This window comes from Nomascus leucogenys, chromosome 24 (genome assembly GCF_006542625.1).
Source record: "Nomascus leucogenys isolate Asia chromosome 24, Asia_NLE_v1, whole genome shotgun sequence".
NCBI lineage: Eukaryota > Metazoa > Chordata > Mammalia > Primates > Hylobatidae > Nomascus > Nomascus leucogenys.
This window is the reverse complement of record NC_044404.1, coordinates 1867635-1993068: the sequence shown is the minus strand read 5'-3', so window position 1 is coordinate 1993068 and position 125434 is coordinate 1867635. Positions and strand designations below refer to the sequence as shown.

The 125434-nt window shown below is 42.8% G+C and overlaps 1 protein-coding gene across 1 annotated transcript; it reads left to right on the top strand.

Annotated features, from left to right (window-relative positions):
- The first annotated feature begins 3862 nt into the window (after positions 1–3862).
- Positions 3863–57935, top strand: LOC100588139 (zinc finger protein 717-like). Its single transcript, XM_030805305.1, is given in 10 exon segments — positions 3863–3918; positions 6357–6415; positions 51878–52004; positions 52250–52342; positions 54278–55758; positions 55760–55829; positions 55832–55999; positions 56002–56210; positions 56213–56505; positions 56507–57935. Coding segments are annotated over 9 exon segments (2727 nt in total). The 5' UTR covers positions 3863–3918; positions 6357–6358; the 3' UTR covers positions 56736–57935.
- Positions 57936–125434: the final 67499 nt, after the last annotated feature.

Sequence of the window (125434 nt, the reverse complement as noted above, 5' to 3'; positions counted from 1 at the left end):
GTGGCAGCATCTTCTCGTGATCTGAGGCATGAGGTGCTTTCGCTGCCTCTCCCGGTTTCCTGCGTGCCTCTTACCTGAAAGCCCTTCACACCCCCATCTGCCCACCTACAAACTTCACTGCCCTTTCACCCCACCCCCGTTTCACACGCACTCCCACATCAATCCTGAGCATTCAAGCAGTCGTTTCCCTGTTAGGAACCTCGGTAGTAGCTGGAGCTCTGAGAAACCCCTAGGGCAGAACTTCTTGAGTAGTTTGTGGCAGAAATCAGGGACAGAAAGGCAAAGTTCTGGTCTTTCTCACAATAAATAAATAAAGATAGGTAGATTTGATTGATGGATGGATGAAACGTGGGAGTTTATGGGAAAATATTTATCAGACACTGGAAGTGTAAGTTGTCACAAAGATTATGACCCTGCCTTATGCCCTGTTATTTTATCCTATTATATATACTAGAGCATTTTTTCTAACTGTGTAATATAATCTTTTTTTATTAATTTTTTGCACACAAAACAATAAACATTTTCTGAAAATACATACAAACAAAAAGATGCGTATCAAACATACTAGGGAGGTTGCACATGGGAAGATGGGGAATAGAAATGGGGAGTGGGAATCAAAGAAAACAAATGAGAGAGGGACTTTATATGGATCAGTGACAACAACTCAATCCTCTATCTGACAAAGAAGAAGGAGAAGGAAGAGGAAGAAAAAGAAAGTGGGACAAAGGATCAGAAAGGGAGGAAAATAGAAAAAACTAGAGTATGACTCCAGGGTAGACCTGCCTTGTTGTCACTGGGTTGGTTGGTTGGTTTGTCTGTTGTATTTTTCATATGTTTCGCCATGTTGGCCAGACTGGTCTCGAACTCCTAGCCCAAAGTGATCAACCCGCCTCGGCCCCCCAGAGTGCCGGGACCACAGGCGTGAGCCACCATGTCCAGCCCCCACATTGCTTCTGGCCTCCGTGGTAGACCTCCCAGACGGGGCGGTCGGGCAGAGGTGCTCCCCACATCCCAGATGGGGCGGCCGGGCAGAGACGCTCCTCACTTCTTCCCAGATGGGGCGGCCGGGCAGAGGCGCTCCTCACTTCCCAGACGGGGCAGCCAGGCAGAGGCGCTCCTCACTTCCCAGACGATGGGTGGCCGGGCAGAGGCGCTCCTCACTTCCCAGACGGGGCGGCCGGGCAGAGGCGCTCCTCACTTCTTCCCAGACGGGGCGGCCGGGCAGAGGCGCTCCTCACTTCTTCCCAGACGGGGCGGCCGGGCAGAGGCGCTCCTCACTTCTTCCCAGACGGGGCGGCCGGGCAGAGGCGCTCCTCACTTCTTCCCAGACGGGGCGGCCGGGCAGAGGCGCTCCTCACTTCCCAGATGACGGGTGGCCAGGCAGAGGGGCTCCTCACTTCCCAGACGATGGGTGGCCGGGCAGAGGTGCTCCTCACTTCCCAGACGGGGCGGCCGGGCAGAGGCGCTCCTCACTTCTTCCCGGACGGGGCGGCTGGGCAGAGGCGCTCCTCACTTCTTCCCGGATGGGGCGGCCGGGAAGAGGCGCTCCTCACTTCCCAGATGGGGCGGCCAGGCAGAGGCGCTCCTCACTTCCCAGACGATGGGTGGCCGGGCAGAGGGGCTCCTCACTTCCCAGACGATGGGTGGCCGGGCAGAGGCGCTCCTCACTTCCCAGATGGGGCGGCCGGGCAGAGGCGCTCCTCATTTCCCAGACGACAGGTGGCTGGGCAGAGGGGCTCCTCACTTCCCAGACGATGGGTGGCCGGGCAGAGGGGCTCCTCACTTCCCAGACGATGGGTGGCCGGGCAGAGGCGCTCCTCACTTCTCAGACGGGGCGGCCGGGCAGAGGCGCTCCTCACTTCTTCCCAGACGGGGCGGCCGGGCAGAGGCGCTCCTCACTTCCCAGATGATGGGTGGCCGGGCAGAGGCGCTCCTCACTTCCCAGACGACGGGTGGCCGGGCAGAGGGGCTCCTCACTTCCCAGACGACGGTGGCCGGGCAGAGGGGCTCCTCACTTCCCAGACGATGGGTGGCCGGGCAGAGGCGCTCCTCACTTCCCAGACGGGGCGGCCGGGCAGAGGCGCTCCTCACTTCTTCCCAGACGGGGCGGCCGGGCAGAGGCGCTCCTCACTTCTTCCCAGACGGGGCGGCCGGGCAGAGGCGCTCCTCACTTCTTCCCGGACGGGGCGGCCGGGCAGAGGTGCTCCTCACTTCCCAGACGATGGGTGGTCGGGCAGAGGCGCTCCTCACTTCCCAGACGATGGGTGGTCGGGCAGAGGTGCTCCTCACTTCCCAGATGGGGCGGCCGGGCAGAGGCGCTCCTCACTTCCCAGACGACGGGTGGCCGGGCAGAGGGGCTCCTCACTTCCCAGACGATGGGTGGCCGGGCAGAGGCGCTCCTCACTTCCCAGACGGGGCGGCCGGGCAAAGGCGCTCCTCACTTCTTCTCAGACGGGCCGGCCGGGCAGAGGCGCTCCTCACTTCTTCCCGGATGGGGCGGCCGGGCAGAGGCGCTCCTCACTTCCCAGACGGGGCGGCCAGGCAGAGGTGCTCCTCACTTCCCAGACGGGGCGGCCAGGCAGAGGGGCGGCCGAGCAGAGACGCTCCCCACCTCCCAGACGGGGCGCCGGCCGGACAGGGGCTGTAATCCCAGCACCCTGGGAGGCCAAGGCAGGCGGCTGGGAGGCGGAGGCTGCAGCGAGCCGAGACCACGCCACCGCACTCCAGCCCGGGCCACACCGAGCACCGAGTCAGCGAGACTCCGTCTGGAGTCCCAGCACCCTGGGAGGCCAAGGCGGGCAGAGCACTCGGGGTCAGGAGCTGGAGACCAGCGTGGCCAAGATGGCGAAACCGCGCCTGCAGGCAAAGGAGAAAAAGCAGGCAGCGGTGGTGGCGGGCGCCGGCAATTCCAGGCAGCCTGCGGGGTGGGGCAGCAGGGAGCCGAGTAGACTGCAGCGTGGGCCACAGAGAAGAAAGAGAGAAAGAGAGAAAGAGAGAAAGAGAGACAGAGAGAGAGAGAGAGAGAGAGAGAGAGAGAGGGAGGGAGGGAGGGAGGAAGGCTAATCTATTGAAGGCTCACAAATTAGTTTAGTGAGAGAAAAGATAACGGATTGGAAGAGAATTACTATATTCATTAGTTGTGTCTTTAAAAATTTAAAGTAAAATAGAGACATGATTTTTTTCATGCTTTCGAATGCATCTGTAAAAAATAGACTTGAGGGCTGGGCGCTGTGGCTCACGCCTGTAATCCCAGCACTTTGGGAGGTAAAGGAGGGCAGATTACGAGGTCAGGAGTTCGAGACCAGCCTGACCAACTTGGTGAAACCCCGTCTCTACTAAAAGTACAAAAATTCAAAGGGTGTGGTGGAGCGCGCCTGTAATCCCAGCTACTCAGGAGGCTGAGGCAACAGAATCACTTGAACTTGGGAGGCGGAGGTTGCAGTGAGCCGAGATCGTGCCACTGCACTCCAGCCTGGGCGACAGAGCGAGACTCCGTCTCAAAAAAAAAAAAAGTTACTCATTAATAGCATAGACCAATTGGCCTCTATTGGAATTTCTCTATTATTTTCACAATATCCCAGGTTGTGAAACCAGGATTTAATAAAGAACTAGAATGCCACATCTGTGTCACGTGGGTAGGGACCAGTCCTGATCCAATAAGTCCGGGTCTCCGCGTAACCGGACTCACTGCTGGGCAAAATAGAATGTCCGGCGTGCGTTCCTAACAGGGGACCGCAGACCCTCATGGGAAATGTAGTGTCACCTTCCAATGATGTTACCATCAAGGACCTTGGGAACCAGCTTTTCTCTCTGCGCATGCGCCGCTCCGCCCACTCCGCCATTTTCCTCCGGAAGTGCGGAACACAGAGGCACTCCTGCAGCTCGGCACGCCTGAGACCTGGTTGTATGTTCCTGCGGGTGCGTGCGAGGGCGAAGAGGAACCCGTGGGCCTCAGGGGATCCCGGGGGCCGGACCAGTGTTCCCCAGTTGGTGGGAGCAGAAGCGTGGGCGCATCGCGGGCGGGCGGGGCCTGACGTGCAGGTGCGGGCCGCGGACCCTGGCGGGGGCTGGGAGGACAGGCGTGGGGTCCCGGCACTGAAGCGGGTTCTAGAGGCGCAGGAGCGGGTAGGCGAGGCCGGTGGCCCTGGGCCCGGAGTCTGCAGGCCACGCTCCTGCCCTGCCGCTGAGGGACCCGGTTACCAACCCCCATGACGCTCAATTTGCCCATCTGTCCCGGTGCTAACACACAGTTCTCGGGAGACGTTCCCCATTCCCAGAGGAGTAGTGCGAAACGCGTGCTCCTCGAGTCTTAAACTGGGCGTTTGTATTAGTTGGGTTTCCCGGTGTCTCTTTAGCAAGTGAAGTTTCTGGTTCCCTCCTTCACTGTGTGACCTGCCTAGTCCTCCTGGGTTGCGTTTACAGAAGTTTATACGAGACCTAGTTTCCAGGGAAGAACTCACTGATTCCGCGAGGGAGGTGGGGTACTGGATGATGGTCTTCAGCCTTAAGGGTACTTCAGTCTTTTTTTTTTTTTTTTTTGAGACGGAGTCTTGCTCTGTCGCCCAGGCTGGAGTGCAATGGCGCAATCTCGGCTCACTGCAAGCTCCGCCTCCCGGGTTCCCGCCATTCTCCTGCCTCAGCCTCTCTGAGTAGCTGGGGCTACAGGCGCCCGCCACTGTGCCCGGCTAATTTTTTGTATTTTTAGTAGAGACGGGGTTTCACCGTGGTCTCGATCTCCTGACCTCGTGATCCGCCCGCCTCGGCCTCCCAAAGTGCTGGGATTACAGGCGTGAGCCCCCGCGCCCGGCCGGGTACTTCAGTCTTAACCGTGTGTTATAAAGTTTGAAGGGGAGGGTTCCCTATGAATAAGAAGCACACTTGAAAGAACAGCCCTCTGGTCTAATCTCTCACTGGTGGTGCTTCAGAGGAGGAAAAAAAAGGGTCACAGGTGAAGATCCCAGTTTTCCTCGCTGAGGAAATATTAGTTCTACTGCCTAGAATGCACGAGATTTGCAAAGACTAGGTGATAGTGGAAGGTTTGGACGAACTTTCAGAAGGTTGAGGTGAATTCGGCTGAGAAGAACAGGCAAGGACCTAGGAAATCTTCCTTATTTGAAGGGGCCTGAAAGTGTGGTCTGGGGTGCAGGAGTGACCTGTCATACCTGAGAAGATTAAAATACTCTCCAAACACAGTCCCATTCTTTCAACCTTAGCCCGTTGTTTCCAGCGTCTGAGATACATTAAACCTAGTGCCTCACCAAATTTAGCATTAGATTGTGAAGTTCTATTGATTGTATTTGATTTGTAATTTAAGACTTTGTCCCCCTACGTAATTTTGTTAAAAACATATTGAATTCTGTTCGCTTAGGTGTAACAGTTAATACTTGCTGTTTAAGGAACTAATTAAACCTTACTGGCTTATAGAAAACCACCATTTTATTTGTTCGAAGTTCTGCGGATCTGCATTTTCGTGTGGTGGGTTCAGCTGGGTAGTTGATATATTTGTGTTGCCTGGATCACAAAAGAGGCCTTGGTCACCTGGTGACTTGACTGAGCCTGGTTGGTTGAAGATAGTTTCCTTCACAATCTGGCGGTTTCTGGTGACTCTTGGCTAGGCCCTGTGTCTCCAACAGGGTAGCTCCAGACCTCTTCACAATATGACTGTGTCCAAAAAGGCAAGAACCAATGGGTATTTGCATCACGTTTTCCATTGTCCATTCACTGGACAAGTCAGATGGAAAAGCCCAATTTATTGTCAGGGTGTAATATGAGGGCTTGGATACAGGGAAAGGTGTTATTGGGAAACATGAGTAGAATGGTGTACTGCAGGAAATACATATTATGTACATTTAAAAAAACGTAATTGTAGGCCAAAATTGCTGGGTTGCAAGATGCACTTTCCATGATGTTCTGGTATAGAAAAGCAAGATGTACTGTCATGGGAACACTCATATGAAGTTATTTGTGGAATCCACATATTAATAGGAAAACAGTTAATACAGCCCAATATATTTCTATAACATTTATTTTAGTGAACTTATAATGTTTCTTTGTATTAAATTATTAGATTATATCTTTAGGTAATATTGTTGCTAAATTAGTAGGTAATATATATATTTTTATTCAAAAATAAATTGTGCATCTAATGTCTACCAATTAGTGTACTTGTAGATGTATCTTGAGTCTTTGCTGCCCCTAATGAGGCGTGAAGGACTCCTCTCCCACGGGGAAGTTTTTCTTTTTCAGGAGGGAGGAGGGCTTTTCCAGGTAATGTGTCTAGAGTGTTGGGCGGAAGAATCTGGGACCACACCACACCAGTTCTCTCCTTAATCCACGTCATTTGCCTTCTCTCCCAGCTATGTTTCCAGTGTCCTCTAGGTGTTTCCAAGAGCAACAAGAAACGAAAAAATCTCTGGTGAGTTGTTTATTTGTTCTTCACTTTGTTTTACACTGTATTTTCTGAGTTTATGGGTGTCTGTGAATTAAAAAGGAAAAGTAGAAATAAGTGAAACTCAGCTTGAAGGAAATATACATAAATAGGATAAAGCTGACCTGTAGATATAGGCAGGTTATAAGAGCTTAGAGTTGTCTAAGTTGAGTGCAAATTTTCCTTTGATCTTTCTGATGCTGCGACAAAAAAGGCAGTCATGTTTGTTACGTGATTGGAATGGAACCCGAGAAAAGAGCATGCCGTGTTCTTGTGGGACAGGAAAGCTTGCGTGCACCAAGTCTGAACCACCACCTTCATTGGTGACATCGATTATGTGCTGGAACATATTTCACACCGGCCTGGCAGTAAACACTTGTAGTGTTGTTCAGTGGAAACGGTCATCTTCCACTAAAGCACAGCGTGTTGTGCAGTGGAAATGGTCATCTGCCGCTAAAGCACAGCGTGTTGTGTAGTGGAAATGGTCACCTGCCGCTAAAGCACAGCGTGTTGTGTAGTGGAAATGGTCACCTGCCGCTAAAGCACAGCGTGTTGTGTAGTGGAAATGGTCATCTTCTGCTAAAGCACAGCGTGTTGTGCAGTGGAAATGGTCATCTTCTGCTAAAGCACAGCGTGTTGTGCAGTGGAAGCGGTCATCGTCTGCTAAAGCACGGCGTGTTGTGTAGTGGAAATGGTCATCTTCCGCTAAAGCACGGCGGTGTGTGTGGTGGAGGGTGTGAGTGGAAATGGTCATCTTCCGCTAAAGCACGGCGTGTTGTGTAGTGGAAATGGTCATCTTCTGCTAAAGCACGGCGTGTTGTGAAGTGGAAATGGTCATCTTCCGCTAAAGCACGGCGTGTTGTGTAGTGGAAATGGTCATTTCTGCTAAGCCGCGGTTGTGGTGGAAATGGTCATCTCGCTAAAGCACAGCGTGTTGTGTAGTGGAAATGGTCATGCTAAGCACGGGTGTGTAGTGGAAATGGTCATCTTCTGCTAAAGCACAGCGTGTTGTGTAGTGGAAATGGTCATCTGCCGCTAAAGCACAGCGTGTTGTGTAGTGGAAATGGTCATCTGCCGCTAAAGCACAGCGTGTTGTGTAGTGGAAATGGTCATCTTCTGCTAAAGCACGGCGTGTTGTGTAGTGGAAATGGTCATCTTCTGCTAAAGCACGGCGTGTTGTGCAGTGGAAATGGTCATCTGCCGCTAAAGCACGGCGTGTTGTGTAGTGGAAATGGTCATCTGCCGCTAAAGCACAGCGTGTTGTGTAGTGGAAATGGTCATCGTCTGCTAAAGCACGGCATGTTGTGCAGTGGAAATGGTCATCTGCCGCTAAAGCACGGCGTGTTGTGTAGTGGAAATGGTCATCTGCCGCTAAAGCACAGCGTGTTGTGTAGTGGAAATGGTCATCGTCTGCTAAAGCACGGCAGTTGTGCAGTGGAAATGGTCACTCCGCTAAAGCACGCGTGTTGTGGTGGAAATGGTCATCTCGCTAAAGCACGGCGGTTGTGCAGTGGAAATGGTCACCTGCCGCTAAAGCACGGCGTGTTGTGCAGTGGAAATGGTCACCTGCCGCTAAAGCACGGCGTGTTGTGCAGTGGAAATGGTCACCTGCGCTAAAGCACGGCGTGTTGTGCAGTGGAAATGGTCACTGCCGCTAAAGCACGGCGTGTTGTGCAGTGGAAATGGTCACCTGCCGCTAAAGCACGGCGTGTTGTGCAGTGGAAATGGTCACTGCGCTAAAGCACGCTGTTGTGTAGTGGAAATGGTCATCTTCTGCTAAAGCACAGCGTGTTGTGTAGTGGAAATGGTCATCTTCTGCTAAAGCACGGCAGTTGTGTAGTGGAAATGGTCATCTTCTGCTAAAGCACGGCGTGTTGTGTAGTGGAAATGGTCATCGTCTGCTAAAGCACGGCATGTTGTGTAGTGGAAATGGTCATCGCTGCCTGGCTAAAGGCACGGCGGCATGTTGTGTAGTGGAAATGGTCACCTGCCGCTAAAGCACGGCGTGTTGTGTAGTGGAAATGGTCATCTTCTGCTAAAGCACGGCGTGTTGTGTAGTGGAAATGGTCATCTTCTGCTAAAGCACGGCGTGTTGTGTAGTGGAAATGGTCATCTGCCGCTAAAGCACGGCGTGTTGTGTAGTGGAAATGGTCATCTTCCGCTAAAGCACGGCATGTTGTGAGTGGAAATGGTCATCTTCGCTAAGCACGGCGTTGTGTAGTGGAAATGGTCATCTTCTGCTAAAGCACGGCGTGTTGTGTAGTGGAAATGGTCATCTTCTGCTAAAGCACGGCGTGTTGTGAGTGGAAATGGTCATCTCTGCTAAAGCACGGTGTTGTGAGTGGAAAGGTCATCCGCTAAAGCACGGCGTGTTGTGTAGTGGAAATGGTCATCTTCCGCTAAAGCACGGCGTGTTGTGTAGTGGAAATGGTCATCTTCGCTAAAGCACGGTGTTGTGTGGAAGGTCATCCGCTAAAGCACGGCATGTTGTGCAGTGGAAATGGTCATCTTCCGCTAAAGCACGGCATGTTGTGCAGTGGAAACGGTCATCTTCCGCTAAAGCACGGCGTGTTGTGTAGTGGAAATGGTCATCTTCCGCTAAAGCACGGCATGTTGTGCAGTGGAAACGGTCATCTTCCGCTAAAGCACGGCGTGTTGTGTAGTGGAAATGGTCATCTTCTGCTAAAGCACGGCATGTTGTGCAGTGGAAACGGTCATCTTCCGCTAAAGCACGGCGTGTTGTGTAGTGGAAATGGTCATCTTCTGCTAAAGCACGGCGTGTTGTGTAGTGGAAATGGTCATCTTCCGCTAAAGCACGGCGTGTTGTGTAGTGGAAATGGTCATCTTCCGCTAAAGCACGGCATGTTGTGCAGTGGAAATGGTCATCGTCTGCTAAAGCACGGCGAGTTGTGCAGTGGAAATGGTCACCTGCCGCTAAAGCACAGCATGTTGTGTAGTGGAAATGGTCATCTTCTGCTAAAGCACAGCGTGTTGTGTAGTGGAAATGGTCACCTGCCGCTAAAGCACAGCGTGTTGTGTAGTGGAAATGGTCATCTTCTGCTAAAGCACGGCGAGTTGTGCAGTGGAAGCGGTCATCGTCTGCTAAAGCACAGCGTGTTGTGTAGTGGAAATGGTCATCTTCCGCTAAAGCACAGCTACCATCGTAAGGTATGCTCCTTGCTCAAAGAGTGTGGTCCCAAACAGCTTTTGGGAGGTCCTCCTTGATGCATGGATGAAACCCGGAACATCTTGAGGACTGAGTTAACCACAGGTCCTTAAGTAACTCTCCATACCTTTTTCTTAGTTCATCTCTACGTGCAGGGTGTGCAGAAGCCTGTTCATAGTTATATTTTCTGGGAAATATTTCCAGTATTTATTTGCACTTTAGCCCACTCTGTGTAGTCTTGACTTATTTCTTCTAAACTCACCATTAATCTAAATAATAGTCAAATTTAGGGGAACTGTATTTGCCTTACTCGAGTCTTCTACCGTAGTTGAAACTGTCATACCCGAGCGAGTTAGAGAGAAACACCACACTTTGAGACAAATTCAGGAGTCCTTTATTAGCCGGCAACTGAGAGACAGCTAACGCACGAAATTCTCTCAGCCCTGAAGAAGGGGCTAGATTTTCTTTTATACTTTGATTTAGAGAGAGGAGGGGGGATTCTAGCTGCAGCAACTTTACAGAAGAAAAAACAGACAAAAAAGTTAAAAAGACAGATGGTTACAGGAAAACAAACTGTTCCAGGTGCAGGGGCTTTAAATTCATCACAAAGTGATAGGTGAGGGGGCTCTGGGCGTTATCTGCTGGACAAATGTGGGGGCTTTATGGTACTATCTCCGAGTAAATTGCTGGGAACTGCGGACATCGCTTGCCTCAGCACTGTATCAGTTATTGCACTCTTTGATGTGTTGAAAGTCAGCTTGCACAAGTTAAAGTCCTTGAGGAAAGGGGGTGGGTAAGGAGCCCTTGATGTCTTGTAAATGAAGGAGGCAAATGGAGTTTGTCCGGTTTTCTCAGCTAAGGGAGAGTCTATTCGTATTAAAAACAAGGTTAGGTATCTAAGGAAGAGTCTATTAATGTTAATACAAGGTTGGGTATTACAAAACGTCTGTTCATGATCTGGAAATTCTTGTATGTTCTGTTAAAAGAAAAACTTTAAAGGAGTTTAATAGAGCAATAAACAGTTCATGAATCGCACAGTCCCCAGAATCACAGCAGATTCACAGAGACTCCAGCGCAGTCATGTGGTGTAAGAAGATTTATAGACAAAAGGGAAGTGGCATACCGAAATCGGAAGTGAGGTACAGAAACAACTCAGCGTTTGCCTTGTTTGAACACAGTTTGAACACTTGGCAGTGCCTGAGTGGTTGAAGTTTGGCCACTGGGATTGGCCAAGACACAGCTGTAGTTCCAGGTGCATACTCCCAAGTTAGGTTTTCATTCTTGTCTACCTATTAAGATAGGTTGCAGTTCATCCACAGGACTCATATATAGAATTATGGAGTCCTTCTCAGGCCATACTTAGTTCACTTTAAGAATTCGTTCCCTTTGGTTATTTTCCCAATTTTGAGAGATTGGCCAAAACTTTAGTCACTGGTGTCACTATTACCATTGCAAATGTACTTACTTGGTTTAGAAACCCACTGGGAAATAGACCAGTGAGTTTTGAAAAGGTGGAACAAGGACTTGAGTAGAAGGTACCTTCTTATGCTGGAACGTCCTGTTTACAGGAGAAAAAACCTGGTTTGTTCTAGGATTTATGTGTTTCCTTAAAGTCTTAGTTTGAATATGTTACATTTAGCGTGAGTGACTCCATTTTGGTTTGGTTTGGTCTGTTGGGACCTATGGCATGAGGTTAGTTCAAAACAATGGCCTCCCATAATTTTGCTTAAAAAATTCCTCCTTTTGGCTGGGCGTGGTGGCTCATGCCTGTAATCTCAGCACTTTGGGAGGCCGAGGTGGGTGGATCACAAGGTCAGGAGATTGAGACCATCCTGGCTAATGCGTCTCTACTAAAAATACAAAAAATTAGCCAGGTGTGGTGGCGGACGCCTGTAGTCCCAGCTACTTGGGAGGCTGAGGCAGGAGAATGGTGTGAACCTGGGAGGCGGAGGTTGCAGTGAGCTGAGATCGTGCCACTGCACTCCAGTCTGGGGGACAGAGTGAGACTCTTGTCTCAAAAAAAAAAAAAAAAATTCCTCCTTTTTAGTCAAGTTCTCACTTGGTTGAGAGTGTGACCAAAACATAGGGCCTTAGCACCACTTTTAGTTATCATTGTTTTGGGTTTCCAGTTTAGCACGTCACTCCCATTGTTTTGGGTTCCAGTTTAGCACGTCACTCCCATTATTTCGGGTTCTGGTTTAGCACGTCACTCCCATTGTTTCGGGTTCTGGTGTAGCACGTCACTCCCATTGTTTCGGGTTCTGGTTTAGCACATCACTCCCACTGTTTTCGGTTCCAGTTTTGGCACATCGCTCCCATTGTTTCGGGTTCTGGTTTAGCACGTCACTCCCATTGTTTCGGGTTCCGGTTTAGCACGTCACTTCTATTGTTTCGGGTTCTGGTTTTAGCACGTCACTCCCATTGTTTCGGGTTCCGGTTTTAGCACGTCACTCCCATTGTTTCGGGTTCCGGTTTAGCACGTCACTCTCATTGTTTTGGGTTCGGGTTTAGCCCGTCACTCCCATTGTTTCGGGTTCCGGTTTTAGCACGTCACTCCCATTGTTTTGGGTTCCGGTTTAGCACGTCACTCCCATTGTTTCGGGTTACGGTTTAGCACGTCACTCCTATTGTTTCAGGTTCTGGTTTAGCCCGTCACTGCCATTGTTTTGGGTTCTGGTTTTAGCACGTCATTCCCATTGTTTTGGGTTCCGATTTTAGCATGTCACTCCCGTTGTTTCGGGTTCCGGTTTCAGCATGTCACTCCCATTGTTTCGGGTTCTGGTTTAGCGCGTCACTCTCATTGTTTCGGGTTCTGGTTTTAGCACGTCACTCCCATTGTTTCGGGTTCCGGTTTTACACTCCCATTGTTTCAGGTTCCGGTTTTAGCACGTCACTCCCATTGTTTCGGGTTCCGGTTTTAGCACGTGACACTCCCATTGTTTCGGGTTCGGCTTTTAGCACGTGACTCCCATTGTTTCGGGTTCCGGTTTTAGCACATCACTCCCATTGTTTCGGGTTCCAGTTTAGCATGTCATTCATAGGTTACAGTGTCCTTATGGTTGCACATTTTTTTTTTAATCTCTTGTCATTCCAGTTGAAGATATACCATTTGACATTTTAGAGATGGCTGCATGCAAATTCTTAAGACATTTGAGGAAGTACAGTGCACCAGGGAGACTCTTATGACTATTGGGATAACACCAAGAATTTGACATATGCTCCTTACTCAGGGTCCCCATAAATCAAACCACCTAAAATCAAATAGATTAAAGAATGGGTTAGATAAAGAGTTTACTCACTTAACTAAGTGGGTTTTTTTGTTAATTCCCTACAACCGAATCTTTATAATACCCAATGTTTTCTCCATATGCCATAAGTGTTAACAGCTGCACAGATACTTAAGCTAAGAGTCTCATGATAGTAGAAAAGTCTTGATCTGTGATCTTGGGAAAAGCTGTTCACATTAAGGATGCCATCTTCTTCTGGGGGGAAACTGTCCTGGTAAGCATTACCTTAAGGGTTCCAGTGGGTATACGGTTCCAAGTGTGGAGGGACCCTTCTGAGTTGTGAGACTATGAACCCAATGTTTAAGGTTTTAAAGTTTTGCTACCATGTGGATGGCAAGGGCAGTCCTTCTCTGATGTTCTCAGAAGATTCAGTCATCAGATTCTAGATTGTGAAGGGGTTGACTGTCCTCAGTGAACCAGAAAAAGCTTTCTTTAGTTGGTGAAAATACACTGCAGCATAATAATCTACTGTTTTAACATCAACCCTCTTGCATGGAAGAGCTTTTATACCATCAGAAAACATGCATTGAAAATGACAACTGAATGAAATCTCTTTATAAAATGTTTAAATGGTTCATCGGGTAACCAAATGGACCTGAAGTTTTGATTGTTTTCCTAGGAATATAGGTTTGACAAACCAAACATTGGTTATAAACTATTTGAGCAATTTAGAAATCACCACACCAATATATTTAATTTGGATCATTTTCTCTTTTCCATGATGCATTATGGAATGCAGAACTTTAAATAACAAAAGCTTTAAGGACTTAAGAAGGACAAGGCGGCCATCCTGGTTCTTCATAAGTCTGTGCTTAATTAACATTAGACTTACATCCTCTTGAATACCAGCAGTTTCTCCAAATTAGGTGCATGGCACTGGTAACTGATGAGTTCTAGGTAATTTGACTTAGACCATGGAGTTTATTTAAATTATATATCTAAACAATTTCAGTACTGGCTGATTTAGCATGCAAATCTGGCAAAATATTTCCTTGGTATTCTGTGGGCAGCAAGCCACCCAGGCGCCAAGGCAAGAGACCGAGGACACGAGCTGCTCCAGTATAATAAAATATAAAACAAGAATAGTTATACCAGATATAGGTCTTAGATATGATTATATATGAATATCATTAATCATTAGTTTGTAGCAATTACTCTTTATTCCAATATTATAATAATCCTCACTCTATAATCATAACCTAGGAAAAACCAGGCCATACAGAGATAGGAGCTGAGGGGACACAGTGAGGAGTGACCAGAAGACAAGAGTGCGAGCCTTCTGTTATGCCCAGACAGGGCCACCAGAAGGGCTCCTTGGTCTAGTGGTGATGCCAGCGTCTGGGAAGACGCCCATTGCCAGGCGGACCGTGGTCTGGCGGTAGCGAAAAGTGTCAAAGAACAACACCCGCTACTTAGCAGACCGGGAAAGGGAGTCTCCTTTTCCCCGGGGGAGTTTAGAGAAGACTCTGCTCCTCCACCTCTTGTGGAGGGCCTGACACCAGTCAGGCTTTCCTGCAGTTATCTGGAGGCCTAACCGTCTCCCTGTGATGTTGTGCTTCAGTGGTCACGCTCCTAGTCCACCTTCATGTTCCATCCTGTACACCTGGCCCTGCCTTCTAGATAGCAGTAGTAAATTAGTGAAAGTATTAATAGTCTCTGATATGTAGAAATAATGGCATAAGCTGTCTTTGTCTTTGTCTTCTCTCTCTCTCTGCCTTGGCTGCCAGGCAGGGAAGGGCCCCCTGTCCAGTGGACACGTGACCCACGTGACCTTACCTATCATTGGAAATGACTCATATTCTTTACCCTGCCCCTTTTACTTTGTATACAATAAATAACAGTGCAGCCAGACATTCGGGGCCACTACTGGTCTCTGCGTCTTGGTGGTGGTGGTCCTCCAGGCCCAGCTGTCTTTTCTTTTATCTCTTTGTCTTGTGTCTTTATTTCTACACTGTCTCATCGCTGCACACGGGGAGAGACCCATTGACCCTGTGGGGCTGGTACCTATAGTATTCAATTTTTGTTTTACTTGGGTTAGCAGTTTTATAAACCAGTCAGTCTTTTAATTAGACTTTTGGGAATTCTTTTTTTTTTTTTTTCCTGAGACAGAGTCTCACTGTTACCTAGGTTGGAGTGCAGTGGCACAATCTTGGCTCACTGCAACCTCTGCCTCCTGAGTTCCAGGGATTCTCATGGCTTAGCCTCCTGAGTAGCTGGGATTACAGGCGCACACCACCATGCTCGGCTAATTTTTGTATTTTTAGTAGAGGTGGAGTTTCACCATTGGCCAGGCTGGTCTCAAACTCCTGACCTCAAGTGATCTGCCAGCCTTGGCCTCCCAAAGTGCTGGGATTGCCGGCGTGAGCCACTGCGCCTGGCCTAACTTTTGGGAATTCTTAACCAGTCCAATTCTTGTGGAATTGGGGAACTTACGGGGAATTTTTACCCGTGATATTAAAGTTATTAGAAACCTATGTTCACGATTGTTTTTCAGGGTCCTTTTCGTTCTTTCATGAATCTTCTAAGAGACACTATATTCTAAAATTTTGCACGCTTGTGAAGTTTTTAGAAACTGCATCACCATGCCGGGCGCGGTGGCTCACGCCTGTAATCCCAGCACTTTGGGAGGCCGAGACGGGCGGATCACGAGGTCAGGAGATCGAGACCATCCTGGCTAACATGGTGAAACCCCGTCTCTACTAAAAATACAAAAAACTAGCCGGGCGCAGTGGCAGGCACCTGTAGTCCCAGCTACTCGGGAGGCTGAGGCAGGAGAATGGCGTGAACCCAGGAGGCGGAGCTTGCAGTGAGCCGAGGTCGCGCCACTGCACTCCAGCCTGGGCGACAGAGCAAGACTCCGTCTCAAAAAAAAAAAAGAAAAAAAAAAGAAACTGCATCACCATTAAGCAATTAACTGTGGAAATGACTTTAAATAGTTACAGTTAAAGACAATTGACAAGGAAATTTGGTTATTTCTGTGGTCTACAGTAACTTAATAACCATAATTAGGGTGGATGTGGTGGCTCATGCCTGTAATCCCAGCTCTTTGGGAGGCCAAGGTAGGTGGATCACCTGAGGTCAGGAGTTTGAGACCAGCCTGGCCAACATGGTAAAACCCTGTCTCTACTAAAAATAAATTAGCTGGGTGTGGTGGCAGGTGTCTGTAATCCCAGCTACTTCGGAGGCTGAGGCAGGAGAATCACTTGAACCCAGGAGGCAGAGGCTGCAGTGAGCCTAGATCACACCATTGCACTCCAGCCTGGGCGACAAGAGGGAAACTCTGTCTCAAAACAAAACAAAACAAGTAATTATGATAGATAGCATATAGACATATTAGAATTTTAGAAATCCTGGCCAGGAGCGGTGGCTCATGCCTGTAATCCCAGCACTTTGGGAGGCCGAGGCAGACAGATCATGAGGTCAGGAGATCGAGACCATCCTGGCTAACAGGGTGAAACCCCATCTCTACTAAAAATACAAAAATTAGCCGGGTGTGGGGGCAGGCGCCTGTAGTTCCAGCTACTCGGAAGGCTGAGGCAGGAGAATGGCGTGAACCTGGGAGGCGGAGCTTGCAGTGAGCCGAGATTGCGCCACTGCACCCCAGCCTGGGCGACAGAGCGAGACTCCGTCTCAAGAAAAAAAAAAAAAAAACCAAGAATTTCAGAAATCCTATACAATTTTAGAACGGATTGATGACATACACTAAATATACCCTGAAGAAGGTTCAACATTATTTTTTATTTTGACAGTGCTTCCCATGTGACTTGACATGTTAAATAGTAAATAGTCCTGTTTACCTCTCTTTTGGGTGCTTCAGGGGCCTCTGTAGCATCCCAAAGTTAGAGGTCAGAAAAGACAATTTTGAAGTTGAAATTTGATTTTGGGAAGCCTATTAAATATATTAAAGGTTTAAACACTTGATGTTATGAAATAGAATTCCAGGTCACCGTAAGTCATTCATTTACCTAAAATCATGACTTAAAAAATTTTTAAAGGGCAAAAATCTTTACTCATTGATAGAGGGAAGACTTATCTTCCCAAACGATCTGCCTCTTGTTTTTCCTTTCTTTTTTTTTTTTGTAGTTTATTTACAAGGCAAACAAATTTTTCATTATTTTTTAATATTACCTGAAAATCTTCTTTAAAGAGAGAAAGCTGAATGTCATCCAATTTTTCATAAAACCTTATAGACAAATCTATTATTATTATTATTTTTTGAGATGGATTTTCCCTCTTGTTGTCCAGGCTGGAGTGCAATGGTGCGACCGCGGTTCACTGCAACCCCCTGCCTCTCGGGTTCAAGTGATTCTCCTTCCCCAGCCTCCTGAGCAGCTGGGATTAGAGGCCTGTGCACCACGCCCAGCTAATTTTGTGTTTTTAGTAGACACGGTGTTTTTCCTTGTTGGTCAGGCTGACCCCGAACTCCTGACCTCAGGTGATCCACCTGCCTCGGCCTCCCCAAGTGTTGGGATTACAGGTGTGAGCCACTGCGCCCAGCCATTTTTTTTTTTTAAAGACAGTGTCTTGCTCTGTCGCCGTCCTCACCACATTATAGCTCTGGGGGCCAAGTTGCATCACAATGGAAAATCATGGAACCACAGGAAGAATCCACTCAGCTTTGCAAGATGCTGCCCAAGGGGTTGCTTGGAGTAACCAAATTAACATTTTTCATTCTGCCCAGAGCAAAATATATGTGACAAAACATAGACAGACACAAGCCACTTTGCTTAGCACCCAGTATCAAACTGGTAAGACTCAAACTTGCTCCCAGATGGGCCGTGCCATCTCTAAATCTTTTTAGAAGCTTTTGCATATTAATAGGCATCGTTAGATGAGACTAATTTGGGAGCCCTTATTTTTAAATGCACTTCAGGGCATTATTCATTTGGAGTGTTCCACTGTAAGTTATCTTTAGTAAGATTTTGCCATTTCTGTAAGACTTTCCTGCTTCCCAGGCCTAATGTATTAGCCAGAAGGAACTTAGTTTTCCAGAAATTAAGGATCCTGTTTTTACCTAAAATATTGGCTTTACTCCTAGCTTCCCTTGATTAACTTAGCCAGTGATTTTTTCTTCCTGTGTAAGTGTGTGAGAAAAATGAAACAAAGGGGTAGAACACAAAAATCCCTGTGAATTTTCAAAAGCCACATTTTACAACCCCTCCAATATTATCATTTACTACCACTTTCCTTCTAACCCAGTCAGATGTAGGAGGCCTCTAACTGGAACTGAATTCAAGCCAGTTAACTACTGGATCAAATCTGATCCTGGACCCGGTCCCGTTTCTGTTCCCAGTTTGGAACAGAAATTTGCTCAAAGAAACTCAGAGCTCAAAACACAAATCCATGGAGCTCTGAAATCCGAGAGAGAATTTGCCACAATCCCCAGCTGCTCCGAGAGGTCAAAGGGCACAAGTGTTACAGAATCCTGGGGTGTCACTTTTTCTGCCTGAAACCTCTGGCTGGTGGCACCTTTACCTGTGTTTTGCTCGGGCCCACTGGGCTCGTTCTGTCCACTCAGCTCATGCTAATGGTCTGGATCCCACACCTGCCAAGGGCGAGCTGGGTACAGAGCAGTGAGGGGTGTGTGAGCAAGCGAGCATGGGATCTGGCCACTGCACACAGCCAAGCATGCCAGCTGCGGTGGGGCAGGCAGCTCCAGGCACCGGCACAGGTGCCAGCTCCCTGTGAGGCTGCAGCTGGACCAGGCTGACTGCAAACAGCCTCCACTGCGGGTATCAGGGAATGCAGTGGCACCTGGAAGCTTGGAGGTGCGGGAACTGCAGAGCCCCAAAGAAGGTGTCACAGCCCTGGCTTGGGGAGCTCCTAGGTCTGGGCTCCCTGAAGGGCCACAGCTCTTCTCTCCTTCTCTCTTCTCTTCTTCTTGCCTGCAATTTGGCAAGCAAGGGGCGCATTTCAGCCCTGTTTGTTACACCTCTTTCAGCCCTGCTGGTTAGCGGGTCCTGAGTTCTTGTCCTGCGTCCAGGAAGAATGAGGTATGTGGGCAAGTAGAAGGTGACAAGGTGAAGAGGTGCTTTATTGAGCAACAGTACAGCTCATAGGAGACCTGCAGTGGGTAGCTCCTTTCTGCAGGCAGGTCATCCTGACGTCTGTTCAGCTCTCAGCAGCTGAGAGGAGACCCATGGTGGGTAGCTGTGCCCACAGCGCCCAGGCTGTTCGAGCTGAGGGGTGCCTGCAGGCCAGTGCTGAGCCACCCTTAGCCCCACCTCAACCTCCCTCCTGTGCTTGTCAGTGCCCAAAGTCTGGAGGGGGCCAAAGTGGCAGGGGGCTGGCATGTCAGCACTGCCCAGAGCTTGCACACCCCAGGCCGGGTTGTGACAGTACCCTGGTTTGGCCTCAACTTGGATCCAAAGTTAGAGTGGGCTCTGGGAGGAGAGAGACACCAGGTGGCGGGACCAGGTACGACTGAGCCTGTGGGGGCAGGGGAGCTTGCTGGGCCTCTGAGAGTGCAGAGATGCCCGGGTCTGCAGTCATGGCTGGACGGCTGCAGCTGTGCCTGGGAGGGCGGGGCTCCTACCTGCCAATTTAGAAGGGGCAGGGTTCCCACCCGTTCCTGGCTCCCACCAGCTTCGAGGAGCGCACAGCCCCAGCCACTCCTCCCCACTGCAGCCAGTGTCTCCCTAGCGACTGCTCCACGTGGGCCACTGCTGCCATCATAAAGGGGTCCTTGCAGGTGCCTTGCTTGTACCTCAGCACTCTTGGGGGTCATTAGAAGCCCTAGCAACCCTGCTCGCCACACTATAGCTCCGGAGGCCCTTGCAGTCCTGCTCCCACAGATCCCACTTCTGACACCATCTATTAAAAGAAAATCTTCAGCCGAATTAAATTTAAAGGAGCTTAATTGAGCAATGAATGGCTCACGAATCAGGCAGCCCCCAGAATCACAGCAGATTCGGTGAGACTCCAGCACAGCCACATGGTGGAAGATTTATACACAATAAAGGGAACATGATGTACAGAAATCTGAAGTGAGGAGTGAGGTCCAGAAGCAACTGGGTCCGTTAACAGTTCTCAGCAGTGAGGTCCAGAAACAACTGGACTGGTTACAGTGCTCAGCATTTGCCTTATTTGAACACAGTTGAACACTCAGCAGTGTGTGAGTGGCAGAAGTTTGGCTGTTGGGATTGGCCAGGGCTCAGCTATTGTTACAGGCACATACTCCTAAGGTTTTCATTCTTTCTACCTATTAAGTTAGGTTGCAGTTTGTCCACAGGGACTCAAATCTAGAAGTACAGAGTCCTTTCCAGGCCATATTTAGTTCACTGTAACAGTTCCTATTATGACCTCACTGACAGTTCTTTTTCTCTGAATTCTCCTTTCTTCTCAACAGCTTATCCAAATGTTCCGTCGGTCCCTGTTCATCCCGCCCTGCAGTTCTCTTTGACTGATTCAGCCCTTTGTAGTTTGCAGTCCTGTTTCTCTACAGCTTGGACCTCTTCAGTCTTTCCATCATAGGTTTAACTCTCTGTTGAATGCTTCTTTGTAGCTATCCAAAAGTTACCTTAAGCTCAAAAAATTCAAAGTGAAAGCCACATCCTCCTCTTTTTCCTTATGTGTATGGCATTACTACTGTGCAGCCAGTGAACCAAAATGGGATTTCTTCTGGGCTTTTCTTGCTTAGATCCAGGCTCATCTGGTGTCAAGTCCTGTTACTTTTGTTTGCTTGTTCTTTAATTTTTATTTTATTTTTCTTTTGAGACAGAATTTTGCTCTTGTTGCCCAGGCTGGAGCGCAGTGGTGCAATCTCGGCTCGCTGCAGCCTCCGCCTCCCAGATTCAAGCAATTCTCCTGCCTCAGCCTCCTGAGTAGCTGGTATTACAGGCATGTGCCACCATGCCTGGTTAATTTTGTATTTTTAGTAGAGATGGGATTTCTCCTTGTTGATCAGGGTGGTCTCGAATTCCTGACCTCAGGTGATCCACCCGCCTCGGCCTCCCAAAGTGCTGGGATTACAGGCGTGAGCCACCGTGCCTGGCCTGCTTATTGTTTTCATCTCATCCTGATATCCAAATACAGGAGAGGAGCTGAGTTGGTGTTCACTAACAAGCATAGAAGCTTTGTTACATTTACAGTGTCATTCTTGGCAAAACCTGAAGGGTGTGTTTGTGGGGTAATGAGGTTCAGTCCCCTGTGACTTGTGCATCTGGCCAGCACTGTGGGGACATCCTTAGGAATCCATGGGGAGAGAGAAAGCATTCAGGAGTTAGTGGGACACGTTTGACAAGGGCCAATAAAGAAATATGCAAAGACAAAAAGCAAGAAGCACATTGTCGTATTTTCTACCTTTTGTTTATATAAATTTGTCAATGATTCTAGTTTATGTTAATATGCAATGTATACAATATGCTAGCATATACAATATATGTTTGTAGTTTAAACATTTCTGTCATGTTTTCAGGTTCTTTAAAGATTATATTACGCTTCCTATTTCAGATAGCCGCTTAAAATGAGTAAGGAAAAACGGATGTGTGCATCAGTTCTGTTTATGGACTAAAACTAGTTGATTTCTTGGTTAAGAGCAAAAAGTGACAACCTAATTAACTGAAAATTTTAAGTAGGCAATTATAGTTTTAGCTTTAACGTAAAAATATTAACTATGCTCCATTCTTGCATTTTTAATCTAATATTCAATATAAATCTCCACATGCCAGGTTTCAGATCAAGGTTCTACTTGTGATCTCTCATGAGTTTTTCAAGGTTTTAATTATCTGCGATGTAACAACGTACCAGTAACCTTACTGGCTTAAACCAGGAATTTATTCTTTTTACATGTCACAATTTTCTGGGTCAAGACACTGGACAGGGCAGTGTGGGTTGGCTGCTTCATGATGTCTCTGGTCTCATCTGGAAGGACTCTAGTGGCTGGGGATGTGGAGCAGGCACCCAGAAGGACTAGTGGCTGGGGACGTGGAGCAGGCACCCAGCCCTCTCTTTGTGGCCAGCATGGACTTCCTCCCAGTCTGGCAGCGTCAGGTAGTCAGCTTTGTCTGGCTTCTCCCAGGGTGTGTGTCCAAGAGGCCCAGGCAGAAGCTGTAAGGCCTCTCATGATCGCCCCTCAGAAGTCCCAGAGCATCTCTCCTGCCACACTGTCCAGTCGTACTCATCACTAGTCATACTCATCCCTGAGACCAGCCATGATTCAAGGGGGGAAGGTGATTAGATTCCACCTCTTGATGAGAAGCGTAGTAGGAATCTGCAGCAGTCTTTCATAAACCACAGCTTGTCCTCTGGCCACAAACTACTAACATTTCTCCCACATGCAAAATATGCTTTGCCCCTCTCAAGAGCCCCAGAATGCTTTTCCTTATGGCACTGTCTGGAAGCCCAACTGAATCCTGCATCAGGTTGTGGTGTCCTGTCATCTGCCTCCCCACACGCTCAGCCTCAGTGAGGACTGAATCAGGTTGTGGTGGCCTGTCATCTGCCCCCCGACACACTCAGCCGCAGTGAGGACTGAATCAGGTTGTGGTGGCCTGTCATCTGCCCCCCCCACACACTCAGCTGCAGTGGGAACTGAATCAGGTTGTGGTGGCCTGTCATCTGCACCCCCCACACACTCAGCCACAGTGAGGACTGAATCAGGTTGTGGTGGCCTGTCATCTGCCCCCCCCACACACTCAGCTGCAGTGGGAACTGAATCAGGTTGTGGTGGCCTGTCATCTGCACCCCCCACACACTCAGCCACCGTGAGGACTGAATCAGGTTGTGGTGGCCTGTCATCTGCCCCCCCCACACACTCAGCCGCAGTGAGGACTGAATCAGGTTGTGGTGGCCTGTCATCTGCCCCCCTACACACTCAGCCGCAGTGAGGACTGAATCAGGTTGTGGTGGCCTGTCATCTGCCCCCCCCACACACTCAGCCACCGTGAGGACTGAATCAGGTTGTGGTGGCCTGTCATTTGCGCTCCCCCACACTCAGCCGCAGTGAGGGGACTGGTGTGAAAACAGTCGGCATTTCCCTTTAGACGGGGTTGGTGGGAGGCAAGGTAGGTGCATGGTCATTCCCATGGGGCGCCTGTTGCAGTTCTCTGATTAGTGCCCAGTTCTGGTCCCTGAGAACGGCGTTTGTGCCTTTTTACTCCTCCCTCTGGGCTTTTGTCATTCTTCATGTTCTTTTTCCTTCAGTGCCTGGGTTACCGTTGACCAACTTTCTCTGCCTTTTTCTTATGGTCAGTAGGGTATTCAATGGCTTCTTTTTCATTTTTTTCTTTTTCTTTTTTTTTTTTTGGCCTTTTGAGACAAGAAATTATTTCTTTATATTTTCTCTAAATTCTGTTTGAAAACTGAACCTCCTTTTTTAGATCATGTCTGTCTCCTGTCATATTTATTCAGTGACAGGGGAGGCCAGTAGCACTTTCCACGTTCTTCCCAGATGTGTCCTTAGGCAGATCCCTGAGATGGTGCAGTGCCCTTTCAGTTTCCATGTTGTGGCCGTAGTTTTCCCACAGTCCCTCAGCACGTAACTCCCAGGCCTTTTCTCCAGTTTCCAATGACATTATCTCACCGTCCTTCAGGCCCTCACCGAGAGTCTTGATGCCCTTCCAGCTTGCATGAATGGTCTCCTTGAGGCCCAGTTACAGCTCAGCCTCACAGTCGTGGCACATGTTGTAGCTTCTACCACCACAGCGGCTCATTTCCAGCTGCCGTATTCTGTTCCAGTTATCTATTCTGAAGAAACAAGCCCCAAAACTTGGCAGCTTAAAACAACTCATTCTGTTTTTTGGCTTAGAAAGTCTTGGTGGCCAGCTCATCTCACAGACACAGTTGCAGCAGGGCAGCAGCCGAGCTGGATTGTGTGAAAGCACAGCGGGGTGGTGTGCAGGGTGGCTCACTAGTGGTTGGGAGTGGGTGTTGCTGGAGGCTCAGTGGGGGCTGTCAATGCGTGGAGCTAGTCATGGACTGGCTGTGTGGTTTCCATCATGGGGGTCTCAGGGGAGTGGTATTTCCTGCCTGGTGACTGGCTTTCTCCTGGATAAGTGTTCCGTTCTCTCAGCCTGGCTTCTGAAGTTCCCAGATACCACCTTTGTCACCTTCTGTTGGCCAAATAAGTCAGTAGTCTGAGCAAGATTCAAGGGGAATTGGTTCTCACAGAGAGAGGAGCAGGAAAGAAGTTGTCACCTTTAGTCTACCAGAAATGTGATTTTTATAACAAGTTCCAAATATATTCCAGTTCCCCTTGTGAATATTTTTTGACTCACAGGATATTTCAAAGTTTATTACTTGGTTTTCAGACATATGAGGCTTTTCGGGGTATCTATTGTTGGTTTCTAATTTAATTTCAAGTTTTCAGACAACATATTTTGTATACTATTTCAGGCTTGAATCTTTTCTCAGTAGATCGACATACAGTCTGTCTTGGTAGTGCTCAACTGTGTGCTTCATAAATACCATTTGGGTCAGGATTTTGTCATTTAGATCTGTATTTTTCCTATTTTTTTATCTGGTTGTTCCGTCAGTTACTGAGAGAGCAGTATTAATTCACCGGCTATAATTGTGGATTGTCAATTTCCTGCTTTTGTTCTGTTGTTTTTGATTCATGTACTTTGATGCTCTGTGTGTGTGTACTTTGTGTACACTTTGAGGCACAATTTATAATTGTAATATCCTCTCTGATTCTTTTATTTTTATGAAAGTCCCCTGTTTATTTCTGCTGATATATTTTGTTCTGAAGCCTCTTTCATCTAGTGTTAACATCTCCGTTGAAGCTTTTTATGATTAGTGTCTGGATAGCATATTTTTATGGTTAGTGTCTGCATGGCATATTTTTTCTCATACTTTGTGTCTTTGTGTTTAAATTGTGTCTCTGTGGATGCCATATTGTTGGGTCTTGCTTTCCTCTCAGGTCTGGCAGTCTCTGTCTTAGAGTATTTGTCCAGTTACATTGTAACTAATCATTACTAAGGTTGGATTTAGGTCTGCCATTTTTCTACTTATTTTCTATTTGTTTAATTTTTTTTTTTTTTAAGACAGGGTCTTGCTCTGTCACCCAGACTGTAGTGCAGTGGTGCAATCTTGGCTCACTGCAACCTCTGCCTCCCAGGCCCAACCAATCCTCACTTCAGCCCCCTGAGTAGCTGGGACTACAGGTGCATGGCACCACACCTGGCTAATTTTTATATTTTTTGTAGAGATAGGGTTTTGCCATGTTGCACAGGCTGGTCTTGAACTCCTGAGCTCAAGCAATCTACCCACCTTGGCCTCCCAAAGTGTTGGGATTACAGGCGTGAGCCACCATGCCTGGCCTTCGTCTGTCTTTTGATTTTCTATATATTCTTTCCTAACTTCTTTTGGGTTAATTAAATATTTCTAAATATTCCAGTTTGATTAATCTTTTGGCTTTTTGAAATAATTTTTTATAGGCTGGGCATGGTGGCTCATGCTTGTAATCTCAGCTCTGTGGGAGGCCAAGGCAGGTGGATTGCTTGAACCCAGGAGGTTGAGACCAGCCTGGGCAACATGGCAAAACCCTGCCTACAAAAAAACCAAACCAAAAATTAGCCTGACGTCGTGGTGTGCACCTGTAGTCGCAACTATTCAGGAGGCTGAGGTGGGAGGGTTGCTTGAGCCTGGGAGGTTGAGGCTGCAGTGAGCTGTGATCATGCCATTGCGCTCCTGTCAGGGCAACAGAGTAAGACCCTGTGTCAAAAGAGATCATTTTTTATAAATTTATTATTTCGAATTTTGGTGACAAACGCATACCTTAAAATTTACCATAATAACCAGTTGTAAGTATACAGTTTTGTAGAGTTAAGTACTGACAGTGTTGTGTAGCAGATATCGATTTTTTTTAATCTTGGAAAATTCTATACGCATTCAACAACTATTAATTTCCTCTCCTTCCACCTCCTGGAAAGTACTATTCTGCTTTGTGTTTCTAAAAATTTGACTTATATACCTGGGGTTATATGATATTTGTCGTTTTGATAAGTAGGTTCCATGTTATGTGTCAGATGTGTCAGGATTTTCTTCCTTTCTATGGCTGAATAATATTTCTTTGTATATGTATACATCCTTTTGTTTATCCATCCATTCCTGGATAGACGTTTTGGTTTCTTCCACCTTGTGGCTGTGTAATGCTGCTGTGAACATAGGTGTGCACATATCTGAGGTCCTGCTACTAATTATTCTGTCTCTCTATAGAAGTTGGGTGGCTGGATCATATGGTCATTTTATTTTATTTTTTTTGAGGAGCCAGTTCATATTTCCACCAACAGTGTACAAGGGTTTCACTTTCACCTGCGCTTGTTACTTTCTGTTGGGTTTGAAGTGATGTCCCATTGTGGTTTCTATTTGTATTTCTTTAATGATTAGTGATGTTACACATCTTCTCATATATCTCATGTATCTGTTGGCTATTTGTATATCATCTTTGCATCTTTGGATAAATGTTCTTTGTCCATTTTTTAATCACTTTATTTTGTTGTTGGGTTGTAGCGGGGTTTTTTGGTCATGATCATTCATTATCTCACAGTTCATCCTCATTACGTTGGGCAAACAGTCATGCTGCAGGGTATAGATTATGTTATTCTGTTACTTTCAGGTAGAATTGGGGTCCAGGTTCTAATTGTCTCTAAGTTTAGGTTCTGAATGAGAATCAGCAGAGGTAGACCACTGCTGCTGAGGCCTGGGGACTGCTGGGAAAAAGGCAGGAAACAGATAGGGACCTGGCCATGGAGGGTTTGTGTTTCACGGCTCCCATCTGGGTACCCAAGGAACCTACATGTAGCTCATGTGTGGAGAGCCCACATTGGCCACTCAGAGCAATTGAGGATGGAACAGGCTTGGGGCTGGAGCTCATTATTTGGAATGATAACCACATCTGCACAGAGAGGACCTGATAAGATGTTGTCCTTCTGTCTATATCTGGGAATCCTGTGTAGGGTCTCTCTGTAAGGACAGGGGCAGGGTTGGCTCCTTGGCCTCTAGTTAGCCTCACGAGTAGTCTAGTAGAGGTTTTGCAAACTTGTCACCATCTGTGGACATTCTGGCCAGCTCTTGTTTTCACCCTACTGACTTCTTCAGACACTAGGCTGTTGCTTTAGACCATTCGTGGTTTTTCTTCCTCTTCAAATCAATAATCAGTAAATCCTCTTCAAATCAATAAATTTCCACTCCTTTAGGAAACTCTGATCTGGTCACTCCAAGGTTTAATTAACTGGTTTGATTGTTTTTCTGGTTTCTTGGTTTCTTTTTCCTTCTTCCTGGGGTTTCTAGTAATTTTAGTTTGATGTCTCACTTTCTCCATTTTTTATTTCTTAGTTTTCTTCTGTGATTATTTTCACTGCAGCTGCAGGGCCTAATCCTGGGTTGGCAGAGAACTAGCATTTACTCTGCCCTAATTGGAATCCAGGAGAGATAGGAGGTACCCTAGTGTGAAAACGTGTTTGCTCCTCTCTGCTTCTGGTAGTCTCTCTGTAGGAGTTCTTTATGTATTCTGGATGTTCACTTCTTATGAGATACATGATGTGCAACTATAGGTTGAATGTCTCTGATCCAAAAATCTGAAATCCGAAATGCTCCAAAGTCTGAAACTTTTTGAGTGCCAACATGACACTCAAAGGAAATGCTTATTGGAGCATCTCAGACTCAGGTGTTTGAATTCGAGATGCTCTACCAGTAAGAATAATGCAAATATTACAAAATCTGAAACACATCCCAAGCATTTCAAATAAGGGACACTCAACTGGCATTTTCTTTTATTCTACAGTTTGTCTTTTACTCTGTTGGTTGTGACCTTTGAGGTACAGAAGCTTTTAGGTTTGATCTATTTTTGCTTTTACTGCCTGAGCTTTTAATATCATATCCTAAAAATTATTGACAAATTCATTGTCATAAAGCATTTTCCAAATTTGTTTTCCCTAGGAGTTTGATAGTTCTAGTTTTACATTTAGGTTTATAATTCACTTTGAATTAATTTTAACGTGGTGTAAGGTAAGAGTCCAACTTCATTGTTTTGCATGTGGATATACAATTTTCCCAACACCATTTGTTGAAGAAACTGTCCTTCACCATTGAGTGGTCTTGGCATCCTTGTGGAAGATCATCGGACCATATATGCCAGGGTTGGTTTCTGAGGTCTCTGTTGTGTTGGTCCATAAGTGTGTCAAGTGTGTCTTTATGCCATGACCACATTTTTTTTTTTTTTTTGGCTTAGTGCAGTAATTGTTTTGAGACCTTTAATTTTGTTCTGTTTCAAGATTGATTTGCCTATTCATGGGCCCTGGAGAGTCCATATGAATTTTAGGATGGGTTTTTCTGCTTATCAAAAATGTCATTGGAATCTTTATAAGGATTGTATTGAATCTAGGTCACTTCGAATAGTGCTGATATCATTCCAAGATGAAATCATCTAATCTGCAAACCCAGCTTTTCTTTTCATTTATTTGTGTTTAATTTCTTTCAACAGTGTTTTGTAGTTTTCTGTGTTCAAATCTTTTGCCCTCTTGGTTAAGCGTATTTCTAATTTTTAAAATGCTGTTGTAAATGTAATTCTTTTTTTTTGAGATGGAGTCTTGCTCTGTCTCCCAGGCTGGAGTGCAGTGGCACTATCTCAGCTCACTGCAACCTCTGCCTTCCTTACTCAAGCAATTCTCCAACCTCAGCCTCTCAAGTAGCTGGGATCACAGGTGTGCGCCACCACGCCTAGCTGATTTTTTGGTATTTTTAGTAGAGACAGGGTTTTTCCATGTTGACCAGGCTAGTCTTGAACTTGTGACCTCAGGTGATCTGCCCGCCTTGGCCTCCCAAAGTGCTGGGATTGCAGGCATGAGCCACCGCGCCTGGCCAAATGTAACTCTTTTTAAATATTTCTTTTCTTTTGTTTTCTTTTTCTTTCTTTTCTTTTTTTTCTTTTCTTTCTCTCTCTTTCTTTTGTTTCTTTTTTTTGAGACTGCATCTCACTCTGTTTCCTAGGCTGGAGTGCAGTGGCACAATCTCAGCTGACTGCAACCTCCACCTTCCAAGTTCAAGCAATTCTCCTGCCTCAGCCTCCCAAGTAGCTGGGACTACAGGTGTCTGCCACTACGCCCAGCTAATTTTTGTATTTTTAATAGAGACAGAGTTTTACTATTTATATTAGAGATGGGGTTGGCCCAGCTGGTCACAAACTCCTGCCCTCAGGTGATCCACCCGCCTTGGCCTCCCAAAGTGCTGGGATTACAAACGTGAGCCACTGCACCTGGCCTCTCTTTTTAAAATTTTATTTGCAGATTGTTCCTTGTTAGTTTATAGAAATGCAACTGACTTGTGTGTGTTACTGTATCCTGAAACTTTGTTGAATTTCATTATTCTACCAGTATTTTGTGGAATTTCAGGATTTTTACACATTACATCCTGTTGTCTGTGAACAAAATTTTGTACTTCCTTTCCAATTTGCATGCTCTTAATTTATTTTTCTTGCCTAATTATTCTAAGTAGAAATTCCAGTACTGTGGTGAATAGAAGTGGCAGGAGGAGATGTTGCTATCTTGTTCCTGATCCTAGAGGAAAAGTTTTTAGTTTTTCACCATTTTTTTTTTTTTTTTTTTTTTTTTTTTTTTTTTTTTTTTTTTTTTTTTTTGAGACGAAGTCTCGCTCTTTCACCCAGGCTGGAGTGCAGTGGCGCAATCTCGGCTCACTGCAGGAGGCTCCGCCCCCCAGGGTTCACGCCATTCTCCTGCCTCAGCCTCCCGCGTAGCTGGGACTACAGGCGCCTGCCACCGCGCCCGGCTAATTTTTTGTATCTTTAGTAGAGATGGGGTTTCACCGTGTTAGCCAGGATGGTCTCGATCTCCTGACCTTGTGATCCGCCCACCTCGGCCTCCCAAAGTGCTGGGATTACAGGCGTGAGCCACTGCGCCCGGCCAGTTTTTCACCATTGAGTATGATGTTAGCTGTGAACTTTTCATGTACGATCTTTATTTACTGAGGAGTTTCCATCTATTACTAATTCTTTGAGTGTTTTTATTATGAAAGGTGTTCATCTGGCTCTGGAACCAGATAAATGTTGACCTGATAGAATGGATTGGAATGTTCCCTCCTGTTTTTTGAACATTTTTGGAATATTTTGCAGAGGACTGGCATTAATTCTTCTTGAAATGTTTGGTAAAATTCTCCAGTGAAGTTATCTGGACCTGGAATTTTCTTTTTTGGGGGGTTTTTGATTATTGGTTGAATCTTCTTACTAGTTACAGGTCTCTTTGGATTTTTTATTTCTCCGTGATGCAATATGGTGGTTTGTGTTTCTAGGAATTTATAAATTTATTCTAGGTTGCCCAGTTTTGTGGCATATGGTTGCTCACATTAGTCTCTTGTAATCTTTTTCATTTCTGTGGCATCTGTTTTACTGTCACTTCTTTTATTTATGATTTTAGTATTTGAAATTTCTCTTTTTTCTTAATATAGCTGTGAGTTTTAAAATTTTTATTGATCTTTAAAAAAACAAACTCAGTGGTTTTTTTTTTCCTTTTTTTCCTGGTCTTATACTGCTTATCTCTGCTCTAATCTGTTATTTTCTTCCTTTTGCTTGGTTTGTCATTAGTTTTTTTTCCCTTCAAGTGTAATGTTAGGTTATTGATTTGAGATCTTCTTTCTTTTTAATTTAAGCACCTGCAGCTGTAAGCTTCCTTTAGCATGGGTTTGAGATCTTTCTTCTTTTTAAGTATCTGCAGCTGTAAGCTTCCCTTTAGCATGGGTTTGAGATCTTTCTTCTTTTTAATTTGAGCATCTGCAGCTGTAAGCTTCCTTTAGCATGAGTTTGAGATCTTTCTTCTTTTTAACTTAAGCATCTGCAGCTATAAGCTTCCCTTTAGCATGGGTTTGAGATCTTTCTTCTTTTTAATTTGAGCATCTGCACCTGTAAGCTTCCCTTTATCACCATGTTTGTTGCCTCCTCCTGAGTTTGGGTATGTCATGGTTTTGTTTTCATTTGCTTAAACATTTTTTTGTCCTATTGTAATATAATTGTATTATTTTTAATAAAGGTGATTAATGAAACACATAATGAATTGTGCTTCTGTTTTTATAATATTTTAAGCATTCTTAACTCAGAAATGTAAACTTTAGAAAAATTCCAGTCCAGGCACAGTGGCTCACACCTGTAATCCCAGCACTTTGGGAGGCCGAGGCGGGCAGATCACCTGAGGTCAGGAGTTGGAGACCAGCCTTGCTAACATGGTGAAACGCTGTCTTTACTAAAAATGGAAAAAAAATTTTTAAAAGTTAGCTTGGTGTGGTGGCAGGCGCCTGTAATCCCAGCTACTCTGGAGGCTTAGGCAGGAGAATCACTTCAATCTGGGAGGCGGAGGTTGCAGTGAGCTGAGATTGCACCACTGCACTCCAGCCTGGGTGACAGAGTAAGACTCTGTCTCAAAAAAAAAAAGAAAAAAGAAAACATTTCAGACATATTTATATGTATTTCAATTTAGAAACTATGATCTCCTAAGTGTATTAACACAGCAACCTGACATAAAGAATAATAAACATATACCAAAACAGAAACTTGCAAATACCTGTTTTTTATTAATTTTTAATTACCTATATTTAACAATTGCCAGGTGCAGTGGCTTACGCCTGTAATCCCAGCACTTTGGGAGGCTGAGTTGGGCAGATCACATGAGGTCAGGAGTTTGAGACCAGCCTGGTCAACATGGTGAAACCCCATCTCTATTAAAAATCAAAAAATTAGCCAGGTGTGATAGCATGCATCTATAGTCCCAGCTACTTGGGAGCCTAAGGCAGAATTGCTTGAACCTGGGAGGCAGAGGTTGCAGTGAGCCAAGATAGTTCCACTGCACTCCAGCCTGGGTGACAGAGTGAGACTCTGTGTCAAAAAAATAAAAATTGCCTGGGCGTGGTGGCTCACACCTGTAATTGCAGCACTTTGGGAGGCTGAGGCAGGCAGATCATGTCAGGATATCGAGACCATCCGGGCTAACATGGTGAAACGCCGTCTCTACTAAAAATACAAAAAATTAGCCGGGTGTGGTGGCAGGTGCCTGTAGTTCCAGCTACTCTGGAGGCTGAGGCAGGAGAATGGTGTGAACCTGGGAGGCGGAGCTTGCAGTGAGCCGAGATTGCACCACTGCACTCCAGCCTGGGCAACAGAGTGAGACTCTCTCTCAAAAAAAAAAAATTAAGGTGTGGTTGACATACAAAAATTACACATATTTAATACATACCTTGTGTGTATGTGTGTGTGTGTGACAGAGGTTTTACCCTTCTTGCCCAGGCTGGAGTGCAGTGACACGATCTCAGCTCACTGCAACTTCCACCTCCTGGGTTCAAGCAATTCTCCTGCCTCAGCCTCCTGAGTAGCTGGGATCACAGGTGTGCGCCCCCACGCCCGGCTAATTTTTGTATTTTTTTTAGTAGAGACAGGGTTTCACCATGTTGGCCAGGCTGGTCTCGAACTCCTGACCTCAGATGATCTGCCTGCCTCGGCCTCCCAAAGTCCTGGGATTACAGGCGTGTGCCACCGAATATACACATCTTAATTAGTTTAGAGATAAATATTCACCCAAGGACTCTTCACAACAAATAATGCCATAAACATGACCATCACTCCATATCGGGGAACCTGCCCTGATAATCACGTAGGTTCTTTTCTATTTTTCCTAAGCATTGGCCGACTTGAGAAATAAAGGGACAGAGTACAAAAGAGAGAAATTTTAAAGCTGGGCGTCTGGGGGAGACATCACACGTTGGTAGGATCCGTGATGCCCCACAAGCCACAAAAACCAGCAAGTGTTTATTAGAGATTTTCAAAAAGGGAGGGAGTGTGCAAATAGGTGTGGGTGACAGACATCAAGTACGTAACAGGGTAATAGAATATCACAAGGCAAGTGGAGGCAGGGCGAGATCACAGGACCACAAGACTGAGGCGAAATTAAAATTGCTAATGAAGTTTCGGGCACCATTGTCATTCATGACATCTTATCAGGAGGCAGTGTTTTGAGATCAACCAGTCTGATCAAAATTTATTAGGTGGGAATTTCCTCTTCCTAATAAGCCTGGGAGCGCTATGGGATACTGGAGTCTATTTCACCCCTGCAGCCTCAACCATAAGAGACGACCACTCCGCAGGGGGGCCAGTTCAGAGACCCACCCCCAGGTGTGCATTCTCTTTCTCAGGGATGTTCCATGCTGAGTAAAAGAATTCAGCGATATTTCTCCCATTTGCTTTTGAAAGGAGAAATATGGCTCTGTTCCAGCTGGCTCACCGGCTGCCAGAGTTTAAGGTTAGCTTTCTTATTCCCTGAACAATTGCTGTTATCCTGTTCGTTTTTCAAAGTGCCCAGATTTCATATTGTTTAAACACACATGCTGTACAATTTGTGCAGTTAATGCAATTATTACAGGGTCCTTAGGTGACATACATCCTCCTTGGCTGAAAGGATTAAGAGATTAAAGACAGGCATAGGAAATCACAAGGGTATTGATTGGGGAAGTGATAGGTGTCTATGAAATCTTTACAATGTATGTTTAGCGATTGCAATAAAGATAGGCATAAGAAATTATAAGAGTATTAATTTGGGGAACTAATAAAGGTCCATAAAATCTTCACAATCCACGTTCTTCTGCCATGGCTTCAGCCAGTCCCTCCTTTTGGGGTCCCTGACTTCTCGCAACATCTCCCCAAATATTTATCATTCTCACCCTTTTTAAAAAATGAGACTGGGAGCGATGGCTCACGCCTGTAATCCCAGCACTTTGGGAGGCTGAGGCGGGTGGATCACGAGGTCAGGAGATTGAGACCATCCTGGCTAACACAGTGGAACCCCGTTTCTACTAAAAATACAGAAAATGAGCCGGGCGTGATGACGGGCACCTGTAGTCCCAGCTACTCGGGAGGCTGAGGCAGGAGAATGGTGTGAACCCGGGAGGTGAAGCTTGCAGTGAGCCAAGATCGCGCCACTGCACTCCAGCCTGGGAGATAGTGTGAGACTCTGTCTAAAAAAAAAAAAAAATGTGATGACCATTTCACCTAAAATATACCGTCTTAAGTTTTCTTTTAAGTGTACAATATGGGACGGCCATGCATCAGAGATATAGGTGGGTTTGGTTCCAGACCACTGCAGTAAAGTGAGTTATACAATTTCTTTTGGTTTCCAGTGCATGTAAAAGTATCTTTATACTGTGCTGTATAAAGTGTGCAATAGCATGTGTCTACAAAGTGTGCACACCTTAATTTGCAAATACTTTATTGTTAACAAGTGCTAACAGTCATCTGAGCCTTCAGCAAGCTGCAATCTTTTTTTTGGTGTGTGTGACAGGGTTTTACTCTGTGGCTCAGGCTGGAGTAATTGCAGCCTCAACCTCCTGCTCAATCAAACCCCCACCTCAGACTCCTGACTAGCTGGGACTACAGGTGCATGCCACCATGTCCAGCTAATTTTTGTATTTTTGTATTTTTTTTGTAGAGATGGGGTTTTGCCATGTTGCCTCAACGTCCTGGGCTCAAACAATCCACCCACCTTGGCCTCCCAAAGTGTTGGGATGACAGGTGTGAGCCACTGCACCTGGCCAAGTTGCAGTCTTCTCGCTGATGGAGGGTCTTGCCTTAATGTAAGGTGGTGGTTGCTGAGGGTTGGGGTGGCTGTGGCAATTTCTTAAAATAAGACAACATTGAAGTTTGCTGTGTCAATTGACTCTCCCTTTCACAAAAGAATTATCTGTAGCATACGATGTTGTTTGATAGCTTTTTACCCATAGTAGAACTTTCAAAATTGGATTCAATCCTGTCAAACCTTCGTGCTGCTGTACCAACTAAGTTTATGTATTATTGTAAATCATTGGGTTCAATCCTCCTTCTGCTGTACCAACTAAGTTTATTCTAAATCTGTTGTCATCTCAACAGTGTTTACACTGTCTTCATCACGAGTACATTTCATCTCAAGAAACCACTTTCTTTGCTCATCCGTTGAAGCAACTCATCCACTCAGTTTTCTCCGGAGGCTGCTGCAGTCTCACCACATCTTCAGGCTCTGTCTGTGATTCTAGTGCTCTTGTTATTTCCACCATATCTGCAGTTACTTCCTCCACAGAAGTTGTGAACTCCTCAGTGTCATCTGTGAGGGTTGGAATAATCTTCCCAACTTCTTTTTTTTTCAGATGGAGTGTTGCTTGGGCTGGAGTGCAGTGATGCAATCTCAACTCACTGCAACCTGCACCTCCTGGGTTCAAGCAGTTCTTCTGCCTCAGCCTCCCAAGTATTTGGGATTACAGGCACCCCCCAGCAGGCCTAGCTAATTTTTTTGTTTTGTTTTTAGTAGAGACAGAGTTTCACTATGTTGGCCAGGCTGGTCTCAAATTCCTGACCTCGTGATCCACCCACCTTGGCCTCCCAAAGTGCTGGGATTACAGGTGTGAGCCACCACGCGCAGCCCCAACTTCTCCTAATGTTGCTATTTTTATCTTCTTCTTTAAATCATGAATGTTCTCAATGGCATCTAGAATGGTGAATCCTTTCCAGTAGTTTTTCAATTATTTTGCCCAGATCCGTCAAAGGAATGACTTTATAGAGGAGCTATAGCTTAATGAAAGATATTTTTTAAGTGATAAGACTTGAAAGTTGAAATTATTCCTCGATCCAAGGGCAGCAGAATGAATGTTGGGTTAGTAGGCATGAAAACAACATTCAGCTCTTTATACATCTTTGTAAAAGCCCTTGAGTACCAGGGGCATTGTCAGTGAGCAGTAATACTTTGAAAGGAATGCTATTTCTTGAGCAGTAGGTGTCAACAGTGGGCTTCAGATATTCAGTAAACCATATTTGTAAACAGATAGTCTGTCATCCAGGCTTTGTTCCCATTTGTAGAGTACAGGCAGAGCTGTTTTATCATAATTCTTCAGGGCCCTTGGATTTTCAGAATAGTAAATCATCATTGGTTTCAAGTTAACATCACCAGCTGCATTAGCCCTTAACAAAAGAGTCAACGTGTCCTTTGAAGCCTTAAAGCCAGGCATCAACTCCTCTCTAGCTGTGAACATCCTAGATGGCATCTCCTTCTAATAGAAGGGTGTTTTATCTCCATTGCAAATCTGTTTAGTGTAGCCATCTTAATTAGTTGTCTTCTAGATAGCTTTCTGCAGCTTTTCCATCAGTACTTGCTGCTTTATCTTGCACTTTTATGTTATGGAGATGACTTTTTTCCTTAAACCTCATGAAACAGGCTCATCTAGCTTCAGACTTTTCTTCTGCAGCTGCCTCACCTTTCTGAGCCTTCATAGAATTGAAGAGAGGCTGGGTGCATTGGCTGTCACGCCTGCAATCCCAGCACTTTGGGAGGCCGAGGCGGGAAGATCACCTGAGGTCGGGAGTTCGACACCAGTCTGACCAACGTGGATAAAACCTGTCTCTACTAAAAATACAAAAAATTAGCCAGGCGTGGTGGTGCATGCCTGTAATCCCAGCTACCCGGGAGGCTGAGGCAGGAGAATGGCTTGAACTTGGGAGGCAGAGGGTGCAATGAGCTGAGATCTGCCAATGCACTCCAGCTTGGGTAAGAAGAACGAAACTCCATCTCAAAAAGAAAAAAGAAAAAGGAGAGTTAGGCTTAGGCTTAATGGAATGTTTTTTGTTTTTTTTATCTTCTATCTAGACCACTTAAACTTTCTTCATAACAGCAGCAAGATTGTTTAGCTTTTTATCATTCATATGTTCACTGGAGTAGTACTTTAAATTTCTTTCAAGAACACTTCCTTTGCATTCACAACTTGGCTAAGTGTTGCATGAGGTCTAGCTACTGGCCTGTTTGCTTACAGCATGCCTTCCTCACTAAGCTTAATTATTTCTTCCTTTTGGTTTAAAGTGACAGACATGCAACTCTTCTTTCACTTGAACACAGAGGCTATTGTAGGGTAATCAATTGGGCACATTTTAATATTAATAAAAAGAAGCCTGGGAAAAAGAGAGAGAAATGGCCCGTTGGTGGGGCAGTCAGAACACACACTTTTGTCAATTGTTTGCTGTCTTATCTGGGTGTGATTTGTGGTTCCCAAAACAATGACAATAGTAGCATTAAAGATCACTGATTACAGATCACCATAACAGATTCAATAATAAAAAGCTTAAAATACTGTGAGAATGACCAAAATGTGACACACAGACATGAAGCGAGCATGTGCTGTAGGAAAAATGGTGCCAGTGAGACCTGCTTATTGCAGGGTGGCCACAAACCTTCGATTTGTAAAAAACATGGTCACAAAACACAATAAAGCAAAGTGCAGTGAAACAAGATGTGTCTGTCTTTTGATAGACTCTGACAATCTCTGTCTTTGAAATGGTACATTCATACCATTAACATTCAAAGTGATTATTGATATCATTGGATTAATATCTGCTATATTTGTTACTGTTTTCTATTCATTCTCCTTAGTCTTCATTCTTTTGTCTACCACTCTTTTTCTGCCCTTTGCAGTTTTCATTGACGATTTTAGATGACTACGTTTTCCCTGTCTTTTTAGCATGTACTTCTTTTTTTAAAACTTTTTTTAACTAGTTGCCATAGAATTTGCAATATACATTTATAACCAATTTAAGTCCACTTTCAAATAACACTATCCCACAAATAAGACTACCTGCTTAACAAAGAAAACACCTAACTCCTCAATAACATTTACAGCCAATTCAAGTCCACTTTCAAATAACACTATCCCACTATCCCACAAATAAGACTACCTGCTTAACAAAGAAAATACCTAATTCCTCAATATACATTTACGACCAATTCAAGTCCACTTTCAGATAACACTGTCCCACTTCATGGGTGACTACCTGCTTAACAAAGAAAACACCTAATTCCTCCCTCCCATCCTTCCATTCCGTTCCTTGTATTATTGTTCCTCATTTCACTTGTGTATAATCATACATAATCTATATGTGTGTGTTTATTATTATCTACAAACTTATTGGTCAGATCAATTATGAATAAATACATAAGTTTTTATTGTACCACAGTTCCTCCCTCCCATCCTTCCATTCCATTCCTTGTATTAGTGTTACTCATTTCCTTGTATTAGTGTTACTCATTTCCTTGTATTAGTGTTACTCATTTCACTTGTATATAAGCATACATAATCTATCTGTGTGTATTTATTATTATCTATAAACTTCTTGGTCAGAGCAATTAAGAATAAATATGTAAGTTTTTTTGTACCACAATTCTTTCTTTAATGCTCTTTTTAAAAAAATGTTGATCCGGGTTTCAGTTGTATATCTTTTGTTTCCCTCTAAAGAATTTCATTTAACATTTCTTGCAAGACAGGTCTCCTGGCAACAAGTTTCTTGAATTTTTATTTTTCTGAGGAAGGCCTTATTTCTCCTTCACTTTTGAAGGGTGATTTCAGTGGGTACAAAAACTTAGGTTGGTGGGTTTTTTTCTGTCAACATTTTGAATTTTTAATTCCACTCTCGCTTTCACGCTTTCTGCAATGTTGAATGCAGTTCTTATCTTTGTGTCTCTGTAGGTAAGGTGTTTTCTGCCCCACCTCTGGTTTCTTTCAGAGTTTTCCTTTATCTTTTATTTCGTATAGTTTGAAAATTATATGTCCAAGTGTAGGTTGTTGGCATTTATCCTGCCTGGTGTTCTCGGAGCTTCCTGGATCTTTGGTTTGGTGTCTGACATTAATACTGGAAGTTCTCAGACATGGTTGTTGCAGATGTTTCTTCTATTTCTTCTCCTCCTGGTATTCTCATTACTCTGTTTCACCTTTTGTAGTTGTCCCACAGTCTTGGATATCATCTTCTGTTCTTTTCAGTGTTTATTTTCTTTTTTAGTTTTTGAAGTTTCTGTTGATAAATCCTCAAGCTCAGAGATTCTTTACTCAGCTGAGTCTAGTCTACTAATAAGCCATCAGAGATATTCTTCGGTTATTTACCACATTTTTTATAACTACATTATGTTGATGGTTCTTATGATGTCTGTCTTTCTGATTACATTACCCATCTACACTTGAATGCTATCTACTTCATTCATTAGAGCCCTTAGCATATTATCCAGAGGTTTAAAAAAAATTCCAAAATCATAGCTGTGTCTTGTTCTGAAGCTTGCTCTGTTGCTACAAATTGTATATATACTTTTTGCCTTTTAGTGTGCCTTGCAATTTTTTCCCCTTTATTCCCAGTGATGAAGTACCCACTAAAAGTGACTGCTGTTAATATAGCTTCAGTAATGTTGTGATGAGGTGTCAGGGCAGGTGATGCTCTCTTAGTCTCTTTAGGCTGCTCTAACAAAATACTTTAGACAGAGTAATTCATAAACAACAGAGATTATTGCTCACAGTTCTGGAGGCTGGAAAGTCCAAGACTAAAGTGCCAGGATATTTGGTATTTGGTGAAGGTCAAACATTCAGACACTCGCAGTGACTCTAGCAGCAGCAGCAGTGTTCAGGGATCCTATGTGAGGGACAAACACTCAGACCCCAGCAGGAGTGTTCTGGAATCCTATGTGAGGGACAAACATTCAGACCCTCGTAGCCGTGTTCTGGAATCCCATGTGAGGGACACTCAGACCCCAGCAGGAGTGTTCTGGAATTGTATGTGAGGGCCAAACATTCAGACCCCAGCAGGAGTGTTCTGGAATCCTATGTGAGGGCCAAACATTCAGACCACAGCAGGAGTATTCTGGAATCCTATGTGAGGGCCAAACATTCAGACCCCAGCAGGAGTGTTCTGGAATCCTATGTGAGGGCCAAACATTCAGACCACAGCAGGAGTGTTCTGGAATCCTATGTGAGGGACAAACATTCAGACCACAGCAGGAGTGTTCTGGAATCCTGTGTGAGGGACAGACTCTCAGAACAGAGCAGGAGTGTTCTGGAATCCTATGTGAGGGACAAACATTCAGACCCCAGCAGCAGTGTTCTGGAATCCTATGTGAGGGACAAACATTCAGACCACAGCAGGAGTGTTCTGGAATCCTATGTGAGGGACAGACATTCAGAACCTCGTAGCAGTGTTCTGGAATCCTATATGAGGGACAAACATTCAGACCCTCGAAGCAGTGTTCTGGAATCCTATGTGAGGAACATTCAGACCACAGCCGGAGTGTTATGGAATCCTATGTGAGGGACAAACATTCAGACCCCAGCAGCACTGTTCTGGAATCCTATGTGAGGGGCAAACATTCAGACCCCAGCAGCAGTGTTCTGGAATCCTATGTGAGGGGCAAACATTTGGACCCTCATAGCAGTGTCCTGGAATCCTATGTGAGGGACAAACATTCAGACCACAGCAGCAGTGTTCTGGAATCCTATGGGAGGGACATTCAGGCCCTCATAGCAGTGTTCTGGAATGCTACGTGAGGGATAAACATTTAGACCATGGCAGCAGTGTTCTTGAATCCTATGTGAGGGACAAACATTCAGACACTTGTAGCAGTGTTCTGGAATCCTATATGAGGGACAGACTTTTAAACCCTTGCAGCAGTGTTCTGGAGTCCTATATGAGGGACAAACATTCAGACCCTCACAACAGTGTTCTGGAATCCTATGTGAGGGACAGACATTCAGATCCCAGCAGCAGTGTTCTGGAATCCTATGTGAGTGAAAAATATTTAGACCCCAGTATAAGTATTCTGGAATCCTATGTGAGGGAGAAACACTCAGAACCCAGCAGCAGTGTTCTGGAATCCTATGTGAGGTACAAACATTCAGACCACAGCAGCAGTGTTCTGGAATCCTATGTGAGGGACAAACATTCAGACTACAGGAGGAGTGTTCTGGAATCCTATGTGAGGGACTAACATTTGGCCCTTGTGGCAGTGTTCTGGAATCCTATGTGAGGGAGAAACTTTGAGACCTCAGCAGCAGGGTTCTGGAATCCTATGTGAGGGTCAAGCATTGAGAGCCTCCTAGCAGTGTTCTGGAGTCCTATGTGAGGGACAAGCACTCAGAACCCAACAGCAGTATTCTGGAATCCTATGTGAGGGACAAACATTCAGATCACAGCAAGAGTGTTGTGGAATCTTATGTGAGGGACAAACATTCAGAGCACAGCAGGAGTGTTCTGGAATCCTATGTGAGGGACAAACATTCAGACCCCAGCAGTAGTGTTGTGGAGTCCTATGTGAGGGACAAACATTGAGACCCTTGCGTCAGTGTTCTGGAATCCTATGTGAGGGAGAAACACTCAGAACCCAGTAGCAGTGTTCTGGAATCCTAAGTGAGGGACAAACAGACCACAGCAGGAGTGTTCTGGAATCCTATATGAGGGACCAACATTCAAACCCCAGCAGGAGTGTTCTGGAATCGTATGTGAGGGACAAACATTCAGACCCCGGCAGCAGTGTTCTGGAATCCTATGTGAGGTTCAAACTCTCAGAACCCAGTAGCAGTGTTGTGGAATCCTATGTGAGCGAGAAACATTCATACCACAGCAGGAGTGTTCTGAAATCCTATAATTGACAAACATTCAGACCCCCGTAGCAGTGTCCTGGAATCCTATGTGAGGGAGAGACATTCAGACCCCAGCAGCAGTGTTCTGGAATCCTATGTGAGGTTCAAACACTCAGAACTCAGCAGCAGCGTTGTGGAATCCTATGTGAGCGAGAAACATTCACACCACAGCAGGAGTGTTCTGAAATCCTATGTGATTGACAAACATTCAGACCCTTGTAGCAGTGTTCTGGAATCCTATGTGAGGGAGAAACATTCAGACCCCAGCAGCAGTGTTCTGGAATCTATGTGAGGGAGAAACACTCAGAACCCAGCAGCAGTGTTCTGGAATCCTATGTGATGGACAAACATTTAGACCCCAGCAGCAGTGTTCTGGAATCCTATGTGAGGGACAAACATTCAGACCCTCGTAGCAGTGTTCTGGAATCCTATGTGAGGGACACTCAGAACCCAGCAGCAGTGTTCTGGAATCTTATGTGAGGTACAAACATTCAGACCACAGCAGCAGTGTTCTGGAATCCTCTGTGAAGGAAAAACATTCAGGCCACAGCAGGAGTGTTCTGGAATCCTATGTGAGGGACAAACATTCAGATCCTCGTAGCAGTGTTCTGGAATCCTATGTGAGGGACAATCTCTCAGACCCTAGCAGCAGTGTTTTGGAGCCCTATGTGATGGACAAACATTCAGACCCTTGTAGCAGTGTTCTTGAATCCTATGTGAGGGACAAACAGACCACAGCAGCAGTGTTCTGGAATCCTATGTGAGGGACAAACATTCAGACCACAGCAGCAGTGTTCTGGAATCCTGTGTGAGGGACAAACACTCAGAACCTGGCAGCAGTGTTCTGTAGTCCTATGTGAGGGACAAACATTCAGACCACAGCAGGAGTGTTCTGAAATCCTATGTGAGGGACAAACATTCAGACCCTCGTAGCAGTGTTCTGGAATCCTATGTGAGAGACAAACACTCAGAACCCAGCAGCAGTGTTCTGGAATCCTATGTGAGAGACAAACACTCAGAACCCAGCAGCAGTGTTCTGGAATCCTATGTGAGAGACAAACACTCAGAACCCAGCAGCAGTGTTCTGGAATCCTATGTGAGGTACAAACATTCAGACCACAGCAGCAGTGTTCTGGAATCCTATGTGAGGGACACTCTCTCAGACCCTAGCAGCAGTGTTCTGGAATCTTGTGTGATGGACATTCAGACCCTCGTAACAGTGTTCTGGAATGCTATGTGAGGGACAAACATTCAGACCACAGCAGCAGTGTTCTGGAATCCTATGTGAAGGAAAAACATTCAGGCCACAACAGGAGTGTTCTGGAATCCTATGTGAGGGACACTCTCTCAGACCCTAGCAGCAGTGTTCTGGAATCTTGTGTGATGGACATTCAGACCCTTGTAGCAGTGTTCTTGAATCCTATGTGAGGGACAAACAGACCACAGCAGCAGTGTTCTGGAATGCTATGTGAGGGACAAACACTCAGACGACAGCAATAGTGTTCTGGAATCTTATGTGAGGGCAAACAGACCCCTGCAAACAAGGACAATTTGACTTCCTGTTTTCCTAATTGAATACCCTTTATTTCTTTCTCCTGCCTGACAGCCCTGGCCAGAACTTCCAACACTATGTTGAATAAGAGTGATGAGAGAGGGCATCCCTGTCTTGTGCCAGTTTTCAAAGGGAATCCTTTCAGTTTTTGCCCATTTAGTATGACATTGGCTGTGGGTTTGTCATAAGTAGCTCATTATTTTTAGATATGTCCTATCAATACCTAATTCATTGAGAGTTTTTAGCATGAAGGGCTGCTGAATTTTGTCGAAGGCCTTTTCTGCATCTATTGAGATAATCGTGGTTTTTGTCTTTGGTTCTGTTTATATGCTGGATTACGTTTACTGATTTGCATATGTTGAACCAGCGTTTCATCCCACGGATGAAGCCATCTTGATGATGGTGGATAAGCTTTTTGATGTGCTGCTGGATTCGGTTTGCAAGTATTTTATTAAGGATTTTTGCATTGATGTTCATCAGGGATATTGGTCTAAAATTCTCTTTTTTTGTTATGTCTCTTCCAGGCTTTGGTATCAGGATGATGCTGGCCTCATAAAATGAGTTAGGCAGGGTTCCCTCTTTTTCTATTGATTGAAATAGTTTCGGAAGGAATGGTACCAGCTCCTCCTTGTGCCTCTGGTAGAATTTGGCTGTGAATCTGTCTGGTGCTGGACTTTTTTTGGTTGGTAAGCTATTACTGCCTCAATTTCAGAGCCTGTTATTGGTCTATTAAGAGATTCAACTTCTTCCTGGTTTAGTCTTGGGAGGGTTTATGTGTCGAGGAATTTATCCATTTCTTCTAGATTTTCTAGTTTATTTGCATAGAGGAGTTTGTAGTATTCTCTGATGGTAGTTTGTATTTCTCTGGGATCGGTAGTGCTATCTCTTTTATCATTTTTTATTGCGTTTATTTGATTTTTCTCTCTTTTCTTCTTTATTAGTCTTGCTAGTGGTCTATCAATTTTGTTGATCTTTTCAAAAAACCGGCTCCTGGATTCATTGATTTTTTGAAGGGTTTTTTGTGTCTCTATTTCCTTCAGTTCTGCTCTGATCTTAGTTGTTTCTTGGAAGTCAAATTGTCCCTGTTTGCAGATGACATGATTGTATATCTAGAAAACCCCATTGTCTCAGCCCAAAATCTCCTTAAGCTGATAAGCTACTTCAGCAAAGTCTCAGGATACAAAATCAATGTGTGAAAATCACAAGCATTCTTATACACCAATAACAGAGAGCCAAATCATGAGTGAAGTCTCATTCACAATTGCTTCAAAGAGAATAAAATACCTAGGAATCCAACTTACAAGGGATGTGAAGGACCTCTTCAAGGAGAACTACAAACCACTGCTCAACGAAATAAAAGAGGACACAAACCAATGGAAGAACATTCCACGCTCATGGATAGGAAGAATCAATATCATGAAAATGGCCATACTGCCCAAGGTAATTTATAGATTCAATGCCATCCCTATCAAGCTACCAGTGACTTTCTTCACAGAATTGGAAAAAACTACTTTAAAGTTCATATGGAACCAAAAAAGAACCTGCATCGCCAAGTCAATCCTAAGCCAAAAGAACAAAGCTAGAGGCATCACGCTACCTGACCTCAAACTATACTACAAGGCTACAGTAACCAAAACAGCATGGTATTGGTACCAAAACAGAGATATAGACCAATGGAACAGAACAGAGCCCTCAGAAGTAATACCACACATCTACAACTATCTGATCTTTGACAAACCTGACAAAAACAAGAAATGGGGAAAGGATTCCCTATTTAACAAATGGTGCTGGGAAAACTGGCTAGCCATATGTAGAAAGCTGAAACCAGATCACTTCCTTACACCTTATACAAAAATTAATTCAAGATGGATTAAAGACTTAAATGTTAGATCTAAAACCATAAAAACCCTAGAAGAAAACCTAGGCAATACCATTCAGGACATAGGCATGGACAAGGACTTCATGTCTAAAACACCAAAAGCAATGGCAACAAAAGCCAAAATTGACAAATGGGATCTAATTAAACTAAAGAGCTTCTGCACAGCAAAAGAAACTACCATCAGAGTGAACAGGCACCCTACAGAATGGGAGAAAATTTTTGCAATCTACTCATCTGACAAAAGGCTAATATCCAGAATCTACAAAGAACTCAAACAAATTTACAAGAAAAAGCCCCATTAAAAAGTGGGCAAAGGATTTGAGCAGACACTTCTCAAAAACATTTATGCATCCAACAGACACATGAGGAAATGCTCATCATCACTGGCCATCAGAGAAATGCAAATCAAAACCACAATGAGATATCATCTCACACTAGTTAGAATGATGATCATTAAAAAGTCAGGAAACAACAGGTGCTGGAGAGGATGTGAAGAAATAGGAACACTTTTACACTGTTGGTGGGATTGTAAAGTAGTTCAACCATTGTGGAAGACAGTGTGGCGATTCCTCAGGGATCTAGAGCTAGAAATACCATTTGACCCAGCCATCCCATTACTGGGTATATACCCAATGGAATATAAACCATGCTACTATAAAGACACATGCACACATATGTTTATTGTGGCACTACTCACAATCGCAAAGACTTGGAACCAGCCCAAATGTCCAAATGTCCAACAATGATAGACTGGATTAAGAAAATGTGGCACATATAAACCATGGAATACTGTGCAGCCACAAAAACTGATGAGTTCATGTCCTTTGTAGGGACATGGATGAAGCTGGAAACCATCATTCTCAGCAAGCTATCGCAAGGACAAAAAACCGAACACCACATGTTCTCACTCATAGGTGGGAATTGAACAATGAGAACACGTGGACACAGGAAGGGGAACATCACACACCGGGGCCTGTTGTGGGATGGGGGGAGGGGGAGGGGGGGAGGGATAGCATTAGGAGATATACCTAATGTAAGTGACGAGTTAATGGGTGCAGCACACCAACATGGCACATGTATACATATGTAACAAACCTGCACGTTGTCCACATATATCCTAGAACTTAAAGTATAATAAAAAATATATAAAATTCAATAAGGAAAATATAAAAAAAGAAAGAAAACGTGATATATTATTTGGCAGTAAAAAAAAGAAAACCCTGTCATTTGTGAACAACATGGATGAAACTGGAGGACAATATGTTAAGTGAAATAAGCCAGGCACAGAAAGATAAATATGTCATGATATGACTCCTACTGGTATGTGAAAAAGTTGATCTCATAGAAGTATAAAGTACAATGGCGGGTATCAGAGCTGGGGTCAAGGGGCGTTGCGGGGATGTTAATCAGAGGATACATACTTAGAGTAAGATAGAAGGAATAAATTTCAGGAGATGTAGTGTAGAACAAGGTGATTGTAATTGATGATGATACATTGTATTCTTAAGAAATAGAAAGTTAATGTTATGTGCATTCACCAGAAAAATGATAACTATGTGAGTTGATGTATTTGTTAATTAGCTAGATTTGACCTTTTCACAATGCGTACATACTTTGTCCCTCACATAGGATTCCAGACATACTTTGTCCCTCACATAGGATTCCAGAACACTGCTGCTGGGTTCTGAATGTTTGTCCCTCAGGTAGGATTCCATAACACTACTGTGAGAGTCTCAATGTTTTTCCCTCACATAGGATTCCAGAATGCTACTGCATTGGTCTGAATGTTTGTCCCTCACATTTTACATTACAAAAACATGCAATGTCATATGTCAATTAAAAATAAATATAAATAAAGCAATTAAAAAACACGAAAAAGAAAGACCACAGCAGCAGTGTTCTGGAATCCTATATGAGGGACAAACATTCAAACCCTCGCATCAGTCTTCTGGAATCCTATGTGAGGGACAAACATTCAGACCGTTGCAGCAGTGTTTTGGAATCCTATGTGTGGGACAAACACTCAGACCCCAGCAGGAGTGTTCTGGAATCCTATGTGATGGACAAACATTCAGACCCTCGTAGCAGTGTTCTGGAATCTTATGTGAGGGACATTCAGACCACAGCAGGAGTGTTCTGGAATCCTATGTGACGGACAAAACATTCAGACCCTGGTAGCAGTGTCCTGGAATCTTATGTGAGGGACATTCAGACCACAGCAGGAGTGTTCTGGAATCTTAGGGACAAACTTTCAGACCCCAGCAACAGTGTTCTGGAATCCTATGTGAGGGACAAACATTCAGACCATGGCAGCAGTGTTCTGGAATCCTATGTGAGGGAAAAACATTCAGAACCTCATAGCAGTGTTCTGGAATCCTATGTAAGGCAGAAACATTCAGACCTCAGCAGCAGTGTTCTGGAATCCTATGTGACAAACATTCGGCCCCTCATAGCAGTGTTCTGGAATCCTATGTGAGGGACAAACATTCAGACCCTTGTAGCAGTGTTCTGGAATCTTATGTGAGGGACAAACATTCAGACCCCAGCAGCAGTGTTCTGGAATCCTATGGGAGGGACAAACATTCAGACCACAGCAGGAGTGTTCTGGAATCCTATGTGAGGCAGAAACATTCAGACCCTGGCAGCAGTGTTCTGGAATCCTATGTGAGGGACAAACATTCAGACCACAGCAGGAGTGTTCTGGAATCCTATGTGGGGGACAAACATTCAGACCCCAGCAGGAGCATTCTGGAATTGTACATGAGGAACAAACATTCAGGGGTGTTCTGGAATCTTATGCGAGGGACAAACATTCAGACCATAGCAGCAGTGTTCTGGAATCCTATGTGAGGGACAAACATTCAGACCACAGCAGGAGTGTTCTGGAATCCTATGTGAGGGCCAAACCCTCAGATCACAGTAACAGTGTTCTGGAATCCTATGTGAGGGACAGACATTTAGACCCTCGCAGCAGTGTTCTGGAATCCTATGTGAGGAACAAACATTGAGACCACGGCAGCAGTGTTCTGGAATCCTGTGTGAGGGACAAACATTCAGACCATGGCAGCAGTGTTCTGGAATCCTATGTGAGGGACAGACATTCATACCACAGCAACAGTGTTCTGGAATCTTACGTAAGGAAGAAACATTCGGACCCCCTGCAGCAGTATTCTGGAATTGTATGTGACGGACAAACACTCAGAGCACAGCAGCAGTGTTGTGGAATTCTATGTGAGTGACAAACATTCAGACCATTGCATCAGTGTCCTGGAATCCTGTGAGGGCCAGACACTCAGATCACAGTAGCAGTGTTCTGGAGTCCTATGTAATGGACAAACATTCAGAACCTCATAGCAGTGTTCTGGAATTCTATGTGAGGCAGAAACATTCAGACCCCAGCAGCAGTGTTCTGGAATCCTATGTGAGGGACATTCTGACCCCAGCAGCAGTGTTCTGGAATCCTATGTGAGGGACAAACGTTCAGACCCCAAGCATCAATGTTCTGGAATCCTATGTGAGGGACGAACATTCAGACCCTCGTAGCAGTGTTATGGAATCCTATGTGAGGGACAAACATTCAGACCTCAGGAGCAGTGTTTTGGTATCGTATGTGAGCGACAAACACGCAGACCCCAGCAGCCATGTTCTGGAATGCTATGATTGGGTCTATACTGTGAACCTCAGAAGTGTTCCTCTGTTTAATTAATTTTCCACCTTAGATGGAACATGGCTAGAATGGGCTGCAGTGGAAGGGGATAATTCCCTTCCCCTAGGTTATTTAGGCTCTGATTATACTAGAGCAGATTAGGCTGAGGTTAAGTAGTTTGTCCTGTGGACAAGACTTGTTAAGAACTGGGTTCTCTGGCATATTTCAAAATAGTTTTCCTTTTTCCTTCCCAAAGATTGAAGCAGGAGGAGAGTTTTCTCAGGTATTTGTCACAGGAGCCTGGTGAAGCTCCATGAGACAATTTTACAGTATTGTTCCCTCTCCCCCACAATAACTCTATCTCTTTGTAGTTTTTACCACTTAGAGTTGTCCACGCTGATCCTCCAGCCGTTCACCCTTTACAGTTTGAGTTTTTCTACTCCAGCACTGGTTCCAAAGTTGGTTTCAGTAGTGAGTCCATTTTCCTGTAAGCCATTAAGTCCTATGTTCACTTCTCTGTCCCTGCAATCCTGGGGGCAGTGGTTTGCCCTGTGTCCTCCCCTGAGTTTCAAATCTAGAAAGAAATGTTGATTTTTTAGTCTCTTCAGCTTTTTATTTGTTGTTAAGATTGTTGTTAAAATTAATTATTGTAAAGTAATTATTGATTACTTCCAAGCTTCTTACATGCAGAAATAGGAACCTGGAATCTGTTTCTAAAACTATCTTCTCAATGCCTATGTGCACAAAGGATTTTTTTCCACAGGACTATGATCGTGATGAATTATATTAGTAGACTTCTGAATATTGAACTTTTCTTTATTTGTGGAATAAGCTCAGGAAATTCCTTCTTGGTCCTCACAGTCTATTTCTCTTCCGGTGTAAATGTTAGTGTTTCTGTAAATTCTGTACTTGTTTCTTTTATTCTTTCATTCTCTTATTTTCATTTGGTCTGATGGATTCAGGTACCATTGAAATTCTGGTAATTTCCAAATCTTTATCTTTAGTTTTTTTTTTGTTTTTTTTTTTTTTTGAGACAGAGTCTTGCTCTGTCACCCAGGCTGGAGTGCAGTGGCGCGATCTCGGCTCACTGCAAGCTCCGCCTCCCGGGTTCACGCCATTCTCCTGCCTCACCCTCTCCGAGTAGCTGGGACAACAGGCGCCCGCCACCACGCCCGGCTAATTTTTTGTATTTTTAGTAGAGACGAGGTTTCACTGTGGTCTCGATCTCCTGACCTCGCGATCCGCCCGCCTCGGCCTCCCAAAGTGCTGGGATTACAAGCGTGAGCCACCGCGCCCGGCCCTATCTTTAGTTTTGATCTCTCTTCTGAACCACTGGAGCCATATTCCCAATTGCCAGTTGGAAATTCCCAATATGGAACCTCAGATGTTTCATACGTGATATATCCGAGTCTGTGTCACTTCTGGTTATCATATTCTTTCATTTTTACAAATTTCACTTCACAACACCAGTACCAATCTAGCTGGATCATGGCAGATAACTTGGAAACAAAACTCCCCTTTTTACCCACTGCACAGCAAATTGGTACCAAATCCTGTTTCTACATTTTTTTCCTTTTAAGAACTGCTCCCTTATTGTGTATTCTTACACTTCATGTCCTGATGTAGGTGGTCATCTGTCTTCCTCTTTACTCCCTTCTGACTTTCCCTTAAGCCCTTTCCCATTCTCTTTCTCAGGGATGGCTGTTAAAATGCCAATATGGTCATGTAACTTTTCTGTCCTTACTGGACCTCCCTATTTACACCTGTTTGTGAAGTGGCTGTGTTCACCCTGGGTGGATAGAGCAATTTTTTGTCCCGTAGAAAGGAAATTTTGAAATGCCAGTGTATATGCTTTTAATTAAGTATACTCACCTTTTGTATCCATGGGTTTTGCATCTGTGGATTCCGCCAACTTCAGATTGAAAATATTCCCACAAAAATAGATGGCTGTCTCTGTGCAGAGCATCTACAGAAATTTTTCTTGTCTTTATTTCCTAAACAGTACAGTATAACAACCATTTATGTAGCATTACATTGTATTCAGTATTATAGGTAATCTAAAGATTTGAAGTTCAGTTGTGCATGGCTTACTGATGGGATTACTTTCTGAGAAATGCATCTTTAGGTAATTTCATTGTTTTGTGAACATCATAGTGTTACAAAAATCTACATGACATGTATATTTTTATTTATATGTTTTTGGTATATGGGTAACCAGATGGCTGAGCCATTATTGAATATCATTTTCTGCACTTCATCTGCAATGCCAATATCAGGTTTCTGTGTATGTTTCATCATCTTATGGGACTATTGTGATATACATGTTTCATCATTGACTGAAATGTTATTATGCAGCTTATGACTGTATACAGGAGGATGTGCATAAGGATGTGCAAATATGAGACTAGTTTATATAAAAGAGTTATCCAATCTGTGGATTCTAGTATCTGGGGGTGTCTTGGAATCAGTCCCCATGGATACTGAGGAAGTATTGTAATGTAAAAATGATAGGTACATAAGAATTTTTGAAATTAGGTCAAATATTTAAATGCAGAATCACTGCATAATCAGTTCCTTAAATATTGCATTTAACTTTCATCACTGCCCAGGATCATTCATCTAGGCATGGTGCTGTCCAGAGTTCCGTTAAAGTGGTATGTGTTCTTTTTGCCTTTGTGAGTAGACTTCTGATACTTTCTCATAGTCATGAGAATTCATGGTTCATGTGGAAGAGCCAAACACCTGATTTTTCAGTAAAGTGGAGCCTCATGATGCAAAATAAACAAAATTTATTTTCTCCTTCTCTCTTATCCTAGTCTGCACTGAACTTGTGTCTCAATGAGTTCACCTAAACATTATTCCCAGTATGTGTTTATACTTATATATTCATAACCAGATCATGAGCTCCTTTGAGGAGTAGAATTTTATTCCTCTTTTTTTTTTTTTTTTTGAGAGACAGGGTCTCTGTTGGCCAGGCTGGAGTGCAGTGGTGTGATCATAACTCACTACACTGTCAAACTCCTGGGCTCAAGCAATCCTTCAGCCTCAGCTTCCAGAGTAGCCAGGACTACAGGCATGCAGGATTATGTCTATTTTTAAAATTATTTTTGTAGAGAGAGGGCCTTGCATTTTGTTTATACTTTTATCCCTAGCAACAAGGGTGGTTCTAGATCTATAAGGTGAACTTTGTAATACAATTTTATTAATTCATAAGTTATTACAGTGGAAGCATATTTCTACTGTGATTACTGCTTCTCCCACCATAAACAGTACAAAACAAGCTACATCTTATGTAAAATACGTATAAGACACATGGACACACAAAAGAGTGAATTCCCAGATCTTGTTCTTTTGACCCTGGGCTGATGCTTTGACTTGAGGAAAAATGTGCCATTACAGGGGTTGATGTCCTTTGAAGATGTGGCTGTGCACTTCACCTGGGAGGAGTGGTAGGACCTGGATGATGCTCAGAGGACCCTGTACAGGGACGTGATGCTGGAGACCTACAACAGCCTGGTATCATTACAGGATATGGTGTCCTTTGAGGAGGTAGCTGTGCACTTCACCTGGGAGGAGTGGCAGAACCTGGATGACGCTCAGAGGACACTGTACAGAGATGTGATGCTGGAGACCTACAGCAGCCTGGTATCATTGGGTGAGTGAAACTTCCCAGTAACTCCCAGGAATGTGTTTTGTTGTTGGTAAATATAGGAACCCTTTTAAGGTAAATAATAATATTTACTTATAAGATTCCAGTTGATGAAAAATGTGTCACTACTCTGTAATGAAATGTTCAAATTGGCTCCTTCATTGCACAGTCCCTGAAGCCCAGCTGTTGTCATTCTGAAAAGGATTTGACTTAGTGGTTTGACAAAGTCTTCCATTGTTTCTCGTTACCAGGGCATCACATTACTAAACCTGAGATGATCTTCAAGCTAGAGCAAGGAGCAGAGCCATGGATAGTAGAAGAAACCCCAAACCTGAGACTTTCAGGTCAGTCAGTGAATACTGGCAGGGAGGCCTGGAGGAGTAATGCCCAGCAGATTTTGGTAGTGTTATCTTGTTTTCACCACTTTTTCCCCTGGGTCTTAGACCTGAAGACTGTTGGTCTGCATTAAATGTGCATTATATAGTCCCCAGGGTAGATCTCATGCATATATCCCAGTCTCTTATTTTTCTGAATATCTTCCTCTTTTTACCCCAAATCCAATCCCTGCCATCCTCTCCTTAGGCCTTTTTCTTTGCTATTTATTTTCTCTATTTCCCCCTTTTCCTCTATTCTGGTGTAGTATCTTAAAAAATTTTTTAGACATTCATGCATTTATTTATCCTTTGAATGTATCTTAAGCGATTTTTAAGAATCAGTCATTATAACAGTGATGATGAAAATAGTGTTTCTTTTTAAGCTGTAGCTTTATTCTTCTTGTTTTATTTTTTACTAAACAGATGGTTCTCGCTCTGTTTCTCAGACTCAAGTGCAGTGGCATGACTATAGTTCACTGTAATGATGAACTCCTGGGCTCAAGTGTTCCTCACACCCTAGCCTCCCAAGTAGCTGGGACTACAGGTGTGTGCCATCACACCCAGCTAATTGTTTATTGTTTGTAGAGATGAGGTCTTGTTCTATTGCCCAGGCTGGTCTCGAACTTCTGGCCTTAAGTGATCCTTGTAGACCCCACCTACAAAAAAAACGTAGCTCAGTGTGGTGACATGGGTTTCTAATCCCAGTTTTTATACTTGGGAGGCTGAGGTGGAAGGATTGCTTGAGCTCAGGAGTTTGAAGCTTTAGTGAGCTCTGATAGCAACAGTGCACTCCAGCCTGGATAACAGAGTAAGATCCTGTCTCAGAAAGAAATTATGAAGCTGAGGAGGACCCATCATAGGGGCCTGGATAGGGGTGGTGCTGGACTTGGGAGGAGAACCAGAAAATTCTGGGTCTCAAGTCCAAAGAAACCAATTATTTCCTGTTGAAGGGCTCAGATTTCTGTTTGAGAGTGGAGTTTGTAGTTACCATTTGAAGATGAGAAATGTACAGGAAACTTCATTTTTATATAACACTGTGTGACATCTGAAACTCCAAAACACAAAATAAAACCCTTCAAAAATGGTGAATTGTCAAGCAGGGATGTGTGAGTGGAGAGGGGCAGGGCTGTTGATCTCAGAAGGAACCAGAAATACACTTTTCAAAGATGACAGGCACAGCCTGAGTTGCAGAACCAATCCTTCAGATCACCAGTATGGTTTTTCGACTGGAGCTTCTGTGCCTATTATGGATCTGGGAAGCAGGGGATGTCATGTTTAAGTAGGAATTTGCCAGGATCTGTTTTTGTTTAACATGAGGAATAAGAGATTTTCTGCTTGGAAAACCTCCAAGCAGAAATGGTTAAAAACTTTTAACCATTCTCAGGGAGGAGTGAAAGGTTAACATATAGGAAAAATCCTGTCCACAAGCTACTTCTATGCTTAGGAGACAGAAAAATGGCCATCTCCTGTACCTGCCAGTTGCTGACCCAGGAAAAACTGGCTATCTTCAAAGAAGAATAATGAAAAAATACCAGCTATTAAAACACCGACTATTGTTATATGAATAAATAGAAAAAAAGAGAGAAAACAAATGACAGATAATGAGCACTTATTAAAACCTATGAGTAGGAAGTAGATGCATATTATTACCAAATAATTCTTTGTGAAAAAAGAACAGGAAAACTTCAAAATGCAAAGAAAAACTCAATTGAATATTAGAAAATATACTGATTTATTACGTTATGTCAGTAGGAACAGGAACCATATGCGTATAAAACCAATACCCATTATTAATTTTTATCAAATCTTACTCCACTGGGATAGGAAGTAATTTTTTTTACCTTTACACAAGCATTCTGTAAGACATGATCATGTGTGGTTCATGGATACTTTTTCTCATTTCAGCTGTCCAGATCATTGATGACCTTATTGAAAGGAGCCATGAAAGTCATGATAGATTTTTCTGGCAAATTGTAATCACCAACAGCAACACATCAACTCAAGAGAGAGTTGAATTAGGAAAAGCATTTAATTTGAACTCAAACCATGTTCTAAATCTGATTATAAATAATGGAAACAGTTCAGGAATGAAGCCTGGACAGTTTAATGTTTGCCAGAACGTGCTTTTCCCTATTAAGCCTGGTGAGACACAGTCTGGAGAGAAACCTCATGTCCCTGATATAACCAGGAAATCCCACAGACATCATGAGCATCTTACTCAGCATCACAAGATCCAAACTCTGCCTTTTCAATGTAATGAACAAGGGAAAACTTTCAACCCAGAGGAGGCAATGTTCTTTATACATAAGAGGGCTGATATAGGACAGACCTTTGGTAAATATAATGAATTTGAGAAAGCCTGTCATAACTCAGCTGTTATTGTCCAAGGGATAACTCAGGCAGGACAGCCAACTTGGTGTAGAAAGTCTGACTTCACTAATCATCAGCAAACACACACAGGAGAGACACCCTATGAATGTGTTGAATGTGAGAAACCCTCCATTAGCAAATCATACCTTACGATACAGCACAAGGTTCCTACTAAGGAAAAACCTTATGCCTGTAACTGGTGTGAAAAATTGTTCAGCTATAAGTGCAGCCTCACTGTCCATCAGAGAATTCACACAGGGGAAAAGCCCTATAGATGCAATGAATGTGGAAAAACCTTTCGCCGTAAGTCATTCCTCACTTCACATCAGAGAACTCACACAGGGGATAAACCCTACAAATGTATTGAATGTGGAAAAACTTTTCACCGTAAGTCACTTCTCACTTCACATCACAGAACTCACTCAGGGGAAAGGCCCTATCAGTGTAGTGAATGTGGAAAAACCTTTACCCACAAGTCATACCTCAAAATACATCATAGAATTCACACTGGGGAAAAGCCCTATGCATGTGACCATTGTGAAAAAGCATTTAGCCGTAAGTCAAAGCTTACTGTCCATCAGAGAACACACACAGGGGAAAAACCCTATGAATGTAACGAATGTGGAAAACCCTTTATCAATAAGTGGAACCTCAGGATACATCAGAGAACTCACACAGGGGAAAAACCCTATGAATGCAATGAATGTGGGAAAACGTTTCACTGTAAGTTCTTCCTCACTGCCCATCAAAGGACTCACACAGGAGAAAAACCCTACGAATGCAATGAATGTGGGAAAACCTTTCGCAGTAAGTCAGTCCTCACTGCCCATCAGAGAACTCATACTGGGGAAAAGCCATATGCATGTAATGAATGTGGAAAAACATATAGCCAAAAGTCATACCTTACAGTACATCACAGAAGTCACACAGGGGAAAAACCCTATGAATGTAATGAATGTGGAAAATCCTTTTACTGTAAGTCAGTCCTAACTGTACATCAGAGAACTCATACTGGCAAAAAAACCCTGTGAATGTAATGAATGTGAGAAAACCTTTATCAATAAGTTAAACCTTGGGATACACAAGAGAGCTCAGGGGAAAGATCCTATGAATGTAATGAATGTGGAAAAACCTTTCATCAGAAGTCAAATCTCAGCAGCCATCAGGGAACTCACACAGGGGAGAAACCTTACGTATGTAATGAATGTGGAAAAACCTTTCAGCACAAGTCATTCCTCAGCGTACACCGGAGAACTCACATGGGAAAAACCGTGTGGATGTAATGAATGTGGAAAAACTTTTTGTTGGAAATCGTACCTTATTATACATGAGAGAACTCACACCAGGGAAAAGCCCTGAGAATGTAATGAATGTGGAAAATCCTTTCATCAGAAGGCAAATCTTCAGAAGCATCAAGGTATTCACACGGGAGAGAAACCCTATGAATGTAGCAAATGTGGAAAAACCTTCAGTCAGAAGTCAGTCCTCACTGTATATCATGGAACCCATACTGGAGAAAAACCTTATGAATGTAATGAGTGTGGGAAAACCTTTTGTCACAAGTCAAACCTCAATATGCATCAGGGAACTCACTCAGCAGAGAAACCCTATGACTGTGATGAATATAGGAAAACTTTTTACCATAAGACTGTTCTCACCATACATCAGAGAACTCACACAGGTGAGAAGCCATTTGAATGTAAAGAATGTAGGAAAACGTCCCAGAAGTCAAAACTCTTTGTACATAACAGAACTCACACGGGAAAAACCCTTTAGATGTAATGAATGTAGGAAAACTTTCTCCCAGAAGTCAGGCCTCAGTATACATCAGAGAACACACACAGGAGAAAAACCTTATGAATGTAAAGAATGTGGGAAAACCTTTTGCCAGAAGTCACACCTCAGCAGGCATCAACAAACCCATATAGGAGAGAAATCTGATGTAGCTGAGGCAGGCTATGTGTTCCCTCAAAATCACTCTTTTTTCCCTTGAACCCACAACCTACACCTCTCCGGCTACTATTATAGATTTCTCCATGCTCGGTTTAGGAGAATATGGACACAAATGGTGACCATTAGCTCCTGGCCTACCAACAAGAAGGTCTTAACCATGCTGTAACAGATGGGCTATTATACAGGCTTTCTTGTTCCCATTTTTACAGCACACTTCACACTTTAATGTCACAGTTATGGCTGTTTTCCTAGAAGCTCATGTGCCAACCTCTGCCAGCTTCAAACATTTCTTCTGCAACTCCCTCACCTCTCTTCACCTCCATAGAATTGAAGAGAGTTAGGGCCTTTCTCAGGATTAGGCTTTGTCTCAAGGGAATATTGGGGCTGGTTTGATCTTCTATGCAGACCACTCAGACTTTCTCTATCAGTGAAAAGACTCTTTTGTTTTTTAAAAATCATTCATGTGTTCACTGGAGTAGCACCTATAACTTCCTTCAAGAACTTTTTATCTGCATTCACAACTTGGGTAGCTGATGCAAGAACCTTAGCTTTGGCCTGTCTTAGCTTCCAACATGCCTTCTTCACTAAGCTTGATTTCTACCTTTTGATTTGAAGTAACAGATGTGCACACTTCTTTTCACTTGAACACATGGTGGCCACTGCAGAGTGAAGTGGCCTAATTTCATTGTTGTATCTTGGGTAATGGGGGGCTGGAAGAGAGAAATAGAGACAGGGAAATGACTAGTCAATGAAGCAGTCAGACACAACATTTTTCCATCATGTTTGCTGTCTTCCATAGAGTTCCAGCACCCTGAGACAATTCCAATAGTGACATCAGAAATCACTGATCACGGATCATCATAACAGATGTGATAACTAAAATCTTTGAAAGATTGTGGGGATTGCCAAAAGATATGACAGATGTGAAGTGAGCACACCGTGTTGGAAAAATGGTGCTGGTCAGACTTGCTCAGCACTTCATGGCCACAAATCTTTAATTTGTTAAAAAGGTGGTGTTGCCAAGCAAAATAAAGTGAAGCTCGATAAAGTGAGGTGTGCCTCTATTTTGATGGGCTCTAACAATTTGTCTTTTCATTGGTGCATTTAGACCATTGACATTCAAAGTGATTATACAGTTGGATTAATTTTGCCATATCGTTTTCCATTCACTCCCATTGTTCTTTGTTCTTTCTTTGTCCTCCACTGTTTTTCTGCCTTTTATGGAGTTGATGATTTTATATAATTTTTGTTTCCTTTCATTGCTTTTTTTTTTTATTGAGACAGTCATCGAGGCTGGAGTGCAGTGGTGTGATCATGGCTCCCTGCAGCCTCAACCTCTTGGGTTCAAGTGATCCTTCCACCTCAGTCTCCCAATTAGCTAGGACTACAAGTATGCAATTAGCTAGGACTACAAGTATGCAATTAGCTAGGAATACAAGTATGCAATTAGCTAGGACTACAAGTATGCAATTAGCTGTGACTAGAAGTATGCAATTAGCTGTGACTAGAAGTATGCAATTAGCTGTGACTAGAAGTATGCAATTAGCTGGGACTGCAAGTATGCAATTAGCTGGGACTGCAAGTATGCAGTTAGCTGGGACTACAAGTATGCAATTAGCTGGGACTACAAGTATGCAATTAGCTGGAACTACAAGTATGCATTTATCTGGAACTACAAGTATGCAATTAGGACTACAAGTATGCAACTAGCTGGGACTACAAGTATGCAATTAGCTGGGACTACAAGTATGCAATTAGCTGGGACTACAAGCATGCAGTTAGCTGGGAATATAAGCATGCAGTTAGCTGGGACTGCAAGCATGCAGTTAGCTGGGACTGCCAGTATGCAGTTAGCTAGGACTGCAAGTATGCAGTTAGCTAGGACTGCAAGTATGCACCACCATACCTGGCCTTTTCTGTAGGGACAGGGTCTCACTGTGTTGCTCAGGATAGTCTCTAAGTCCTGGACACAAGCCATCTTTCTACCTTGGCATGAGCCACTGTACCTGGCCTGTTTTCTCTTTTTAGCATTTTTATACTTTGGTTTTTACTAATTGCCCTGGAGTTTGCAGTATAGACTTGCAACAAATCCAAGTCCACCTTCAAATAACACTATACCAGTTCAGTTACTTTGACTGCCTTCTAATAGGAATGTAATACCAATTTCTCTCATATTCCCATCTCGTGTTATTGTTCCATTTGTTTCACTTATATGTAAGCATACATAGCCTTGTATATATTAAAGTATGTAATTGGCCGAGTGCTGTGGCTCACGCCTGTAATCCCAACACTTTGGGAGGCTGAGGCAGGTGGATCATGAGGTCAGAAGATGGAGACCCTCTTTGCTAACATGGTGAAACCCCATCTCTACTAAAAATATAAAAAATTAGCTGCACATGGTGGCACACGCCTGTAGTCCCAGCTACTCGGGAGGCTGAGACAGGAGAATTGCTTGAACCAGGGAGGAGGTGGAGGTTGCAGTGAGCTGAGATTGCCACTGCACTCCAGTCTGGGTGACAGAGCAAGACTCTGTCTAAAAAAAAAAGAAGTATATAATTCCATACATTGTTATTTTATACAAACTGTTATATGTTAGGTCAATTAAGAATAAAAAGTAAGCGGCTGGGTACGGTGGCTCTTGCCTGTAATCCCAGCACTTTGGGAGGCCAAGCTGGGTGGATCACGAGGTCAGGAGATCAAGACCATTCTGGCTAACATGGTGAAACCCCATCTCTACTAAAAATACAAAAAGTTAGCTGGGCGTGGTGGCAGGTGCCTGTAGTCCCAGCTACTCGGGAGGCTGATGCAGGAGAATGGCATGAACCTGGAAGGCAGAGCTTGCACTGAGCCGAGATCACGCTACTGCACTCCAGCCTGGGTGACAGAGTGAGACTCCATCTCAAAAAAAAAAAAAATTTTTTACCACCACTTATTCCTTCTCTAATGTTCTTTTTAAAATGTAGATTCAGGCCGGGTGTGGTGGCTCACACCTGTAATTCCAGCACTTTGGGAGGCTGAGATGGGTGGATCATGAGGTTAACAGTTCAAGACCAACCTGGCAAAGATGGTGAAGCACTGTCTCTACTAAAAATACAAAAAAATTAGCCAGGTGTGGTGGAGGGCACCTGTCATCCCAGCTACTTGGGAGGCTGAGGCAGAGAATTGCTTGAACTTGGGAGGCAGGGGTTGCAGTGAGCCGAGATTGTGCCACTGCACTCCAGCTTGGGCAACAGAGTGAGACTGTCTCAAAATAAATAAAAATAAATAAAATGTAGATTCAGTTTTCAGATGTATATCTTTTTTTTCTCTAGATAATGTTTAACATTTTCTCACATGACACATCTGCTGGCAGCAAGTTTCCTCAACTTTTGTTTGTCCAAGGAATGTTTTCTCATTTACTTTTGAAAGAAGATCTCACAGGGCACTGAAATCTAAGTTGATGTTTTTTTTTTTTTCTCTCAGCTTGTTTAATATTTCATTCCACTCTTTTTACTTTTGTGGTTCTGAGATGTTGAATGTAATTTTTTTTTTTTTTTGGAGATGGAGTCTTACTCTGTTGCTCAGGCTGGAGTGCAGTGGTGTGATCTCAGCTCACTGCAAGCTCCGCCTCCTGGGTTCACACCATTCTCCTGCCTCAGCCTCCTGAGTAGCTAGGACTACAGGTGCCCGCCACCACACCCAGCTAATTTTTTGTATTTTTAATGGAGATGGGATTTCACCGTGTTAGCCAGGATGGTCTCAATCTCCTGACCTCGTGATCCACCCACCTCGGCCTCCCAAAGTACTGAGATTACAGGTGTGAGCCACCGAGCCCAGCCTGAATGTGATTCTTATCTTTATTTCTCTACAGTTAAGATGTTGTCCACTCCACCTTTGGTTTCTTTTGGAGTTGATGTTTTATACAGTTGGAGAATAATATGCCTAGGTGTAGGTTTTTGGCATGTATCCTGCCTGGTGTGCTCTGAGCTTCCTGGATCTTTGGTTTGGTGTCTGACATTAACAGTGGAAGTTGTCAGACATGATTGTTGCAGATGTTTCTTCTATTTCTCTCTATTCTTCTGGTATTCTCATCACTCTGTGTTACACCTTTTCTAGCTGTCCCACAGTTCTTGGATATTACGTTCCATTGTTTTCATTTTTAAAGTTTCTTTCAACATTTTCAGAGCTTAGAGACTCTTTCCTTTGTTGTGTTCAGTCTACTAATAAGCCAATCAAAGACATTCTTCAGGTCTGTTGCAGTATTTTTTTATCTCTACTGTTTCTTTTTTGTTCTTTCCTTGGACTTCTGTCTCTCTGCTTACATTGCCTATCTGTTCTTGAATGCTGTCTCCTTTGTTCATCAGAGCCCTTAGCATACTACTCAGAGATTTTTAAAAAATCCCTGTCTGATAATTCCAATGTCATATCTGTGTCTTGTTCCAATGATGTGTCACTTCAAATTGTGTTTTTTGCCTTTTAGTATGCCTTGTACTTTTTCTTTATTCCTAGATACGAGATACCATGTAAAAGGAACTACTGTAACAGTGCATCCAGTAATGATGGGAAGCTGTGGAGGGGAGGGGAAGCCATCTTAGTCCATCCAGGCTGCTATACCAGCATAACTTAGAGCAAGTAGTCTGTAAACAACAGAAATTTATTGCTCAGTTTGGAGGCTAGAAAGTCCAAGGTCAAGTTTCCAGGAGATTCAGTGTTTGATGAGACCCATTCTTCATAGATGGTGCCAACTATATGTCCTCTCATGTTGGAATGGACAAAGAAGCTTCCTTTGGCCTCTTTCATAAGTGCACTAATCCCAGTTGGGATGGCTTTGCCATTACCTTTCAAAGGACCCACTCCTTAATTCTAGTGCATTGGAGACTTGGTTTCAACAGGCACATTTTGCAGGGGGTCGGGCAGGGAACAGATATTCAGACCATAGCAGAAGTGTTCTGGAGTCTTACGATTGGACCTCATTGTTTAAGTGAGTCTCTGCTTTTGGACTATGAACTTCACATATTTCTCTGTTTTTATGTTCCCCTTTAGGGATGACTGGAGTAGGCTGGAGTTGGTATTTCCCTTCTAGCAGGTCATTTAGGATCTGATTATATGAGAGCAGATTAGACTGAGGTTCAGTAATTTCTCCTGAGGACAAGCCTTGTTAAGAACAGGGTGCTCTGGCATATTTTAAGATGGCTTTCCTTTTTCCTTCCCAAAGGTGGAAGCAGGAAGTGAGTTTTCTCAGGTATTTGCCACAGGAGCCTGGTGAAGCTCCAGGAGGTAAATTTTACAATATTATGGTCTCTCATAACTGTATCTCCCTGGCGTTTTTACCTCCTTGAATTGTCCATATGGAACCTGCAGCAATTCACCAGTTATAGTTCAAGATTTTCTACTCCAGCACTGGTTCCTAAGGTGGTTTCCATAGTGAGTCTCTGTTCCTGTAAGCCATAAATTCCTATATTCACTTCTCTATTTCTCCAATCTTGGGGGCAGTGGTTTGCACTATGTCCTCTCTTCGCATTCAAATCCCAAAAGAATTGTTGATTTTTCAGTCTCTTCAGCTTTTATTTGTTTTATTAAAAATTCTTTTTTAGAGTTGGGGGTCTCACTATGTTGCCCAGGCTGGTCTCAAACTCCTGGACTCAAGGGATCCTCCTGCTTTGGCCTCTCAAAGTGCTGGGATTACAGGCATGAGCCACCACACTTGACCTTTTCAGCTTTTCATGTGTTGTTAAGATGGACTGATTACTTACATTCTTTTTTTTTTTTTTTTCCTTTTTTTGAGATGGAGTCTCACTTTGTTGCCTAGGTTGGAGTGCAATGGTGCAATCTCAGCTCACTGCAACCTCTGGCTCCCAGGTTCAAGTGATTCTCCCTGCCTCAGCCTCCTGAGTAGCTGGGATTACAGGCACCCACCACCATGCTGGCTAATTTTTGTATTATTATATTTTATTTTTTATTTTTTTGAGGCAGAGCTCACTCTGTCATCCAGGCTGTAGTGCAGTGGCATGATCTTGGCTCACTGCAACCTCCACCTCCCAGGTTCAAGCAATTCTGCCTCAGCCTCCCAAGTAGCTGGTACTACTGGCACATGCCACCACACTTTGCTAATTTTTGTATTTTTAGTAGAGATGGGGTTTTGCCTTGTTGGCCAGGTTGGTCTCAAACTCCTGACTTCAGGTGATCCACCCACCTCAGGCTCCCAAAGTGCTGGGATTACATGCGTGAGCCACTGCATCCAGCCTAATTTTTGTATTTTTAGTAGAGACAGGGTTTTGCCATGTTGGCCAGGCTGGTCTTGAACTTCTGACTTCAGGTGATCTGCCCACCTCAGTCTCCCAAAGTGCTGGGATTACAGGCATGAGCCACTGCACCTGGCCACTTCTAAGCTTCTTACATCCAGAAATTGGAACCTGGAATGTGTTTCTAAGACTTATCTTCTTAATGCCTATGTGGACAATTAAAGGATTTTTCTCCTCAGGACTCTGATGAATTGTATTAGTAGACTTTCTAATATTGAGCTTTTCTTAATTTGTGAAATAAACTCAGAAAGTTCCTTCTTGGCCTTAACAGTCTATTTCTCTTTGTAAATATTAGTGTTTCTGTGGATTCGGTACTTGTTCCTTTTTATCCTTTCATTCTCTTAGGTTCATTTGGTCTGATGGATTCAGGTACCATTGAAATTCTGATAATTTCAAAATCTTTATCTCCAGCTTTGATCTCTCTCGTGAACTCTGGAAGTGTATTCCGAATTGCCAGTTGGACATCCCTACATATGGGACCTCAGATATTTCAAACATGATGTGTCCAAGTCTTTATCACTTCTGGCCATCATATTGTTCTTTTATTTTTCCAAATTTCACATCACCAGTAACAAACTAGCTGTGATCATGGCAGATAGCCTGGAAGTAAAACTCACCCTTTTTACCCTCTGCACAGCAAATTGACATCAAATCCTCTCTACGTTTTTCCTTTTAACTATTGCTTCCCTATTCTCTACTCTCACTACTCCATCTTCTGATGTAGGTGGTCATCTATCTTCCTCTTTTCCTCTCCTCTGACTCGTAAGCCCTTTCCCGTTCTCTTTCTCAGGAATGGCTGTTAAAATGCCAATATGGTCATGTAACTTTCCTGTACTTAGTGAACCTCCTTATTTACACCCTGTTTGTGAAGTGGCTGTGTTTAGCCTAGGTGGACACAGAATTTTTTTGGCATGTACAAAGAGAATTTTATGCTGCCTGTGTACAGCTGTTAATTTGTAAGTACACTTAGCTTTTTGTATCTGTAGGTTTAACATCTGTGTATGTAAACAAACTTGGATGCAAAATATTTGAAATAAAATCAGATGCTTGCATCTGTAGTGAACATATTCAGACTTTTTCTTGTCATTATTTCCTGAACAACACAACTATTTACATCCACATTATATTTGGTCTTCTAAGTGTGAAAGGAAAATAAAGCTTAGGACTCCAAACTCATTAAGCTAAAGGGAAAAGTCAAGCTGGGAACTGGGTCATGCAAACCTGCCTCTTCCTTTTGGTTCCTAAATAAGATGGCTACAAGATAAAAAGCTTTTTATCTTGTAGCCCCCTCCCTCATATTTTTCCCACAAGGAAATTTCTGGTGTGCTTTAAGATCGTTAAAGTGTTTGTGTTAAAATTCATCATGGCAATGTAAATTGATAGCTTATCTTTTTTTTTTTTTTTTTTTTTGAGATGGAGTTTCGCTATTGTTGCCCAGGCTGGAGTGCAGTCACACAATCTCGGCTCACCACAACCTCCATTCAAGCGATTCTCCTGCTTCAGCCTCCCAAGTAGCTGGGATTACAGGCATGCACCACCACACTTGGCTAATTTTGTATTTTTAGTAGAGACAGGGTTTCTCCATGTTGGTCAGGCTGGTCTCGAACTCCTGATCTCAGGTGATCCACTCACCTCAGCCTCTTAGAGTGCTGGGATTACAGATTTGAGCTGCCACGCCTGGTCTGATAGCTCATCTTTACAGTGCATAGGACAGAACTCAGAGTCACCCCTCTGCCCACCTGACACAAATGCTTATCTGATTGTTCCCCTATTTGTCTATGTTATGTATAAATGCAGATTCACTGAGCCAAAGGCATGGATGACTGTATCAGTCTGTTCTCATACTGCTCTGAAGAAATACTCAAGACTGGGTCATTTTAAAGGAAAGAGGTTTAATTGACTCACAGCTCTGCATGGCTGGGGAGGCCTCAGGAAACTTACAATAATGGCAGAGAGCACCTCTTCACAGGGTGGCAGGAGAGACAATGAGTGCAAGCAGGGGAAATGCCAGACACTTATAAAACCATCAGTTATCATGTGACTCATTATCATGAGAACAGCATAGAGGAAACTGCCCCCATGATCCAATTACTTCCACCTGGTCCCACCCTCGACACATGGGGATTATTACAATTTATGGTGAGATGTCGGTGGGGACACAGAGCCAAACCACATCAATGAATGTTTTCCCCCTACCCCAGTCTTACATGAAAACTGTATTTCTCAATATTTCACCCTTTCCCCTTTAAATTTGGAGCCCTCAAAATCATTTTTGAAGAAAGGCATAGCCTGTCTCCTGGGTGTGCGTCCTTAACGTTGGCAAATAAACCTCCTAAAATGATTGAGATTTGTCTCTGTCATTTTTCTTTATTGACCAAAGTGTTCCAGAGATGATATAAAGTACAGTCATGCATGGCTTAATGACATGTATACGTTCTGAGACATGCATTACTAAGCAACATTTTTGTGTTGTGAACATCATAAAGTGTACTTACATAACCCTAGGTGGCATATATGTTTATATTTTTTCATATGAGAAACCATATGTTCTAGCACCATCATTGAATATTGGTCACTTTCCCTACTTGATCTGCAGTGCTAGTATCAAGTCCCACGTATCAGGTTTTATTGGGGGAACCAGCCCCCAATATTTCAATGTAGGTTCTTTCTATTTTCCCTAAGTGTTGGCTGGTCTGAGAAATAAAGAGTACAAGGAGAGAAATTTTACAACTGGGCCTCTGGGGGTGCCACCACATTGGTAGGACCGTGATGGCAACCTTGAGCTGCAAAACCAGCCAGTTTTTATTAGGGACTTTGAAAGGGGGGGGTGTATGAACAGGGAGTAGGTCACAAGGATCACGTGCTTCAAAGGGCCATGAAGATCACAAGGTGAAGGCAAAATTAGAACTACTGATGAGGGTCTGTGTCCCACTGTGCACACATTGTCTTGATAAACATCTTAACAGGAAACAAGGTTCAAGAGCAGAGAACCAGTCTGACTAGAATTCACCAGGCTGGAATTTCCCAATCCTAGCAAGCCTGGGGGTACTGCAGGAGACCAGGGTGTATTTCAGTCCTTATTTCAACCACATAAGACAGACACTTCCAGAGCGGCCATCTATAGACCTACCCTTGGGAATGCATTCCTTTCCCAGGGTATTAATTATTAATGCTCCTTGCTGGGAAAAGAATTCAGTGATATTCGCTTACACGTCCGTCTATAGGCTCTCTGCAAGAAGAAAAATATGGCTTATTCTGCCCGACCCCGCAGGCAGTAAGACCTTATGGTTATCTTCCCTTGTTCCCTGAAAATTGCTGTTATTCTGTTCTTTTTCAGGGTGCACTGATTTCATATTTTTCAAACACCCATGTTTTACAATCAGATTTGATATTGTTTGAACACACATTTTACAAACAATTTGTACAGTTAACACAATCATCACAGGGTCTTGAGGTGACATACATCCTCAGCTTACGAAGATGATGGGATTAAGGATTAAGATAGGCATAAGAAATTATAAAACTATTAATTTTGGGAACTAATAAATGTCCATGAAATCTTCACAATTTATGTTCAGAGATTGCAGTAAAGACAGGCATGAGAAATTATAAAAGTATTAATTTTGAGAACTGATAAATGACCATGAAATCTTCACAGTTTATGTTCTTCTGCCACGGTTCCTGCCAGTCCCTCCATTCGGAGTCCCTGACTTCCTGCAAGAAGGTTTCTATATGTGTTTTTAATCTTAGGGGACCATGGTAATATACATGGTTCATTATTGATTAAAAGGTCATTATGAGGCACATGACTGCATATGGAAGGATAAGCATGGGTTATATGCAAATATACCGTTTTATATAAGACTTGAGCATCAATGGTTTTTGGTATCTGTGGGGGTATTCTGGAGCAGATTTCCCATGGATATTGAGGAACAACTGTACTTTGAAAATGAAAGGCGCATACATTTTTGTTATTAAAATTAGGTCAAATATTTAAATGCAGAATCACTGCATAATCAGTTCCTTCAAGACTGCGTCTATCTCTCTCATCAAGGCCCAGGAGCATTTATCTAGATACACTGCAGCATGTCATTCCATTAACATGGTGTGTCTTCTTTGTGTTCTTGGGACTGGATTTCTGCTACACCTCATAGTTGTGAGATGGTGTGGTTCTCATGGAAGTGCTAAACATCTTTGGTTTTTCAGTGAAGTGCAACCTCATAATACTGTGCACCACCATGCCTGGCTAGTTTTTCTATTTTTTGTAGAGACAGGGTTTCACCATGTTGCTCAGGCTGGTCTTGAACTCATGAGCCCAAGTGATCCACCTGCATCAACCTCCCAAAATGCTGGAATTACAGGCATGAGCCACTGTGCCTGTCCTAACTAACCATTTGAACTACAAGTGAAGCAAAGTCTCTCTCTGATGTTTGGTCTTCTATTTACAACTCCTAAAATATCTAAATATGCCCTCCCTCTCAGGGCACACAGCCCAATCCTATTTTCTCCCACATGATAGGAAAGAAAGAATCACATAACAAATGCCTAGTGATTTTCATTGTGAAGATCACACGGTCAAAACTTTTTTAAAAATCCTACTTTGAAGTCCATTTGTGCAAAGAATTAATAAATAATGACACGAATTGATGAAAGAGTAGCTATCTTACTGAGTCCAGTGTAAGAACACAAGTGGGTTTCATAATGAGCCACAAAGGCATCTGAGTCCAGATCAAAATGTCAAGGTCTTGAGAAAAGGCCCAACTGGGAGCAAAGTATGAAATCTGCATGAGTCTCTTAAGGACGACTTAGGGAAGACTTGGCCTTTGGTCCTTATTATGAGACTGATAAGGTTTGGTTGTGTCCTCACCCAAATCTCGAATTGTTCCCATAATTCCCGCGTACTGTGGGAGGGACCTGGTGGGAGGTAATTGAATCTTGAGGACTGTGTTGTTCTTATGATAGTGAATAAGTCTCATGAGATCTGATGGTTGTATGGAGGGAAGTTCCCATGCACATGCTGTCTCTTGTCTGCTGCCGTGTAAGACCTGACCTTTGCCTTCTGCCATGATTGTGAGGTCTCCCCAGCCACGTGGAACTGTGAGTCCATTAAACTTATTATTCTTTATAAATTACCCAGCCTTGAGCATGTCCATATTAGCAGCATGAGAACAGACTAATATGGAGACTTATTATGAGTTTGACAGGAAGGTGCAGAAACAGAGTTCTGGAGTCAGATTATGGGTGACAGCTACGTAATCTTTTTTATTCAGGAAAATTGAAAGATTTTGTATATGAGTGGAACTCAGCTTCTGTTCAGGGTTGATGTGGGAAAAAGTGAGGTTAGATTTGTGAGCTGGAGCTGAATCATTAAAAGTCTTCAAGTCCTTGCTAAAGAGTGAGAACCTAAGTTTTAAGCTGTTGTTAAGTGCTTTTAAGTCCTTGAGGAATGCAGTTACCTGTTTAGAGATATTAGTCTGGAAGTGAACAAGATAACGGGAAGCGAGAGGAGTGCAGGCTGATGGAAACATGGAAAATGGAAATATTTCAGATGAGAGAGAGTGAGGGTTTCACTGAGTTGAGTGCAGGCTGATGGAAACATGATGGGAAATGGAAATATTTCAGATGAGAGAGAGTGAGGGTTTCACTGAGTCAAGTGCAGGCTGATGGGAACATGATGGGAAATGGAAATATTTCAGGTGAGAGAGAGTGAGGGTTTCACTGAGTCGAGGAGTGCAGGCTGATGGGAACATGATGGGAAATGGAAATATTTCAGGCGAGAGAGAGTGAGGGTTTCACTGAGTCGTAAAGTTATGGAGAGGAAGCAGTGAGTAGAAGAATACTTAAGAAGTAGAATTAACAAAACTTTGTGACAGAACAGGTGTGATGGGTCTGGCAGAGAGCTATACCTGGAACAGTGGATCTCAGAGTGCTCCATGAAAATAAGACTCTTTCTATCATAATACAGATATGTTACTTGTCCTTTTCACTTGTTTTTGTTCTCTGCTTTGGTGCAAATGCAATAGTAAGTAAAACTGTGGCACAAAACAAGACAGTGGCTCCAAACAATAGTAGCAGTTCTATTATTTACAGTCACACGGTTGCCTAAATAAGTAAACATGCCGATTTTATTTTCATGTTACTTAAGAATATCCTTGATGAAGCAGTAAAAAAATAATTTTCGTTAAATCTAGATCCCCAAGTATGTCTTTTCAGTATTCTATTTGATAAAATGGTAAGGACTCATAGAGCACTTATTACTTAAAAATGAACTAAGTGTGACAGGGTGCAGTGGCTCATGCCTGTAATCCCAGCACTTTTGGAGCTCAAGAGTTTGAAACCAGTTGGAACAACATGGTGAAACCCCATCTCTACAAAAAATATTAGCCAGGAGTGATGCTGTAAGCCCTGTAGTCTACTGTAGGGATGAGCCCTACAGGGTTTGTGGGTTCCCCCCGCCGTGTGCAGAGATGAGAGATCATAGAAATAAAGACACAAGACAAAGAGATAGAAGAAAAGACAGTTGAGCCCAGGGAACCACTACCACCTAGACGTGGAGACCGGTAGCAGCCCCGAATGCCTGGCTGCACTGTTATTTATTGGATACAAGGCAAGGGGGCAGGGTAAGGAGTGTGAGCTATCTCCAATGGTTGAAAAGGTCACATGAGTCATGTGTCCACCGGACAGGGGCCCTTCCCTGTTTGGCAGCCGAGGCGGGGGTGGGGGAGAGAGAGAGAGGACAGCTTACACCATTATTTCTTCTATGCATTTCAAAGACTTTTAGTACTTTCACTAATTCTGCTACTGCTATCTAGAAGGCCGAGCCAGGTGTACAGGGTGGAATATGAAAGCAGACCAGGAGCGTGACCGCTGAAGCACAGCGTCACAGGGAGACAGGCCTCCGGATGGCTGCAGGCGAGCTTGACTGATGTCGCCTTGCACAAGAGGTGGTGGAGCAGTCTCCTCTAACTCCCCGGGGGAAAGGGAGACTAAGTAACTGGCGTCTTCCCAGGCGCTGGCGTTACCGCTAGACCAGGGAGCCCTCTGGTGGCCCTGTCCGGGCATGACAGAAGGCTCGCACTCTGTCTTCTGGTCACTTCTCACCCTGTCCCTTCAGCTCCTATCTCTGTATTGCCTGGTTTTTCCTAGGTTCTAGTTGTAGAACAGAGATTATTATAATATTGGAATAAACAGTAATGCTAGAAACTAATGATTAATAATATTCATATATCATCATATCTATATTCTATTTCTAGTATAACTATTCTTATTCTGTATATTTTCTTTATTATACTGGAACAGCTCGTGCCCTCGGTCTCTTGCCTCTGCACCTGGGTGGCTTGCCGCCCACAGTCTACTACTGGGGAGGCTGAGGCGGGAGGATCACTTGGGCCCAGGAGGCAGAGGTTGCAGTGAGCTATGATTGCGCCACTGCACTCCAGACTGGGCAACAGAGCAAGACCTTGTCTGAAAAAAAAAAAAAAAACCAAGTGAGCTGTCCTAAAGAAAAATAACTGAGCATGTTATTGAAAATGTAAAAAGTTTTCAAGTGCAAATTAAAATTTGGAAGACATATCTGCATGCTTGAACATGACAATTTTTCAAAACTTAGATTTTTCAAAATATTTTTAATAAAGTGTATCAATATTTGGAACATCTGATTATTCAGTGAACCAATATTTTCCCAATGGCCAGGCCAATATGATAAAAATCATGATTGGTAAAAGGCCAATTAACATTGAAAATAGACATATAGGTTTTAATGTGATAGAGCAGAAAAAGCATATGATGTGGTGTCATGCCTCCCATTGCAATGAACTGAATAAAGCATTTGTTTGGAGATCAAAGAAGAAGAACAATAATTGGCCAAAAATACTTAATTTTTTTTTTTTGAGATGGAGTTTCACTCTGTCGCCAGGCTGGAATGCAGTGGCATGATCTTGGCTCACTGCAACCTCCACCTCCCAGGTTCAAGCGATTCTCCTGCCTCCGCCTCCCAAGTAGCTGGGATTACAGGCGCTCACCACCACACTGGCTAATTTTTGTATTTTTAGTAGAGACGGGGTTTCACCATGTTGGCCAGGCTGGTCTCGAACTCCTGACCTCAAGTGATCCGCCTGCCTTGGCTTCTGAAAGTGCTGGGATTACAGGCACGTGCCACCACGCCTCGCCCCAAAATTCTTTTAAGTTATTCTTCCTTTTTACAACTTCATGTGTGTGTGAGGCACTATTTTCTTCACACACTTAGTCAAAACAACATAATGCAACAGATTGAATTCAGAAGCAGATGTGAGTATCAAGCTGTCTTCAGTTAAGCCAGACATTTTGCAAAAATGTAAAAGCATTGCAACTCTTCAAACTATGTGGGGACTTGTTATATTTTAAAATACTATTTTGTTAGCATGAACTGAGTTTATTATTTTTAAGCATATTACTAATTTTTTTTGAAGTGGAATCTTGCTCTGTCTCCAGGCTGGAGTGCAGTGGCATGATCTTGGCTCACTGCAACCTCCACCTCCTGGGTTCAAGGGATTCTCCGGCCTCAGCCTCCCAAGTAGCTGGGACTACAGGCGCCGGCCACCACGCCCAGCTAATTTTTTTTTTTGTATTTTTAGTAGAGATGGGGTTTCACTGTGTTGGCCAGGATGGTCTTGATTTCTCGACCTTGTGATCCGCCTGCCTCGGCCTCCCCAAGTGCTGGGATTACAGGTGTGAGCCACTGCACCCGGCAAATATTTACTAATTTAGAAGTCCTAATTTCTTTTATGATAATCGTTAATAGAAATAATACACATGAATAAAGTTGGGTGAGAGAGAAAGGTTTGGAAGTTGTCAGTTTTTTTTCCTTTTAACTTATTTAAAATTCAAGTGTCATGTCTACAAAGTGGCTGCAAAACTCATAAATTAAAATAGAGGCCTTATTCCTCCACACTCCTTTAGTTTCGTTTTTTCCTTCTGTCATAGGGTTTATCACTATTATTTTAAATCTTGTCATCCCAACTAAATTATGAAGTCCTGCAGAAAAAAAAGTTATGTGCTTTATTTTTTACTTATTTGTACTTAGCACCATGAATTGCTTAGGGATTGTTCTTTAAAATAAAAATTAAATAACATCAGGCCAGGCGTGGGGGCTCACGCCTGTAATCCCAGCACTTTGGGAGGCTGAGGCGGGTAGATTACCTGAGGTCAGGAGTTCGAGAACAGCCTGGCCAACATTGTGAAACCCTCTCTCTACTGAAAATACAAAATTACCTGGGCGTGGTGGTGCTCGCCTGTAATCCCAGCTGCTCAGGACGCTGAGATAGGAGAATCGCTTGAACATGGGAGGTGGAGTTTGGAGTGAGCTGAGATCGTGCCACTTCACTCCAGCCTGGGTGACAGAGCAAGACTCCATCTCAAAAATAAATAAATAAATAAACAAAAACATCAGTTAGCAGTGTTGTCATTTAGGCATATTTAGGCATTAATTCTTTCACTTTCCAGACCTTAATGTTTTAAATTGTTGATCATGGAATTTGTTGATTTGAACCTGAACAACCTTAATTATTTTCAAGTAGTTTTTCCTTCAATTAAATTATATTAACTTTATGTTTACTTGAAATAATTTATTTTCATGTTTTTATTAAACTTTAATCAATGTTTTGTGCTTTTAGCCATGTGAAATATTGATTTCTTTTTGAAATATTGATTTTAAAAACAATGCAATTAGTTGATATTTGTTATTGGAAAGTACTAGAATTTCACAATCTTAATAAATATTGATAATTATTATCATTTAGAAAAATAAGACTGGTGTAGGAATGAAGAGAGAAGAACGAATAAGAAAGGTGATTGCTTTTTATTTTGAGTATTTTCTTTTCTTTTTTTTCTTCTTAGTAAAAATGGGGTCTTGCTATGTTGACTAGGCCGGCCTTGAACTCCTGGCCTCAAGTGATCCTCCTGCCTCGGCTTCTCAAAGCACTGGGTTTACAGATATGAGCCACTGTGCCCAACCTGATAATTATTTTTATGTCGTATTGACAGGTTTTAGACTAATAAAACATTTTTATTTTGTTTTTTATTTCAGATTCAGGGGTACATGTGCAGGTTTGTTATAAGGGTATATAGCACGGTGCTTAAGTTTGGGCTCCTATTGATCCCATCAACCAGAGAGCGAGCATAGTACCCAATAGGAAGCTTCTCAGGTCTTGCCCCATTCCCTCCTCCCTCCTTTGGAGTCCCTAGTGTCTATTGTTCCCATGTTTATGTCTGTGTGTACCCAAGATTTAATTCCCACTTATAAGTGACAACCTGCAATATTTGGTTTTCTGTTTCTGCACTAAGTTGCTTGGGATGATGGGCTCCAGATGCATCCATGTTGCTGCAAAGAACATTATTTCATTCTTTTTTATGGCTGCATAGTATTCCATGGTGTACCTATGCCACATTTTCTTTGTCCTATTCATCACTGATGTGCACCTAGGTTGATTCCATGTCTTTGCTATTGTGAACATATTAGTGTATGTGTCTTTGGGTGGAATAATTATAATTTATTTTCTTTTGGGTATATACCCAGTAATGGGATTGCTGGGTCTAATGATAGTTCTGTTTTTTGAGAAATCTTCAAACCGTTTTCCACAGTGGCTAAACTAATTTGCATTCCTACCAAGACGAGTGTATAGGCACTCTTTTCCCTGTAGCCTTGCAAAAATCTGTGGTTATTATTATTATTTTGATTTTGAGACGGAGTTTCACTCTTATTGCCCAGGCTGGAGTGCAATGGCACAATCTCGGCTCACTACAACCTCCATCTCCCGGGTTCGAGTGATTCTCCTGCCTCAGCCTCCCGAGTAGCTGGGATTACAGGCATGCACCACCATGCCCAGCTAATTTTTTGTATTTTTGGTAGAGACGGAGTTTCATCATGTTGGCCAGGATGGTCTTGAACTCCTGACTTCAGGCGATCTACCCGCCTCAGCCTCCTAAAGTGCTGGGATTACAGGCACGAGCCACCTCATCCAGCCAAGATATTTTTTAAAAGTAGAATTTTTTACTCCTCATTAATACTTTTCCTTCCTGACATCTCTTTAATTTCTTAGGGCACACACTGAGGCAGATGGCCTCTCACTGTTAATCAAGAACAAAAAGCCTTAAATTATTCTAGAAAACACTATAGCAATGTCTGTGTCAAGAGGCTGTCTGCATATCTAAATGTACACTTCACAGTAGAGCAAACACTTTTTTTGAACTACGTTATCTGTCAGATTGCCTAAGGCACTGAAATAGAAAATTCCTAGTGCTTGCTGTATTTTGCTAGGTTTTAGATTAGTTTCTTTTGTTGATTTTTGCTATGAGAGGACCAAAAATATAGAAACCACAGTATCTGTTTTAATTCTTTTTTTTTTTGAGACAGGGTGACACTCTATCACCCAGGCTGGTGCAGTCACAACTCACTGCAGCCTCAACTTCCTGGGCTCAAGTGATCCTCCCACCTCAGCCTCCCAAGTACCTGAGACCACAGTCATGAGGCACCACACCTGGTGTATTTTAGTATTTTCTTGTACACACAGGGTTTTGCCATGTTCAGGGGTCCCCAACCTCTGGGCCACGGACAGGTTTGTGTCTGTGGCCTCTGAGGAACCCAGCTGCACATCAGGAGATGAGTGGTGGCTGAGCGAGCATTATGACCTGAGCTCCGCCTCCTATCAGATGAGCTGCAGCATTCGATTCTCATAGGAGTACCAACCCCAATGTGAACTGCACATGTGAGGGATCTAGGTTGCATGCACTTATGAGAATCTAATGCCTGATGATCTGAGGTGGAAAAATTTCATCCTGAGACTATCCTCCCTGCCATCTGTGGAAAAATTGTCTTCCATGAAACCCATTTCTGGTGCCAAAAAAGGCTGGGGACAACTGATGTAACTTGTATACCAGTATATCACATTTATTCTTACCTTTTGACATACATCCTGAAATTAGGTGTGGACAAGGTGTGGGAATTAGGTGTGAAACTAGCTTAGCAGGTTAGACTCCCAGGACAATTCCGCACTTCACTAAGCAAATGATGGCCATTCTTAACTGACAACATCATTACCGCCTGTCTCTTACTAACCCTTACTAATCCCAAATAGTATACACGGTAGGAGCCCAGCCTTATGTCTTCCTCCAGCCCCACATCCAATGGCTGGGATGTACACCCTCTTACCTAAAGTTGTGTATCCCCTTCTCTGCAGCTAGAGCCCACTTGGCCTGGGTTCCATTCCCCATCCCAGAAAAGCCTTCTACTACTGACTGGACTGGAGACTACATGCCTCAGTTCCGTTGTCCGCTGGCTGTGTAACTCTGAGGTCCATGTTCGACGTGGCTCCCCAGAGTTCTGTCATGGGAGTAAGCACCAGTCATCTGCAGTGTAACTCACTTGGCAACACATCCTTATTTTGTCTTCTTCCTGTTCCCTGTCCCGTTCTGTCCCTCCTTGAGCAATGCTTCCAGTCTACTTGGGATCATGTCCCAAATAAACTACTTGCACTGAAATCTTTGTCTTAAAGTCTGCTCCTGGGGGAACCCACACTAAGACATGGTGAATCTTCCATATTTAGGAGGAACTGGTGCCTGTTGAAAATGAATTACTGTGTTTGTTGGAGAAAAATTCATCTGTTTTGCTGGAAGCAAACAAATCCCACAAGAATACTGTATTGCCTATATTGTCTGTATCTCTAGCTGAGCAGGTAAGGAGAGCTGCACTGATGCTGGAAGTTGCCAATACCTGTGAATGACTCTGGAGCCTTCTTGTGGACCTCCACCTTGGAGGGGATGGCAAATGCTTAGTAGCTTCCCAGGAGTCAACATGCGGGCACTCACGCTGATCTCCATATCATTGTGGAGAGTCAATGTCAAGACCCTCTGCCCTTCAAAGCTGCCACATTGTATGTGCCTTAGACGCCACCTGCCAGAAGCAAGCCAGGTTTACCTTTGGACACCAACAGCATTCTTTCCATTCATTCGTCCTCCCGACTTATCAGACCCTGCCAAGAATGACTTGATTGTTCTTCAACTTCCAATTTACCCTCAAAATTTGAAGATTTTCTACCCGTTCAAAATAATTGATTTTGCCTTTTTGGAAAGCAGCTCACAAAGACATTTCTTGAATAAATAAAAATTGATCCATTTTTGGGAAGCGTGTATTTGGATATGTCCGTTGCACATACCTATCATTTGTTGACATACCTTTCACACTGTCTGGAATGACACCTCAGTTTTGTCCCTTTTCTTTCAAAGTAGGCCTTTGGGAATCACACTTACTTTTATATAGAAACATGATTTTTCCTCTCAAGAGCTTGTCTTTTGTATTTAGCAAAAAAAAGCCTTCTCCATCCTGAAGAAAAAAAAAATCCCCAAATTGGGCAAAACCTCCGGAGAAAGCACTGAGCCCGGGAGATCAGCATTCCAAGAAAAAGACTGCATACAGTATCTGCAATTGTGTGCTGAACTGTTAAATGCAGATGTAGTGAAATTAATAGCTTTTTCAAAATGTACAATATAGTGAAAGGGTGTTGCCAATACTTTATAATTATCCTGGACTTGTGTGAGGTGGATCCTTTAGATGAGAACTGGCTTTCTCAGATGAAGGGAAGCCTGTCTATTAATGAAGAAGACAAGGAGGAACATAGTATTCTTGGGAGAGGCTGCACTGGTTTTCATGATGTCAGTGATCCTTTAACCCAAAAGCCCACAGATGTTCTCCCTAACTAACCACAGAAAGTATAATTATTTACCACCCCCCAAGAATCTTGCTGACTTTATTTTTTCACTGAGTTCTTGTTCAGAAACCAAGATTGAGAGGAATTACTCCCAGAACCAGTGTGCAGTACTCACCTTTGAGCCCTTTGAGCTCTTTGCTTTCTTTCGCTTTCTTTCCTGCCTGTTTTTCCTGTCTTCTTTCAGGCTAAGACGCCCTCCTTTTGGTAGAGGCTTTTTTATACCATTTGAGAACTGGTTTGGATAAGCTACCTTAATGAAGGACCACACATCCCTCCAGAGATGATAAAAGACTTTTTGTCTTTTCTGGTAAGTCCTTTCTGGAATAAAGATCAGTGTCTTTCTGGATTAGTCTTGGTTTCTACAGATTTTACATTCTGTCTGTGAGGCATATATTCTAGTGAATTTACTTGCAAATTGGTCTGCATGCCTAGTTTAATATTTTGATCTGCATCACTAGGTTAAAATTTTTGTGAACAATCTTGTCTTGGTTTCTTTTGATTTTGTTTGACTCTTTATCCTTGTTTCTGAAATTCCCCCAAGAGCAAAAGTAAACATTCTAAATGGTGGGTCAAGATGGCTAACTAAAAGCTGCCACGGCAGTTGTCACCCTCTAAAACACTGGCCTAAACCCCTGAAATTCCATGACAGGATTTATAGGATTTTCTCTTCTCTTGCAAGATTAATGAAAAACAGAATGGTTGCCAGGTGCGGTGGCTCCTGCCTGTAATCCCAGCACTTTGGGAGGCCAAGGTGGGCGGATCACGAGGTCAAGAGATCATGACCATCCTCGCCAACATGGTGAAACCTCGTCTCTATTAAAATACAAAAAAAAAAAAAAAAATAGCCAGGCATGGTGGCCTGTGCCTGTAGTCCCAGCTACTCGGGAGGCTGAGGCAGGAGAATTGCTTGAACCTGGGAGGTGGAGGTTGCAGTGAGCCGAGATTGTGCCACTGCATGAGAGCCTGGCGACAGAGCAAGACTCCATCTAAAAAAACCAGAAAAAAAAAAAAAAAACAGAATCGCATTCTCAAACATTAAGGCATGCTAGGGTTCCTGGGACTCCAACTGGTTATATATTATGGCTCATTTTTTTAACTTGCTGGGAAAATTACATTAAGGAAAATTCAGATCTCCAATAGTCATTATTTGAAAAACCTGCAATTATAGAGTTAACATGTAGAGTTTTCTAAGTTCTCTGTATACCTCTCTCTGTTCTTCTTCTGCCCATTCACTGTTTATGGAATTCTGGCCTGTGCCCCAAATCTTCAAGAGTTTTCAAATTAATGGCTTTATAAATTACAACAGCTTCGTGATGTCAACAAGTGAGATAATCTTTAGAAATATAAATTTAATTCTAAAATACCGTGTGTTAAGAAAAAATAAGAAATATAAATTTAGGTTTACCTGACTTACAATGGTGTACAATGACAGAATACTTAATTAAAAGTTAATATAAGAGAAAAGTAAATAGAAACATATTTATGAAATTAGGCTCTCAGATCAAACAGGTCAAAATCTTGACCTTACAGCAAAAATCTAAGTACGTCTAGCAGAAAAATTTTGCTACTTCTGCCATGCAAAAGCAAAAAATAAAAATTATAAATAATTTAAAACTGCTAAAAATCTTTCCTGTCCAGACTTGCTAGTCAAGCAAAGCACACTGGCAAACAGAAAATAGATTTGCTACTAATTCAAGGTTACATGGAGATTTTATTTTTCTTATACAATTTATCCAGTCCCAGCTTAAATGTAAACATTGAAAATATAAACCTAAACTCATTTGAAACTTAAGAAAAGGTGAAAAAAGTTTTTTAAGAGGTCAAACTGCCATGGAAACTGCTTTACCCAAACTGTGGTTCACGGCACTTATTAGATTACCTATCATGGCAAATAAATTTTAGCCATGTTTTACATTTTGCCAAAAAATATAATTTGGGTCCAACTGTCTTTTATAAACTAGTGGATTAGTATTACTATCTCATGACTAAAAGCCTAAAATAAAAAAACTATAAGATCTGTTATTTGTGTGTGTATATGTGGTCAGATGTGTTTATGCATATACACATGTATTTTGTTATATGTTGTGTCTACATGGTAAAATCTGGTCTAGTGAGCCAGAAATCCCTTAAGAAAGTCTATTTAGATAAATAAATGGCCTCATGAAATATACAATAATTAACCTAAATGCTTTTAAGTTCATGTTACTTAATTAAATCTGTAATAAATAAACTATTCTAAAATTAGTGGTAAAATAAAAATAGAAATATCTTCAAAATGGTCAGTGTACATTTTACCCGGGTTTACTGGCCAGATGGTTTTATATTTGTCTCTTCTAGAAGTCTGTTATTATGTGGGCAGCAAGCCACCCAGGTGCTGAGGCAAAAGACCGAGGGCATGAGCTGTTCCAGTGTAATAAAGAAAATATATAAAAATAGTTATACTAGATATAGATCATAGATATGATTATATATGAATATCACTAATCACTGGTTTCTAGTAATTACTCTTTATTCCAATATTATAATAATCCTTGCTCTACAATCATAATATTGGAAAAACCAGGCCATATAGAGATAGGAGCTTAAGGGACATGGTGAGAAGTGACCAGAAGACACGAGTGGGAGCCTTCTGTCATGCCCAGACAGGGCCACCAGAGTCTCCCTGGTCTAGCGGTAATGCCAGCATCTGGGAAAGCGCCTGTGGCCTAAGCTGACCGTGCTCTAGCGGTAGCGTCAGTGTCAAGGAAAAACACCTGCTACTTAGCAGACCGGGAAACGGAGTCTCCCTTTCCCCGGGGGAGTTTAGAGAAGACTCTACTCCTCCGCCTCTTGTGGAGGGCCTGACCCGCAGTTATCCAGAGGCCTGACCGTCTCCCCGTGATGCTGTGCTTCAGTGGTCACACTCCTAGTCCACCTTCATGTTCCATCCTGTACACCTGGCTCTGCCTTCTAGATAACAGTAGCAAAATTAGTGAAAGTACTACAAGTCTCTGATATGCAGAAATAATGGCATAAGCTGTCTCCTCTCTGTCTCTCTCCCCACCTCGGCTGCCAAACAGGGAAGGGCCCCCGTCCAGTGGACACATAACCCACGTGACCTTACCTATCATTGGAGATGGCTCACAATCCTTACCCTGCCCCCTTGTCTTGTATCCAATAAATAACAGTGCAGCCTGGCATTCAGGGCCACTACTGGTCTCTGTGTCTAGGTGGTAGTGGTCCCCCGGGCCCAGCTGTCTTTTCTTCTATCTCTTTGTCTTGTGTCTTTATTTCTATGATCTCTCATCTCCACACACGGGGAGAAAAACCCACAGACCCTGTGGGGCTGGTCCCTACATTATTAGTCATAATTTTGGTTGCTATGTTAACTTTTTCCTAGAGTTATATTTATGTGGATATGTTATATGGATTTTTATACTCATATAACTTTCTATATTGCTATAAAATTGTTCTCATCCATAAAATACTGATAATACTGATATGTGACAGATTTCTTGCTTCCTAGGTTTTCACTATAATTTAAGGTTACTACAAGTTTAAAATTCTAATTAATATAGGCCAGGTACAGTGGCTTATGCCTGTGATCCCAGCACTTTGTGAGGCCTACATGGGTGGATCGCTTGAGCCCAGGAGTTTGAGACCACTCTGGGCAACATGGTAAAACCGCATCTCTACAAAAAATACAAAAGTTAGCCAGGCATGATGGCACATGTCTGTAGTCTCAGCTACTGGGGAAGCTGAGGTGGGAGGGTTGTTTGAGCATGGGAGGTTGAGGCTGCAGTGAACTGTGATTGTGCCACTGCACTCCAGCATGGGTGGCAGAGTAAGACCTTGTCTCAAATAAAATAAAATAATAAAATTGTAATTAATATGGATTATTCTTTTTGTAGGGTGGGGAACAGGATCCCACTCTGTCACCTAGGCTGGAATGCAGTGGCATGATCATAGCTCACTGCAACCTCGAACTCCTGGGCTCCAGCAATCCTCCTGCCTCAGCCTCCCAAAGTGCTGGGATTACAGGTGTGAGCCACCATGCCTGGCCTAACTAATATATACAATTCTATATAAAAGTGTGCCTTAAAAAGTAGGATGTGTTTTTAATAAGAAAAAGTGTATAAGAAATGCATACAAATATGCTCTTTATTGAGAAAGAAATAATAATTTTATATAATTTGAAGGTTATTTAAAGGTTGTTTCAAAATATTGATTCAGGAAGGACAGTGAAATGTTAAAGAAGAACCAGTAAGTAGAAGAGAGTGATGTGAAGAAAGTTATTGATAGGGAGATGGAGATAGCAGAAGGTTGAAAAGAAAAGAAATATTTCACATGACAAAGAATCTTGTGTGGTAAATTTTCATCCTAAACAAAATGGCTAGTTATTTAACAGGGAAAGTATAGGACAAAGTGGGAAGCCCAAGCATGTCACCAATGGTCTGAGTAATTCATTTGTGAAAAGAGAATTTATGCAAGATGTTTTGCATGTGACCAAGTTGGTTACAGTCAGAAGAAAATTAAGTTATAAGTCTTTCTAAGGATTGAGATTTGGCATTAAAAATACACTAATACAAAACTGAAAAAATGTGGTCCCCTATGTTAGAGCAACAAGGTTTTCTTAAAGTATTGATTTAGTTTTTATAAAATTGCAAGAGGTTTTGAGTTTTAATTCTGAAATCTGTTCCCTTAACAGCCATCTTCTAAACTACAGACAATTTCCATTTCTGTCAAATATCCTTCTGAGATCTATTTAATTTGTCTAGTTTGAGGATGGAGATTCAGCTGCCCTTTTTTCTTGCCTAAAAAGGCATAACATTTTGCTTGGCTGAGGTGATAACTTTCCTTCAACTTTTTGTCAACTCTTGTAACTTTTTTTCTGTGGTTCCAACTCTGCTATTATGTGCTGATGCTGAAATATATGTCCTGAAAAATCTAGAAAAACAGTGTTTTACTCCAATATAACTTGAAATTAAGAAAAGTTTGATTGTCTTGATGTGATGTAGTCAGTCATGATTCTGGTTGCATGTAATAAAAGTAACCAAGTTTCATTGTCAATTGGGACCTTTGATCAGATTTTAAACCATGGCTGTTCCAAGTTTTTGTCATTCACAGTTGTTTTGAAAATTTCTCTAAAAGCATTTGCAATCTGCTATAGTCCAAAACTGCTTTTAATAGAAAATAACAAATACTCTTGAAAACAGAATTCTGATACATTTTTTGAGACAGAGTCACTCTGTTGCCCAAGCTGGTATACAGTGGCACAATCTGGGCTCACAGCATCCTCAACCTCCCAATCCTCTAATCTCAGCCTCCTGGATAATTTTTGTATTTTTTTGTAGAGATGGGATTTCTCCATATTGCCCAGGCTGGTCTCAAACTCCCAAGTTGAAGTGATCTACCTGCCTCAGCCTGCAAAACTGCTGGGATTGCAGATGTGAGCCACTGTGCCTGGCCAAATTTTTGATAGTTTAAGATCAGTAGACTAAATAAAAATCTCCAGAGCTCAAATAAATAAACTGATGGGTTTATAAAACTGTTAATCAAGATTAAACAAAACAAAACAATTACATGAAATTAAGTGATTCATGAAGATGATGTTTTTATGACTTTTATTTGAAACATTATTGGTTCTGAAATATTTTGTTTTCCAGATTTAAGAAAACTTTATCTTGTAAGCTACCTATAGTTTACAAAAATTCAGTAAAGTATACGTTTTTGAACAAAGATGGAAGCATTCATTTTGTCTCCCTACTTGATTCCTCCAAAATTTGGAAAGTATTTGTGAGTATTCTTTTATTTTTACTCAATAAATATGTTTCTCTTCATAAACAGAATGCCATTGAAAACATTGGTTATATTATTAAGGCTTTGACTGAAATCTCGTATTTAAGAATGTGCATAAAATGCCTGGCTTCCAGTGCTTCCAGCCTGATGGTGAATGAGTAAAAATTGTCACTTCCCGGCAGGCTCAAGAACTTTAAGATTGTAAGTAAAATCTAAAACCTCCCTTGCTTTGGCCTCAAGAGGTTTTTAAACCTGAACTTTCTGTAGATTAATGTAGAGAGAAAGTTCTGTTTCTAAAGAAAAATGATAATACATCTGTTAGTAGATTGTAAACCTGTGCATTCTTTTCAAGTTCTTGTTATCTACGTGTAGATTATACCAGATCCTGAATTTTCCTAATGTATTTCTCCTAATTTGGCTACAACTCTCCAACTAAAAGCAAAAGGTGCTCTGTTACTAAAGCCCTATGAGATGAAACTAGATAAATTTTAAAGAATAAACATGTGCCTGGTGTATGGATCATGGAAAGGATTCACCAAACCACATGATGTCATGACCAAAGACATTCAAACTACAAAGCAGGAGAAGTTAATGTTTTCATGCCGATTTTCCCAGGTCATTAGAACAGATTTTCCCAGGTCGTTAGAACAAGACTCCATGTGATGAGATTTTTACCCCTCCTCCTCCTTAATGCTACATTTTTCACTTGGCAGAATAATGATGTGAATGAAAATTCACAATCAATAGCTTCTGCTCATAAGTATCCTTCAGTTAAATGAGAAAATGACTGTGTTATTGTCAATACTATATGCTGTACCTGGATAAATTTCTCCAGGAAATTAGAAATTTATAGACACAAAAGAAGAAGACAGGCCACATGGTTACACCATCTCACCTGATTCCCTATGGTCATTTGATTTATTCAATTAGTTGTCTGTAAGCCTAGGTTAATGGCTGAACCTTAGGTCAAAGCCATTATGCAAACTATAATTGTCCTATTCCTATTAACTTTACTTCATAATTTCCCTTTTTAAACTGTGTATCCATTACTTAAGTTTTTTTTTCAAAAGTACAACTCCTAACAGAATAATGCTGGCACAGCACTTTGAGATGATAGCAAAAGACTACAGAACAGACAAAATCGAACTTAATAATGAACTCCAGGTAGACTTAGCCTGAAAACTACTCCCTTCAAATCTCCCTTGTTGCTCCAAATGTGCCTAAAAGGATTTTGACACTGACTCTTAGGTGCCAATTATCTCCTGCCTCAATGTGGGACGAGACCAGAAACAAAAATAGGTCCATCCTAACACCAAGGGCCATCAAAACCAAACTAAAAGATGATTGATCAATGATGCTTTTGGAAAAAGATCTGGAGCACAAAAGGGAAATGTGAAAGTTGTCCGAATCAAAATGGAGTCACTAGTGGTAAGAAAACTCTGACAGCTCGAGCTGGGGAAGGCCATGAAGAGAGCATTCTCATGCGTGTATGCCTGATGATGAAAAAGAGTCTACAAAAATTACAACCTTGCACAAAGTCCATGACAACGTTATACAAAAAAATATTTCTGTAAGGACATCTGCCCATCAACTACTGCCTTCCAACCATGGACTGGCATCACGATTGTTACTGATTTTTGTAGCCAAGGATAATTATTTCAAAACAATTATGTAACCTTCCTCATTTTTTCCTTTGAAAACCTTTGTCTTTGATGTGATTTGGGTGTTTGTCCTCTTCAAATCTCATGTTGAAATGTAATCCCTATTGTTGGAGGTGGGGCCTGGGGAGGTGACTGGATCATGGGGGCAGGTCCTTCATGAATGGTTTAGCCCCATCCTCTTGGTGATAAGTTCTCACCCTGAGTTCATGTGAGATCTGGTTGTTTAAAAGTGTGTGGAGGCCGGGCACAGTGGCTCACGCCTGTAATCCCAGCACTTGGGGAGGCTGAGTTGGGCAGAGTACTAGAGATCAGGAGTTTGAGACCAGCCCGGCCAACATGGTGAAACCCCATCTCTACTAAAAATACAAATAGCTAGGTGTGGTGGCATGTGCCTGTAATTCCAGCTACTCAGGAGGCTGAGACAGGAATCGCTTGATCCCAGGAGGCAGAGGTTGCAGTGAGCCGAGATTGCACCACTGCACTCCAGCCTGGGTGACAGAGTGAGACTCCATCTAAAAAAAAAAAAAAAAGAAAGAAAAGGTGTGGCACCTCTCCCCTCCCTCTGTTGCCCCTGCTCTCACCATGTGATGTGCCTGCTCCCACGTCAAATTCTACCACACGTAAAAGTTTCCTGATGCTCTCACCAGAAGCAGATGCCAGAACCATGCATCCTGTAAGGCCTGTAGAACCATGAGCCAATTAAACCTCTTTGCTTTATAAATAACTCAGCCTCAGGTATTTCTTTACAGCAGCATACAAATGTTCTAGCAGAGTCTCTACCTCCCTGCATATGCACATGGTTTACTATGGCACACCTACTTCTATTCAATGCTCTATTCCCAAACAAGTGTATTTTCCTTTAAAAAGACTCTGTTTCTTGTTCCAGCTGATCTCAGAAATACTGGAAAAGAGAAGCAAAACTGTGGCAGACCAGGCCTTATTAACAGTTGAACAGGCAGGCCTCCATGACAATGGCTTCCACACTGACTGAAAGGTTGGGTTAAATATTAAAGGCTGAACGAGGAGTTGCCCTTACACAAAGGCTGGAATGTAACAAAAGCTCAACAAAAGTCTGGCCTAGGCCTTTCCTGGTCCTTGAAGTGCGACAAGATAACAAAGAAAGTCTTAACATTCCTCACACCAGGATGTGTTTAGGATTAAAAAGCTTCTATTGGATGTCTGAAGAAACTCCCCCAGACCTCCACACCTTAGCTGGAGACAAGATAACAGTAATCACCTCCAGCACCAGGACCCCATCTAGATTAGGTAAACTTACTGAGGCTCCGGAGGATGGTCTCCAGGACCCAGACCTTAGTTATAGATGAGGTGGAATCAATCACTTTTGTCCTTAGGAAAATGCACACTTACACACAGACGTACAGCTTAGAAGGTATATAAGCACTGGAAAAACTTGGTAATTCTGAGTTGGTCTGATGATGTTTTCCCCAGCCTTCTCCCTATACCTGGTTACAGAAATAAAATCTCTTCTTTCCAAATTTGTCTGCATCTCATTACTGGACCATGAGAACAAGCAGCCTGACTCTTGGCTTGGTCCAGGAACACAACCAGCTAGAGAAAATCTGAACGAGAATTAGAAATATGGAGGTATGTACACAGATCAGTTTGAATATTGGGCTCCAAATCCTTTCATAGATATTAAACATATACCTGAAATTAGAAGAAATGAGGTAACCATTCAAAATGTTTATCCATGATTGAAGAGGGGCTGGGATACCGCTTTCTTCTTTGGGGACATGCTTTTCATTAGCCCTAATCTCATAATCCACATGGGAGCTCCTTTCTTCTAAAGTTTTTTCTTTCTTTACCACTTTCTTCACTGCTGCTTGAAGGGCAACCCCAGATGCAGGTTGAGCCAATAGTGGCAGCCAGAGTCTGTAAGAACCGGGGTGCACTGTAAGAATTGGGTTGTGCTGTAAGAAAGAACTGGGGTGCACGGTAAGAACTGGGGTGCACTGTAAGAAAGGAGTTGTGCTATAAGAAAGAACTGGGGTACACAGTAGAAACGGGTGCACTGTAAGAACTGGGGTGCACTGTAAGAACTGGGGTGCACAGTAAGAACTGGGGTGCACTCCCACCACCATTACCAGTGCTTTCACACCCTCCCATGGGATGCAGTAGCCACGGCAGAGGAGCACTCTGAACAGAGCTGTGGGTTACGAGGCTGCATTTGCAGTCCACACTCTCACCAAACCACGAGATCAGCGCTAACTCCCTAAAGCAGGCTGGGAACACAGATCTTCCTTCTTCACGCAGCTCTGGGAAGCTCTAACGTCTTGTTGCACTTAAGATAAATTTTCATGCAGCAACCCCACTACCAGGAATTTATCAAAAGGAAATATTTGGAATGCAACAGATGCATGCAGTTATTCATCTGTAATTATCTGGATGTCCATCAGTAAGAAATAAATTATTTAAATTCATTCACATACATTCAGATGACAACTCCACAACCTTTAGGAGAATAAAAATGGATTTCAAGGATCTTCTGCTCAGAGAGGCAGTGTAGAGTGATGGCTAAAAATGGATTTCAAGGATCTTCTGTCTCAGAGAGGCAGTGTAGGGTGATGGCCTAGAGTTCCAGCTGGGGAGCAAGCTCACCTGGACTCACATCTGAGCTCTATACTTACTGTCTGTGTGGCCTTGGGTAAATTATCAAGGGCTCTGAGCCCCACATCCCCCATCTGTACAATGGATTTTTAGGAAGATTAAATGGGTTTTAATGTAAAGTGCTCAGGACACAGTGTACTTGGGACATAGCAAGAATTCAATGAAAATTAGTCAGTATTGATGACATATCCTTAAATGAGTAAAACATGTTATGAAACCTCATGTAGATGATGATCATATTTTTGTTTCCTATGTGGACCCAAAATATCTGAGACAGGTCTTAGTTCAGAAACTTAATTTTGCCAAGGTTAAGAACACACCCACGACATAGCCTCAGGAGGTTCTTATGACATGTGCCCAAGGTGGTTGGGATACAGCTTGCTTTTATACATTTTTTTTATTTTTTGAGACAGAATCTCACTCTGTCACCCGGGCTGGAGGGCAGTGGCCCAATCTCGGCTCACTGCAACCTCCACCTCCCAGGTTCAAACAATTCTCCTGCCTCAGCATCCTGAGTAGCTGGGACTACAGGAGCCCGCCACCACGTCCGGCTAATTTTTGTATTTTTAGTAGAGATGGGATTTCACCATGTTGGGCAGACTGTCCTTGAACTCCTGACCTCGTGATCCACCCACCTCGGCCCCCCAAAGAGTTGGGATTACAGGCGTGAGCCACCACGCCCAGCCGCTTTTATACATTTTAGGGAGAAATGAGACATCAATTAATATATGTAAGATTTTCATTGGTTTGATCTGATAGGGTGGGGAGCTTCCAGGTCATAGGTAGATTTAAACATTGGTTGAAAGAGTTATTATTAGTAGAAAGGAATGCCTGTGTTACAATAAGCAGTTATGAAGACCAAGGTTTTATCATGCAGATGAAGCCACCAGGTCACAGGCTTCAGAGAAAATAGATTGTAAATGTTTCTTATTACACTTGAGGTCTGTATTGATGTTAATGCTGGAGGGGTACAGTGAGGCATCTCCAACCCCCTCTTTCATCATGGCCTGAACTAGAGTTTCAGGTTAACTCCGGAATGGCCTCGGCCAAGAGGGGGGGTCCATTCAGATGGCTGCTGGGGGGCCTTAGAATTCCACTTTTGGTTAACACTGCCCTCCTTCTGGCCAAGTCAGTGGCCACCCAATTTTTATTTTGTCCTGTAGTGTTGCCAGGGTGGCATGGCTGTCTGCCTCACATTCATCCTATTTTTATAGCCTGTGAGTTTCAGGTGATTACCTAAGAACATTAAGATACATGGTTATTTTACCAATAATTCAAGATTTAGCTGTTTTCATTAAACCCACAATATTAACATCTTACTGGTTTAAAAGTTACACAAGCAGAGATAATTCTGCTTGGTGGCTGGGTTTATAGTTATATAACTTTTTTTTTTGAGATGGAGTCTCGCTCAGCCACCCAGGCTGGAGTGCAGTGGTGCCACTCGGCTCATTGCAACCTCTGCCCCCCGGGTTCAAGAGATTCTCCTGCCTCAGCCTCCTGAGTAGCTGGGACTACAGGCTCTCGCCACCATGGCTAATTTTTGTATTTTTAGTAAAGACAGGTTTCACCGTATTGGCCAGGCTGGTCTCGAACTGACTTCGTGATCCAACCGCCTCGGCCTCCCAAAGTGTTGGAATTACAGGTGTGAGCCACTGCGCCTGGCCAATTTTATAAATTTTATGCCAAATTCTGACACCTTACAGTATGTGGCAGAGATAAGTATGAAATTGCTTGATCAATAAGTCATGTGAACTTGAAAAACATTTGGGCAAATTAATTTATGAGTACTCTTTAAGTTTAAGCCAAATTTGTTGCCTTGTGATGAAAAACACGTAACAAAATACATGTACATACACATAAACACACACATACACACTCATACAGACAAAGATCCTGTAGCTTTTGCTTCAGAATTCTAGCCATGAGATATTGACAGACTTTTAGGTTTGCAAAACAATAACAAAAATAATTGGATGCAAACAGTGGACTTTACCTTAGTGAATAAATCTTTACTGCAAAGCCCCTCATCTCAGTAATTGGGTGTCTGTGTGAAGGGCCCAGCGAGCCTGATTCAGTGTCACCGGGGTGGCCACAGCTGCAGATGCCACCTGAAATATCCCAGGGCTGAAATTGCCAATCTCTTCTGGCCAAAGCTGTGCTCCTAGGCCTGTTGGGGACCTAGGTGCCAACCCTTGCAAGGACCCCAGGCCATGCGCCTCTTGCCTGGGCCCACGTCTGAGGCCTGACTTAGCGTCCTGTGTGGGTCTGACCTGGGCGTCCTTAAAACACCCCTTGGGATTTTTTTTTTTTTGAGATGGAGTCTCGCTCTGTCACCAGGCTGGAGTACAGTGGTGCGATCTCAGCTCACTGCAACCTCCACCTCCTGGGTTCAAGCGATTCTCCTGCCTCAGCCTCCTGAGTAGCTGGGACTAGAGGTGCACACCACCATGCCCAGCTAATTTTTGTATTTTCAGTAGAGATGGGGTTTCACCATGTTGGCCAGGATGGTCTCGATCTCTTGACCTCGTGATCCACCCTTCTTTGCCTCCCAAAGTGCTGGGATTACAGGTGTGAACCATGGCACCAGTCCAACACCCCACGGAATTTTTAACATGCTTGGTGAGAGGCAATCGTACTGGGAACCCATGGACCTGCACACAGAGGGTGCCTCCTGTGGTAGTACCTGGGGCCCTGCTGCCGCCAGGAGACCCCTGGCCTGTCCTGCTGGCTGCCAGCTTGTGCTCCTCCACCACCACCGCCTCTGGTCCTCCCACTCATTTCCAGTCCTCAGGGTTGCTCCTTCTTGGTCTCCTGAAACCCTCAGCTCAGTGCTGCCCCTCCAACCTCACTGAGACCCTTGGTGGTTCCCTTCCATCCTCAGCTCCCTCACAGACCCTGGGTAGTATCCAGCCACACTCAGTTCTCTCTCCTGGATGCTCTGTCCTCCCACACAGATGCATGCAGTTATTCATCTGTAATTATCTGGATGTCCATCAGTACGAATACTACAGTATTCAAGTCCTGTTGGTCATAGTCTTTGTTGGGGTATGATGATGATTAAGAGCCATAGTTCACAGTGAAGTTGCCTGATTCAAGTTAGGGTTAGGGTCTGGTTCTGGGTTAGGGATTGGGGCGTTAAAATAAAAGCCTTAGACAAGTTCAATTTAAGAGTTTAGTCGGGCAGAAAAAGGTTCATAAACTGGGTAGCACTCAGGACAAAAGTGGTTCAGAATCCTGCACCCCACGTAGGGGTGCAAGCTATATTTATAGCCAGAAAAAATGACATACAGAGAACCTTTGTTGGCCGCAGTCAGCATTTGCCTTATTTGGTCATGTTTTCTCAGCTTTCAACCTGAGACTGGCTGCAGGAACCTTCAGCCAAGACTTGGCTCCTTGACACAGGAATGTATACTCTTGGCTTATAGTTTGTGTTCACATTCAGTCATGTTACCGTTCACCATGTACAGAGCAGCTTTATGCCCAACTTGATTTAACAATTACCTGCTTTGGAGAGGGAGCTTTGTGAGACTGACCAAAGGCATGAGCAATGACACCACCTTCTGTCATCATCATGATGAATTCGTTTGATCTCAGTCTGGTATTCACAATTCACAATGTCAAAATAATTACATGATTCTCATGTTTTCTTCAAGGTTTTTTTACCGCAATCATAATGAGACTAGTTGATGTGCAAAGAATGGGCTGCATACTAGTATGTAAGACTTTTAAGTAAGTACAACACATTAGTGATGCCATCATGATGGTTATCAGAAGGATAATACCAAGAAACTGAAATGCATTCCTTAACAGGAATTTCAGCAAAGAAAACATTAAAATCAGACAATTCAAAATTCAAGCAATAAAGAGAGCATTATAGTATTCAAGTCCTATTGGTCATAGTCTTTGTTGGGGTATGATGATGATTACGAACCACAGTTCACACTGAAGTGGCCTGATTCAAAGAGGTCTTCATGCTTTCAGTTGGTCTGTGTTTTACTCCATTTGTATTGTTATAAATAAATACTTGAGGTCATTTAAAAAGAAAAGAGGTTTATTTGGCTCACAGTTCTACAGGTTATACAAGCAGCATGGTGCTGGCAACTGCTTCTAAGGAAGCCTCAGGAAACTTACAATCATGGCAGGAGGCTAAGAGGGAGCTGGCCATCACATGGTGAGAGTGAGCAAGAGAGAGACTAGGGAGATGCCAGCCTCTTTAAGTAACCAGATCTTGGCTGGGTGCAGTGGCTCACACCTGTAATCCCAGCACTTTGAGAGGCCAAGGCAGGCAGATCACGAGGTCAGCAGATCAAGACCATTCTGGCTAACACGGTGAAACCCCGTCTCTACTAGAAAACAAAAAATTAGCCAGGCATGGTGGTGGGCACTTGTAGTCCCAGCTACTCTGGAGGTTGAGGCAGGAGAATGGTGTAAACCCAGGAGGTGGAGCTTGCAGTGAGCCGAGATCGTGCCACTGCACTCCAGCCTGGGTGACAGAATGAGACTCCATCTCAAAAACAAACAAACAAAAAACAACAACAGAAAACAGATCTTATGTGAACTCAGAGTAAGAACCTGCTCATGACCATGAGGACAGCACCAAGCATTCATGAAGGATCTGTCCCCATGACCCAAATACCTCCCAGTGGGCCCACCTCCAACATTAGAGGTCACATTTCAAAGTGAGATTTGGAGTGGAGAAAACATCCAAAGCATATCAGTGGGGTAACACAAGTCATAGTAACCTGGACTAAATGAAACATAAAAATCAGAAAACCTTGGAACAGTCAAGTCCAAAACTGGACTAAATGAAACATAAAAATTAGAAAACTTTGGAATGATGCCACCCATCATTCAGGGAACCTACAAATCAGCCACATGCTGCTCCCAAAAGCACATCATGTGTTTCTTTCCCCTGAGAAATTCCCTTAATGTATTCAATGGCAGTGTTTAGAGAAACAGTATTACTGGCCACGTTTTAAATTCAGTTCTCCATGGTAGTAAAGTCAGGGGAAAGATACATGGAACATTCAGTTTTGCTCAGCACCACACACAAGCCCCCAGCATGGGCAAAGTGGTGATCAAAAGCTGTGTCATGTTCCACCAAGTGTTTTTGTTGGACGCAAGTGTTCTCATCCACCAGTTGAAGGGTGGCCTCTACCTGTCTAAATCCCAGTGAAGTCTGACTGGCCCCCAAATCCGAAATTTTTCCCTACTTACAGATTAGCTTCAAATTCCACACAACTGGCACCCCACTACCACCAAGTCTGAGGCCCCAAGAACCCCGCTGGAATCTTGCCTCAGTGGAAACTAACTCATCTTCATCTATTTCAAGGTTGGTAGTAATTTCAGTTATTGATTGCTTTGACCTCTGATTGTGGGAAATATTATAGGAACTTTCAAGGAAAGCTATTTGGAAGGCAGGACTGAGCCAGGTTAAATAGCAACGTCCAAACCAGCAAGAAGGCAGAATGAAGCAAATTCTCTGCAGACCCAGGAGATACCTTGGGATCTGGAAAAGGGGTCACCTCGTGGCACGTGAACCGAGCTCAGTTGCATCGGCCTACCCCTAAGTCTGCCTAGCTCCTGATCAAGTTGCAGGGGGAAACTTACTCTTACGTGGTCCACTTACAGCTGTGCAACCTGCAGTGTGCTCCAGAAGGAGCAGCTGTAAGATATCAGAGCTAGCAACAACCTAGTCCCTGAGGCACTCTGTGGAGTACCACATACCCCTCACCGACCTGCATCTGTGGAGTATCACATGCCCCTCACAGACCTGCATCTGTGGAGTACCACATGCCCCTCACCCACCTGCATCTGCCGAGTACCACACGCCCCTCACTGACCTGCATCTGTGGAGTACCACATGCCCCTCACCGACCTGCATAGGAAGGTGAGTGAGAAATAAGTTCTCTTCTGAAAATTAGCAAAAATTTCAAAAACTACACAAAACAAAAATGACCATTCACAGTCTCTGGAAATGGTCCCAAGAGCATACAGCAAATAAAGTTTTACTCACATGCAGGAACTCAAGGAACTTCAAATTAGACAAACATAAAGAGATCCACAGACACATCATAGTAATGACGCTGAAAGCTAAAGACACATAGGAAACGCTGAAAGCAGAAGTGAGATAAAGAAAGAGGAGCCATTGAGCTTCAAAGGGATCCTCTAAAACTGTTATAAATAGGAGGAATCCCAAGGAGACTAACAGTTGATTTCTCACCAGAAACAATAGAGGCCAGGAAGAAGGGGGAATAACATATACAATGTCTGAAGAAAATATCCTGTATTCATCATGGCTATGGTTCAAAACTGAGGGTGAAACAAAGACATGCCTAGATTAACAAAACTGAGATAATTCATTGCTACCAGACCTATCTTACAAGAAATATTAAAAGAAGTTATTCAGGCTGAAAATGATTACCCCAGACAATAATCCAAATTTACACACACACACACACACACACACGCACCAGTAAAGGTAAATATGAAACTCTAAAACTAATATATTTTATATTATGAAAATAATAAAAGGCAGTATAAATGCACATTTTTCTATTTTTTCTCTTGATTTAGAAAGCAATTTATAAAACAATGTCTATTCAATGTATTGTTTGTCCTGTGACATACAAAATTTAATATGTTTGCCAATAATAGTCTAACTCAGGTGAGTGGGAACAAAGCTGTATTGGGTTAAGACAACAACTCCATATATCACACTACAGACAACTCAAATCTATAAAAACGAAGAGAATCATAAATGATAAATAAGAACGTTAACTTAAAATTTTAAATATTTATGTGCTTTACTTTTTCCTCTCACCTTCTTAAAAGACATGGTTATATGGTGTAATAATTGTAACAATGTATTGTTGAGTGTTTAGTATTTACAGATGTAACATAAATAAGAATAATACCTTAAAAAGGTACAGTAAGAAGGGTATAGAACTACAGAGGGTATGAAGCTATATGCAGAATGGTGTGGAGCAAGGTAGGGCTAATGTTTCTGTGTCTAACTGAAACTATTCTGAATTAGGATGAATCTGAAGCTGATTCTGATAGGTTAAGATGTATAATGTAGGCCCAAGAACACTGACTGGGATAATAAGGCAAAAATAGGGTTCTAAAATCATTAAAGAAATATAATTGTCATTTTAGAAAATATTCACTGTTGCGGGGCGCAGTCCTGTAATCCCAGCACTTTGGGAGGCCAAGGTGGGTGGATCATGAGGTCAAGAAATTGAGACCATCCTGGCCAACATGGTGAAACCCCATCTCTACTAAAAATACAAAAATTATCCGGGCGTGGTGGTGGGTGCCTGTAGTCCCAGCTACTTGAGAGGCTGAGGCAGGAGAATCACTTGAACCTGGGAGGCAGAGGTTGCAGTGAGCCAAGATTGTGCCACTGCACTCCAGCCTGGCAACAGAGTGAGACTCTGTCTCAAAAAAAAAAAAAAAAGAAAAAAATATTTGTGTTTGCAAAAAGAAGCAGAAAACAGGACTGAAGATTTAAAAGGACATATGAGGAATAAAAAACAAAAATTAAATGTCTGATATGAATCCAACTATATCAATAATAATATTAAATATGACTTGATTAAACAACCTAATCAAAAGTCAATTCTTGTCAGACAATAAAAAATAAGATCCTCTATGCCATCTACCAGAGTAACATTTTAGATTCAAAGATATAAATAGAGTGAAAGGATGGAAACGCATATATTATTCAAACAGAAACCCTGAGAAAGCTATTCTAAAGTAGCTATACTAATATCAGATACAATGGATTTTAAAACAAAAAAAATTGACCAGGTGCAATGGCTCATGCCTGTAATCCCAGGACTTTGAGAGGCCAAGGTGGGTGGATCACCTGAGGTCAGAAGTTCTAGACCAGCCTGGCCAAGATGGGGAACCCCCGTCTCTACTAAAAATATAAAATTAGTTGGGTGTGGTGGCATGTGCCTATAATCCCAGCTACTCAGGAGGCTGAGGCAGGAGGATCGCTTGAAACTGGGAAGTGGAGGTTGAGTGAAAGTTATGTTATTTCCTCAGTGAGCTGATATCACGCCATTGCATGCCAGCCTGGGCGACAAGAGAGAAACTATGTCTAAAAAAAACCATTTTTGTTTTTAGAGATAATGTGGGACATTTTACAGTAATAAAATTGCCAATCCATCAGTAAGAAAGTACAAGTATAAACATACATGCACCCAATTAAACATCACCAAAGTACATGAAACAAAAACTGACAGAAATTACAGTCAAAATTGATGATGACTGGAGACTTCAATAATGCACTTTGACTAATGGATAGAAAAACTATGCAGAAGAGCAACATGGAAACAGAAGACTCAACTTCATAGTCCAACTAGACCTGAAAAACACATGCAAAACATTCCACACAACAAGAGAAGCTACATTTTTCTCAAGGGCTCATCAACACTGTCCATCATAGACTCTACACTAGGTCATTGAAGGAACTGAACAGCATGTACTCCAATCACAATAGAGTGAACCTAGAAATTAATAACAAAAAAGTAGGGAAACTCAAATATGTGAAAATTAAACAACACACATCCAAATTACTAATCAAAGAAGAAATCAAAACAGAAATTTGAAAATAGAGGAATGAAAATGAAGTCACAACATACAAAACTTAATGAAAGGCAATTAGAGACATGCTTACAGGGAAATTTATTGCTGTAAATACAGATAATAAAAAAGAACTATTTCAAATCAATAACATAACTTTTGACATAAGGACACTGGAAAAAGAAGAGCAAATGGAAGCTAAAGTAAGCAGAAGGAAGGAGATAATAAAGATCATAGCAGAAACCAATGAAACAGAGAATAGAAAAGCAATAGAGAAAAACAATGAAACCAAAAGCACATTCAAACAAGCTTAACACAATTGACAAACCTTATTGTCATGAAAATGTATTTTGGGTATAGGACCAAGAAGTAGTAAGTTGTAGGACACAGGAACTGGAGGACCAAGGTAACTGCTGTTGTTGGGAACATCCCCCTGCATCCCCTCACCTAAAAATGCTGACCAGATTGTAGGAAACCTGAACAATTCCTTTAAGTGGAAAGTAAATAAATTAGGAAAGCTATTTAGATGGCTTTTTTTCTTTTTTCCCTTTTTATTTTCATGATATAAAAGGTTAGACAGGCATGCACAGCAAATGTGGAGATCTGCGTCATCTTTCTGCTGCCCAAGCCTATCCCAGTAAGTTCCTCCCGAATAAATCTTTGACTATCTACCAACCTGGAAGGGTCTATCTCTTTCTTTGGTCTGAGAGCTTCCTCTCCATTATGTAGGACAGCTCAATTCTGGCAGCGAGTTTTCCTAACATTTTTCTAGACTGACTAAGAAAAATAGAGAGAAGACTCAAGTAACTAAAATCAGAAATGAAAGAGGATATATTACTACCAGCATTGCAAGAAGAAAAGAACATTTAAGGAAAAATAATATGAACAATGGTATGCCAATATATTAGATAATTTAGATACAATGGAAAAATTCCTAGACACAAACCAGTGACACTGATGCAATAAAAATGCTCTCACTAGACATAATAAGTAAAGAGATTGAATTATTAATAAAGAAACAATTCCACACCAAGGAAAGCCCTAGCCCAGAAAGTTCACTGGTGAATTTTGTCCAATATTTGAAGAAGATTTATGATCAATTATTTCCAAACTCTCCAAAAAATAGAAGTGGTAGATACATGCCTCAACTCATTCTATGAGGCCAGTATTACCATGACAGCAAAGCCATACAAAGACATCACGAGGAGAGAAAAATTCAGACCAATATATCTTATGAATATAGATGCAAAACTCTTCAATAAAATACAAGCAAACAGAGAGGCTGGGAGTGGTGGCTCATGCCTGTAATCCCAGCATTTTGGGAGGTTGAGGTGGGTGGATCATGAGGTCAGGAGATCAAGACCATCCTGGCTAACATGGTGAAACCCGGTCTCTACTAAAAAATACAAAAAATTAGCCAGGCGTGGTGGTGGGCGCCTGTAGTCCCAGCTACTCAGGAGGCTGAGGCAGGAGGGAGACTGGCGTGAACCCAGGAGGTGAAGCTTGCAGTGAGCCAAGATCACGCCACTGCATCCCAGCCTGGGTGACAGAGTGAGACTCCATCTCAAAAAAAAAAAGTAAATAAATAAAAATGAATAAATAAAATACAAGCAAACAGAATACAGCAACATCTAAAAATAATTATACCTCATGACCAAGTTGAATTCATCCCAAGTATACAAGGTTGGATAGCAGCCAAAAATTATTTAATATAATATACCACACCAATACAATAAGCAAGACCACAGTCATCTCAATAGTTGCAGAAACAAAATCCAACATCCTTTCATGATGAAATATTCAACAAAGAAGGAAAGAAGGGAACATCTTTAAACTAATAAAGCATATATGAAAAACCACAGCAAATAGCATACTTAATGTTGAAAGCCTGTATACTTATATCCTAAGATCAGGAACAAGAGAGATAAATCCACTCTCACTACATCCATTCATCATTGTGCTGGAGGTGCTAGCCAGGACAACTTGGCAACAGAAATAAATGCAAGCCATCTAGATTAGAAAAGAAGAAGTGGGCCAGGCACGGTGGCACATGCCTGTAATCCCAGAACTTTGGGAGGCCATGGTGGGTGGATCACTTGAGGTCAGGAGTTCGAGACCAGCCTGGCCAACATGGTGAGAACCCATCTCTACAAAAAACACAAAAATTAGCCAGGTGTGATGGTGCACACATGTAAACCCAGCTACTTGGGAGGCTGAGGCACAAGAATTGCTTGACCCAGGAGGTGGAGGTTGCAGTGAGCTGAGACTGCACCACTGTGCTCCAGCCTGGGCAACAAAGCCAGACTCCATCTCAAAAATGAAAAAAAAAAAAAAAAAAAAAAAAAAAAAAGGCTGAGCCGGTGCATACCTTAAAATACCTTAAATAAACAATCCTCCTGTTCTTCATATCAGTCTCTCTAGTCCTCAGTTTCTGCAACATTTTTGGCGACCATGAAGGGACCGGAGACAGCAAGTTTACTGTCTCCTTTGCCTCTAGGGGCTAGAGCCCCAGGCCACAGGAGACCTGTGACCCCAGGTGCCACCAGGAGAACTTCAGCCCAGAGAGCAGATCGGCTTTCACGTGACCCGGCACCCCTACCCAGCAGCGCAACAGAACCTAAAGAAAGGCTCCAGGATGATTCCAGAAACAGTGCACTTCAAGAACTGCAGTAAAGTTTTAAGGCCCAAGGCAGGACCCATCCCATAGGGATGGAAGAGGAGCCTGATCACCTCCTGAGGTGTGCCTAATAGTCCAACCCAGAGAGGCTAAAGGCGGTGAGAAAGGCTCACCAATTCAGATGAAACTCACACTTCAACTGACACAAGATGTGAGACTGGCTTGCTAAGTCAGTTAAGAAAAAGAAACTAGAGATGGTGACAGTGGCTTGCCACCCCAGTTAGGTACACAGGAACTAGGAGTAGAGAAGTGTGTGAAAGTGTGTGAAAGAAGAGTCCTAATTAAGCTCATCAGCCGTGAAGTAAGTAGTCACAGGTCTCTTAGCGTGGACTGTGTGCTCCGAGCAAAGTGTAAGGCCGACTAAGACTAGTAGTGATCTGCATATGGCTAATAAGAACTGCCCTACAGCTCAGAGTTGTAGCAGGAATAAGGAACTCTCCAAAGCCAGGAAGCCTCTGAAAACTCCCTTAATAGCAGATGGTATAGTAGGCCGAAATGAGAGGAAAGAGTGTGCTGTGCTGTAAAAGAAAGAATAGGAAGAAAGTCATCAAAACTTGCTCCATTAGAGTGCATATTACAGAACTTTAAGAAAGGTTTTGCAGAGGATTATGGAGTTAAGCTAACCCCACAGAGGTTGGGAACTCTCTGTGAATTAGAGTGGCCTTCTTTTAGTGTTAGATGGCCGACCGAAGGAACTATAGATAAGGAAATAACTGGCTGTGTATTCAAGGTGGTGACAAGAGTCAGAGGACAGCCAAGGCATCCAGATCAATTTCCTTATATTGATTAATGGTTAAATATAGCACAGACAAGACCGGCTTGGATCCAGCCCTGTTTAGCAGCTTATTGCAAAACACGTATAGCCTGAGCCCAGCCAAGAATGAAAGTAAGAGCAGCTTCACTGGCAGGCACAGAGTTAAAGAAGTCCCAAAGAGAGCAAGAAAAGTCAGTTTTGCAGGAGCTGCCAGAAAGGACAGAGATTCTTCCTCCATATGTCCCAGCCTACCTCCCTTTACTGAGTCCAACAGCCCCCCAGGACCCAGACTCAAGAGCCAACATGCCCCAAGTTTCACCGCGAAGGGGAGGATCAGAGCCTTGAGGGGCCAGGGAAGGAGGTCAAGACAGTCAAGCAGGCTGCCTCAGATCTGGCGGCGCTCAAGCTCTGCAAATGCCTCTCTAGGAGACGAGAGGACCCATTTATTGTGACGACCAAGGCCAAGTCCAAAGAAGGCAATGGACTGTCATCAGTCAGCTCTTTTCAAGCACTGATCTTTTAAACTGGAAACACCATACTCCCTCCTACACAGAGAAGCCTCAAGCTCTTATAGATCTGATGCAACCCATCTTTCTGACACACAATCCAACTGGCCAGACTGCCAGCAGCTCCTTCTCACGTTATTTAACACTGAGGAGCACAGGAGAGTAACCTAGGCAGCTCTCCGCTGGCTAGGAGCCCAGGCATCAGCACACGCAGTGCATGCTCAGGCATGATGCAGACGCAGCGCATGCTCAGGCACACACTCAAGGTCAGTTCCCAGACGCTGGCTAGAAGCCCAGGCATCAGCAGACGCAGCGCATGCTCAGGCATGATGCAGACGCAGTGCATGCTCAGGCACACACTCAAGGTCAGTTCCCAGATGCTGGCTAGAAGCCCAGGCATCAGCAGATGCAGCGCATGCTCAGGCGTGATGCAGACGCAGTGCATGCTCAGGCACACACTCAAGGTCAGTTCCCAGACGCTGGCTAGAAGCCCAGGCATCAGCAGATGCAGTGCATGCTCAGGCATACACTCAAGGTCAGTTCCCAGACTAAGATCCTAACTAGGACCCAGGGGATGCACCTCAGTTTCAGTGTTTGCTGAGGTACCAAGAGGCACTTCTGCAAAGGCTGAGATGATGGAAAGAAAGCCATTAATATAAAGAAGATTTCAGAAGTGCTTCAAGGAAGTAATGAGATCCCTAGCCAGTTTTATGAAAGATTCTGTGAGGCTTTCACCCCGTTTGACCCTGAGGCCACTGAAAATCAGCGTATAGTGATTACGTCATTTGTAGGACAGGCCCAAAGTGGTATCAAACGAAAGCTTAAGAAGTTACAAAATTTTGGCCGGGTGCGGTGGCTCAGACCTGTAATCCCAGCACTTTGGGAGGCCAAGGTGGGTGGATCACGAGGTCAGGAGTTCAAGATCAGCCTGGCCGAGATGGTGAAATCCCGTCTCTACTAAAAATACAAAAAATTAGCCGGCTGTGGTGGTGGGCGCCTGCAATCCCAGCTACTTGGGAGGCAGAGGGAGAGAATTGCTTGAACCCAGGAGGCAGAGGTTGCAGTGAGCCAAGATCGTGCCACTGCACTCCAGCCTGTGCGACAGAACGAAACTCCATCTGAAAAAAAAAAAAAAAAAAGAAGTTAGAAAGTTTTGCAGGTATGAATGCCACCCAGCTTGTAGAAGTAGCCACCAAAGTGTATGTTAACCGTGACCAGGAGGCAAAGAAAGAAGCAGACTGGAGGCTTCAGATCTGTTGGCAGCAGCCCTTATAGAAAAAGAGATTAGCAATGTAAGATGATGTGGACGCAGACGTGGACATAGAAGAAGTTAAGTTAGACAAGGACTTGAAAGTTGACCAAGGCAAGAGAAGGGTCAGTGTGTGAGATGCAAAAAGAAAGGATACTAGAAAGATGAATGTCAAGAAGGCAATGAAAGAAATGGCCAAGGCCACGAGACAAAGAGGCCATTGGTCAAAGGCTGCCACACTTTAGAGGAACCAGATACTGATCTGATCAGGCTAGCAGGAGCTGAAAGATGTGAGGACTAAAGCAGACTGCACTCCTTCTCATTAGGCCTCCGAGAGCCCATCGTCACATTAGAAGTTGAAAGCAGCAAGATTCTGCTGTATCTAGATTATAAATTTCTCACCGATGGCTAAGCCATTATATGAAGTTACAAAAAAAAAAAAAGAGAGAGAGAGAGAAAAAAGAACCCCTCCTTTAAGAAACTGAACAGGAGAAGGAGCAACGCCTTCATGCCTTGTGAAAACTTGCTTATGGACTTTACCAAAATGCCCCATGCCAGAGGCGATCAGTATATGCTAGTGTTTATTTGCACTTTTTCAGGATAGGTTGAGGCTTTCCCTACCAGGACAGAAAAAGCATGAGAAGTGACTAAAGTACTACCAAAAGACATTATCCCCCAGGTTTTCACAGCCTCTAACTTTAAAGTCAGACAATAGGCCAGCATTTGTAGCTGAAATAGTGCAAGATTTAACAAGACTGTTAAAAATAAAATAGAAGTTACACACAGCCTATTGGCCGCAAAGTTCAAGAAAAGTAGAACGCATGAACCAGACACTCAAACAGCTACTGAAGAAATATTGCCAAGAGACTCATTATAAGAGGTCAAAGGAAGATCCCCTCTTAAATCAAACCAGGGTCCCTCCCTTTAACCAAGGGCTTATTTCTCTGTATTTTGATGCTTGTCAGGCAGCAGACCAAGACTCCCTTGTTTGTGGTAACCTGCCCTTAGAAAGATACTATAGAAATGACTGCAAATATGTATGCATGCCAAGAGTAACTCCATCTTGTTCCCCTAGGACCCCAGAAAAAGATGGTTGGCATTGCATATCATAGCACCCTAACACACAACAAAGGTCAATTATGCTTTTACCAAAATGGTGGTGAAACCAGATTGTGAAGCAAAAACCTGTAATCCTGTAAATTTCACCATTCTAAAGCCAGACTTACCCATGTAGACTGCAGGTTACCCCATTCATGTGTATATACACACATACCCAGCAATCTACCTATATGTTATCAAAAAAAGAACCCGGACCCATCCAGCCCAGCAACAGTTCCAACTCTTTAAATCATTCTATAAGCATGTAGATCAGAAGTTACCAGAGCCTTCTCCTTTAGCCGAAAACCTGTTTGCTCAGCTGGCTGAAAACACTGCCGGCGGCCTAGGCATTTCATGTTATGTTTGTAGAAAGACTAACGTAGGAGACCAATGGCCTTAGGAAGCAAAAGAGTTAATGCCACAAGATAATTTAACTCTAATAGACTCTTCCCCCAAACCGATGCCCACAAGTTCAAGCGTCTGGCTCTTAAAAACTTCTATTATCAGGAGATACTGTGTTGCTCCTTGAAGAAAGGCTTTTACAGGCGAAGTAGGAGAACTAACCTGCTTAGGACAGCAATATTATAATGAAACACTAAAGAAAACTTTGTGGCAAGGCAGAGATGACTCCAAAGCACCTCATCCAAATCCGTTCTCCCGTTTCTCTACTCTAAACCACACGTGGCATCAGCTTGAAGCTCAAATACTTGGCAAGCACTCCCTGGTCTTTATTGGATCTGTAAGCCACAGGCATATCGACAGTTGCCAGCTAAAGGGACAAAGTCCTGTGTATTTGAAACAATTAGACCGTCTTTCTTCCTACTCCCACTGCAACAGGGAGAAACTTTAAGGTATCCCGCCCATGATGAAGTTAGAAGAAACAAAAGAGATGCAGACATAAAAAGAGATATAGAAATAGGAGATTAGAAAGACACAGATTGGCCCCCTGAAAGAATAATTCAATACTATAGGCCAGCTACCTAGGCACAAGATAGGTCATGAGGGTACCGCACTCCTATTTGCGTGCTTAGCCGCATCATAAGGTTGCAGGCAGTACTTGAAATGATCACTAATGAAACAGCAAATGCATTAGATTTACTGGCCCAGCAAGCCACAAAAATGAAGAATGCTATTTATCAGAACAGATTAGCTTTAGACTACCTCCTAGCCCAGGAAGGAGGAGTATGTGGAAAGTTCAATCTAACTAATTTCTGCCTGGAAATCGATGACAATTCCTAGGCAGGCCAGCCTAGTTGACAAGCCCTGAGGCCACCTAGTCTATCTGCTTAGAAAATTAGGCTACTGGCCTTGCACTGTCCCCCAGTTTTGGGACAAGATTACCCAAGGCCTATGCCTTGCTTTTTGGCCACATAAAGAAAAAATGGTTCATCCAACTTGGGGACTCCCACAGCCGCAGCAGAGCCCAGTTTCTCCTTGAGAGTATTGAAGGTTTGCTTGCAGTTCTCATTACATTCTAGGAGCTCTAAATCTTTCTCTTTAGCATATCATATAAAGGCTTGGCTACATGTCCAAATCTGGGCACCCTTAAGCAGCAGTACCCAGCCATCTCCTAAAAAAGCCCACAGTCATTTGTTGGACTGGGACCCTTGGATGACTAAAATAACTTTTTTAACTTCTAGGGATGTTGATCAGTTCCAGAGGTTAAGACAGATTACAAATATTTAAGTCTTTGAGTCAAAATCTGAGCCCTGTATGGTGATGCCCTATATCTGCAAGTTCCTAGGAAATTTACCAATTTAACAGTATTATTATGAGTCTTCTTTAGTTGGGCTAGCAATGAGCAAGTCACCTACATACTGAATAATTTTGTCCCTTTCCAATTGTAGATTTCTTAAGTCCTTAGCTAGAGCATTTTCAAATAAGTTGGTGCTATCCCAGAACCCTTCAGAGATGACTGTCCAGGTTAGTTTTGAGGCTGAATGTGTATCTGGATCAGCCCATTCAAAGGCAAACATATTGTGAATCTGGATGCATTGAAATGCAGAAAAATGCATCTTTCAGATTTAAGAATGTAAACCAGCTTGCATCCCCTGGGACTTGGTAAGTATTGGGGATAATGAGGTGTATGGAGACAACTGCATTTCTTAATGCTCTAAGGGTTCTGACAAATCTCTACTTGCCATTAGACTTTTTATCTGGTAACATGAGAGTATTGTAAGGAGACTCTCATGGCCTTAATAACTCATATGGCAAGAATTTGGCAATAAGGGGTTGAACTTCCCCTCATGTTTCTTGCCTTAATATGTGTTGTCTCTTCTGAGGGAGAGGAGCACTAGGCTGAAGTTGGATTTGAATGGGGGAGGTGTTTAGTGCATTTCCCAGAGCTGTGTGGCCCAAACCTCAAGATTTACTTGAGACAACACCTCAGGTGGTAAATGTGACAGCTCATTTTTAATTTCCCCTGAGGAGTCAGGAACAAAAGTAACATTTTCTATGTTAGAAAGTGTTTCCTGTTAGAAAGTGTTTCTATGTTAGAAAGTGTTTCCTGAGGAGTCAGGAACAAAAGTAACACTTTCTAGGGCACTCAGACAGTACTAAAAAGGCAGGCAAGAAACCCAGAGGCCCTGGAGGACAACTTAGAAGATATGAAAACCAGTGTTTTTGGGCTTGTCCATCGCGAGAAGACAGGAGCCCATTGTATTGAATCAGGACAGAGTCATCTGCTCCCATACCTAATACGAAGTTAATACTGCCACTTCAAGAGTCACCTGAGGCTCCTCCATCTCTCCATAGCTAATAGTCCAATGGGAAGTGGAGGAAGTATCAGGCCCTCCCACTTTCGAGTCTGCTGGGCTGTGAGGATGGCTCCCTTGGAAGCACAGTGCATTTCCTTTGGCAGTGGCCGATCTTACAGAAGGCACATTGATTTGTGTCCAAGGCACAGTGGCTCAGAGGCACAGACTGGGGCTTTCACCTTCTCACTTCCTCTGCGAGGGCCAGGGGTTAAGGGGCTGCCTCTGAAGCGGTGGAGAGCACAAGGCTGCAGCTAGAAGCTGGGCCTCTTGGGAGATTTGCTTTATTTTATGTTTCCTCTGCCCTATTCCTGTGATGGAAAACTGCAAAATCCAAGTCTAAAATCTGATCCATGGGAGTCTGGAAGCCTAAGGCTGCTTTTGGCGGCTTCTTGCAGATATCAGAAGCAGACTGGGCTGTAAAATAAACTGCTAGCAATGCCTTTCCCTTCTTTAAGTCAGGGTCAGTGTTAGTGTATTTCCTCAAGGTCTAAATTATCCACCCTTGTAATAAGGCTAGGTTTTCATCTTTTCCCTGAGTAATTTTCCAGACTTTATAAAAATTAAAAAGCTTTATCACACTTTTTAAAAAAATTCCTTCAAGGAGTCAAATGATCATAATTTTTGCTCTCTGTATCCCACTTTCTCCTAATTCGTTTGTCTTTTCTAGATTCTAGTTCTCTTTTGGGTCCTGGTCAGGCACTGCTTTGCCTCCTACTTGATAGGTGTCACATCCCTGGTTGCAGGCTGTCACCCTATTAGCGTGTACTCTAGCCACTCCCATAATGCACTGCTTTTCTACCATGCAGTAGGTAAACATAAACATGCAAATCCTGCCTCATCAGATTATACATCAAGATTAGCCTCTTAAATTTCTGTATGAATTTTCCCAGAACCTCTGAAAATTGTTTTAGTTTTTCCTTGCATATGGCTAATTCAGACATAGAAAAGGGCACATATACCTATATAGTGTCCCTATTATCATCTCTCACTTCCCAGAGAGGGCAAACATTCAACTTTGCCAGCTGCATGTTGTTCCGGTGAAGTTCGGGTGTTTCAAGAGTGGGGTATGTATGTAAGACAGGACTCGAAGGGCAGGGAGAAGAAGATGACTAGACACTAGATAACCCTGGAAAACTAGGAGAAATTAATAACATGTTGCACACCCCACCAGAACTGGAAGGAGTCTGGCTGTGTTCTTATGGGGTGCTTGGACTGGCAGGGGGATTTCAGCCCCAGCTAAGAAAAGCCTAATATTAAGAGGCACTTGAATTAAAAGGGTAATCAATTATGTGCCATCCCTATTTTGTCTTTTCCTCCATCGAACATATAGAAGTCCATTTTAATTTTTTATCGTGACCAAGCATCAGAGAAGCCTGTATATAATGTATTTCCTCCCACATAGTTTCTCTTCTATAAGACTAATTAAGCTGCAAAAAAAGGAGTCAGACCAAATAGGGGAAATGGGAAGGCTGTAACTTGTATATTGTAATGTATTAGTCCATTTCCACACTACTATGACAAAACTGACAAAACTCTTTCAGGAAAAAAGTGACATGCTGGGTTTAGAAAGCAGGGTCCAGCTGCCCTATGCCAGCCCATCAAAGATGACCTTATGGTTAAGAAATGAGAGAAAACTGTTAAGAAAAAGTCTCATGTTCTCCATCTTGAGGCTAATTGTTTGCAGAGGGTTGTTACAAAAGAGGCTGTCACTAAAGAGGCATATCTGGTCTTATCATGAAGGCTGTTAAATACCACATTTCAGCTTCTAGTCATGATGATGGACAGGTTACTGCTGATCTTTTCTGATAATTAAGGTACAAAAATACTAGGTTCCAAGACAACTCTTTTTTTCAGTGTCACTTGGACCAGTGGCAAATTAAACAAGCAATCAGCTAAAAGTCAGAGGATAGTTGAGGAAAGTAAAAGCTAGACTGTTTGGGGCCTCTTTCCTGGGGCAGCCTCCAGGCTACTACAAAACAGAGGCGGTGAGCAGAAAGGTGACAAGATGCAGAGCACTGAGGTGAGGGACAGAGAGCGCGAGATGGACAGTCCAAAAAGAGAAAGTGGCAGACATCTTGTTTAGCCAAACCCATTCTTCTCAATATTCCCCAGGGCCTCTAACCCTGTGAGCTTGGCCTCTAATCTGAGTCTGATGCCCCTGGACCTCTAACTTTTGGGGCTGAGTCTCTCACCCTAACATTATGCCCTAGGGTCTCTCACTTAAGTAATAGTTGATAATCATTCTTGCCCAGCAGAATGGCTTCAAGACTGTAAAAGACGGCCCACTTGCTAGCTGATTGATTCTGTGTGGATTGTTTTCCTTGGAGTGGGGGTCTTGTCTTGGTGTCCCTTCATGGTATTGCTGAAAGATGTTGCTGGAAAAGAGGGTCCTGACACAGACCACAAAGTAGGATTCTTAGATCTTGTGCAGGAAAAAATTTGAGGTGAAAGAAGCAAGTTTATTAGAAATGACTCCATTACAGAGTTGGACATCCTCAGAAAACTAGAGCAGGAATGCATTGTCTTTTGTTAGTGTCTCTACTTATAAGTAACTATAAAGAGAAAGAGTTATAATTAAACTTGGAAGGTGCAGATGTACTCACTAAAGTCTGGGCTATTTGTTTTAACAATGACCATTAACCCGTTGATCTAAGCTAGCTCATTAATATTATACTTACAAAAAAAATGCTGCACTCCTAGGACATCTATACATTTTTCAGGCTTAGTGGAAGATGTCTTGTATGGCCACAGATATTCTGCAATTGTAGTTTGTGGCCAGCTAAAAAATGTGGCTATTTTCAGACCATGAGTATTAACCTTCTAGATGCCTTGTGAGTACCTAGCTACTCATATTAAGATAGAGTATTCTGGTCATGTTTATTAAACTAGAAGGTTGGTAACCATGAGTTCCTCTAACACAGCAAGTCTACTCCTCAAGGAGAAAATGTATTTCTCACTTCCCAGACGGGGCGGCGGCTAGGTAGAGGCACTCGTCACATCCCAGACGGTGGGCAGCTGGGCAGAGGCTCTCCAAACTTCCCAGACGGTTGGCGGCCCGGCAGAGACGCTCCTCACTTCCCAGACAGTGGGCAGCTGGGCAGAGGGGCTCCTCACTCCGGCAGTGGGCACTGGCAGAGGGCTCCTCACTTCCCGGACGATGGGCGGCTGGGCAGAGGCACTGCTCACTTTCCACACGGTGTGGGGGCCGGGAAGAGACGCTCCAAATTTACTGAAAGAAAATGTAAGGAACACAGTAAAGTTTAAAATTGGGATGAGCAATGAATAACTTTCTAGTATAGCTAAGCAATATTTGCATATTTGTGTGTAATATATTTAAGTAAGTATTGGAAGATATTTATACAAATAATAACCTTACCTACCCAAAATTCAAATTGAGTCAAGTGTCTTATAATTTTTTAATTTTTAATTTTTGTGGGTACATAGGTGTATATATTTATAACATAAATGAGATGTTTTGATACAGACATACAAAGTTAAATAATCACATCACAAAGAATGGGACATCCATCCCCTCAAGCATTTATTTTTTGAGTTGTGAACAATCTAATTGCACTCTTTAAGTTACTTTAAAATGTACAATTACGTTATTGACCATTGTCACCCTATTGTGCTATCAAATGGCGACTCTCATTCATTCTAATTATTTTTTGTACCCATGAACAATGCCCACCTCATTCTAGCTCCCCACTATCCTTCCCAGCCTCTAGTAATCGTCCTTCGCTCTATGTTCATGTGTTCAAGTGGGTTGATTTTGAGATCCCACAAATAAGTGAGAACATGTGATGTTTGTCTTTCTGTGCCTGGCTATTTCACTTAACACAGTGATTTCCAGTTCCATTCATGGTCTTGCAGATGACTAATTCTCATTCTTCTTTAGGGCTGAATAGTACTCCATTGTGTATATGTACCATATTTTTTAATCCATTCTTGATGGACACTCAGGTTGCTTCCGAATCTTAGCTATTGTAGATAGTGCTGCAACAAACACAGGAGTGCAGATTCCCAACATACTGATATCCTTTCTCTTGGGTATATACCCAACAGTACTATTGTTGGATAATGTGGTAGCTCAATTTTTAGTTTCTTGAGGAACCTCCAAACTGTTCTTTATAGTGGTTGCACTAATTTACATTTCCACCAACAGTAAATGAGGGTTCCATTTACTCCAAATTCTCACTAGCATTTGCTATTTCCTGTATTTTGAATATAAGCCATTTTAACTCCAGTGAGATGATATCGCACTGCAGTTTCCATTTGCATTTCTCTATCAGCGATGTTGAGCACCTTTTCATATAACTGTTTGCCATGTGTTTGTCTTCTTTTGAGAAATATATATTCAAATCTTTTTGGCCATTTTTGACCAGGTTATTACATTTTTTCTTGTAGAGTTGTTTGAGCTTCTTGCAGTTATTAATCCTTTGTCAGATGGATAGTTTGCAATCATTTTTTCCCATTCTGTGGGTTATCTCTTCACTTTCTTGGTGTGTTATATTTTATTTTTCATTTGTTATTTTTATTTTATTTTTTCATAAGTTATCAGTGTACAGATGATTACATGAGTAAGTTCCTTAGTGGTGATTTGTAAGATTATGGTGCACCCATTACCCAAGCAGTATACACTGTACCATATTCGTAGTCTTTTATTGCTCGCCTCCCTCCCACTCTTCCTCCCAAGTCCCCAAAGTCCATTGCATCATTCTTATGCCTTTGTGTCCTCATAGCTTAGCTCCTACATATCAGTGAGGACATACGACGTTGAGTTTTCCATTCCTGGGTTACATCACTTAGAACAATAGTCTCCAATCTCTTCCAGGTCACAGCAAATGCTGTTAATTCATTCCTTTCTATGGCTACATAGTATTCCATTATATATATGTATGTATCTCACAGTTTCTTTATCTACTTGTTGACTGATGGGCACTTGGGTTGGTTCCACGATTTTGCAATTGTGAATTGTGCTGCTATAAACATGCGTGTGCAAGTATCTTTTTTGAATAATGACTTATTTTCCTCTGGGTAGATACCTAGTAGTGGGATTGCCGGGTCAAATTGTAGTTCTACTTTTAGTTATTTTAGGAATCTCCACATTATTTTCCATAGTGGCATGCTAGTTTACATTCCCACCAGCAGTGTAGAAGTGTTCCCTGTTTACTGCATCCACGGCAACATCTACTGTTTTTTTATTTTTGGGTTGCAGGAGGTAAGGTGGTATTGCATTGTGGTTTTGATTTGCATTTCCCTGATCATTAGTGATGTTGAGCATTTTTATTCATGTTTGTTGGCCATTTGCATATCTTCTTTTGACAACTGTCCATTCATGCCCTTAGCCCATTTTTTGATGGGGTTGTTTGTTTCTTCCATACTGATTTGTTTGAGTTTGTTGTGGATTCTGGATATTAGTCCTCTGTCAGATGTATAGATTATGAAGATTTTCTCCCACTCTCTGGGTTGTCTGTTTACTCTGCTGACTGTTCCCTTTGCTATGCAAAAGCTCTTTAGTTTAATTAAGTCCCAGCTATTTATCTTTGTTTTTATTGTATTTGCATTTGGGTTCTTGATCATGAAATCCTTGCCTACGCCAATGTCTAGAAGGGTTTATCCAGTGTTATCTTCTAGAATTTTAATAGTTCAGGAATTAGGTTTAAGTTCTTAATCCATCTTGAGTAGATTTTTGTATAAGGTGAGAGATGAGAATCCAGTTTTATTCCCCTACGTGTCTCGCCAATTATCCCAACATCATGTGTTGAAAAGGGTGTTCTTTCCTCACTTTATGTTTTAGTTTACTTTGTCGAAGATCAGTTGGCTGTAAGTATTTGGGTTAATTTCTGGGTTCTCTCTTCTGTTCAATTGGTCTATGTGCCTATTTTTAAACCAGTACCATGCTGTTTTGGTAACTATGGCCTTATTGTACAGTTTGAAATCAAGTAGTGTGATGCCTCCAGGTTTGTTCTTTTTGCTGACTTGGTTTGGCTACATGGCTCTCTTTTGGTTCCATATCAATTTTAGAATTGTTTTTGTAATTCTGTGAAGAATGATGGTGGTATTCAGATGGGGATTGCATTGAATTTGTAGATTGCCTTTAACAGAATGGTAATTTTCACAATATTGGTTCTACCCATCCATGAGCATGAGTATTTGTGTCATCTATGATTTGTTTTTTCAGAGGGAGTTTCACTCTTGTCACCAAGGTGGGAGTGCAATGGCGTGATCTCAGCTCACTGCAACCTCTGCCTCCTGGGTTCAAGCGATTCTCCTGCCTCAGCTTCCTGAGTAGCTGGGATTATAGGTGTGCGCCACTATGCTTGGCTACATCTATGATTTCTTTCAGCAGTGTTTTGTAATTTTCATTGTAGAGGTCTTTCGATTCCTTTGCTAGGTATATTCCTAAGTTTCTGTTTTTTTTTTTTGCAGCTATTGTAAAGGGGTTGAGTTCTTGATGTGATTCTCTGCTTGGCAGCTGTTGATGTATAGAAGAGCTACTAATTTGTGTACATTAATCTTGTATCTGGAAACTTTGCTGAATTCTTTTATCAGTTCTAGGAGCTTTCCAGAGGAGTCCGTAGGGTTTTTAAGATCATATCGTCAGTAACCAGTGACAGTTTGACTTCCTCTTTACCGATTTGGATTTCCTCTATTTCCTTCTTTTGTCTGATTGCTCTGGCTAGGACTTCCAGTACTATGTTGAAGAGGAGTGGTGAGAGTGGGCTCCTCGTCTTGTTCCAGTTCTCAAAGGGAATGCTTTCACCTTTTCCCCATTCAGTATTGTAGGGACCAGCTCCACAGGGTCGGTGGGTCTCTCCCCGTGTGCGGCGACGAGAGAGTGTAGAAATAAAGACACAAGACAAAGAGATAAAAGAAAAGGCAGCTGGGCCCGGGAGACCACTACCACCAATGCGCGGAGACCAGTAGTGGCCCCGAATGTCTGGCTGCGCTGTTATTTATTGGATACAAAGCAAAAAGGGCAGGGTAAAGAATGTGAGTCGTTTCCAATGATAGGTAAGGTCACGTGGGTCACGTGTCCACTGGACAGGGGGCCCTTCCCTGCCTGGCAGCCGAGGCAGAGAGAGAGAGAAGACAAAGAGAAAGACAGCTTACACCACTATTTTTACATATCAGAGACGTTTAGTACTTTCACTAATTTACTACTGCTATCTAGAAAGTAGAGCCAGGTGTACAGGATGGAACATGAAAGTGGACTAAGAGCGTGACCACTGAAGCACAGCATCACAGGGAGACGGTTAGGCCTCCGGATAACTGCGGGAAATCCTGACTGATGTCAGGCCCTCCACAAGAGGTGGAGGAGCAGAGTCTTCTCTAAACTGCCCCGGGGAAAAGGTGACTCCCTTTCCCTGTCTGCTAAGTAGCGGGTGTTGTTGCTTGACACCTTTTGCTACCGCTAGACCACGATCCGCCTGGCAACAGGTATCTTTCCAGATGCTGGCGTTACTGCTAGACCAAGGAGCCCTCTGGTGGCCCTGTCTAGGCATAACAGAAGGCACTCGTCTTCTGGTCACACCTCACTGTCCCCTCAGCTCCTATGGCCTGGTTTTTCCTAGGTTATGATTATAGAGCGAGGATTATTATAATATTGGGATAAAGAGTAATTACTACCAACTAATGATTAACGATATTTATATATAATCATATCTAGGATCTATATCTGGTATGACTGACTATTCTTGTTTTATATTTTATTATACTGGAACAGCTCGTGTCCTTGGTCTCTTGCCTCGGCGCCTGGGTGGCTTGCCGCCCACAAGTATTATGTTGGCTGTGGGTTTGTCATAGATGGCTTTTGTTACATTAAGGTAATTCCCTTGTATGCCTATTTTGCTGAGAGCTTTAATCATAAAGCAATGCTAGATTTTGTCGAATGCTTTTTCTGCATCTGTTGATATAATCATGTGAGTTTTTTAAATTCTGTTTATTTGGTGTATCACATTTATTGACTTGCATATGTTAAACCATTCCTGTACCACTGGTATGAAACCCACTCGATCATAGTGGATTATCTTTTTGATATGTTGTTGGATTCAGTTAGATAGTATTTTGTTAAGGATTTTGGCATCTGCGTTCATCAAGGATATTGGTCTGTCGTTTTCTTTTTTGGTTATGTCCTTTCATGGTTTTGGTATTAGGGTGATGCTGGCTTCATAGAATGAATTAGGGAGGATTTCTTCCTTCTCTGTCTTGTGGAATGGTGCGAAAGGATTGGTATCATTTCTTCTTTGTTTGAAAGAAGACATTCTTTGAATGTCTAGTAGAATTCTGCTGTGAATCTGTCTGGTCCCAGGCTTTTTCTGTTGGTAATTTTAAAATTACCATTTCAATCTTGCTGCTTCTTATTGGTCTGCTTGTGGTATCTAATTCTTCCTGATTTAAGCTAGGAGGGTTGTATTTTTCCAGGGATTTATCCAACTATTCTAGGTTTTCTAGTTTATGTGCCAAAAGGTGTTCATAGTACCCTTGAATAATCTTTAATATTTCAGTGGTATCAGTTCTAATACCCCCTGTTTCATTTCTTAGTGAGGTTATTTGGATTTTCTCTCTTCTTTTCTTGGTTAATCTTGCTAATGGTCTATCAATTTTATTTATCTTTTCAAATAACCAACTTTTTGTTTTATTTATGTTTTGTATTTTTTGTTGTTGTTGTGTCAATTTCATTTAGTTCTGCTCTGATCTTGGTTATTTCCTTTGTTTGCTGGGATTGGGTTTGGCTTGTTCCTGCTTCTCTAGTTCCCTGAGATGTGAACTTAGATTGTCTGTCTGTGCTCTTTCAGACTTTTTGACGTAGGTGTTTAGGGCTACAAACTTTCTCTTAGCACTGCCTTTGCCGTATCCCAGAGGTCTTGATAGGTTGTGTCATTCAGTTCGAAGAAATTTTTAAAATTTCCATCTTGATTTCGTTTTTCACCCAATACTCATTCAGGAGCAGGTTATTTAATTTCCATGTATTTGCATGGTTTTGAAGATTCCTTTTGGAGTTGATTTTCAGTTTTATTCCGCTGATCTGAGAGAGTGCGTGATACAATTTCAATTTTCTTAAATTTATTGAGACTCATTTTATGGCCTATCGTATGGTCTATCTTGGAGAAAATTCCATGTGCTGTTGAATAGAATGTGTATTCTGTGGTTGTTGGATGAAATGTTCTGTATGGATCTATTAAGTCCATTTGTTCCAAAATGTAGTTTAAATCCCTTGTTTCTTTGTTGACTTTCTGTCTTGACCTGTCTAGTGCTGTCCGTGGAGTATTGAAGTCCCCCACTGTTATTGCGTTGCTGTCTATCTCATTTCTTATGTCCACTAGTAATTGTTTTATAAATTTCAGAGCTCCAGTGTTAGCTTCATGTATGCTTAGGACTGTCATGTTTTTCTGTTGGATGAGACATTTTACCATGATATACTGTCTCTCTTTGTCTCTTTTAGCTACTGTGCTTTAAAGTTTGTTTTGTCTCATATGAGAATAGCTACCGCTGCTCGCTTTTGGTGTCCACTTGCATGAAATGCCTTTTTCTACCGCTTTCCTTAAGTTTATGTAAGTCGTTAAGTGTTAGGTGAGTCTCCTGAAGGCTGCAGACAGTTAGTTGGTGAGTTCTTATCCATTCTGTCCTTCTGTATCTTGTAAGTGGAGCATTTAGGCCGTTTACAACCAACATTAGTATTAAAAAGTGAGATACCATTGCTTTCATCGCGCTCTTTGTTGCCTCCGTACTTTGTTTTTGTTTTTTTGTTTTTGCTTTTTAACTTGTATTTTTTTTATTATACTTTAGGTTTTAGGGTACATGTGCACAATGTGCAGGTTTGTTACATATGCATCCATGTGCCATGTTGTTTTGCTGCACCCATTAACTCATCATTTAGCATTAGGTATATCTCCTAATGCTGTCCCACCCCCTCCCCCTCCCCCCACCCCACAACAGTCCCCGGAGTGTGATGTTCCCCTTCCTGTGTCCATGAGTTCTCATTGTTCAATTCCCACCTATGAGTGAGAACATGCGGTGTTTGGTTTTTTGTCCTTGCGATAGTTTACTGAGAATGATGTTTTCTAGTTTCATCCATGTCCCTACAAAGGACATGAACTCATCATTTTTGATGGCTGCATAGTATTCCATGGTGTATATGTGCCACATTTTCTTAATCCAGTCTATCATTGTTGGACATTTGGGTTGGTTCCAACTCTTTGCTATCGTGAATAGTGCTGCAATAAACATACGGGTGCATGTGTCTTTATAGCAGCATGATTTATAGTCCTTTGGGTATATACCCAGTAATGGGATGGTTGGGTCAAATGGTATTTCTAGTTCTAGATCCTGAGGAATCGCCACACTGACTTCCACAATGGTTGAACTAGTTTACGGTCCCACCAACAGTGTAAAAGTGTTCCTATTTCTCCACATCCTCTCCAGCACCTGTTGTTTCCTGACTTTTTAATGATGGCCATTCTAACTGGTGTGAGATGGTATCTCACTGTGGTTTTGGTTTGCATTTCTCTGATGGCTGGTGATGATGAGCATTTCTTCATGTGTTTTTTGGCTGCATAAATGTCTTTGAGAAGTGTCTGTTCATGTCCTTCACCCACTTTTTGATGTTTTTTTTGTTTTTTTCTTGTAAATTTGTTTGAGTTCATTGTAGATTCTGGATATTAGCCCTTTGTCAGATGAGTAGGTTGCAAAAATTTTCTCCCATTCTGTAGGTTGCCTGTTCACTCTGATGGTAGTTTCTTTTGCTGTGCAGAAGCTCTTTAGTTTAATGAGATCCCATTTGTCAATTTTGGCTTTTGTTGCCATTGCTTTTGGTGTTTTAGATATGAAGTCCTTGCCCACGCCTATGTCCTGAATGGTATTGCGTAGGTTTTCTTGTAGGATTTTAACGGTTTTAGGTCTAACATTTAAGTAATCCATCTTGAATTAATTTTTGTATAAGGTGTAAGGAAAGGATCCAGTTTCAGCTTTCTACATATGGCTAGCCCGTTTTCCCAGCACCATTTATTAAATAGGGAATCCTTTCCCCATTTCTTGTTTTTGTCAGGTTTGTCAAAGATCAGATAGTTGTAGATATGTGGCATTATTTCTGAGGGCTCTGTTCTGTTCCATTGATCTATGTCTCTGTTGTGGTACCAGTATCATGCTGTTTTGGTTACTGTAGCCTTGTAGTATAGTTTGAAGTCAGGTAGCGTGATGCCTCCAGCTTTGTTCTTTTGGCTTAGGACTGACTTGGCGATACAGGCTCTTTTTTGGTTCCATATGAACTTTAAAGTAGTTTTTTCCAATTCTGTGAAGAAAGTCATTGGTAGCTTGATGGGGATGGCATTGAATCTATAAATTACCTTGGGCAGTATGGCCATTTTCACGATATTGATTCTTCCAACCCATGAGCATGGAATGTTCTTCCATTTGTTTGTATCCTCTTTTATTTCGTTGAGCAGTGGTTTGTAGTTCTCCTTGAAGAGGTCCTTCACATCCCTTGTAAGTTGGATTCCTAGGTATTTTATTCTCTTTGAAGCAATTGTGAATGGAAGTTCACTCATGATTTGGCTCTCTCTTTTTGTCTGTGATTGGTGTACAAGAATGCTTGTGATTTTTGTACATTGATTTTGTATCCTGACACTTTGCTGAAGTTGCTAATCAGCTTAAGCAGATTTTGGGCTGAGACAATGGGGTTTTCTAAATATACAATCATGTCATCTGCAAACAGGGACAATTTGACTTCCTCTTTTCCTAATTGAATACCCTTTATTTCCTTCTCCTGCCTGATTGCTCTGGCCAGAACTTCCAGCACTATGTTGAATAGGAGTGGTGAGAGAGGGCATCCCTGTCTTGTGCCAGTTTTCAAAGGACATGCTTCCAGTTTTTGCCCATTCAGTATGATATTGGCTGTGGATTTGTCATAGATAGCTCTTATTATTTTGAGATACGTCCCATCAATACCTAATTTATTGAGAGTTTTTAGCATGAAGGATTGTTGAATTTTTTCAAAGGCCTTTTCTGCATCTATTGAGATAATCAGGTGGTTTTTGTCTTTGGTTCTGTTTATATGCTGGATTACATTTACTGATTTGCGTATGTTGAACCAGCCTTGCATCCCAGGGATGAAGCCCACTTGATCATGGTGTATAAGCTTTTTGATGTGCTGCTGGATTTGGTTTGCCAGTATTTTATTGAGGATTTTTGCATCAATGTTCATCAAGGATATTGGTCTGAAATTCTCTTTTTTGGTTATGTCTCTGCCAGGCTTTGGTTTCAGGACGATGCTGGCTTCATAAAATGTGTTAGGGAGGATTCCCTCTTTTTCTATCGATTGGAATAGTTTCAGAGGGAATGGTACCAGTTCCTCATTGTACCTCTGGTAGAATTTGGCTGTGAATCCATCAGGTCCTGGACTCTTTTTGGTTGGTAAGCTATTGATTATTGCCACAATTTCAGAACCTGTTATTGGTCTATTCAGAGATTCAACTTCTTCCTGGTTTAGTCTTGGGAGGGTGTATTTGTCGAGGAATTTATCCATTTCTTCTAGATTTTCTAGTTTATTTGCATAGAGGTGTTTGTAGTATTCTCTGATGGTAGATTCTATTTCTGTGGGATCGGTGGTGATGTCCCCTTTTTCATTTTTTATTGCATCTATTTGATTCTTCTTTTTCTTCTTTATTAGTCTTGCTAGCGGTCTATCAATTTTGTTGATCTTTTCAAAAAACCAGCTCCTTGATTCATTAATTTTTTGAAGGGTTTTTTGTGTCTCTATTTCCTTCAGTTCTGCTCTGATTTTAGTTATTTCTAGCCTTCTGCTAGCTTTTGAATATGTTTACTCTTGCTTTTCTAGTTCTTTTAATTATGATGTTAGGGTGTCAATTTTGGATCTTTCCTGCTTTCTCTTGTGGGCATTTAGTGCGATAAATTTCCCTCTACACACTGCTTTGAATGTGTCCCAGAGACTCTGGTATGTTGTGTCTTTGTTCTCATTGGTTTCAAAGAACATCTTTATTTCTGCCTTCATTTCATTATGTACCCAATAGTCATTCAGGAGCAGGTTGTTCAGTTTCCATGTAGTTGAGTGGTTTTGAGTGAGTTTCTTGATCCTGAGTTCTAGTTTGATTGCACTGTGGTCTGAGAGACAGTTTGTTATAATTTCTGTTCTTTTACATTTGCTGAGGAGAGCTTTACTTCCAGCTATGTGGTCAATTTTGGAATAGGTGTGGTGTGGTGCTGAAAAAAATGTATATTCTGTTGATTTGGGGTGGAGAGTTCTGTAGATGTCTATTAGGTCCACTTTGTGCAGAGCTGAGTTCAATTCCTGGATATCCTTGTTAACTTTCTGTCTCATAGATCTGTCTAATGTTGACAGTGGGGTGCTAAAATCTCCTATTATTATTGTGTAGGAGTTTAAGTCCCTTTGTAGTTCACTCAGGACTTGCTTTATGAATCTGGGTGCTCCTGTGTTGGGTGCATATATATTTAGGATAGTTAGCTCTTCTTGTTGAATTGATCCCTTTACCATTATGTAATGGCCTTCTTTGTCTCTTTTGATCTTTGTTGGTTTAAAGTCTATTTTATCAGAGACTAGGATTGCAACCCCTGCCTTTTTTTGTTTTCCATTTGCTTAATAGATCTTCCTCCATCTCTTTATTTTGAGTCTATGTGTGTCTCTGCACGTGAGACGGGTTTCCTGAATACAGCACACTGATGGGTCCTGACTCCTTATCCAGTTTGCCAGTCTGTGTCCTTTAATTGGAGCATTTAGCCCATTTACATTTAAAGTTAATATTGTTATGTGTGAATCTGATCCTGTCATTATGATGTTAGTTGGTTATTTTGCTCATTAGTTGATGCAGTTTCTTCCTAGCCTCGATGGTCTTGACGATTTGGCATGTTTTTGCAGTGGCTGGTACCGGTTGTTCCTTTCCATGTTTAGTGCTTCCTTCAGGAGCTCTTTTACGGCAGGCCTGGTGGTGACAAAATCACTCAGCGTTTGCTTGTCTGTAAAGTATTTTATTTCTCCTTCACTTATGAAGCTTAGTTTGGCTGGATAGGAAATTCTGGGTTGAAAATTCTTTTCTTTAAGAATGTTGAATATCAGCCCCCACTCTCTTCTGGCTTGTAGAGTTTCTGCCGAGAGATCAGCTGTTAGTCTGATGGGCTTCCCTTTGTGGGTAACCCGACCTTTCTCTCTGGCTGCCCTTAACATTTTTTCCTTCATTTCAACTTTGGTGAATCTGACAATTATGTGTCTTGGAGTTGCTCTTCTCGAGGAGTATCTTTGTGGCATTCTCTGTATTTCCTGAATCTGAATGTTGGCCTGTCTTGCTAGATTGGGGAAGTTCTCCTGGATAATATCTTGCAGAGTGTTTTCCAACTTGGTTCCATTCTCCCTGTCATTTTCAGGTACACCAATCAGACGTAGGTTTGGTCTTTTCACATAGTCCCAAATTTCTTGGAGGCTTTGTTCATTTCTTTTTATTCTTTTTTCTCTAAACTTCCCTTCTTGCTTCATTTCATTCATTTCATCTTCCATCAGCGATACCCTTTCTTCCAGTTGATTGCATCTGCTACCAAGGCTTCTGCAATCTTCACGTAGTTCTCGATACTTGGCTTTCAGCTCCATCAGTTCCTTTAAGCCCTTCTCTCCATTGGTTATTCTAGTTATCCATTCTTCTAATTTTTTTTCAAAGTTTTTAACTTCTTTGCTATTGTTTTGAATTTCCTCCCGTAGCTCAGAGTAGTTTGATCGTCTGAAGCCTTCTTCTCTCAACTCGTCAAAGTCATCCTCCATCCAGCTTTGTTCCGTTGCTGGTGAGGAACTGCGTTCCTTTGGAGGAGGAGAGGTGCTCTGCTTTTTAGAGTTTCCAGTTTTTCTGCTCTGTTTTTTCCCCTCTGTTTTTTCCCCATCTTTGTGGTTTGATCTACTTTTGGTCTTTGATGATGGTGATGTACAGATGGGTTTTTGGTGTGGATGTCCTTTCTGTTTGTTAGTTTTCCTTCTACCAGACAGGACCCTCAGCTGCAGGTCTGTTGGAGTTTACTAGAGGTCCACTCCAGACCCTGTTTGGCTGGGTGTCAGCAGTGGTGGCTGCAGAACAGCGGATTTTCATGAGACCACAAATTCAGCTGTCTGATAGTTCCTCTGGAAGTTTTGTCTCAGAGGAGTACCTGGCCGAGTGAGGTGTCAGTCTGTCCCTACTGGGGGGTGCCTCCCAGTTAGGCTGCTCAGGGGTGAGGGACCCACTTTAGGAGGCAGTCTGTCCATTCTCAGATCTCCAGCTGCATACTGGGAGAACCACTACTCTCCAAAGCTGTCAGTCAGACAGGGACATTTAAGTCTGCAGAGGTTCCTGCTGACTTTTTGTTTGTCTGTGCCCTGCCCCCAGAGGTGGAGCCTACAGAGGCAGGCAGGCCTCCTTGAGCTGTAGTGGGCTACACCCAGTTCGAGCTTCCTGGCTGCTTTGTTTACCTAAAGAAGCCTGGGCAATGGTGGGCGCCCCTCCCCCAGCCTCGCTGCCACCTTGCAGTTTGATCTCAGACTGCTGTGCTAGCAATCAGTGAGACTCCATGGGCATAGGACCCTCTGAGCCACGTGCAGGACACAATCTCCTAGTGTGCTGTTTTCCAGGCCCGTTGGAAAAGCGCAGTATTAGGGTGGGACTGACCCGATTCTCTAGGTGCCGTCTGTTACCCCTTTCTTTGACTAGGAAAGGGAACTCCCTGACCCCTTGTGCTTCCCGAGTGAGGCAATGCCTTGCCCTTCTTCGGCTCGCGCACAGTGCACTTCACCGACTGTCCTGCACCCACTGTTTGGCACTCCCTAATGAGATGAAACTGGTACCTCAAACAGAAATGCAGAAATCACCCGTCTTCTGTGTTGCTCATACTGGGAGCTGTAGACCCGAGCTGTTCCTATTCCGTCATCTTGGCTCCATCCCAATTATATGTGTTTTTAAACTAATTTTGTGGGAAAAATAATTTCTTTCCTTCCCTGTTATACCAAATACAGCCTTTAGCCCAAGATACAAGTAATTCCAGGAAAACTGGAATTTAAGTTCAATATGTTGCACTAAGTACATTTGATAGTGCATGCATTTTTACTTTAATTTAGAAAATAAATTTGCTTTATGCCTAGAAAAATCAGCAGACCAGACCTCCCTGGATATGCCTTCTGCTGCAGTCATCCTCTTGAATGCCCAGCTCCAGGGAGGTCCACCCCCAGGCCTGATGGCCATCCCCATCTCTTCATCTCTGGTAACATTTTGGCTTGATTTGCAGCTCATACAGTTAAGCCTTTGTAGCCCTGGGAAATTTCTACTAAACAGAAAAGTGGTTTTGTGAAGGTCAAGTTTTTTCAGTTTTGATGATGGAAAAACCAAATTCTGCCAAAGTATTTAGATAGCTTTATTCTAAGCCAATGTGAGTGACCATGGCCTAGGGTTACACAGTCTTAAGAGCTCCTGAGTGAGCCCAAGGTGGTCAGCTTACAATTTGATTTTATACATTTCATGGAGACACAAATTGCAAATTAAATTGTAAATCGATAAGTGTAAGGTGTACATTGGTTCATCCTGAAAAGGCAAGACATCTCAACTTGGGGGCTTACAAGTCATAGGTGAGTTTTAGGAATTCTTTAGTTGACAGTTGGTCAAGAGAGTTAAACTATTGTGTAAAGACATGAAGTCAGTAGAAAGGAACACTTGAGTTAAGGTAAGGGGGTCTGCCATTTTTTATGTGACGCTATCGCAGGATCAGGTTGGAAAATAAGCCACATTATACCAGGTTAATTGAAAAAAAAGTCATGAGATTTTATGGTTTGTAGAGTGTGAATCTCCAGGCCCCTCAGACAGGATTTTGGGCAAGAGAATAAAAGGTCAGAGTTGAGGCCTCAGTCCCCACTGTTGGCCAAAGATCATTTTATGGAATGTATGTGAAGGCCAACAACCAGCAGGAAGTCCCACAATGCTAGGAAGTCTCATTCCCAGGGTTGTTTATTTGGTCATCTCTCATTGGTGATGATAGTGTCAATATTAGTGAGTTCAGATCATAGAAGAAGGACACAGTCTGACGTGATTTAATAGCCAATTGTTTAAGTGGTGAGAGGGAGTTAAGGCCTAGGGTTCAATCTGAAAAGCCATCCTGGATCAGATCTATCCTGCAATTTATTATGATCTGGGTCTTTGATTGCATCTTTTTCTTTTCCTACAATAGGCATGGCATTGACAAGAGATATATAATGATAAAATAGCAATACATGTATAAAAATAGTGAAGATTGGGCATACAAGAAAGTTGTAGATAGAATCAGAGGACAGTAAGCAACACAAACAGCCAAAAAAGTCCCCACATGCATCATCATATTCTTTAATCAAACTTACAACATGTGTATCTTCCTTGTCAATAGACTTTTGAAGTTTATGATCAATCTTATTTGAGGATTGTAGGACCAACACCAAATCAGAGTGCAGTAAACTTAATTTCTCTTCTGGCCAACTGGTCTCAATAAGGATAACATCCTGAGAGGGTGTAATAGGCCATCCTTGCCCTGCTATAAAGAAACTCCATGAGATTGGGTAATGTATAAGAAAAGAGGCTGTAATTCCAGCACTTTGGGAGGCCAAAGCCGGCGAATCATGAGGTCAGGAGTTCAAGACTAGCCTGGCCAACATGGTGAAACCCCATCTCTATCAAAAATACAAAAATTAGCTGGGTGTAGTGGCAGGTGCCTGTAATCCCAAGCTACTTGGGAGGCGGAGGCAGGAGAATCACTTGAACCCAGGAGGTGGAGGTTTCAGTGAGCCAAGATCGTACCACTTACTGCACTCCAGCCCAGGCAACAGAGTGAGACTCTGTCAAAAAAGAAGAAAGAAAGAAGGAAAGAAAGAAAGAAAGAGAAAGAGAGAGAGAGAAGGAAAGAAAAAGAAAAAGAAAAAAAGATAGTTAATTGGCTTACAGTTCTGCAGGCTGTATAGGAAGCATAATGCTGGCATCCACTTCTGGGGAGGTCTCAGAAAGCTCACAACTGTGGCAGAAGGCAAAGGAGGAGCAGGCATGTCACATGGTGAAAGCAGGAGCAAGTTTATTTTTTTGGCGGGGGCGGGGGTGCCACATACCTGTATATGTTCAGATCTCATGAGAACTCAGAGCAAGAGCTCAGTCATCACCAAGGGGATGGCCCAGGCCATTCATGAGGAATCACCCCCATGATCCAAACACCTCCCACTAGGCCCCACCTCCAGAACTAGAGATCACATTTCAACATGAGATTTGGGCAGGGACAGATATTCAAACTATATCAGGATGGTATATGGTAGGTCATTCTTGCCTTGCTATAAAGAAACACCTTAGACTGGGTAAATATAAAGAAAATATGTTTAATGGGTTCACAAGCTTTAATGCAAGCTGTACAAGCATGGTGCTATCATCCATTCAGCTTCTGGGGAGGCCTCACGGAGCCTTTACTGTTGGCCAAAGGTAAAAAGTGGGAGCTTGCACATCACATGGCAAAGCAGAAGCAAGAGAGAGAGTTGCGGGGTAGGTGCAACATCCTTAAACAGCAAGATCTCATGAGTACTCACTATTGCAAGGATAGCACCAAGCTATGAGGTATCTGTCCCCCTGGCCTAAATGCCTCCCATTAGGTCCCACCTCCAGCGTTGGGAATTAAAATTGCATGAGATTTGGCAGGGACAAACATCCAAACTATATAATTTCACCCCAGGACAAGCCCCAAATCTCATGTTTTTCTCACATTGCAAAATACTATCATGCGTTCCCAATAGTCCTCCAAAGCCTTAACTCATTCCAGCATTAACTCAAAAGTCCCAAGTCCAAGTTCTCATCTGAGGCAAGGCAAGTCTCTTCCACCTATGAGCCTGTAAAATCAAAAACAAGTTATTTACTTCAAGACACAATTGGGGTACAGGCATTGGGTAAACATTCCCATCCCCGAAGGGGTAAATTGGCCAAAAGAAAGAGGTTACAGGCCCCACGTGAGTTTGAAACCTACCAGGGTAGTCGTTAAATCTTAAAGCTCAAAAATAATCTCCTTTGATTATGTGTCCCACATCCAGGGTACACTGGTGCAGGGGGTAGGCTCCCAAGGTCTGGGGCAAACTCTGTCCCTGTGTCTCTGCAGGGTACAGCCCCCACAGCTGCTTTCAGGGTTTGGGGTCAAGTGCCTGCAAGATGCCAGTGGATCCACTATCCTGGAATCTGGAAGATGATGGTCCGTTCTTACAGCTCCTCTAGAAAGTACCCCATTGAAGACCCTGCGTGGGGGTCCAACCCCACATTTCCCCTTGGCACTGCCCTAGGAGAGGTTCTCTGTGATGGCTCCACCCCTGCAACAGGCTTCTGCCTAGACACCCAGGCTTTCTCATAAGTCCTCTGAAATATAGGCAGAGAATGGCAAGCCATCACTGTTGCACTCTGCATGCCCATAGGCTTAACACCACATGGAAGTTGCTGAGGCTTATAGCTTGCACCCTCTGAAGCAGTAGTCTGAGCTGTATCGAGGGTCTTCTGAGTTGAGACTGCCGCTGAAGTGGCCAGGATGTGGGGAGCAGTGTCCTGAGGCTGTGCTGAGAAGTAAAGTCCTGGCCCTCAAAAGCATTCTTTCCTCTTAGGCCTCAAGGTCTGTGATGTGATGGACTGCCATGGAGATCTCTGGAATGCATGCAAGGCCTTTTCCCCATTGTCTTGTCTATCAGCATCTGGCTTTTGTTTTAATTATGCAACTCTCTCTAGCAAGTGTTTTCTCCACAGCCTGCTCGAATTCTTCTCCTGGAAAAAGCTTTTTCTTTCTTTGTCACATGGCCAGACTGCAAATTTTCCAAATTTTTCTGGTCTGCTTCCTGTTTAAACATAAATCCCAACTTTAAGTCATTTCTTTGTTCCTGGATCTGAGTATAGAAGCAGCGAGGCCACACCTTGAATGCTTTCCTGCTTAAAAATTTCTTCCATGAGACACCCTAAATCATCATTCTTAAGTTTGAGCTCCCACAAATTCCTAGGGCATGAACAGAATGCAGCCATTTAACCAGTCTCTAAGAAATTTCAAACTTTTCCTCATCTTTCTGTCTTCTTCTGAGCCCTCCAAACTCTTCCAACCTCTGCCTGTTACTCACTTCCAAAGTCACTTCCACATTTTCATGTATCTTTATAGCAAAACACCACTCTTTAGTACCAATTTTCTGTGTTAGGCCATTCTTTCATTGCTATAAAGAAATACCTGAGGCTGGGTAATTTATAGAGAAAAAATGTTTAATTGGTTCACAATTCTACAGGCTGTACAAATGTGATGCTGGTATCTGCTCGGCTTTCGGGCAGAAGCTTGCACATCACAAGGCAAAAGTGGGAGCAAAAGAGAGTGGTAGGGAGGTGCCACACCCTAAAACAACCAGATCTCACAAGTCCTCACTCACTATTACAAGGACAGGACCGATTCATGAGAGATCTGCCCCCATGACCAAAGCACCTCCCACCAGACCCCACCTCCAACACTGAGGATTATATTTCAACATGAGATTTGGACAGGAACAAATATCCAAATTATATCAGGATATAAATCACATTCAAGAAGCTTAGGATCTTCAATGTCTAAATTGTCATAGGACTTGTTTACAGTTGACAAATCTATTTTTCCCACCTCTTTTTTGTTGCACCATCTATTGGTATTTGGGAGAGAACAAGAGGTTTCATATATGAGGAGCCATATAATTCTAGTGTCATTTTGTTGTCCCTCACAACAAAAACATCCCTTTCTCAAATGCCAAATATCATGTCCCATCAGGGTGGATATTAGAAGCCAAATTTGGGAGAAATTGGGGTTCCAAGTGGTTTGAAGTCATAACCATTCTCCTTTTCTATTCTCACAAACTCAGAGGGAAATAGGACACCATGTGCTTTTCTTAGCCAAAACAGCCCACCAGCTTCCCATAGGAGTATCCTTATATTAGTTACAGTGGCCCCAATGCCTGCCTCATCCAACTTGGAGGCCTGTTCTTTAAGAATAGTGGTCTGAGA